This window comes from Netta rufina (genome assembly GCF_964035555.1).
Source record: "Netta rufina genome assembly, chromosome: 1".
Taxonomy (NCBI): domain Eukaryota; kingdom Metazoa; phylum Chordata; class Aves; order Anseriformes; family Anatidae; genus Netta; species Netta rufina.
The window spans coordinates 200,571,766-200,709,669 of NC_140123.1; the positions used below are offsets into that span (position 1 = coordinate 200,571,766).

General features: G+C 40.2%; 1 protein-coding gene across 2 annotated transcripts; it reads left to right on the forward strand.

Moving 5' to 3' along the window:
• Positions 1–2,066: 2,066 nt before the first annotated feature.
• Positions 2,067–119,942, forward strand: USP6NL (USP6 N-terminal like; the record flags this gene model as incomplete). 2 transcript variants are annotated; one of them, XM_084299017.1, is made up of 15 exons in its annotated part: positions 2,067–2,183; positions 7,166–7,255; positions 58,530–58,603; positions 59,634–59,716; positions 76,921–76,960; positions 81,376–81,456; positions 90,029–90,136; positions 92,685–92,794; positions 95,495–95,543; positions 97,387–97,507; positions 102,236–102,330; positions 103,444–103,509; positions 103,602–103,701; positions 105,855–106,007; positions 116,298–119,942. In XM_084299017.1, 14 exons carry the CDS (start codon positions 7,252–7,254, stop codon positions 117,737–117,739), a joined length of 2,526 nt encoding a protein of 841 aa, XP_084155143.1. In that variant the 3' UTR covers positions 117,740–119,942. The 2 variants fall into 2 exon arrangements, with proteins under 2 accessions (XP_084155143.1, XP_084155144.1); XM_084299018.1 differs by lacking the exons at positions 2,067–2,183; positions 7,166–7,255 and adding an exon at positions 26,858–26,930.
• Between the last annotated feature and the right edge of the window lie 17,962 nt (positions 119,943–137,904).

Sequence of the window (137,904 nt, forward strand, 5' to 3'; positions counted from 1 at the left end):
TTTATCTTAACTAATTAGCCATTTGGGGAGGAAACAAATCCCTAGCTTGAAGAAAGCTAAGCGTGTTTTTATATTCCAACAGCTTCTAAAGTTTTAAAAAAGACAATTAAGACTTTAAATTGAAAGGACTCATATCCAACCACAGTGTCCCTCTTGGGATTTATGGATGCTGACAGGCTAGTTAATCGCTATTACTTTCTGAAATGTACTGCAAAGCAATAAATGATTCATATTTTCTACTATTACACTTCCTCAGCACAAGAAGAGAGGAAACATTTAGACAAAAGTGATCCAACCTGCTACTGTCTTGCTACTGTCTTACTACTTTTAGACATTTTCTTCTACATAAAATGAATGTCAAATGCACATACACAGCTCCGTACATTTGCTAGATTCTCAGAGACCATGACGTGTTGGCATGGGTATTTGCCATTTCAGGGGATCCTGCTTTCATTGTTCAGGCTATTTTTCCTCCAGAATGAGAGAGAACTCTGAGGACAGAGAGTCTATTAAAAATGTTAATATCTGTGGAAAAGATTTAGTGATCTCAGGCTAGCCAGTCAATAATTATTCAGCTCATCTAATCTACTTCGGAATAATGGAGCACTGCTTTCTCCAGCTTGTCATGAAATATTCTTGGATTACATACTTTAGTAAAAATTAATATCAGAAGGTGCCAGCCTCCCACAACTCATAGTGCAAGTTGTCTGGAACTGCTTATTTTAAAGAGTTTGTCTTTAGTAGATTATGCTAAATTCCTTGGTTAGTATTTGAATAGAAAGCATTTAAATGTAATTATTACACAAACACTGGTTTGTTTAAAACACTCAAAATATTTACCGAGCGTCACTTTTGTTTGTACCATTACTGGATGTCTTTTAGTACTACATTTTAATTACTGTTTATTTAATCTGTATGTCTAATGTGAAATCATATTTTATTGCTACTTCAAATTCCCTCTTCACTGCAATGCTTTCTTTTTGCTCCAAACCAGCCTCTTTCCGGTAACCACTTCACTGTGGCATTTGAGACATCTCAGAGCATAAAGCAGCTGTCACATTTCTCTGCTTCTTCCCGTCAGGTTTTGTTTGTAACTCAGCTGAGCGCCCCATGCAAAGCACGGCATGCATACGCATATGGTGCCTGCACACCCTGAGTGGGAGGACTCCAGCATGGGAAGCTGCTTAAGGAAGGGGTTGGGTTGGCAATGAGGAGACATTTTTGCTCAGAAAGAGCAGTCAGGCACTGGGACGGGTTGCCCAGGGAGGTGGTGGAGTCACTGTCCCTGGGGGTGTTCAAGGAGAGGTTGGACGTGGTGCTTGGGGACACGGTTTGTGGGTGACATTGGTTGTAGGGGGGTGGGTGGACCAGGTGATCTTGGAGGGCTTTTCCAACCTTAATGATTCTGGGATTCTATGATCAAAGCCATCTCTCTTTTGATCCGAGGTGGAATGTGCAATCAGGTTATCCATTTTTTTGTACTTTTATGCACAGGCTGGTGGAGTTCACCCATAAAGCTGCGTTTCCTATCAGCATCCCATATTGGTGGCTCACCAGACAGAACCAAAAAAGGGACGGAGTTTTAAAAACGAGGGTCTTGGTAACTTGGCCAGCACACCCTAATGGGTAAGATGGAAAGGCGGTGGTCCTGCTTCGTGTTTTCCACCTTTATTTCTGAGATTCCTCCTCACGCCCAGTGCCACATAAAGCAGCGGTGCTGGCAGGGCAGCTGCTGGCTTGACCCTGTAGCCAAACCCCACAACCCCACCACCTCTCCCACCCCGAAACCCCCACATAACCCAGCCGAGGGCCACCCCAATTCACCACCCGACCTCCCCGACCCCTCTGCTTCCAGGGTGGCCTCGCTGAGGACCCCAAAACGGCTGCGGAGGGAGCGGGGAGCGCGGCCGGGGCCGGGCAGCTCCGCGCCTCGTTGCGAGCACAAAATGGCGGCGGCGGCTCCGGCTCTGCCCTGAGGGGACGGCGCCGGCCGGGGAGGAGAGGGGAGGGGCGGGGGCGGGCAGGGTTTCCATAGCGGCGGCCGCCGGTGTCACACCGGGGCGCTTCCTGGTCGGAGGCCGCCGAGCTCCGGGGCAGCGGAGCGGGTAGAAGGAAGGAGGAGAAGGCAAGGACGGAGGCCCTCGGGAGGAGAAGGAGAAGGAGAAGGAAGGCGGCGAGCAAAGGTAAGGCAGAGCAAAGGTAGGGGCGAACCGGCCATTGCGCGCCCACCCCCATTTCCCGAAGTGGACCCGGCGGGGTCGCTGGGCGGACGCTTCCATTCGCGGGGCGGCGGGGGGGGAAAAACTGCGGACCTCGCCGTTGAGGCGAGCGGGGTGGGACTGAAGTTCCTCGAGAGCCCGGGGGGGGAGGTGGGCGCTACCATCCTCCCCCGCAGGGGGACCGCGCTGAGCGCACCCCCCCCCCCCCCCCCGGCGGGGTCGGGAGGTGGAAGAGGCGGGAGCTGGCTCCCGTAGGGTACTGAGGTGCTGCGGGCTGTTCCATTCCCAAAGCGGGGGGGGCCGCGTGAGGAAGGACCCTCCTATTCCTGCCCGGGGGGGCGGTGGGCATCGTGAGGGGAGCCCTGTGGGGTGGGCGCCGTGAGGGAGGTGGCTGAGGGAGCCCCACCTGGAGGTGTCCCGGGGGCTTTTTGTGAGCTTTTAGTGAGGCTCCGGGGCTGTGCAGGGGGAGGAGACCCCCTAAAGTGACCCTTCAGTTTGGTGAGGGGCGCGCAGCCCTATGAGGGGCTGTGGTGGTCGCATCAGCCGCCGCTGTGGGGTCGGAGGGGGGGCTGTGAGGGCAGCCTGAGGGGTGTGGGGGCACCACACGGGGTGTGGGGGCAGCCTGAGGGGTGTGGGGGCACTAAAGGGGGTCGGGCAGCCCCTTGGGGCTGTCACCACACGGGGACTGACTCCCTGAGGGCCTCTGTCCTGTCAGGGTGTCAGGGCCTGGGTGTGCTGTGAGGCCGTGCCGCCACCCAGGGCAGGAGCGGGGAGGTTTGGGGTGAGCAAAGTTTGGGTGTAATGGGACTTCTCGGCACTGCTGCTCATGTACCTGCTGCCTCGGCTGCTTTTCGTAACGCCTCAGGTATGTGGGGAAGAGCGCCAGCCTCAGAGCCGCAGTCCGGTGCAGGAGGGTCCTCAGCCCTGTGAGCGGCTTTCCACCAAACTTCGGGCTCCGTGACCCTCGGTCTGTGCTGGGACTACCAGCGAAAGGAGGAAATTATCAGATGTTTGGCGTCTCTGGGCAATGTGGGTGGTTGTTGCCTGCAGGAAACCACCGCAGTGATTGAATGGCAATGGGAGCGAGAGTCAGGTGGTGGCTGAAAAAGCTGTTGCTGAACTCCTGTACCAGCCCTGAGCCTCTACACACCGAGAGTAACTTTCTCTGTGCAGCTTTCTGCTCGGAGCAGGGGGTTGTGCAGAGAGCTGTCTATTAGTACAGAGCTCATTTTTAGCTTTCACTGAGTCAAAGTGGAACAAAAGTGTGAGTCTGCCTTGCTCACGCTGAGCATATTTTGTGGAGGCTCAGTTCAACGAGAACACTTCGATTAACTCATTTCTCTGTGTGGTTATTTAGTTTGATGCGGAGCCTGCAATCTAGGGCTGCTGCGTGACAGTCGAAACTCAAACTCTCGCAGGCATGTGTGTGTTAGGCACGGCGGCCAATCAGCAGTGCCTGAAACCAAAAGCAATTCGCTTGGACGCTTTGTAGTGTAAATATTCCTGCAATGAACAAAGGGGAGGGTGTGCCCTTGTGCTTGTTTCGTTTGTGTTTCTCGGTGCTTCCTCATTTGTGGCCAGTCAATGATTTGGTGAAGGTTCTGAGACAGCAGCAGCCCGACTTTGTTGGGAACGTTGCATTCTGGCTGTAATGGGCATTTTACTCAGCTAGGATGCTCAGAAGCAAGGTGCGATGATCAGAATTGTTATTGTCTTATTTTGCTAATAGCCGTGCTGTTAAATGGCTTAGTCTTGCTTCTTTGTAGCTTCTCTTGCTACTGATTATAACTTTGAAATTAACTCAGCTGGGATGCAGTGGAAAGTCAGCATTTAGCAGAACTGCCTTTTAACCAGCTGTTCATTTGCCCTCAGTATAAGCACGGACACCAATCATTTCAGACTTAACGTTTTGCCAGCCAGCTAGCTCTAAAGCTTTAAAACACGTGCTTCTGAAATCTCTGGATCTGTTTTCTTTGAGGGGCACTAAGGTCTTGGTTTCAAGAAGAAAGTAAATGACAGTAAAATGCTGCTTTGTGCAGGCAGGCTCCATGTAGATTGTTTTGTCTCTTGTGCGTGCACGTGTGCTGTAAAAGCAGTGCAGTCGCATGCTGTTCCTTCAGTTTCTGGGTCTTGGGAACCGGGGATATAAATGTTTAGTGTTAACTCCTTTAGTATCCAAGTTAAATTGCTGCTACAGCAATGTACTCACAGACTTGACTTGAATCTTTCGCTGATAAATTAAAGGGAATCTCTTTCTCTGGATAGAGTCACTATACGTGGGCTTATAATATGCTGTAACTTCCTTTTACTCTGGTTTTACTCGTCATGCTGAGAATATTGGGTAAAAAGGGGACCTGGAATCAGGTGTAGAAACAGATAATTGAACGTGTTATTAAGTATGCTCAAACTTGAAATTATAGGGAACTTTTCCCAATTCTCATATCCCATTGCACTTTTAATCAAAATGCCAGTAGTTTTGCAACTATTGAAGCTGAATACCACGGAGGGCTAGGCAATGTGGTGTTAGTAGGGGAAGTACTGGGTTGGATGCAAGGGTTGCTCTTCAGGAACAGAGAAGGTTCAAAGGTTGGTGCGTGGGTTTTTTATGGGCTTGTTAATGGCAAGAGGATGTCAGCTACTGTCTTGAATAAAAATACAGTTTTTCAAGATGGTATCTGTAAGCAGGATGTTCAGCAGGAACATTCTTTCTTTCTCCTGTTGCACAATATTTGGTAGTGTTTGTGCATGGGAGAGAACACCACGAGCATTGAAAGCAATCAGGTGGTTGGTTGAGAAAGCGAAGTGACAGCAGTTTGCTTTCCTAACACGCATCCTTAGGAAAAACTTCAATGTTGTATTGCAATAGAAGGTACAGACTTTCTGGTGCTTGGCAGTGCTGACTTTTCCTGACTTTCCAGTACTGCTTGCCGTGCTCCAAATTGCAGATAAAAAAGGAAGCTTTCCTTTTTGGGGAAGTGGGCGCTTTCAAATGGTCTAAGAAAAAAGCCTGCAGGAAAGTGCTCAAGTTAGGAACAAGAGAAACACAAAGCACTTAAGCAGTGATATTTCAAATAAAAAATAAATGTAACTGGAAACTTTTATTGGCTAGTGAACAGGTATTAGCAATAGCTAAACAAAAGATTTAGAGGCAGAAGGCAAAATTGCAAGAACGTTTTATGTATGGAGGTCTGAGTTCAGGTCACCGCAGTATATTGAAACATTCACTTCACATAGTTATGGCACAGTTTTGGGTAGCATATAGCTGCTAGATTCTTCACCGCTCGTTTCCTTAGTTTTACGTGACTAGGTTTTATGATAAGATTAATTATGCTATTATTATCACGAAGTGGTTTTCAGAACTGATGCTTTGTTTTTTCCTTATGAGTAGCCTTTTCCTGTAGATACAGACAATAAACCGTCACCTAATGAGATGTCTCTGAGACCAGGTCGTACTTACAAAATAAGGTGAGGCTGTACTGTAGGAAAATCAGGTTGAATTGGAGAGACCAGTCTTCCGGTTGACTCTGCATAAGGCTGAAGAACAATTTGGGCTCAAAAGCTGTGTGGAGCTCCAACCAAAAGTGCTTTGGACCTGGGTGGCGTGCCGTCTGTAAGGCTCGTTTGATGTTCTTAACATAATAAGTGTAATTAGGCTGGTAAATGGTTAAATGTCCTGGAAGTTATATTTGCTAATTTTGACATCAGCAGTCAAAAGAAAACTGACAAGGCTGCACTTCTAATGATACGCTTTAACCAGCCACTTGATTTTCGATTAGGCTGTGTGTACTTAACCATTTAATTTAGCAGCCGCTCAGGGAGAATTGACAGAACCTGCAATTCAAACTGTTGCTCTTCAGTGATTGCACCATCTAATGGCTTTGTTCCTCTTTTTTATAATGTTTGCATACATGTTTCTGCAGCACGATACCGTTTTCTTCCCCTATTAAGCCTCTTCCCTCCATTACTTTTAAAAACGTTTGTTGTAAGTTTCAGTGAGTTCTGAAACAGCTTCCTTTTGGCTGTCAGAACATTTTTTTAAAACTGTTTTTAGCAATTGGTATTATCATCTTCTTGTGATGTCAGCCCAGTCCTATGAAAAGTCATCAGCTTCTTGGCACGTGCTGTAAATCTGTCTTATTGTTGTTATTATTTTTAAGCTTTAGGAGATCAGGAGTGTTGAGACTTGAAATCTGAGTCAGCACGAGATATGATCTGCCTGGCTGAACACAGGTGGTCAGGTTCAGCAAGTTCTCATTGGTTTGAAAAGAGGAAATAAATCAGGCTATTCCTTAACTCTGTGCAGGTATTAGAGGAAAACTTCATGGTTTCATAGATATGTTTGTCTTTCTTTTCCTAATCTCAACTGTGAGGTGAAGTTATTTCAGATTAAGTGTTCTATCAGATTGCTTTTAGCAGCAGGATGCAGATTATGCAATATTTTGTAAAAAATGTTCTTGCTGTGCTGTCGTTGTTGAAGATTAAGTCCTGCATGTTTCGCTCCAGGGGAAGCCAGGCCTATTGTTAGCGAATCCATAGCTGCCCTACTTCGGTGCCTTTTCCTCAGTTCAATTAGACTGAATGATCCCATGGCTTACAGTTACTAGAAATTGTAACTTTTGCAGGTTTTGTTTCTGAGGAAGTGCAGGATGCTAGTGCCAACTCAGGTTTATTTAGTAAATTTCTTTGTAGCTCTTGTGTTTCAAAGAGTATCTCTTTTATTGCATCTTCTTGTTAGCTGAGGGCCTTGAGGGAAAATACCACTTTGATAGTGTTTTTAGTTACTACGTCTATATCATAGTCTTTTATTTTCTTGAGAATGTTTGTTATCTTTTGCGTTACTTTTTTTTTACCAAGAAAGATTGAAAATATAGTAGGAGAGAGTTTATGTATAACATTTATTTAAAGCTGAAAAATTATTTCTCTCTTTATTTTCCTGCCATCATCAGGACATGTATACCTCTGAGAAACCTTCTCCAACAAGATACCTTGCTTCAAGACCTGCCTTGGATTATATGCAAAGAAGTTTCCAGTCATGAGTGAGTAGATTCCTTTATTAAAAACAAACATTTTGCTTTTAGTTGAGAAGAAATTTTCTTCTGTAATGAGTTTTGGAAGGTGGTCCTTCCTTCAGAATATTCTACTGAATTTTGCTTCTTCAGTCCTTTGATAATGATGCCAAGATTGGCAGATACTCTTCTTAACCTGCAAAGTTTTGATCAATGTGTGCTCTGTAAGGCTTCTGTGTTGGTAGCCTGGTGTTGTTCTCAAGAAGGTGAGTTCTGAAACAAGCTGACCTTTGTTTCTTTTTTTTCAGCGTAAATAAAATACCCAAATGTGAGAGGAAAATGTCTTGGGTTTGCTTAAAAACTCCAAAATATGTGAATGTCCAGTAAATTCAAATAGCTGGTAAAGATCCAAAGTAAAATGAATGGACTTCATTTTATGGGGAAAATAAATTTATTACTCAAATGCCAGTATAGAGGTCTGATCCCAAAGGAATTTTGGCATGTGTTAGAAAGATATAAGCCGCAGAAAACTGTGACTTAGGATCTGTTTTGGTGGGGAAAAGAACTTGAAAACAGAAGTTCTGTTTCAGACCACAGCTGATGGTTAAGATAATCTCTTCTTAGCAAACTGTTTTGAGTGAATGTCTTTCATAAGTTTTTGTAGATGTGAGGCTACTTAATATAAATTGTGGCAGCAATGTTACCTAGCCTTGCATCGCACAGGAGTAATGATATAACTTCCTGAACATGTGAGCTGTACTTATAGTACAGCTTAGTTTCAATACAACTAAATCTGTTAGAGAATAAGCATCTAATTCATGGGATAATCATATCCTGTGTTAGCAAAATGAGTCTGTTTGATTTTCTGGCAGGAAGTAACTAGAAGAAAATTGTTGGTTGAATTTCTTGTCAGGGACACTCTTTGTTTTTTTTAGCTTGACATCTGAAAAAAAAAAAAAAAAGATGGATGAAATGTTTGGTAATTGCAGCAAAGAAAAAATACACCAAAAAATGACCGAAAGAAGTGGTGAATTTCAGTGTCCATGCTTAGAGCAGTTAGCACTGTTTTAGTACTTTAGTAGCATTATATCTGTTTCCCTTCATATTGCTGTTCACACTTGTTTATTTCCTGATGTTTAAAGTGTTTGAAGTTGGGCATAAATGACGACTTCACGAGCAGTAATTCACGTACCTGAATATCCTGACTTGTCAGACGCTGCTATGTTAATCATCATTCATTTTTAGAGCATCTCGTGCTGTCATCGCCTAATGGATATTCTTAAATATATTTGTCTTTTTACCTTTTGAATAATAGCTGCTGTGTTGTGTGACTCACCACGGTTTTGCTGTGGTTTGAGTATAACAAATGATGTCATTACTTGAGCGAAACACCATTGATTTTGATGAGATTTTGACATGATTTTAGATTGGAAAGTCTGCTCTGTATTAGGAAGAATACCTGTGTTCAAACGAAAGGTAACACTTCAGCAGTGCTTTTTGTGGTGGTTAATGATAATGTTAAGCAAAACGCAGTCTCCTGTTTGTGGGAAGAGCACCGTGTTCCTGAGCTAGATGAGCCGCTGAAGTCTGTGCTGAGTGATGGGCTTCAAGGACACTACTTGAAAATGCTGCTTTTTTTAAACATTTGAATTAGAAGAGATTCAATATTTACATTCAGCTGTTCTTGGACTTCTTAGCTTACTGTTTATTTCAGAGAAACTTAAACTACAAGCTCAGTATTTGTAGTTTTGTGCTTCTTTCTACTAAACACGTTATTGTACAAGGTATTTATCATCTTAAGAACATACATTTGTCTGCATATGAAAACTTATACATAAAAAATGTGGCAGCTAGAACAGCTAGAAGTGTTAAAGTGATGAGAGTCTCTAACACTCCTGTAAGTCATCTAGTGTAATTCAAAATGAAAATCTATCTAAAAGGAAAACCTAAAATGTCGGGACATCAAACCTAAGAAGTTTAATGTTGTGCTGTTCAGAAAACTCAGACTACTGTTATGTACAGACTACGTTATAGAATCCTACTTGTTATTTTCTTGTGGTAGAATCACAGAGTGGTTTGGGTTGGAAGGGGCCTGAAAGATAATTTAGTCCCAGCCCCCTGCCATGGGCAGAGATACCTCCGACTAGCCCAGGCTGCCCAAAGCCCCATCCAGCCTGGCCTTGGGCACTGCCAGGGATGGGGCAGCCACAAGTCCAACTCTTTTAGTTTAAAGCCATCCCCCCTTGTCCTACCACCACACCACCTGACAGAGAGTCCCTCTCTGGCTTTCCTTCAGCCCCTTCAGGCCCTGGCAGGCTGCTGTGAGGTCTCCCCGGAGCCTTCTCTTCTCCAGGCTGAACACCCCCAGCTCCCTCAGCCTGGCTCCACAGCAGAGGGGCTCCAGCCTCTGAGCATCCTCGTGGCCTCCTCTGGACTCGCTCTGATCCATCCCTGTCCTTGTGCTGGGCCCAGAGCTGAACGCAGGCTCCAGGTGGGGTCTGAGGAGAGCAGAGCAGAGGGGGACGATCCCCTCCCTGCCCTGCTGCCCACGCTGTGTTGGTGCAGCCCAGCACACGGTTGGCTTTCTGGGCTGCAGGCACACATTGCTGGCTTGTGTTGGGCTTCTCATCCACTAGCACCCACAGGTCCTTCTCCTCTGGGCTGCTCTCCATCCATTCCCCACCAAGCCTGGATTTGTGCTTGGGATTGCCCTGTCATTGAGGGTGAGCATCCAGCTAGTTCCTTACCTGCTGACTGCTCCATCTGTCAAATCTGTGCCTCTCTAAGTTAGAAACAAGGATATCATGAGGAACAGCATCAAATGCTTTGCACAAGTCCAGGTAGCTGATGTCAGTTGCTCTTTCCCTACCTCCCAGTGCTGTAACCCCATTGTAGAAGGCCGCCAGATATGTCAGGCATCTGCCCTTAGTGAAGCCCTGCTGGCTGTCCCCAGTCACCTCCTTAGTTTCCATGTGTCTTAGCATTGTTTCCAGGAGGATCTGCTCCATGATCTTGCTGGGCACAGAAGTAAAACTGGCTGTCCTGTAGTTCCCTGGTTCTTCCTTCTTTTCCCTTTTTAAAAATGGGGGTTCTGTTTCCCCTCTTCCAGTCAGTGGGAACTTCACCAGGTGGCCACAATTTCCCAAATGTGGTGGAGAGTGGCTTAGCAACATCATCCACCAGTTCCCTCAGGACACATGAATGCATCTCATCAGGGCCCATGGACTCGTGCACCTTCAGGTTCTGTAGCTGCTCTTAAACCTGATTTTTCCTACACCGGGCAGTTCTTCGTTTTCCCAGTCCCTGCCTTCCCCTTCTGGGGCTTGGGCTGTGTGGCTGGAGCTCTTGCTGGTAAGACTGAGGCAAAAAAAAAAGTCACTGAATACCTCAGCCTTCTCCACATCCTGGGTAACTAGGTCTCCTGTCTCCTTCACTTGATGCAATGTGTATTTCCACTACTGCTTGGGAAGGACTGGTCTAGAATCTCGGTCCTAAAATGAATCCTAAAAATCACTTCTCTATTATCTGCCCTAAATTTATTCACAGGCAGTTCGCAACCGTTTGATTTTCTGCCAATCTTAATTATTTGCTTGAAGATCTACTTCTACCTTGCATCAAATTTGTTGTTCTTGTGGTTTGTTAAAAAAAAAAAAACACAGTATTTTATTGAAGCAGCTTCTAGAAGCAACCTGTGCTATCTTGGTACTTAAGAAACACGTCTTAACCAGTCATTTGCTTAAAAATAAGCTTAAATTTATTCAGAAAGTGAGTAGGGGAACTCTTGCTGTTGTGTAACTTCGAATAGTTACCAGGTGCCTGGGTAAGTGCCTTGGATCCTGCTGTATTTGATCATCTGCAGGACTGGAGAAGAGCGCTGGTAGAATTGCCAAGCCCAGCATCCATGGCAGCTGGCTTTTGTTCATGGGCAGTACAGAGAAACTGAAAAGGTGCTAAAATGGAGGGGCTCTCTTAAAGCTTTTATTTCTGTGGAATGCCTTTATAAATGTCTGTTTTCATAAATAAGGCGAAGATTAATCCACATTTCAAATTACGCTGTGGCTTTGTGACCTCATTATCCTATGGGGCACAGTGTACCCAGGCTAGATCTTGATTTATTTTATGCTTAAAGATAGCCAGGATTTCTCTGAGAAGCTGTATCTAACCTGCCAGAAGTGTCACACCACAGGCAGAGTTGGTTTAATCTCTTACATTTTCTCCAGTTGTTGACATTTGGCTGCCAGAAAATGTGTAGTGTCATGATAAAAATTCTTAGGCTTATAAACAGTGCTCTTCATGTTTGGGAGTTTTCCTGTGCTTTCTCCTTTGAAGAAAGGTCAGTGCGATGAACTTGCTTGAGCTGCCTGCAATGAACTTGGTTTGCAAACAATTAAACTAAATGTTAGTATATACTGTTGCAACAAGCTGCTGACATCTTCATTTTTTTCCCTTAAATGTATAGGATACAGTGCCAAGTTTTTTTTCTGTATTTTATTCTGCTGTCATAATAAATTCTACAGAATAATTCCTTCCTGACTTTCTTTCTTCTAGTTTTGTTTCCCACACCCTTAAAACTTACACTGCGTGCAGTTGGGAAGTGAACCTGCTATTCTTTGTGTTTCAGTATAATCTGTTTAGGTTTTCCTTGTGACTGACTGAGCACAGGAGCACGTTTTGTGTGTTTGGAGAGATGCTGTGCAGCGTAACCTTATATTTGGGAATTGGTCAGTGTGGTCTGGTAATGAGGTGGGAAACCTTTTGCTCTACCAGTTCAAATCAAGACCGTGTTGGTGTGATTAAAGGCTGCCTCTCTTTGATGGTTGCTTATTTTCTTGACCTCTCATTACAGCTGGCTTTCTAGCTTGTGTTTATGGAGAAACCTTAGCTTTTGTGATTTTGAAAAACAAAAACACGCCAAAACCCACATTTCCCTCCCTTTCTGAGTCCCTGTGGCGTGTGTAAAGAAATATATTTGGCTGTCAGCTTCTGTGTTCGTGAGTAATAAATTTGGGAATTAAAACAAATGACCTGTTCAGGTCAACCTTAAACATGTAATGCTTTAGCAAGTATGCATTATTATATCTCTGTTTGCAACTCAGAAAAGAGTCTTTTGGGTTTATGCACTCCTAAAACTCCTAGGCTAAGAAAAGTGCTTGGTTGAGGCTGCCTCAATTTCCTACCACCCCCTTCAATCTGCCCTCCTTTTATGCCAGAATGAATTGATAATGAGCTGAGGAGCAAGTCAAACACTTGGTAAAGTAAATGCTGAGAAACGGACAATGACCTGTACCTCAAAGTGTAAGGTTGTTACATGTTTTGGGTAGTCTGGAAAAGTTGTTGCCAATAATGTTAAGGTTGATTCATGCAGCTTAAGAGGCCTTTTAGTCATCGGTTGTTTTCAATAAGCTGAGATTGAAAGAAGGGAGAAGACTTTGTGATTCATGGACAAAATTGCCTGTTGGAGGAGGAAAATGCAAAAGTAAGCTAAAAGATGTTTCTAATGAATAGCTACGGGATGTCGGATTATTTTCTTATATTGCAAGCTAAGGTTTTATTTTTTTGAACTGAGAACCCTGAGCACTCATTTTCAAAATACAAGCTTGAAGATGCAGAGTGTGAAGTGTTTTCTGTAGCAATTGTTCTGATTTCACAGGAATTATATTCTAATCTCTCGAAATACTGTCATTTGAGAAATAGTGAAGAAGCTATCGCCTCCTGGGTCATCTTTACTGAAATTTGCAGTAGTAATGCTTTATGAAAACCCTATTCAAGGTCTGAATGATAAAGAGCCATAATGCAGGTTTCAAAAAGCTTAATTTGAAGACTCAGGACGCTTGAAAAAATATCTTTAAGAGTTAAATAGTTGAATCGCAGGGCTTTTTTATTGGTACCTGGAAGAGAATGAAATCCACAAAATACTTCTGTGAACCAGGAGTCTCTTGCATGTTGCTGACTCCTAAAAATTACCTCACTGATAACATTACTGTTTTTCTTATATGTGCTCTGCGTTTTCTTGAAGCTATCGGGGTAACTTGGCAGTTTGTATAACTGTAACGACATGTGTGAGTTCTTGGATTAGAAGAAGCAGTGGTGTAGTAACTTGTTTGTAGTGGGAGGATGAAGCATGAAAAACACACGTGTACTAAGGTGTCTAGCTCTTGAATCTAGCAGTCAGGAGAAATGCTTACCATTCTTGATCTTGCTTCATTGATACTCTTCTGTTTTATCTATCTATATTTTCCACTTTTATTTTCTTCAATTACAGGTAGCTAATGCTATGTGTATGCTGGGTGCACTCCTTATTGTGCAGCTAGTCCTCAGGGAGGCCATCATCAAGCGTGCAGGAGATGAGTTTTCTGACTCGAAATTGATCTAGAGGTAACGGTTAGTGAGTTACAGAAACTTCTGGGAACTTGCAGGAAAACTTCTGATGAAGTCAGATTTCATTTGAAAGGTATGGCTTGGAGAGAAAGCCAGGACTGAACTGAGGGGCTTCAATATTTCATGACCCCTTTGCGATGTTGCCATAGCCAGTAGAGATGGTGTTTCCCTGTCTCAATTCCTGCATTCTTCCTTATTGTGCAAGCATTCATGAGGTTGAGTTGAATTGGGTGGGCTCCCTAACCTGTGTACTACAAAGTTGCAGCAGTACAAACCATTCATGCAGCTCACTGAGCAAAGCACAGGGGTGAGAGTAAGTGGTCAGTGGGTGAGACAGTTCTCTCCAGTGTAAGGCTGTCTTTACCTTGCTTGTTGTGTGCGTGGAACCATCGTAACGTGGAACAATGCTCCAGTTCCACCATGGAGTCATCTCAGGCTTCCTCAACACTAAGAGAGGAGAGGCATCTCCAGAGGGCTAATCAGATCTTAGATGACCCAATTTCTCACCAGTGCTGTAATTAAACCTCTCCTCTAAATACAGAGGGCTTGTTAGTCAGAATAAAATATAAACCACAATACTTCGCATGCACAGCACAGATGCATCACACTGAGGAAATGTAGGCATGTTAGTAAAAACTTGCTTGTTTTCTTAATATTAACATTTTATGATATTGGATTTCTTGTTGCATTGTTATGTCAATTTATTTATCTTTTGAGACCCCGTTACTCTTTTTGGCTGATAGATTTAAATAACTGTACAATCAGAACACAAATGGAAAAAGCTTTTTGAAATCTGCCTGCATTTAAACTGACTTTTTAGATTAACTTTTTCGTAATCCTTCCTTTTACTTTTGATCATTTCAGGGTATTTAGGATTGCTAAGTTGCGGCTTTCCTTGCATTTAGTCTTTATTTTTAGGTTGGGATAGACAAACGTTTTTGGGTTTGTGGGATTCTTTTGTTCTGTCACTTTTTTTTTTAACTAAATGAAATAAATCATCAATCTCCATAGACTGGAGTGAAGTCAGTTTCTTTTCTTAAGTCTTGCAGAAGGCTGCAGATACCAAAACAACAACAACAAAACATTTATCATATTCAGAAGCTGTGCTTCCAGGTGGTATATTTAAGTTCCACAGTCTGACTTTTTATAAGACCTTGTCAACAAATAGTTATTGCTTAGTGTTTTCTGTTTTATTTAAATTAATGTATTATAAAGCTAATTGTTTTAAAATCCGTTGCATAGATTTCCTTTTTTTTTTTTAATTTTAAAATATTAAAACAGTCATTTTATTTATATGTGGCTGTCATAAAGAGAACTTTCGATATTCTTTCAGCTGTGGATTTAATTTGATGGTTGATGGGGTTTGTTTAAATAAGTTAGTGCAATATAACACCTACATTTAAACTAACATAATTTGTGTTTGTAAACCAAGATGTTGGCAGGAGCAGGAAGCTATTGTTAGCTTTAAACTGATAGGAGACCTGTGGCAGAAAAGTTACCATTGTGAATACTCCTGGAGATAGCCCACTTATTGTACACCAACTTATTGGTCCCTTTTTGGATACTTTCACTTCACATATATTCTGTGTTTGCAAGGAAAACTAAGGTTGGGTTATTTAGAAATTATTTATTTTAAAAAAAGTAACTCTTTTTGTGTGTGCACCCCCATAATGGCAAAATTGACTTATGCATTATGACAAATTATAATATGTATGTTTGTAAACATATTTAATAACATTCATTACATTTTATATACTTTTGTATTATTTTCTGTTTATAAATCACATTACACAGACGCTTCCCTTTATTTATATCTATATATAAAGGGAGAGTGTCTTTTTTCTTCTAAATTTGTCTTGCAGTTTTCATTGATGGCCAGTAAGGACTACTGAACTGAGAGTTATGACAAATTGGTGTACACAGACGTACATGCCTTTGGCAAGATAATACTCTTCTGTTACATTTTTTTCATTTTAAAATCTGAATCTTAGTCTCTGGGCCTATGTCTGTACTCCTTTATATAGAGCATTGCACAATGATGCCTTTATTGTGGATCTTTGGTATTCCTGCAGCAGAAGGAGCGAGTAGCAAGGAACACTGTAACCTTGTTCTCTGGAGTGAGTATCAAGTATCCAGTGCTATGTAAGCAATTCATACTTCTCGGATCCTATTCATTCCTGCGATAAGTTGAGTGTGGTGGTCAAGTCCATTCCAAAGGAAAGGATGCAGAAACTCTTTGCTAAAATATGGCCAAAAACCAAGAGCTGGAGATGTCTGGGCAGGCACCCACCCCTCGCACAAGGCACCGTGCAGACACAGAACAATGTTGTTCTGGTTGCTGCAGGGAGGACTTTGCAGAGGCTCCGTACTAAGCACCATACTGTTGTAATTTCCTATTGAATTAGAGGATTTGCAAAAGAACAGCTTAGTCAGATGAAGGGTTTGAAACGGGCTGAAAAGGAATTCTTCCAGCAGCAGTGCTGAGAGGTATTTAAAAGACTTTCCTCGCCTGTTGTGAGTCACGGCGTTTTCCCTTTCCATACAATTGATGGAATAATATGCACTGCCGTGTTGGAAAAATGAAGCCATTGCTGCTCAGTAGTGTAACTTTATCACAGTTGAGAAAAATGTGAGCTGTTGCCTCATTTTGCACTATTTCTCCTATATTCAAGGAAAAAAAAATCCTTGATTTATAGGGCATGCGGTTATTTTAAGATAAATTGACCATGTTTCAAGAAAAACTACTCTGACATTATTTATGCACTTTCTGATGGGAAACAACTTTGATTTGTAGCATGGATTGAAAATACTTGGGGTTGTTATTATAAGTGAGGTAATACAAGTAATCCCAGCAGGGTTACTGGCTCTGGGAGTAGCTCTGTATTTGTTTAAATTTGAGATTTTTTTCCTTCACTTAAACTGTCCAATCTGTTGTCGCTTCAACAGTTAAAGGATATTTGCAAATGTTTGTGGAAACAAAGCAGCTGCACTTAGGTGATATCCTATCAAGCAGCTGTTTATAAGGTTCATTTAATCTCTGGATGCAAAAGAACCCTACTATAATTAAGAGATTTTCATTCTTAAAATGATGTGGGAGTCTGACAAGATAGCAGTGGATTTTTCTTGAGGCTATAGGTATCCCTGTACCTATCCTGCTCAAGATTTCTGAAGTAAGCACCCTCCCCCTGGCCATATTTTATGTTGCATAACATAATCAATTATTGTCTGGGGTAGAAGGCATACCAGCGTGCTATAAAATCTGCAGTGCTTTTGGCCAACGCAGTCATTAATCTAATAGAACATTAATATAAAAGGGCACTTTGTTTTAATAAAGCACTTCGCTTTGCCATATGAAAGTATTCTTGAATGCGGTCTTTCTCTTTTACCATTGAAAAGGTCTTTGAACATCTGTCTAATTCCATGGCAGAGTGCTGAAAGGCTCACTCAGAGCTTGTTCTCAGAGCGGGAGTTAACTTCCCAGAATTTTTAGAGATGTAGGGGAGTAAGTTTCCCACCAGGATGTGTTTTGCTGCATTCAATATAAAGCTTTTTCCTTCTCTTTAGTTTGTAGCAGAACTTCTTTCAGCCTTTTACGAGGACTATTGTTTTGTGGTGCTACTGTTTGAGTTGTGCAAACACTGTAATGACACAGCCCTCCTTCCCTGCCCTCACCCAAACTTACTTTTTGGAAGTGATGCTTGCCAGGTGCAGCACTCTGTTCTTATCAGGGATGCTATGTTATAGCCATGCTTTGTCTGCTCTACAGACCCTGATTGCCTTGCATTCTTAGGAGAATATTTCATATTTCCTATATTTTATATTTCTCTACGTCTGGTTGTAAAAACTATATAAACTTGTAGCATCTCTCTTTCTCTTTTTATTTTTTAAACATAGTTACCATAAAAGTTTTTGAAAGAAGTAGAGCTTGGTCTTGGGGGATGAGAGAGGAAAAATTAGGTTTATAGTTAGCCCTTAAAAGATGAGGTACAAACTGAGAATTGTCACTTCTGCTTTTTATTTCTCCCCTTGCTTCCTCCGCCTGCCATATTCCTTTCTATGCCAGGAACAGTGACAAAAACGGCCACAGATTCCCCTTTAGCTATGTGGTAGGAAAATGTTTCTTAGAGCAAAGGCTAATGAGTCACTTCTAGTGACGTTTCAAGATTTATTTATTCCCCAAGCATTAAAATAAACATAAAGAAATAATATTTATGTGAAACTCTGAGACTTTTTTTTTTTCCTTAATTACATCAGTCATAAAGTGTGACATCCATTTGGAGAACTAACTCCTAATCTGTGTTCTTGTACAGTACTTGAAACTCAGTGATCCTGCTAAACAGTATGCCAAGGCCTGCCTAACGGAGCAGCTTAAAGGCTAGTCTGCAGCAAACAGAGGATGATGGCACTGCTTTTTTTGTACCTCTATCCCTGGTACAGAGGTACAGTGCCTGACTAAGTGGGTAGAGTGTTGCAGTTCTGTCCCTCATTCAGACCATGGACAATGCTCGACTGAAACTTGTTGGCATGAGTTTAAATTCTCTATGGAGAGAGCATGGAGAACATTACATGCACTACAGTCTGCTAAAGAAGGGACTGAGGCACTTCAGCCTGTACAATTCTTCTACTTTTGCTCTTCTAACAGGTAGTAAGATGCTCTTCAGTTCAATAATGTGGTTGTCTTAAAATAAAGCTGAGCCAAGAAGCCTGTTTCACACTGCTGCTTCCTGCCTCTGCCTAGCACTGGGGCAGTTTGTCTGCAAGTGGTGGGGCTGAGAAGCCCAGGTGTTTCCACCAGGTTTTTCCATTGGTGGGGGAGTAGAGGAACTCTTTGGTAACAGCTGTCATGTGTGTAAATTACAGGAAATAGGACGGGATTCAAAGCAAGTGTAACATGCTACTTAGAGTGCTCTACGACGTTAATTCCATTCCTAAGAACAAAAGCAAAGCAGGGAGATCCCTAGAGATAGCCACAGCTGGCCACTGTCATACATATCAGCCATAACTCCAGGATTAGCTTTAAGTAGTCATGGTTAACATACTTGTCATTTTCGACTCTAATTACTAAGCCTGGCTTTTTAAATACATCAGTTAAGTATATTTTAAAGACATGTTTTCTGAGTGAATGTACAAGGAGAGATTTAAAACATGGCTGCAGTAAACAAATAGATCTAGGCACACTTCCTTACGGAGGGTGGATCGTTTCTGATATGTGTGACACTCAGGATAATTTCCTTCAGTTACTTCTGAAGTACTGAAGTCTTTCAGCTTCTGTTTACAGCAGTATTTTCATCAGTAGTACAGCTGTTTTTGTGTGAAAAGATATTTTGTTATTGCTAGACTAGCCCAAAAGCGCTCAAAAACTTGTAAAAAGTGTGAGTTTATTACAGAGAGCCAGTCCTACCGTAGAATATTTGGTACACAAAGTGACTATGCAGGCTTAATAAAAATACTGTGTATTTATGCAGTGGACTAATAAGGTCTGCTATTTTTCCTGGCGGCCATAAACAGCTGCATTTTTTTATTTCTTAAATACCAAGATGGAAATGTTGGTAAAGATTTAGTCCTGCTAACAAAGTGATGCACAGAGTTTGTTGGTTTTCTTTGCTTCAGTGAGATGGGATTATTCACCTCATTCATATCTTTTTCAACAGGACACTGGAAAGAGATTTAAATTAAAAGCTAAGGTTTTTTTTTTTTTTTTTTTTTTTGTTTCTCTTGAATTAAACATACACTCAATTTCCTTAATTTTTACCAGATTAAATTATTACGTGTGTCAATACTCAGTCAGTATGATAGTAATAGTTTTGTTTTTTAATATTGTAAAATGACAAAACATCTCTTTTTAATGACTAATGTGGCTTCTTTCCATTTGCTGAGGTTTAGGTGAATAATTTCGATAACATTATTTAGCTTGAAGATAAATGTCAATCTATCAGTTACTACAGCTATGACCCAAATCCAGGAAATGCAAAATTGAGGAAATGCTGCATCTTCGGTTTGGGAAAATCTTTTAAAATGTTTCTGTTGGTTGTAATTACAATTTCACATATGTGTAATTTCTATTTGAGAGCTCTAGCATGGCTTTTGTCTGCAAAATAAATATGTAGCTAAAAACATATAAAGATTAGGACTATAATATTAGAGAGACTGAGAAATTCTGTGGATTGTGTACATTTGCTGAGATGAGAGCTTGTACTGACTTTTTTCTCCTTCTGCGTTTTAGAAAATATTTAATCATATAATTGAAATGAGGTCCTTAGATATAATTTTTGCTGGGGGAAAAACACCTCTTGCTTTGTTGGCACTTTCTTTATTTACTCAATGACTCTACATTACGTGGTGGCCTTTTGTCTTTTGAAGGACAACATAGGCACGAGGAAGAGGAGAAAGCAATATGACAAATGTTTTGAAGGTTCATAAAAAGAATCTGAGGTTCTGTGGTTGCTCTTCATCATGACATCTGTGTTGCTTGCTTAACACAGCCCTACTCACGTAGTTGCAACACTTCATTTTGGATCTGAGGAGTTCTGCACTGTGCACTACCCTTTTTAACAAGTTAAAAATGTAACAGGTTAAATACCCAAGAGCTTTTGAAAGCCTTTTGAACTCTTGCTGAACCGTGTAGCTTAGTTCAATAAAGATGTTGAAAGTACTTAAACACATGTGTATGTCTAGATTTGATGGTACAATTTTTATGGGAAATAAGTGCTCGTAGACTAAGCAGTGTCCTTATTTTGCTGGTAGACGTGATAGGTGTAAAACACACCTGTCGGGAGGAAAAAACAGAGTATACCTGCTTTCATATTTTTTGAAACAGTTCATTGAGAAATACTTGAACACAAAGATCTGATGCTGTTCTCCATTAGTGCATGGTGTCTGTTTGCCAGGGTGACTCTTGTGGCTCTGGGAAAGTCGCTGTCTGTCATGATACCACCTAGATCCACTTGCTGAATGCGTTGTAGCAAGAGTTACAGGGTAAAAAGAACATGAATTGAGTAACAGGCAGAACAGTCAGGGTGTTGTGCAGTTGCAGGATTTTGCAATGTGTAGTTTCTTTCCTTAAAACTTCAAACCCTGCAATAATGGCTGCTGAACTTCACTTACGCTTCTTCTTCCTCCTTAACTTTCATTTTTTTCTTTTTTTTTGGGGGGTTTGATATAGATATATGTACTTATATTTGCCTGCAATAGGTAGAATTAATCTTTTGGACCCTTTAATAAAGTTCTGAATGTAATGAACAGTTTTCTTATATGTTTAAGTAGAAAGAAAAAGACATAAAAGATGTGAACAAATGCCTCTTCCTTAATCAGAATGCACTTCTAGCTTACTGTTACAATTATTTAGTACTTCTCTAGCCTCTATCTAGACCAAGCTTCTTTCTGCTCCCAAGATGACTGCTTGTAAAAGAGGATCATCCGTCGACATCAGTTTGTTTAAAAACTGTAGCCATGCTTTCATGCTTTGAAAATGGGGGCAGAACTGCCAAAAAAGGGGAAAAAAAAAAAAAAAAAGAATCTAACTGAATGCAAATTCCATTGAATTAAGCAGTTAATGACTGCAGAATCATACCAACTGAGGCGGAATTGTTGGTCTGCTAGGCAGGAGCATCGATCTGCTTGAGGGTAGGAAGGCTCTGCAGAGGGATCTGGATGGGCTGGATCGATGGGTTGGGTCCAACCACAGGACATTCAACAAGGCCAAGTGCTGGGTGCTGCGCTTGGGGCACAACACCCCCAGGCTGATGCAGGCTGGGGGAAGAGAGGCTGGAAAGCTGCCCGGTAGAAAAGGACCTGGGGGTGCTGATCAACAGGAGCAGGGAACTGATCGGCTCCTTGTGCACCTCAAATGTTGTGTTCAGGTTCGGGGCCCTCGCTATAAGGATGTGGAGTTGCTGGAGTGTGTGCAGAGAAGAGCAGCAAAGCTGGTGAAGGGACGAGAAAACGAGTTATGGGGAGCGAGTGAGGGAATCAGGGCTATTTAGACTGGAAAGGAGGAGGCTGAGGGGAGAACTCATCCCTTGGGGGTGTTTAGAACGTGTGGATGTGGCAGTAAGGGAGGTGGTTTAGTGGTGGGACTCAGTAGGTCAGGTTGACAGTTGGACTGGTGATGTAGGTGGTCTTTCCCAGCCTAGATGATCCTACTATTTAGAAGACTGTGAGCATATTTTATTTATTTTTATGCAAAATGCATAGCCAAAAGCAGTCATCCTTGAAAAATGAATGCCTTGAATAACAAGCAGGGTTTCTGTCACTAGTGCAAACGGTTTCCCAGGAAGGGCTACCAGAATGCCAGAAATGATGTCTTGAGAACATTTGGTTTTCTTTGCTTCCCTTTTCATGGTTCCCTTTATTACTGTCCGAGAATACTCTTTGGAAAATAATGAAGATTCAGACGTTTGGTGGGGGTGGGGGTTAGTTATTGATGTGTGGAACTCCAAAATTCTCCTGTGCCAACTGGACCTGACTATTGATTACCTAACGAATGAAAACTGTAGGCTTCAGGTTATGGATTGGAAAATTAATTCAAAATACTAGCAAGAAAGGATGGATAGCCTGCTTTACAGCTGCTCTAGGAGTAATTTGTATCATGATACAGTGCCTGTCTTAGAGCTCAATGCTTATTTATTTTGAGATATTCATTTGAAGACCAATTGTGACAGGGAAAGTCAGAGAGGAGTATTGTAAAACAAATTGTTTCTGTTGATATTTAAGGTATTGCTGTGACTTAATTCTTGGGTAGGTTGTACCTGATTTTATCACTGTTCTCCAGAAAGTATGTACTGGGAAATTGCCATGCAAATATTTTTAGAATACGTTTTTCCTTTTTTCTGGTATTTAAAGAATCTTTTTCCAACTACCGTACCTTACTTGCATTTCCTTAATCCTTTTAAACTACTCTAATTCTGAGAAACTCTTTTCTTGCTTATAAAACTTTTGTTGCTCCCTGTAAGAAAATCTGCTTCGTTTTCCAAGCTGCTGTGTTAAGATAGGAGGGGAGATGAAGCAGTTCGGCCGTGTGTGGCTTCTGAAACTGCAGCTTCTAAAGCAAACATTCAAATTGGTCATTAAGAACATCTGCCTTTGCTGCTGCTGGTACCTGGCTTTTTATAGCCCTTGTTATGAATAGTCCTACTGACTCTGAAGTGTTTAAGCTTTTTTTTTTTTTTTTTTTTTTTTCAGATGTAGAAAGAGGGGTTCAAAAGGCAGATGGACCTTGACTTTTGTAAATCCACATCTATAACATCAGGCTTTTCTCTTTTGCAGAACTAAAGAGATGTCAGATGAAATCTTTGATGTATACAGTTATCTGATTTCTAGATGGTGATGGCAAGCCTTCAAGCTTGATTCTGTATTTGTTGAAACGGGTAGCGACAGGACTGGATCTCAGTCTGATACCTTGCCATGGCTGCTTTCCCCAAATTTCTCTCTGCCCGTTATGAACTGTCTGTTTCTTTGGGTTTGTCAGCCTGTAGATATCTTAACCATGTTTAGAGTCTAGCAGATAAGGAAAAGGACATGAATAATTCTGGTCTGCTCCATAGGGAACACAAGGTAGGATTATGAAGACAGAATTGCATAGGTTTCTGTGGAGATGTGGCATGTAAACTGAATTCTAGCCCGGTCAGACTGATGTGAAATGGAAAAAGAATGGTCAAGATAACTTTGCATCTCAAATAAAAATGTGTACAGGCCTACTGCTCGTATGAATGAATTCCCTCAAGCCATTTTAGTGGTGGGTGTTGGTGTTGCTTTTTTTAAGTAGCTTGTACATCTTCCTTTCTGCAAACCAGGGCACAACAAATGGGTGTGTTTTGGGGTAGTTTAGCTGCTGTGCTGTCTGGGATTACCCTGAGGGTTCACTGTGTGTGTGTGTGTGTGTGTGTGTGTTTTATTCATGGTATTCTGTCTAGGCTTTATAACAACTTCAGATTATAAAAGGAGAGCGATGGGGGGGAAAAAGTTTTGCTTAAACTTAAATTCTGATTTTTTCCCCCTAATTGTTGTTCGACAAATATCCACTGAGCCATAACTTTGCAGCATCCTTTGTGCTGTAAACACGTTAGCTCCTGGCAGTATGCTTTATGAAAAAACTCCTTTCAAAGACCAGCTAACTATAATTACATTAATAGAAACATTGCTTATTTTGGCAGCCAGCTAATCAGGATGCAGATCTTTCTTTTCTTTATAGTTAGGAGAGGTGAAGAGGTAACCACAGTGATCCATAAAATCCAGTCCTGGTTAACTGCTCCTTCTCGTACAAAAGTATTTTGTCAGGGTTATAACGTGTGTGGTTCCTTTATTTCCTAAAGTTTTGAAGTTAAGGAAGAAAGGCAAAATGCAAGAACAGTAACAAGCCCATATTGCTCAGCTAACTAGTTGTTGAAAATGCAAGTGATTAGTGGGAATTCACGTGATACGCACCAAGATGTAACTTTACTTTTCTTCCTCAAGCAGAGCCTGCTTAAATTCTTACGCTAAGGTTATGACACTTGGTTTCGTTTTGGTTTATCTTGTGTATCCGTCTCTTCTTGCAAACAGGATGTTTAGTAAACCTGATTACAGTTTCTTAAGTTCATTTTAAAGCTTTTTTTTCTTGTTATAAATTACAATTTCTCAAATAGGACAAGAAGGAGACTACTATGTATGCCATCCTTTCAGACTGTTTCATGCTGAGGGAGGCAGGTGTATATGAAAATGATTGCTACTCCTGAAGTGCTTGTGAACCTCCCTTTAGGAGAGAGAGACGCTGGTGAGCACGGGATAAAAGCCTTTCTCATGACTGTTCTGCAGACTTTTGTAGGTACTAGTTTTGTATTTTTGTCATAGTCCAAAAGACCTGAAAATCATCTAAGAAACCTTCTCCGGTTAATCATCTGGGAGAAGAAATCGTTTTGAAGAAAATGGAGCAACTTCTGTTTTCCCAGTAGGGAACAGCTGTAATCCTTTTTTGGGTGCTAAATGCAGCACTTCAGTAGCTCTGATTTCTCTTTTTACTATTGATATCGCTCCCTTCCTGAATCGTGAAAATAATGGTGACATGAAAGCAAGCAGAAAATATACCTTCTATTCCCTTCTCTCTTGCTACATTCCCTCTTCTCTACTGTTGCTCTTTGTCAGCCCACTGTTCTCTTGCTTCTCCAACACTTCAGAACCTTGCTGTAGATTAATCTAGTTCAGTTATAAATCACCTTCAGGATCTGTAAGGAATACTCACGTGTTAGTTGGTTAAACATTTATTCAGTTATTACTGGGGATTTTATTGTACGGTGCTCCTCTTCGTTTTTTCTGTCTTTAATATATGTCTGTTAAAGACAAAAATAATTCATAGTGCTGTAAAGATGGTTGTATGCTTATGCAAACCATAAACTTGGTCAGCTTTTCAGAGTAAATTTACGATGTCATTTAGCTGTAAGCAATGATATTCCTTTGAGTTTATATCTGTAACTTGCAGACAAGTTGGTCGATAACCCAACTAAATTAAGAACAAACACATCATGGAAATATAACAGTGGGAAAGTTCTTACAGCAGAAATGTAGAGGTCCATATTATTAACAAGCAAACTTTATCAGGCAACCCTGTATATTGCATCTTTAAATAAATGTTTTGAAATTATACTTTTTTTTTTTCTGGAAACATCTATTTATATATTTTTTTCCTTCCCTCTCTACGTATAAAGTAATTTGTCTGAAACCTGGAATTGAAGTTTATGTATAGGAGTTGGAAATTATTCTCTACGTGAAGAGCTAGACATTTCATTTCAGAGAGCTTGAAGAGTCCTCTCTTGGGAAGAGAGAAATTCTAGTTGCACAGTAATAGTCTCCAAGCTTCCCATTGAGTGGACATATTTGCAGGGTGGGAAAAGAAATTGGATGGCTTGTCAGAGATAATGATTTTAGTTGTCTTTGTTTTGCCAAACCAAATATGATAGTACTCGGGAATGTTATTACTTCTGGCAGGGGCGGGTTAACGGGCAGAATGTAAATGAGCCTACCAGAAGAGAAACAGTTTGTTGTGCCTACACTGTGCGTGTTTCAACAGACCAACGTGCACGTGGGTAAATACGCCAGCAAATCTTAAATCTGACATGCGTGTGATCAGCAGCTGGAAATGGAAAGAGATGACCTCTCCTCCCAACTCGTAACACTTAAGCAATGGGAACAGAAGGTCTAAAGGCCAGAGAATGCATCTCGTGCCTTGGTTGGTTGTGGCCTGGGTTTGTTCTGATGTTATGGTTTACAGAAAACGAAGTTGGCTTTCTAAATTGCTCTCTTTGTGCAGATGAGGCCCTATGATACTGTGTAGGAATTCAGTTTCCAAAAGCATTCACAGAGGCTCTTCGGGGCTGACAGTTATTTAATGCAACCGTATAAAACACGATTTCTCATGATTCTTTTCTTTCTTAGCCCTGTAAAATCTTTGACAGGAAGGATTTCTGAAGTGCCTTTGTACATTTTCCAAATGGCATTAAAAATGTTGTGGGGCACACACTGCCATTTGTCTGCTTAAAATTACCTGCCAAAAGTAATGATAGTACCTGAGCTGCAACTGTTCTCTGGGCCTCTGGTGGTGAGAGAGAGAACTCCTGAAATGCTCCCTGGATTTCCAGCTTGTTTCCTGGTGTGCAAGGATTCCAGTCACGTCGGAGGGTGTCAGAGGTGTGTGTTCGGGGGGAGGAAGGGGAGCCAAGTGCCTCTTTTTAGCAGGTGCTTGCTTATGCCTGCTGGAGTTTAGCAAGCTAGATTCAATTTGAGTTCTGTTAGTAGGTCTGACGCTGTCTCTACCCTGCACCAGTAGCTCTCTTAAAACATGATGTGAAATTTCATGAATCGATTCAGACTTGAAAAGAGGATGCAGCCCCACTTCTTAGGTGGGTATGCCTGGGGGAGCACGTTGCTGCAACTGGCATTCGTTTCAAGAGGTGTTTTCTTTACTTCCTGGTGTGAACGTTTCCTTTGAACTTTATTTAGAGAAATCGGTATGCATTCTCTTCAGTAAGTAATTTTTAAAATGTTCTGCAGAAATACGTTTAGGACTGCTTGCAGTTTTTTGTTTCCTTGTGCTGAAGTCACTTTAAATCCATCACCCCAGCCTGGAGAGTCGTCAGGCAGAAATCTTGCTCTGAAGGTAGCTGAGTTCTTCCTGCATCAGTTTTGCCTGAGCATTCAGAAGACAGCCATGTAATACTGTGTAGGGATGAAACCTGTTGGAATTTCGGAGGCGCATCCAGTCTCTTTTGATCCTGCTAAGGAGCAATGATTCAGGTGCTACAGATTGTAAAGGATCTGGTGTCGCCAGCAAGACGGAGAACAGATGCTGCTAAGAAAGGTAAGAGCAGCACTGGGTTGTATTCAGTGTTCCGAGTAATTTACTATAAATCTGAAATATGTTGGAGCTTGGTTATAGTTGAATATTTACTTAATTTTCTGTGTCATGTACAGCTCCCATAATCTAGCTTTGAACTATATTAAGCCTAATTATGATCGCTTTGCAACTGCAGCTTTCCCAAAGAGAATCCCGATGACGTTTATTATGCTGAAGATGGAGTTTGTCAGCATTTGTAACTGCTACCGTTGTTCGGAAGATCTTTTCCTTATTTTTCTGGGCTAAAGAAATGTTTTTCTTGTCTGGGTAGCTCAGGCTGTGAAAATAGCAACTATATTCTATATAATCCCATCAGAATAGTTTTTAGAAGCTTAAGTATTCTAAATGAGAATAAGAGCAAAAATAGGCTTCTTCAGTGCTTATGGAAATGAGAGAGACTGAACATACACAGCTGCACTGCTGTTTAGGTTTCAAAATTAGATTATTTCTAGACTTCAGCTAACTTCAAAATCTGAAATGGCTCTTGCAAGTGTGCAAAACATTACTTGAAATAATTATTGTTTGAAATTAATTGATGTTAAATGCTTTTTTCTTTGTTCTCTTCAGTGTGTTGGATGTTTGTTTCTATTTTTTTTTTCCTCCTTGAAACTAGTTCCATCCTTTGTGCTATCTGGCATACTTATCTAATTAAGGACTAATTAAACACTTTTTTCCCCCCCTCCTACTGTTCATTGTTACTTTTACATCTTAATTATTTGCAATTGCTGAATATACGTTTTGTAGAGGAACAAAATAATTCATAAAGCTGTCTTAAAAATTGCACTCCTTTATTACCAGAATTAATTTTCTGGGAGCACTTTATTTCCTGCTGAATAGGTCATGAATAATATACAGCCCATAGCGTCTGCGTCTGCCTGTTACTGTGGCATTGTTCTCTTCTGCCGTTACATGTAATCTGTGGCTAAAGGCAAGTATCCTTAATTCAGAGCACTTATCTAATCATATCAGGCTGCTGTAATTCGAAGGAATTAGTTAACAAAACACCACTGTAAGAAAACAACGTGAGTGGAGGTAGAATTGGGACCCACTTCTATAGTCTCTATTCTGGGGAAAAGAAAAAAAAAAAAAAAGGATGTGCATTTCAAGAAACTAAACTTCCTAATTAATTCCTTAGATTTTGTAATGACTGGCTGAACGTCCCACCCAGCAGTTGTATAATATCATCACAGTGAATTACTCGGTATCAGTTCTCCGTTCATCTTCAGGTTTGGATTTGTTTCCTTACGCTCCACTTGTTAGAGAGAAAAACGAAGGGGACGGAAGTTTGTGTCTGTTCTGAGTGTAGCTAACTAGTCAGCTTGCTTTTCAGAGAAGAGCTATAAGAACTTACGAAGGTAACACCAAAAATATAAAAACTTGTTTATTGGAACTGATTCAACTGAATTGGAAGTGCAAGCCTTGAAAAACATGAAGAGATGCTCAGAATATGAGTTGCAAAGCTTTGATTCCTCCCCCATGCCCCCCACCAGCCACCCCCATTTGTTTCAGACCCCTTTTGGCCATTGTTTGGGCAGTGTTCTCGGGGTGCTAGCAGCTGAGCTAATTAGATGTTAGCTCTTGGAGAACTTGGTAGCAATTTTTTTTATGAGCAATGTTAAGATCTTAACATTAAAAACAAACAAACAAAAAAAACAAACCTGAAACATTCTGAAGGAAACGATGCAAAATGCTGGCAGACTTCTGTAATAAATACAGCAATCTGAGTAGGCATTAGTTTCCTCGTCTTCTTTCCTCGCAGCATGCAACATTAGGCATCTGGTGTATGTGAGGGGCTGTATTCTACAGAAATGACTCATTCTCAGCATTGTTTTCAGTAAATGGAAAAATGTATTTGTAAAGGAAGAGTTGCTAGGAAGCCCAGTGTGAATGCGAGGTGAATTCACTGAGACAGGAGGGCTGGTGTGTGAAGGGTTTACAAATGTGCTTTCAAATTAGTGTTGGTAAACATCCGATGTTTTTAATTGCATTCCTCAGGTGAGCCCTCTATTTCTTCTTAAAAAAGAGCGTTCATCCTTAAAATATGTTTTTGGGTAGAGTTTAAAGTTCATTGGTCTCATGTTGCATGAATAAAATTTACTGTAAGAACCTGTCCTTTTGTCGTGAAAATCAGGAACCCAGGAAAATGACACTGAAAATACCTGGGCTGATACTTGCAGGGAGCACTGGGCCTGTGGAGGGGAGGAAAAGTGTAGGAAGAGTGTCTCCCTCAGTAGGTCCTTAACTGATGTGGGGGAGACATTTCAAAGTAGGGTAATGTATTGCATATTTCTTATGCCGCATCTAGTTTAAAACCTTGTCTTTGAAATTGAGTGTCCTAACTTTATAATTACTTTCCTAAATAGTGTGCAAGGTTATGGGGGAAAGGATTCCCCCAGCCTTCAACTTCCCCAAAGCTCATTTTCAGCTGAGACCTAGAAACACGGTTATTAGCCAAGAACACGTCCTTTTTGCATTTGTGGTTTCACAACAGAAGCTTATTATAAGTCCTGCGGTAGCTGCTGTGGAGAGGAAAATTCAATCCCTGCCGAAGGAAGTCTTGAGGAATGTTATTTAAAAGGAACCCGTTCTTAACGTTTCACGGGTTGAGATGTGAATTTAATCGGGTAGTTGAGCAGCTTGCCAAAGCTGCTGAGTCTAATTGTTTGTTATAGGCCAGAGTTTGTTTTCATTGTGGCTGTGACTCATGCCTCTAGTTAAATTAGATTTCACTTTCTATATCATAAGAGGGTGATTAAATGGTTTACAAATACAAGGCTAACTTCTGCAAATAGAGTGCTCGTCTCCCAGTTGCAAGTCCTTTAGTTATAATTTTGTCTTTACTCTTTGGCTGTTGAAAAGGCTCACATCCCCCAAATTTTCCCTAGCCCTGTGAGGTTCTTGCTTAGTGATGGATATAATGAGCTAAACAGTAAGTTTTGCTTTATAATGTCTAACAGCTGTTTTCATATATATATATTTTTTGTAATGCACTAATTAGAACTTGAGTCCCAAGAGTTTTATTTATTTTTAAAGTAAAAAAACAAAACCATTTAATTGTGTCCAGCAATCTTCCAATTGCTGTGAAAGCTGAGTGTGTTTTTTTTTGGGGGGGTGGTAGTGGTGGTTGCTTTGTGTGTGTGTGTGTGTTTTGTTTGCTTGTTTTTAATTGGAAAATCCAGACCCTTACTGTATTTAGATAACATCAGGTTAGTTTAAAAAAAAAAAAAATTCCTAATCCATTTATTGGAGCAAGGCTAACACTTTAGCTTTTTACCATTTTCTGTAACTTTGAAGGTGAATAAGAAGTTGCAAATAAATAAAGAGGTTGTCACTATTTTATTTCATAAGGCTTTAAAAATATATGTATATAACCTTGAAACCTTGGCTTTGGATAAAGTCCAAAATCATGTCAGGATGAAATTCTCTTGATAAGTGTTCTCATTCAAGGCCATGTATTTCACGAGATCTGAAACCTGTCTGTATTCAAACAAATAGTTCTAATGTTATTTCTCCTGGAGAAATCAATGTAGGGTATACATGTATGGTTTATTTTCTTTTTTTTTTCTGTGTCCGAAATCCAGGTTGAAATCAAAATTGTTTAAAATAAAAAAATATTCTTGGTTTACCTCTTCCCCCCTCTTCCTTCTTACAGATGGCTGCAGCAGAGCATAACTGGCAGCATCACCTTGATGTTAGAATAGAAAAACGACGTTGCATTGAAATATGTTCATCAGATAAGACAACCAAATTAAAATCACCAAATTACAAAGTGTGCAAAGTTCAGTGTAAAAGATGACTAATGGAAAACTTAAGTTTGAGGTTGTTTTTAGAGATTGCAAGAGGGAGCATATGCTTGGCCACTGCAGTATTTGGGCTGTAAGCCACTGGTAATGCTCCTTCAGGAATCCCCTATATTTCTTTGGGGTACATACCGTATCTCAGCCATCTAGGTTGCAGACAAAGCTAATAAATATCTTCAGTTTCAAAGTTAATTTTTCATTCTGGAAATATCCCAGTAATAGCTCACACTCGTGAAGATGCTGCCTGAATTTGCTTGCAGATGGTTCTCTGGGAGAACCTTATCTCCCAGACTTTGCAAGAAATCTGTGGTCCTCCTTCTGGTGTATTTCTTTTGAAATAGGTTGTTTATTTTATTTTCTCCATCTTGCATCTAAAGGTCCTGCAGCAAGTTATTAGCGTTTGCTTTCGAGTTATCTTCCACGGGAATGCACGTGAGCTGGTTGAATGCAGCGTGCAGCCTAAAGCTTGAACAGTTCTAGAGGAATTTGGGGGCAAATATTTGACCATCATTGCCCAACATTTCATTTAATAATTGTAGAATCACAGAATAACAGAGTTGGAAGGGACTCACAAAGACCATGGAGTCTAATTCCTGGCTCCACAGAGGACCACCCAAAAACCAGCCCATGTGTCTGAGGGCGGCGTCCAAACACTCCTTGAACACCGTCAGGCTCAGGGCTGTGACCACATCCCTGGGGGGCCTGTCCCAGCGCCCGACCATCTCTGGGTGCAGAACCTTTCCCTAACCCCCAGCCTGACCCTGCCCTGTCCCAGCTCCATGCCGTTCCCTCGGGTCCTGTCGCTGTCCCCAGAGAGCAGAGCTCAGCGCTTGCCCCTCCACTCCCCTCGTGAGGGAGCTGCAGGCCGCCATGAGGCCTCCCCTCGGCCTGCTCTGCTCTGGGCTGAACAAACTCAGCCACCCCTCATACGTCCTCCCGTCTAGACCCTGCACCATCTTTGTAGCCCTCCTTTGGACACTCTCTCACAGTTATATGTCCTTTTTATACTGTGGCACCCAAAACCACACACAGAGCTGGAGGTGAGGCCACCCCAGTGCAGAGCAGAGCAGGACAATCCCCCCCCATCACCCAGCTAGCAGTGCTGTGCTTGAAAAGGTGATGTGAGAAGTCACTTGCTTACCATGGTCTTCTCTACCCTTTAATCTAGTTTGACCTCTTGCTTGAAGGCAGTCTGACTCCAGCAGTTGTCCTTATAGCCAGTGGTAGTGCAGTTCACGTGAAATAAAGCTGTGCAGTCAAGTATTTTATTGATGAAAGAACAGTTATTACCCAGGCTGGGGATTTTAACTTGAGAAACGCTGTATAGAAGGAAAGGTTTTCTTCTATACCTGTACACCTATTTTTAAAATCAGTTTGTTTTTTAGAGCTGGAATGGACAGGGGAGAAAGTAGTGATCTTTATTTTCTAGAATAAAAATGATCTTGGCAATTGTTCAATGACAATTTTTTTTGCCATTAAAGAAGAAATTATGGTCACATCAGTCAGGATCATTGATTGTATTATGTAGCTCATCAATATGTACATACACAGCTTTAATTATTATCTACCATAGCTAAGGTTGTATTAGGGTGATAAAATTGAGCTGTATTTCAGCAGGCTCTACTGATATTATTGTATTTTGGTTAAAGTTAGGCGTTTTGGCAGTGGTTTTACAGGCAACTAGCACTAGCATAAGTGTCTCTTAAAGATGCCATCCTGCCTTGTTTCAGCTGCTTGTTTTGTCTCCTCATCCCAATTCAAATCACTCTTACAGCTTCATGGGCACTTGTATAGTCATGTGGTGATTCAAAGCAGGAAACTGATTTAAACTAAATTCTAATCTTATTTCTGATTGCGGTAGTCTTAATCTTGATCTGCTTTTACCAGATTGCAATGCATGCCAGCTCCAGGGAGGACACAGCACTGGCATGTAAATGAATCATACAACCATTATGGTTGCAAAAGCCCTCCAAGGTCATCGGGTCCAACCACCCCCCTACCACCACTGTCACCCACAAACCATGTCCCCAAGCACCATGTCCAACCTCTCCTTGAACACCCCCAGGGACGATGACTCCACCACCTCCCTGGGCAACCCGTCCCAGTGCCTGACTGCTCTTTCTGAGCAGAAATGGCTCCTCATTGCCAACCTGAACCTCCCATGATACAACTTGAGGCCATTCCCTCCGGTCCTATCACTTCTTCTCACACCTGTGAGAAGAGGCCGACCCCCAGCTCCCCACCCCTTCCTTTTGGGTAGTTGCAGAGAGCAATGAGGTCTGCCCTGAGCCTCCTCTTCTCCAGACCAAACACCCCCAGCTCCCTCAGCTGCTCCTCACAGGACTCGTGGTCCAGGCCCTTCACCAGCTTCATAGCCCTGCTCTGGACGCACTCCAGGGCCTTGATGTCCTTCTGGTACTGAGGGGCCCAAAGCTGAATGTGGTATTCAAATGTGGGGCTGGGCTTCCTTCCTGGCTGAGCCAGTGCAAAGAGCCAGGTGAGCGCAAGAGTCCAAGTTGTTCTGCCTCAGGGTGATGCATACACAAGTACTAACACAGTTAGATTGTTGAACAACTTAAAAATATTTTTCCTCATTTGTGTAGTATCAGATGCAGTGATTAAGAAGGGTCGTAGTGCTGCTTAGCCATGCGTAGCTGTTGATGGCTGACTTTGCTGGCAGCTGATTTAGGCCCTGACTGGTAGGTAGGTAGCACCGTTTAACAAAATATTTAGATGTTGTGTCTTGGAAATTGACCTACGACTTAGCAAAATGAATTCAGATCGCTTGAATTTGATTTAGCTGTAGGAGGAACTACAGAAAAATGAGGTACTTCTGTTCCTTTATGCAGTAATGTTAGTTAACTGAAAAGAGCTGGTTTACAAGAAGGACAGTGCAGTAAAGGAAACAGCTCTCCAGCTTGGTGCTGTGATCTGATATTCTAATTTGTAGTGTTTTTTTGGGGGGGTGGGTGGAAGGATGGGACGACAGAGCAGGTACCTGAATCCATGAATGGTCAACTGACAAATTACAAATACTCCTGAAAAATGCAACCTTACCTCTCTTTCTGTAGCAGTATAGGCAATATAATAGCTTACCATAATGCTCCTGTTGAGTAAAGAACAGTGCAGCAATGAGAAAAACACAACAGGTTCAGTGTTGTTTCTGCTAGATGGGACAGAAATTCAGTGTGGTATCAATCAGCATAGCTGTGTTGGCATCAAGAAACTGATCTGACTTGGTGCAGTGCTTTTTTCTTTCTTTTTAAAAAAGAAAAACGTATTGTTTCTTTTGAGTGTGCCTGTAGGTAGCTGAGAGTTCACAGTTGTAATCCAGTAGATAAAATAGCACATTAAAAAAAAAAAAAAGAAGGGAGTTTAAAGAAGAAAAAGAAACTCTGTTAATAATCATAGTTTAGTGCTTCTGACAAGATGTTTGACATTGTCATTAGAAAGCTTTAGAACCAGGCATATTACAAATAATTGTTCATGGCTTCAGCCACTAGCTACAGCTGCTGTTTGCACAGCCTGCGTGGCTGTGTCCCCTTTTCTTCCTTTGCTCTCCCCGAAGATGTGTGAAGGCTGTTTGAGGGTGGTGAAGTCCCACAAGTTCTGATGCCCATGAAGTAAAATAGTCTTTTTGTAGCTGTAAGGCCGCAGGGGTGGGCGGGGATAAAACCAACCTACCAAAACCAACAAAAAACCCCACCAAAGCACAACATCAACAGAACCTCTGCTATTTGCCTGACAGGCAGTGCTATAATCTTGCTTCTTTGATTCCAGCCTTCTTCTGGCATGCACTGCACTTCTCTGGTTGCACTGACCACTTCGTCTTGGAGCAACTTTCAGCAGTGATAAAAACCGAATATAGGTTGTCTGCCTGTAACTATAGTCAGAGCTTGATGTTTCATTCACTTGCTGGAATTACTGACTGCTGTGATATTTTTTCCCCAATCTGATGTTCTGCAGTGTGTCTGGGGTAGTCAAATGTGAAGCAACAGTGAGCTGCAAGCCCCAGACTGTCTTCATTTATGTAGCAAATCGAAACAAACTTTTTTTCTTCAGCTAAAGTCCATCTCTAGTGTAAGTATAGTTTTGGTTAAAGCTTTTATTGACACAAAATAGTGAAAAAGTAGAAGCAACCACCTGTAAGCTTTAAGGCTGCACGATTATATATTGTTTTAAGTTGCTGTTTATCCTCTTCTGGTAATAGGCTGTCTTGTGGTTTTAAATCAGGCAGACAGTGGGATGCCTCTGTGGCCTTCAGAGCTTTTTTACAGTTGATACCCATTGGTTTGGTCCTAGCTTCTGTGCCTGAGTTGCAGGGAAGGGAAACAAAGCCTCCTATTAAATCCCTTGGAAATATTCTGGCGTTGGGAACCAGCTTCATCTTTTCCAGCTGCAGCATGCTGCTGTGTGCTGCTAAGTCCAGCTGGGCTCAGTCCATCTGACCTGGAGTAGCAGTGCTTGAGGAAACTCTCCTGCCTGATTTTACCCCAGCAGAGGAAACACAGAAGCTGGGAGTGAGACCTGCTGAAAACAAGGTGGCTTTCTTGGGTTTCTTGAAAGAAGAGGGCAGCTGTGTGTGGGGAGGTGGTGATGTATCCAAGTGTTTGCTTAGCACTGCAGAAGGTTAATGGGTTACATAGTTTTGAGCTTGAGCTGGCGGGATGAAATGTTTTTGGTTTTCTGGTTTTAGTGATACTGCAAGCGAAACTGCAGCTCTGTTTGCCCTGAGGCATTTGTCCAGTAAGTTCGGAGCAGAGACAAGGGCTTGGCCTGGACCTGAACATTGGGGGAAGGCTTTTTGTGTACCTTTCCTTCTGTAGCAGCTCTTCTCTATTTATTGTGACGTGAATTTCACAACTAAGTGCATGCATCTGATTTGTGGAGACTCTTGAGAAAGGGCTGTGAAACCTGGGTTTGATATTTATTCTGTATGCAGGATCTAGAAAAACAAACCTTGTTCCAGCTTGCATTTTCATAGTTCAGGGGAACAGATTTTTCTGACCTTGATTTCAGTAAGATCGTGGCAATCGTGCATATGTTATTTTAAAATGTGTACAGCTTTTTTCTTCTTCTGGGCTCTTAAAGTATAATGTCAACTTTATTTGACACTGAAAAGCATACTTTTTTCATAAACTTGTGCTCTGAAGATGTGCACCCTTAATGCAATGAAGAATGACCTATTTTTTTTTGCCTTAAATTGTTCAGTTTCCAGTATTTTATCCTCATACTTATGAAACTTGGAATCTAATGTTAAATATGGATGTTAGCTTCCATGTTCATTGGTTGTAAAACTTGCACAGAACTTATTTAATACATTGAGAGCTTAAGAAGGTGACAGTTCTGTTTGTTAAATTGCAGTGGATGGGGATAAGTGACAGTGCAGAGATGGATGCTAACCAGTTTGCCTGTTTAATAACTTTAAATGGGGTGAATGTTTCAAAGTGACAGGGTCTCAGCTGGACATTTTCTGTAACAGATAATGATGGCAGTCTGGTAGCTTAGATAATGTTTTGGTGTATATCCACAGCTCACAGATTTCCTGGACATTTTATCTGGCTTTTCTGAGGTATTTTTGTGTCTTCTTGAGCTTGTGGATCTTTAGGTATAGCTTATAAGCAAAACATCCAAACTTCTCAACTCAGATAACATATCCAGCTTTTTTAAAAAAGCTGTATCTAACAGCAAATAAAAATATTTGTTTCCAAGTGGAATAGCTTCCCTTGTTTTGTCCCTCTCATTGCATGTACAAGCAGCTAACAGGAATTATCTGCCAGTGTTGGTATTAAACTACCCATAAAAATGTTAATTTGAGCTGAATTTCCAGATCAAACAGAAAACTTAATTAATGTCAGTTAATTAAATTCTTGGTGGAAATGAGAAAATAAGTACACAGATGCCCAAGACTGCTGCTCTCTGCTAATAAAGCAGCTAACAAAACAGTTTCTAGCAGTACCTGGAGGAAGGAAGTCCTTGGTGGGACCAGTTCCTCGAGGAACAAGCGCCGCCCCCTCCTGCGTCAAGTCCCAGGTGATGCAAGTTTCTCTCTGCTGCTGTTATCTCCTGTAGCATTACTGTATGGCAACAAACTCAAACAAACAGAGAGCCATGTAAGTACAATCACATACTTGATTGCACGCAGTCCTTTCCAGAAGAGCGACGCCCGTATCAGATGGCACAGTTGTTAGTCACGGTCACTTAACTCCTCACCGCAGGCCGCAGAGATGAGCACAATATAAATCTTGCAGCCTGTCAGCTACGAGGGCTCTCTGCACGCATGTGGGCTTCATTTTAAAACAAGAAGAGGCTCACTAACTGCAGCCCTTGTGAACAGACTCCGTCCATATGGAGAAGCTCATTGATATTCAGCGTGTGGAGTCCTTCTATATTCCTGTTTGCCAAATATTACTGCAGTAACTCTGCTGGATTGCAGGTGTTTTCTGCTGCCACTTGGAAGTGGCTCAAGTGTATGCTTTTTGATGAATTTGCAGCTTAAGCAATAAATTTACAAGAGTTACTTAAGACTTGTATAGGATTAATTTTGCTTTCACAGTGTTGTGTCGGCTTTGGGGGTTGTGTAGCTCTTAAAGGAGGTATGATCGTGATGCAGGAAGCTGAATCCAGTTGTCCCTGGGGAGATAAAGCTGTGTGCTATAGCGGGTATTTCTCCTTCCCTTCTCTTCCCACTCTGTTTTTTAACCATAACCCTTTCTCATTCTTCACAGGGCATCGTTTTGCTTTCAGAATGCTACATTATTAAAATGTAGATGCTCCATCCCTACTACACAGCAGCAGAGAATCTCCACTCTGTGACAGTAGTCTAATGCATGTTTTAATGAAATATAAATGGGGTGGTAGAAAAGGAAATATTTGTTTTGATTCTTCATTGTAAAATAGATTTCTATTTAAGAATATCAAAATCATTTTTTTTTCTCATCATTCCTATCTTAGAGATATCTGTGATAAGTGATATCTGCATCATCTTCTCCTCGCACTGTTGCAGCCACCAGTTGTAGCTGAACATGAGGTGCTTAAAATGGCATCTTTCTCTCCATAATTTCTTCAGAAGCAAGTGGTGGAGGCCTGTAACCTATAGATTAATCAGCTTGCACAAAATTTGTTGCATTTATTGACTGGCAAATATTTTTATTCCATGGAAATTCATGGGAGCAATGTGTTTTTTCCCCTTATTGTTCTTATATTATTTTTAAAAATAAGAGTCTCATCCAATGTACCAGGCAAAATATGTAAGCACTAGGAGAGGAGGATCTGAACATATGAATAGGCAAATTTCACTCTGTCTGCTAGTCTACCCTATGTGTTAGATGTTCCCCCAAACATTCTGACTGAAGAATACTCATTTCCATGCCATTTCCCTTTTATCAGTGGTATTTTCCAGAGGTTAAGGCTAAATTTTAGGATTTTTTTTTTTTTTTTTTAAGAAGTATATCCTTTAAAATTTTAACTTTAATAATTCTGGTTTGTGGATTCATATCACAACTAAAATGGAAGTATACCTCTTTTGATAAATCTCCGTTCTGGGTTGGAAAAAGCAGTAGTCTGAAGGAAATATTTATAGTGCAGTTCATAGGTCTCAAGTGGAATGTTGAGGAGCAGCCTCAATCCGAGACCTTATTTTTTTGATAGAAAGGAAATACTGTTTGTACTAACGAAAGGGCTTTGGTAACATGAAGATGCTGTGATCTTTCATAGATAAATATTTTCTATTTCATTTGAAGCCATCGTTATTTGGATTAGTGAAACAATTCATCATTCAGAATGAGCTTTTCAAATGTTGAGCTTTTTTTGGGATGCTCCCAGAGCTCCCCGGTGTGTGATGTGCTGTTGGTTTCAGGTGTTGTACTGCACTGTGTGAGAGGGAAAATGGCAGCACTGTTGCTTTGCATCCTAATTTTTCTCCTTGAGAAAAAAAAAAAAAACAAAACCAAAAACAAACAACACAGAAAACCACCAATTCTCCCCTTTTTGTCACGACAGCTGTACATTGAAAGACTTCAACGTGTTTTGCAAAATTTCCTCCTCTCTGCTGCAGCTGCATCAAGTCCTGGAGCCGTGCCTCATCTCAGTGAAAGGAAAACGTTACGTTCGCAGACAGTTGTGTGGAGCCTCTTCTACAAATCAAAGGAACGTGGATCATTAAAGATGTTTCTGTCACCGCTGTGCTGTGAATTAGTACCGTGGTTAGGTTTAAAAACAGGTGGAATGAAGGCTAGTTTGGAGCTGGCCAAATCCATACACAAAACTTTGCAGAAGCTCCCCGGATTGACGTTTGCATTGCTATTTAGCTTATGGGCATGGGAATGACCTTCTAAACTGTGCTGTGATAATTGCCTGTTTTACATTATGTATTAAGCTTCAGAGAAGAATATCCATGGTGATGGAAAGTATTAAAAATCATTGTCTGGGAACTAATAAGAATGTAAAGCCCTTCTATAAATAGCCCAGATAGGCTCTAAAGGGAAAAATGAGCAAATACGCTTAGGCAAATCGAAGGGAGAGGGGCTGTGCTGGGATCGGGCTGTGTTTAACACAACAGTGGCCTGCAGTCTGTGTTAGCAAGTGGCACGGCCCAGTGCTGATGGACCTGGAGAGGAACAGGGATGGTGGCCTGACATCCCACTGTGTTTCAGTTGTTTTTCCTGGCCAGCTCAAACCTTGTCCTTGCTCTTTGGGCACAGCATGAGGTAGTTAGGAGTGTGTCTTGCAGATTAGTTTAATTTGGAAGAAGCCCAGTTTGCACGCTCCCTTGTTGCTTCCCAGCCCAAACTGAAGAACAGTAAATAAAGATAGAGGTGAGCTGGAGGTTTCTTCAAAAAGTACCCTTCTGGCCTAAACCAAAATTCATTTATATAGTTGTGGGAGACAAAGGGATTTGGCCAACCTCTTTTCAGTGCTCTGTGGGGACAGGACAAGGGGCGATGGCCACAAAATGGAGCCCAGGCAGTTCAGCACCAACACGCGAAAGAACTTCTTCACGGGGAGGGTGACGGAGCACTGGGACAGGCTGCCCAGGGAGGTTGTGGGGTCTCCGTCTCTGGAGATATTCAAGGCCCGTCTGGACGCCTCCCTGGGCACCCTGCTGTAGGGACCCTGCTTTGGCAGGGGGGTTGGACCCGATGGTCTCTGGAGATCCTTTCCAACCCCTACAATTCTGTGATTCTGTGAATTGCACGGAACATCAGTTGCCTTCTACCCCAGATTTATGGCCTTGACAGTGGGTAGACTATTGTAACGAGTGTTTTAGGAAGACGCAGAACAGGGCTGATGTCTCACAGGCAGAAAGGGGATCTAGAAATCATGCAGTCAAATATTAAAGACTGATGTGTATGACTCATGGTTGCATACTCTCTGACTCTCAAGTGCTAAATTCATGGGAAAATGTCCAGTTGGGTTTGTGTGGCAAGGTTTTGAGAGTGGCAGTCTGCAAGGGTGGCATCTATGAGAAGAGACCAAGGGCTGCCCTATGTCAGACGTGGCCAACTTCAGCCAGTCCCAAAACATGTCCCATGGTTGCTGCAGCTGGGTCCATCAGCAACACTGTTGGTGTCTCTGTGGTGAAGTATTTAGGAAAAGGGTAAAAAAAAATAAAATGCTGTGTGGCAGCTGAGAGAGGAGTGAGAATAATGTGTCCACAAGGTTGTGTCTCACCAAGGTGGTGCAGAAAGAGGGCAGGGGCTGCTCCGGGTGCTGAAGCTGAAGTTTGCCTGTGGAGAGGCCCCTGGTGGAGCAGGCTGTCCCCCTGCAGCCCATGGGTCCCACATGGAGCAGATCTCCACGCTGCAGCCCATGGAGGAGCCCCTGGTGGAGCAGGTGGATGTGGCCTGGAGGAGGCTGCGGCCCATGGAGAGCCCCCGCAGGAGCAGGCCCCGGGCCGGAGCTGCAGCCTGTGGAGAGGAGCCATGTGGGAGCAGTTCTTGAAGAGCTGCTGCCTGTGGGAAGGACCCACACTGGAGCAGGGGAAGGCTGTGAGGAGGAAGGAGCAGAAAAGAGGAACTATTATGGGCTTACCACAACCTGCCCCCTCCATCCCCACTGCTCTGCTTGGGGTGTCAGAAGAGAGAAGACCAAGGGAGTGAAGTTGAGCCTGGCAGAAAGGCAGGCTGGCGCAACCTGTCCCAGTTTTATCTGCTTCTCACCATCCTACTCTATTCTTAATTGGCAATAAATTAAATCAGTCTTCCCCCAGTTCATTCTGTTTCGCCCATGACAGCAGTTGGTGAGCGACCCCCCTGTCATTATCCCAGCCCAGGAGGTTTCTCATCTCATTTTCTCCCCTGTCCTGCTGAGTGGGAGTGAGACAGTGGCTGTCTGGCAACGAGCTGAGGTTAACCCACACCTGACATGGACAAACTCAGGCATTGGAAATGTGTTCCTGCAAGATCCCTCCAAGTTCTATTAAACTGCCCGTGATGCTAGCGTGAACTCATCTGCCAGTCCTGTTTTTTCTTGTGGATCACACTGCCTGCACACGATCCTGTTCATCAGCACAACCCAGCTCAGTAACTTCCAGCAGAGCCGAAGAAAAAAGAGCGTTGACACGTTCAACAAGCACTGTAAATACAGGACAGGAGGCCTGAGTGATGCCCTCCTAAATAATTTTTCCTTTGTGCTCCCTTTATGCCCTACCCCATATAATCTTTTCACATTTAAATAAATGAAAAGGCTTTTCCAACAAACTTCTGAACATTTCGACTACAGCTTGGTAATTGGGAATAGTATTTATTGGCGTGCCAGCTGATACTGAATGATTTGAGTTGGTAAGTGGTAGGACTGTTGAAGTCATTAGCGACAGTAAGAAAATTGAACTGCAGTTCAGTTGCATCCTAACTAGGGGAAGGACACGACTCGGGAAGGTTTCAGAAGAGATGGTTGAGTAGGAATTAATGGAGATAACACTTTTGGAATACGTGGTGTTTGGGTTTTTTTTTTTGGGAGGGGAGCAGTCACGGATGGACACAGGAAGCAATATTTATTTGACGTACCTTAAACACTACTCCTGCTGCAGGGTTGTTATCTAATAGCTATTAGATTTGGGTGTTGTATTTTGCCTAAGCTGCCATTCTTGGCGGTTTCTAATCCCCTCTTAATTTCACACAACTTTGCTGTAGTATTTTGCATGAGCTTCCCCTCCTTAACCTCTTTTTGCCTGCCTTTTATCTGTCAGGCAGCTTTCAGCACTTGAGTTTATAGCTTTCTTAGTAGAAGGAAAACATTTGGTTCCAATTAAAACTTTAAAAAAAGGCAAAGAGAAGAATTTATTTTAATACGATGTTACAGAGTTACTACTACGAATTCAAACAATTTCTATTCTCTTGTATTAATTTGAGTGATCTTTGCCACAGTTGAAACAACTGCAGAAGAGTGTTTCCAAAGCAGCATGAGACATTCATAATTCTTCGTTATGACACAAATCTGAGAACTGCTTCAGTTAAAGTTTGTCCTAAATCCTGGATGCCCATGGGAAAGGCTCCCTCTGTTTGGGATTCTGCTTACATGGCTGGTACACCTAGGCTTGAATGTCAAATACCAATAGCTAGATGATGTGTATCAGTGAACTGCTTGGTGTTCAAGTAGTAATGGCATGCCAATTTCACTGAGAAATACTTCCTTCTAAATCTAAGTATATGAAATTTGCCCTAAAGTGAGTGAAGTCTTAGCTGTGAGGGCTTCAGCTCTGCTTTTCTGTCCTGTTGTGGGACTTGTGTCATTCAAAAAGCTGTGCCCACGTCGACCCATTGGCATCAGCTTCTGGAACAAGCTCACATGTCCTGCTTCTTTTCTTTCTAAACCCCTGCAGTTATTTTGCCTCCATAGTCACAGAAAGGAAATTTCAATGAGTTTCCTTTTAGGCTTTTGATTTTTTTTTTTCCCCCCATTTCAGCGCTCTTTTCAACAGGGAGCTGTAAAATACTGCTGATCTAATGTACAGATGTGAAGGAGGAAAACAAATGCAGGGTAATAGGAAAATTGCCACTCAGATGTGATGGAATTCCTTGCGTAACAAGATAGCAGAAACCTGGAACAACTCTGTCATTTGTTCATTTATTTATTGTAATTTTGGGGTTGCTTACCTGTAGTTTTGTGCATTAAAATACCTGCGATGCACAGCATAGTTTTAAAATCCCTTTCTGTTAGCTTTAATTCCCTTATCCCTTAGTGACGATGACCCCTGCGTACCTCAGCCTGACAGCTCAGCGCGTTCTGTACCTCATCCTCTTACACTGCCCTTCCCTAAAGCCTGCGTCATGCTTCCTCCCCCACCCCTTCCGCATCCTCCTGTCGCCGTGGTCACGTTTGGGCTTCTCGTTAGGCACGGCTTTGACATTGTCACTCTTCCACTTTTCCAGCCTCAGGAGGTGTGACGGTGCTGGAGAGCAGCTGCACGGGGTCGTCATCGCCTGGCTGCTCTGGGTCGGCGTGCAGGTTGTGGTGGCCCAGCTGAGCTGCAGCGGTTAGCCTGTGCTTCCCCCAGCCCTGAAATTCCGCCTCCTGTGGCTGTCTTGCAGCTCTCGCTTGCATCTGCAGCTTCACAGTAGGTTTGGGCTGCTCTGAACAGCAGTAGCGTTTTATTAAGCTCCCACCGCAGACTTCTGACTTAGCAAAACCTGATTAAGTAGGTGACAAATCCACACGTTCATCTTGCGCCTCCTCAGGGATAGGTTTACCTACCTGAAAAAAACATTGCTCAGTTTGTATTTGAGTCTGCGATCCAGTGAGCCACCACCTGGGCTCAGGAGCATCCGGAGAACACCAGCTGGTTGTGGTGCTGCTTTAGGAAGGGGGAATTTCCTCAGGACGAGCATCTCATTCAGTTCTCAGAAAAACCTGCCTGCAATGCATGAGCTGGCTTGAATGCTACCCTGGGATTAACCAACCATTTGTACCTTTTGTACCTTTCGGTACAAAGTGTTCTTGGATGCTTTTATTATTTCTGTATTTTTGTAATACATATACAAATAATGGGAACTGTTGGTCTTTGTGTCAATTTTTAGGTTTGTGCTCTTTCAAAACAGCTGCTGGTGGCAAATAGAGTGTGTGTTATCTCCATAGTTGGTAGGGTTTTCTGCTATACCACAGAAGAAACTGAGGCACAGACTGAGAAACTGAGCTAAATTTTGAAACTCTAAATAAAATTGGTGCTTGTTGATAGCACACACCAAAAGTTGTTGTCTTTTGTGTGGTTTCCATTAAAATAAATTTAAGTTAAAATTTTTCTCTCCCTCTTCCCAGCCTGAAGTTAGGCTGCGTTCTTTGTAAGTTCCTCTAGGAACTTTCTATGATAGCAAAAAGTTGGACATTGGATTTAACAATTTCTCCCCTTTTAGAATATTTAATGTTAATTTTCCCTAATTCTGACTTCTTTACATGATGGCAAATGATAACTGTACTTCTGCTGAAGGGGAAACAATTGATGAAAGGCTGTTGGATTTTCATCTAGGTTGAAGGCCCAGGAGTGATAACTCAATCCTTCCAAAATGCCGTAACTAAAACAACATTTGTTATGTTCAACCTCTATGTTTTTTACCCTACACCTAGATTTTTGGGAATACCTTTACAGAGTTAATGCCTTGGCTTTTTGTATTACAGTGCCGTGTTTTAAGGGGGCACATCACCTGTCTTTAGAGTAACATCAGAAATAAATTTTAGATTTTCACGTGTACTAAAGAAGTGCCTTTAGTGGTAAAGAAATAAGTAACCAAAATCTGGAATAAATATATTTTTTTAACCATGCACTGACAAGTTATTTTAGATATAACTTTGCTAGTGAAAATTGAAGCATGAACTTGTTGAACTTTGGTGTGAAGTCGATGAGCTTTAGGATGAGGGAAGTGTCCTGGTGTGACTTCTGTGGTGAAGACGGTGTCAAAATGAGAACTTTGAAGGCAGTTTAGGCATACAATGTGCTCTGACCAATTTGTTTTCTTATCTGCAGCTTCTGGCTGTAGTTAGACCTCAAAGCTATCATGGATATGGTTGAGTTGATGTCCGGGTCAGCACTCAGCCCTCTTGTTCTGCTCTCTCCATGTTCTGGTCTGCCCTTCTTGGGGAGGATTTTGCCTGGTAACAATTTACTGTGGATTTTGGTTCTGTGAGGGGTATGAAATTTGTCGAGGTTGAAAGCAATCAGTTTGGAATGAAGTAGGTTACTGAGCAGGGCTGAAAGCTGCATAAGGCTTTGTTTATATCTTGTCACAGAACCGATCCTTGCCAATTGCAAGAGGTATTGCCCAAGTGTTGGTGTCAGTGCTGGGATTGCACAAAGCAGGCTTTCTGCTCTGTACTGAGTTCAAAAATCCTTTTAACTCTCTGCTAAGATATGAGAGGCTATGACAAATGGTCAGATTTTTGTGCTTGTTTTTTTTTTTTTTTAACAAAGCATACTGGTAAGAAGTGGATCTTCATTAGTAGGTTTACTGCATCATTGACTTGAGCATTAACAGATAAATCGATTCTGAGCTTAATGCCTGTGTGCCAGGCCTAGCCTAGAATTAATCTCATGTGGTTTTGCATTATAACACAAACTTCTTAAGGTCTTTGCAGCGTGTTTGTCGCTCTTCATCTTGCATTAGTCCTGAAATAAAAATGCTGACTCTGAGAGAAGTAGCACTGAAAAGTTGTTGGTAAGCTTACAAGTGCCGTTAAGGTACATCATGGTTATCTTCCTATAAACTAGTATTAATGTATACCTGCTGGTGTTCTGGTTACTGAAGTCACTGTTGCTGTCCTGCAGCAGAATACATTAATAATTGGCTTCTTAAGTGAACAGGGGATATTTGTAAACTATTTTCAGAACATCCGAAGAACGATCCAAGTGGTACGTCTCTCGGGGATCCGTGCTACTTATTAGGCATAGGAGTGAGGAGTGTAACCTCCGGAGATTCTGTTCAAATTAACCCGTGTTGTTCTTTAAAATCAAATATTCAAATAAGCATTTTCACTTCTGTTTTGTGTTCCTTTACTACTGCAGCTTTGTGCTTGCCTCTCAGTGACTGTGCACTGGCACGGGACCTCAGCATCGTCTGTGCTTTACTGACTTGTCCCATCTCCCCACACTGAGGCTGGGGGAAAAACCCAACACTGCTTTGCTAGACTGTGCTAATGTACAGGGATAAAAGCTAATTAGTTGTTTCCTCTAGCAAAAAAAAACTCAACACTGAATTGGAATAAAAGTGATGGATGGGATGTGTCCAGAAAGTTTATTTTACTGGCACTGCATTTTGTGGATAAACAGCTACGAAGTTTGAGAGATTAATCTCTTTCCCTTAGTGCTGATTTAACCAAACTGAAGTGGTTTAATAAATATTTTAGCTGATGCAAACTAAATGGATCCAAACAAACTTGTACTAGTGTTGCCAAATATCGGTGTAATCTGATTTATATCTGTTAGGTGTGCAGCTTGGGCTTTATCACGACTGCTCCACTGCGTTTCCCAGAGCTGGAGGCCAGGACACGGAGTACAGGGCAGCCTTCGAGCCTTCGTTCTGGCCTCGAAGGGGAAATTCCATGACTCTTTAGTTTGTTTTGTTTACCAGTCCTCAAGAAGTGAAACTAAAAACAAGAGAAACTGGCTGCCTATTGCCGACTTCCTTTTCTCACAGTGGGGATGAAGAAAAAGCTGGTGTTTTCTTCCCCAGTTACTGCTGGTGCTGAACAAACTAATTTACCCTTCAACTGAGTCTCTTATTCCTCTGGTCCTTCCTATACCACCTTATAAACATCAAAACCCACAACCAAGCACTTTACTTAAGGTGATTTCAAATGTTCAGAAGGGATGCTAGTCCTTCCTCTACCAAGTTGCCACTTTATTTTTAATAAAGCAAATGAGAGATATGTTGAGTAGCTGATCTGATTTTTCCAAGTCTCCTTTGGGCTGTGTAGACATGACTGCTGTTGTAAGCAAGCAGGTATCAAATGGGGGGTTGGACCCGATGATCTCTTGAGGTCCCTTCCAACCCCCTACAATTCTGTGATTCACTGAAATTTGCCTTGATGTCCTCCTGTAGTCTTAGTCAAACTTGGAGTCATTAAGAGTAGGTTTAATGTCGCAGAAGCTTCTTTGTGCCGTTCGGACTTCTTGTAGGATTTCCTTAGAGGATGATGATTGTAGCTGTAGGGTGTTCACACAGTTGAAGTGTTTATCTGCTCGAAGATGACCAGTATGCAGGAGGCTGAAGTTCAAGGGTTGCCAGAGGCTGAAGGCTTGGTTTCGCCTGCTTTTGGGGAAGGACTGATAGCTGGGTGCCCTCTGATCTCTGCTCCAGCAGAAGGGGGAAAAAGACTTTATGTACGCTTGGTAAGAGGAAGCTGGGATGCAATCCTATCGGTAGTATAATAACTTCTCATTTTTTCTGAATCCATTCAAATATTCCCTATGTAGACAAACAAAACTTCATATTTTAGATGGCAAAATGATACAAATACAGATCACTGCCCCCAGTTACAGTTACAAAAGCCAAGGAACACGGCTTCCCTGCAAACAAAGAGCTGCTTCTGAACATTTCTTCCCCTCTACGCCTGAGCATGGCTTTGGTGATGCTTTAAGCTGGGAATAGACATCACATCATTAAGGATGAATTTTAAAACAGCATTTTTGTTTGCTCCATTAATTTTGACTAATGTTGAGATAAAAATGATTAATCAAGAGACAACATAATTAGTGCAGTATGGCATCTGACTACTTATATTTAAGTCTGCTAATGTGGTAAGCATAACTCTTGGTAGGAAATGTTCTGGCTCGTGTCAGAATCTAAAATATTACGACCATTTTTCTCTTTAAATTGATACTGCAAATCTTAGCGCTGTTAAAATGTTCATGGTCTGCTACTGATTGAAATGTACAATACAGGAAATTCGAGATTATGTTGGAAATTGTCAGAAAATTTCAGCTAATTTTTTAAAAAAGTGTTATTTTGATTTATGTTACTGGGAAAAATGACTTTTACTTGTCACCCTGATGTATGGCATTGGGAAAATGAAGAGGAAACTGTTTGTGGGGAACTGTTCCATTGAATCGTGCTGAAAGATCATTTAGCTTCTGTATTTACTAACCTGTAGGGGTTGAAGGAGCTGTGAACAGGTTTGCAGAACAGTTTTTAGCTTGGAAAACCTCTGAGGATTGGAAACTTGTGCCTGCACTAATAACATACTTCTATCTTAAGGTACGAGGGATCCAAAAATTGTCATTTTTTGGTGAACTTGCTTAAAAAGTCATAACTGATACCTGGAAAAGTGCTTGTGTGGAAAGGATGACTTGACTTACAGTGGGCAGTAGGTAAAATTCCTGAAATATTCCTGATTTCCTGCCCAACAATACTGCTCCTGTGGTCGTGTGTCTCATCTTTCCATCTAATACAGCAGCTGCTTTGCAGAATATTATGTTTAGACATTAATTATGAAGACTTGGACTGGTGCTGGGAAAGGTCATGAATTTGTAGGGGAACGTGGGCGTAATGTGCACGGGTTGTAGATGAAACAGCTGACATGTTCTAGCAGCGTCGGCTGGAGCCACAGGAGGAGTTCCAGGAAATGTAATCTTTGGAAGTCTGTAAAATGCCTTCTGTGTAGTAGCAAACCTCCTGGTTTTTCATGAAGATGGGATCTTTCTAGTTGCTTTTTTGGTGTTTGCATTTCCTTTAAGAATAATGTATAAGTGATTGACCACTTCTTAATGGTCGTAGTGCTGCCTTTTCTTAGCAGCAAGTAAAGAGAAAAATACTAATAAACTCCTGAAAAGGCCAGGCACCAGCTACACCCTTGGGAAGAGGAACAAAAGCTGACTCAAGCAGAGCCATCAGACGTTAGCTAGTTGTTGCACAAGTCAGACCAGTCTTCACATACTGGCAAACCCCAAATTATACCCAGCCCAAGCCTTTAAAATGATGTCTATTAAAAGCTGCCATAAAATATTTGGGATTGTATTGGCAAGAGTCCTGGGCAGGAGTGTGGCTGGTGTTGGTTTTGTACCACCCTGCCTTCCAAGAGAGGAGCATCATGCAAAATTGGCTGTACTCTTTTCAGTGAGCTTGTCAGAAATTAGCGATTATGCTTTCTTCTGGCTTTGCACCCGATTGTTCACCTCCCATAAATTAATCAGCCTGTGGCTTGTGACTGCACGCACAGCACTCGGTGAAGTGGAATTGCCGCAGAACCCTGCCAGCTCCTGTTGCTCCACTTCGTAACCCTCGCGATAACGTCTGTACGATCGAGGTGCCAACACGAGCCTTCAGACTTCAAACATCCAGCTGGGCTGGTAGTGGGCATGGCTGGTGATGATGACTTAATTTTAAGGTGTGTTTGTTTTTGTGAAACACGTACAAATAATTGTGAATAAGCAGATGGCTGAGATGTGTTTTATTAGATTATATTTTTATTTCATTTTCTTGCCGGTTTATTTTGAATTTTGTTCTGTCAGTGCTCTTATTAACTAGTAAGTATTAGTAAGGCTGTATTATTTCACAGAATCACCTAGGTTGGAGGAGACCTCCAAGATCACCGAGTCCAACCTCTGACCTAACGCTAACCAGTCCTCCACTAAACCATATCCCTAAGCTCTACATCTAAACGTCTTTTAAAAACCTCCAGGGATGGTGACTCCACCACATCCCTGGGCAGCTCGTTCCAATGCCTAACAACCCTTTTGGTAAAGAAGTTCTTCCTAATATCCAACCTAAACCTTATTATTTAAAAAACATATAAAAAATAATATGTCCCTAGACATTGTAGTAGTTAATTAAAATGAGTAGAATTCCTGTAAGTCCTTTCCTCTAAGTCAATTGCTGCTTGAAGATGGCAGATAGTAAGAGTGGGTGTTTCAGTTCTTTGCGATACGCATCAGACTCCGAAATTCTAATTTCATTTTTTGACACAAGCTTCCTCTGCGGCATATAACTTAGCAGGCCTGCCTTGGTTTCCGTGCTCTTGCTTTGAGTCCCTTGGGGATTGCTTTCAAATGGCTTTGAGGCAGCTTTTCGTGGCAGTTAACTCAGCTAATTTCCAAAGTGGCCATTTTCCTTCAGTGACTGCTGCAGCTTGTAGGGGATCCTACAGACCTGCAAGCATTCTGCTGTAAGGAAACGTGAGTTTTCATTAAGGTGAGAGTTCAATAATGTTTCTTCAGGCAAGTTCAGTCTTTGCTTTCATATCTTCTACCTCTCCTCCTCATACAGTATAACTACAACTGTTTGGACTCTGAAGAAATACTGATAAAATACTGACTTTTAACAGTGGGAAGGGGAGAATGGTTTTTGTAGTTGGATTTGTAGTTTGTTAGTTGTATTATGAGAAAAATTGAAGACAATTCTTACATAGCAAGAAGATCACCACTGTGTAAGAATGTCAACAACAAGAAAATGTCACATTAGAGGGAAATGTGCTTAGAGGCAGGGCAGTGCACTCACATTGTATCGGCAGCCTAAATTATTGATGCTCGGGTTTGGGTAGGGTCTGTAAGGAGTAAATGGTGATGAAGGACAAAGGAGCTGTTGCTCATTTCCAGGCTTAGTGCTTTGTGAGGCAATATGAGGAAGAAGATTGAAACAATTGAAGGAACTTCTTTTTTTCCAGTCCCTTGGGGAAAAAAGAATGGTTTTCTGCACTTGATCAGATCTGTTCCTGGCATTTTAACGCTTCTCAGAAGTCAGAGTCCCAGGATGGCTGAGGTGGGAGGGGACCTCTGGGTCCATCTGGTCCCACCCCTGCTCCAGGAGGGCCACCCAGAGCAGGGTGCCCAGCACCACATCCAAAGTGGATCCAAGATCTCGAAGGAGGAGACCCCACAGCCTCTCTGGGCAGCCCGTGCCACTGCTCCGTCACCCCCACAGCACAGAAGTGCTGCCTGGTGGTCAGATGGATCCTCCTGAGTTCCAGTTTGTGCCCACTGCCTCTTGTCCTGGCACTGGGCACCACTGAACAGAGCCTGGCTCCGTCCTCTTTGCACCCTCCCTTCAGGTATCTCAGAGGATAAGATCCCCCTGAGCCTTCTCTAGGTGAAACAGCCCAGAGATTGTCTTTCTGTTGGCTTCACGGAGAGCTGGAAGCCCACACAAGACTTTCAAGCCTGGTTTGGCGGTTTTACCCCCTGACTTTAGGTTAAGAAATGAAATTGGTTGTTCTAGGCAGGTTCCTGGCTGTAACCACGGCACAGCAGCTGACATTTTGCTTGAGAGAGAGTCTCTGGGTAAGACTAAAAATTATGTAGGAGAGGGACTTCATCTGTGTGAATATTTGACACGGAGATTTGTTTGTCAGATGTTGAGGATGCTGACTGCACAGCAGCTGTCAGAGAGCAGAGCAATTCTGACAATGTTAAATCTCAAATTTCATTGAGGAAAACATTCTTAGCAGCTCCTAATGTCCTCGATATTTCAGGTCCCCAAGTTCTCCTCAACAATAAAGTAGCTCTAAAGAAAAACAACAACCCAAAAACTCCATCCGCTGAGCAGGGAATGCCAACCACTTCCAGAAATCTCAACTATGTTTTTACAAGCTTTCATTTCATGGGTTCTTAAGAAATAAGCGAGGAACGGGATACTTTAAGTCCCGTTCCTAGTAAGTTATTCAAATAAGATGCTTTTCATGCAGCTCTGGGTAAATACCAGGGAGAATTCTTCCCCACGAGCATAACAGGGATGTGTTAGAGGAGCAGCGGCCTGTGAGGCCGTTTGTTCCAATCCCCTTGTTTATTATTAGCTGGAATGCCAGGCTGTAGGCTGCAGAGGATAACACGAGCGTGTCGCCTGCATGACACTTCTGGCTAACAAATGGCAGCTTTGTCTGAGTAGCTGCAGTTTGGGGAGCTGCAGAGGGGCCATGCCTTGGAGAAAAAGAAAGAGGGAATGGCAAGTAGCTCGGTTACATGCGATGGTTGCTCCAAGAGGAGGAGGAGAACTTTCCTCAGTTACTTTCTGATGCAGTGATTTCAAATATGATGTGGAAATAAACAGGTTGGCTTCATGAAGACTAAAACTGACTTTTACAAGGACTGGGCAGAAGATCACGATCTACAGACTGGTAAAATATCTTTATTTTATTTACTGCTCTTTAATTGTTTAACTTTTTGCAGATAACTTTGTACTATTTTGCTTCTCTTTACCATCTGATGAGTGATAATTTTTAATACCTGCTATGCTTAAGGTACACGATTATGTTTAATGGTGGAAGAAATGTAGCTCAGTTAACTAACAGTGGTGTTTTTTTTCCTGAGAAGGTGTTGCAACGTAAAAGGGATTGCTTTTCTAATGTCAACTATTTAACTCCGTTTTCACTGCCTAAACTAACACTCATGGAAAAAAACAACAAAGTATAATAAATATTTAATCTTTTCTTGTGTGTGTGGTGCAGGTCTAATATCTGTGTGCAGGTATTTACCAAGTTTTTCTTTAAACATCTACCCACAACAAAATACTATTAAGCCTATGTCATGGCTTTTGTTTCATTGTCTGTGCGAACGGACTCGAAGGAAAATAAACAGCACTGGTATTAAAGGGGCTTTCTGAGATGACGAGAGGTTTAAAAAATGTTTTGTTTATTGCTCCGATATGAGCCTTGAATGCGCCGATGCACAGCAGCTGCTGGTGGTGCCTGCAGACGGGAATTTGTGCCAGGGCAGCTCTTTGTGCAAGTGGAAGGCGTGATGTGCCAACAAGCAAGAATGCGAGGGAAGTAATAGAAAACAAATAAATGTCCCCCAAGTCTTTGAGGGGGTTCAGAGCACTGTGCAGTCGAGGAGGCGGTGATGGTGGGTCAAGGAGCAAACCAGGGAGAAATCTTTTCAGGATTACACGGGATGGTAACACTATGCGAACCCTCAGCTGCACAGAAGGAGGCGTTACTGAGGTGTGTGGCACAGCTGGAAGAAGCAACCTGCTGTGTTGGTGCTAAGGCACGAACCCTGTGATGTACCTACAGGTTCCTGTGAGATGTGTGAAGAATCTCTGAGGCTCTCGGTGGCGCTTTGTGCCGCCCTGATGGAGAAGCAGGTGCTCGGTGGTTTTTGCCTTTCCCAGGTGAGGTGTTGTATCAAACTGGGCATTTTTGGGTCGTTTCAGGGAGAAGTCTCAGTAGTGAGTTTGTCAGCCCAAGGGTCATTCACACTGAGTCGTTGGGCTGTTTTTACATGGGCTAGAAGCTCAGTGGCTTGCGGATGGATACCACTTTTGAACATGTTTTGTTCAAAGCCGTAGTGGTTTGCAGCCTTGTAGCTGAGCAGGACTGGAAGCCATGCAGTATTAGGCAAGCAGACCAAAATACAGGGTCTTAGTTAAACTTCAACAACAGAAGCTTTCTTCTCCAGGGCAAGAACAGAAAGCTACCATCTCTTGCTGATTCCTCACTCGGCTGCAACAGCCTGGAGGAGCTGAGCTGGGTGAGAACCAGGTGCAAGTGTGGGCTGTTGGGGTTCACCCCCTGACCAGGAGGATTCAGGGTGCTGTTGGGCTGTCGCAGGCTGTTCCTTGGCTGCTGGAAACACGAAGGAAAGTGCTGCTCGTTCTCATTCCTGTAGTTTGGAAACCCGAATTACTGCTGAAGGGTCCTCCATGTTCAGGTGTGTAACTTAAATGAGTACAAAAATACATTATTACAGATTTTTAACCCCCCCAAATTCAAGCAAACAAACTCTCAAACAAAAAACCAAAACCACCACCACCAAAACCAACCAAACATACAAACAAAAAAACACGGAAACCTACATTTTGGGTGAGTAACAGGGGCCCTCAGATCTAAGGTTCCTCTGCCTGCAGATGTATGCATATAGCAGCTAACGTTTCGCCCTGTGAAATGGGAGGGGGAAGACGGGATGAAGGAGAGAGTAGGGCAGGATTATTTCTTTTTGAGTTGGTTAGTAACTGTCAGAAGTGTAGTTTTGTATTAGTATCTTGTAACGTTTTCTGTCCTTGAAAAAAGTTGATTAATAGAATTTAATGTTTACATCCATTTGTAGGGTACATTATTGTTTCACTTTAAATGGTGTTTATTTTTACTTGGATCTATTGTTTTGCTATTAAACTGCTATGGCACTTGGTCCGTTACAATTAGTCTTGCATTCATTAGGGAGCAGAATATTATGCTTTTTTCCCTTGCATTTTGTCTCTTATTATTAGTTTCTCTTCTCTTACTTTTTACTGTCCTTTCTTCCTTAGGATTGGAAGAATGTGGAATTTAGGAAAAGTAAGGTCTAAGGCTTTGGGAGACTTAGAATTGCAGTTGCTTAATAGGAGTGGGGAGTTTCCAGCAATTTTTAAGTTTGTGTAAGAAGCCTGTTTGTTATCACCTTAGGAATTTAAATTAATGCAATGTTTTTCAATTCTTATACCAATAGACCAAACTGGGCACGTGTTTTGAAGTTTTGAAGAAGCTCCAACTTTCAAAATGTGGAGTTTGACTTTACATGGGGTTTTGATGCATGGCACCTGGTAGTGGCTAGCAGGATCACATCCCTAATTCACCTGTACATTTGTTGCCTCTAAGTAATGCTGACATCTCCAGATCACTGATCTTTTGCAGAAGATAAACACTGAAGACGAACTAGGATTGTGTCCTTGTGATAGGACTAGCTTAATTTTTTGTTGCCTTTGTCATTTAATACTTCTTATATACCATTCCCTTGCTCTGTTTCTGAAGGCACTGACCTTTTCAGTCCTTGGATAACTGGACTGGTGAGGAAGTGGGTGAGGAAGGGAGACACTTGTTGGAGTGATGCAGGCACAAAACTTGTAGGCAATGCTTTCTTCTTGCCTTATAGGGCTGATGGCAGCCTACAGATGTCTAACTTAGCAGTCCTGGCTCTATCAGTTTAAAGTTAGTGAGTTGCAAAATGAGACCAAATCTCATTGCAGCCTTAAGTAATCTTCTGAAAGTTCAAATCCAGCTGCTTGCCAGTCACCTCAGCAGTGCTGAAAAGTAAAATAATCTGATTCCCAAGGTAAAAGAAAAGCAGTAATCTGGCTGTTATGTCAGCCCTTTTTAACGTCATCACAGACTGGGATTTCTGTCCAGATTTTTCTGTAATGATGCTTCAAATCCTTTGCGTGCTGCCTTTCAAACTCTATAAATTTGTAATATTTCTAAAGTATAGGAAACAGTGTGACAGCATTGAGGAGAAAATACTCTATAATGTGTTTTGGTCCCGGCCTTCCTTTTTGTGATTTATCTCCTTCAAAAGCAAGGTGCGTGACATTGCTGCTGGCCAGGTGCTCTTCTTGTACCCTGTAGTGCCAACCAGTGATGTTAGGGACTTGCATGTGCTGCCTGTTGTGCCATCATGGGCTAATTTTATCACCATCGATTTCACTTCTTTCATTTTTTAGGTTGGTGATAATGTGTTTCCCCAGGTTTTAGTCAAATTCAGTACTCTGCACTACTCAATTGACCATAGGTTGATGTCAGCTTCATATGAGATTGTGTTGTTTGCTGTAAAATGTGGTGTTGATCATATACAATGCTAATTTTAATTAGGAAAATTAATCACGCTTGTTTCACATCTTTAACTGCTCTCAGTGAGAGCAAACTGATAACCAACTGATATTCTAAAGTCTTCGTTTTAATTTTGTGTAATGCAGCGATATATTTTGCTGCCTAGGAAGGTTATTTCATGATTCGTTCCCATATTTAGCTTTTACTTCATCAGGAATCACTGTGCAATTTCCAACTTGCAGATATTTAAATAATTCTTCTTATAAGAAGCATATTTTATGCTCATCTCCTGCAATATAACCTCTTGTCCCCGTCTCAAGCTGTTTTTGAGTTTTCAGCATGGCTGGATTAATGTAACATTAAACCATCTCGGTGCAGCTAGAAGGTTAAGATGATTTTGGCAGCAAGCGAAGAGGATTACTGGAAAGGCAACGAATATGATAATTTCCCCACCAAATGTAATTGAATTGTCATGAGGCATCGAACATGTCAGACTTAACGTGTTACTAATGCAGGACAGGAAGGTAAGCCAGGGCTGTGTTTTTGGCATAAATCAGGACCCGGTTTCTGTTGCAAATAAAGTTCTGCATTATTTTAATTGTACATTTAAACTTTGTTTCAACTTGTGCCATTTAATCCATCCGTGTTGTTGAAGAGCTGTGCGTGCCCTTTTGAGGGTATTTTTAAATACAAGCAGTAATCTATTTTTGAATTCTATTAATAAAAAACACAGTTCCTCCTACTTGTTTGGCTACGCTTTATCAAATCAACCATTGGAGAAGGAAAGATTAGGGTTGCTCCCTATTTGGATTTTCTCATGGAGTAATGGTTTTCCTAGCAAGCATAAATTTACTTTTAAAAACTTGTAATTGGTTTCCTATAAAGATCTGTTTGTGTCTTGCAAAAGCAAATGCAATTTGGTTTTGATTATGGTTCCTGTAGCTTCTTAATTGCAAAGGACTCCTTGGCTTCATCAGCATAGGCTAGGGAGCTTTAAGAGGACGTTGTCAGTTCAGTAGGTGCAGTACCTCAACTAGTAAAGGATTAAAAGTGTAGTGATACCATCGTGTCAGGAATATGTAGCTCTCAAATGTGCTCGGAGTGTTCAGCCTGTGCCTTTGTGTGGTGACAGTGCTGGGAGGAGATTCTAGAAGGGCATCGGGGCTGGCCTCTAGGAGTTGGGTCCTGCTCACTGTACGGGCAGGTGGCTGGGGTAGCGGGCCCACAGGAACCAGAAAGCCGTCAGACAAAGCCAAACCCAAAGCCAAACTGTTTTGTGTCTTGCAGTCCTCTGTAGGAATGGCTAAAGGCGGATCCAGCACCTAGAAGAGCCAGAGGACAGCGCCCTGCTTGGATGGCACTCAAGGCTGGCAATATGAAATGAGCCAACTCGTTGAGCACCTTACAGGGAGGAAATTATTTATCAGTGTCGTGGCACAGGGATGCGTAGCTTCAAAATACAGCAGATGCACTTCTTAAATTTTAAATAGTTGCATAAATACATGAGGACTGGCTCTGGTGTACGTTGGGCAAAATACAGCAAAGCCTGATTTCCTCACTGATGAAAATAGAATGAGTAGAACAAAGTGTAAAGCTTTTACTCATAATCTCCAAAAATCAAAAAAGCGGTCAGACTTTTCATTAGAGAAATTTGGGACGAGCATCGTCGTTGCCTGTACGATGTGTCTGTGATGGGGCATGCTGGGTTCTGTCTGCACTCCCCCTAAGAAACTTTGAGGGAAAACACGTGGAGAGCAAGCACAAGCTGTCATACAGCATAGAAAGCCACTTTGGCACAACTTCTCTAAATATCTGAGAAATATGTAGGTAGGCTTGAATAAAGAAATACTGGCTTTGAGCAAATAAAACTGTTAATAATGTCACATGCTAAAAAGAAGCCCATAATATCTGATCTGTTCTCATATTTTGTGGTCCAGATGGTTGGTAAGTACATCTGCTGAAGAATTAATGCTCAGCAGATATGATGTTGCCATGAACTAAACAGTGAATTAAAAAATACGTCTGGATTTACTTCTATAACAGTGTTTGAAAATTATTTCATGGCTTTTTAAAATGTTGCTTTATCCCCAACTCATTGCTTTTTAATCATAGAAAAATTGAAATAGGGATAGAATCGAATTAGAATTGAAACAAATCAACTCTTGAGTCTTTCACAGTTTTATGATGGGCATCAAATGAATGAGGCAAGTCAAACATTGCCCCTCAAAATGTGAAATGTTGCAGTGCGTTATGTTCCTGAATATTCAAGAAGCATCTTCATGACTTTCCCTCTCACAGTGCCCATGTACATTCCTATCCATGATCTAGGGATGTCTTCTGCTAAGGGAATGATGCTGAGGAACCTCAATAAAACCAGATTTATCTAAACTTTAACTCCACCATTGTAGTAACCTCTGCTGCACTTGCAGTGTAGTGACGTCCAGTGCTTACCTGTGCATCTGTTTTTCTTGCTCATCAGTCTTCTGTTGTGATAGTCTTAATGCTTCTTTCAGCTCTGGGTTGCACAAGTAGCAGGTCTGATGCCACGCTCTCCTTCCTCGTTTTCTGAGAAATGAGTTGTAGGCAGTTTCTCAGGTGAAGTCATTCTGAATCAAAGTGCTGGAGGAGATGGGGTAGGGAGGCAGAGAACTGCCGGGCTTTCAGTGCTGCTGCAGCTGCCTGGGAGAAGTGTTTGTTCTTGCCTTCATTGCAATTGGAAGCTGAGATTTTATGATAATATATTTCTACATACATTTTTTTCCCTAGCATCTCATTTCAAAATGTGTTGGCTTAGAAGGTGAATTATTTTCTCCATACCTGTATTTGTGTGGTTAGACATGATGATCTAAGAGGGCTTTTCCAGCTTAAATGATTCTATGATTTCTTGAGCATTTAACAGTATTCTAATCCTTCTGTATGAATCCTGAAAACGGTTCAAAATTAGTTTGAAAACAGTAGAGTACATTTTAGTTTTCTTCGACTATGTAAACATTTCCGGAATGGACAACTGGTAGCTTTTACTACTTTCTTCGGTCTTTCAGTTAGTGGGTTGTGTGATACTATTTTTTTAACTTTATTTAATAAGTATTTTATTAGAAAATGGGGAACATTATAAATTCAGCAGTTAGAACACTATCCAATAATTGTATTTTACTCTTGAACAGTATTCAGGAGGTGTACCGTGGTCGTATTTTGCTTTAATATAATTGTTTTGGCATTTCTTCATCCAAGTAATCTCTCTGAAGTTAAGATCTATTTTCTAAGCATCTAAGTGCAGTTGTGTTCGCAAGGGAGAGAATCTGAACGGCGTTATCTTAATCCTTCACAGGTGCAGATGCCGAGCAGGATGCTGCTGTCAAACTTGCCCAGGAACGAGCAGAGATAGTTGCCAAGTATGACAGAGTAAGTGAACATGATCATGATTTAAATACATCTTATAATTCATCTTCATAATATTTTTATTAAAAATGTGAATCATGGTTTCCTGCTAGCTTTTGTTTACAGTACTCTGTGTAGTACTGATCTGAGGGTTTCGTGATACACCAGCTTCTGGGTGAGCTAAATTCTCCCTCCACAGGGGATGCTCTCGATAATAACTCAATCAACTCATTTTTCAGGTGCACGGCAAGTTGCTTTGGGGCTATTTTAAGTAATGTAATGTTTTTAGAAGTAATGAAAATAGCGTGTTTGAGGATGCTAAGTATATCTGTAAGATCAGAGGAACTCTTACTGTACTTTTTATTGAATTCTGTTATGGTGAGAGAAACACCTAAATCATTACAGGGAACTTAAAAGATAAGTAAACCGCATTCATAGTCAGATTGCTGCGAGGGATTAAAGAAATATTAGGCATTATCTTTTCCTTAAGCTACTTGTCAAGTAAAAGCCTAGCACAGCACATACCTAGAATGCCTACACTGTGTTCACATATTCTTCTAACACTTGAGGGCTTTATGATTGCCATTGGGGTAGTGAGCAACAGACTTGTTTGTAGAGTTGGAAACATCTCAGATACCAGACATAGGGGTATCTTGCACAGGGTGTAGTCGTATGAGTAGCTTTGTATTTTAATGAGGGAAAAATGTGTGTATGACTTTTGTTCTCTCTTCACACCCAGTAACATGTATGTTACCAATCTTTGCTTGGAATCAGTAGTTGAAATTTGTTCTGTGTTCAGCAGTGACCAAGAGAGGTTTCCTGTGATGATGATAATGCTCACAGTGGCTGAGGGAGGCGTGCTACTTTGCTATTTTTGGTTCATCAGTTTTGGCCTAGTGTTCTCCTCCTACTCCTCTCTACTACCACAGTGTCCCAGAGATTACACTTCAAATGGCTCAAGCCTGTCTTCATGTCTGAGCTTTTTGTGTCTTAGCTTATTGTGCCATCGAACTTAATCTGGCCCTTCTTTTTTTTTTTTTTCCTTCTCCATCAGGGACGAGACGGTGCGCAGATTGAGCCATGGGAAGATGCTGACTATCATCTTTACAAAGTCACAGATAGATTTGGGTTTCTACAGTAAGTAAGCTATAGTGAAAAGAAAATAAGGTTAAGAGTTTGTTCATTTATACTTTTTATTGTATTGCCTATTTGGGGAAAGTATTTATTATGCCTTTTAATAGATCTTTTGGGAACTGTTTGCTGTGTAAATCTTGGATAATCTTTCACTGTGGTTTTCAATTCCATTTGTAGCTTTTCTTGTGTGTTGTGTAATGTGATCCTGTGTAGAGAAGGAAATATTTTGAATATTTTATTTGGGAATAAAAATTGGTAGTCTACCAAAAGATTTTTCCAGCTGAATTAAATAGCAGATAAATGTTATTTTTACGTAATTGTGTTATATATAAACAAGCTTCAAGTTCTTGGAAGAAATTTGTAAGTTTTATTATAATGTTGATTTTTACAAAAAATAATACATAATAGCCGTATATGAACAGCTGTGTATCCTCATCCTTCAAAAATGAATCTCATTTAACTTGATATATTTAGAAACCTTACTGAAGTCTCTGTCAGTTTGAGACCTAATGTTGCATTAAGCGAAGTCAGAAAATGCCAGAAACCAGATGGAATTCCCCTTAGGTACTTATTTGTAACCCAAAATCTCTTTTTGGTAAATAAAGGTGATAGCGTTAGGTTGTATTAGAACTTTTTGTTTGGCAAATGGAAATATCCAACTTGCAGAACCTGAACACAAACTGATTTGCCACTTCTGGTAATAACTAGTCAAAACTCTTTGCCATTCTTGATATTTGACATTTGTTTGAATATGTGAAGTGCAGTTAGGTTCTCCAGGAAAAACAGTGATGAGTGGAAAGCTTAATTACTAAGTATGCACTTACTTGGTGTGCATGTGGTTTGCTTTTTCAGGGTTTTTTCTTCTGTTTTGTAATGTCATTGCTTTAGTAAGTTGTCAATTAAAACAGTCACCTCTGCTTGTAGATAGCCTCGACTTCATCAGGGTGAGTTTGTGTGACTTCCAGACAGTTCTGCTTTACGCAGAGAGGTTTTTGTGTTGGTAAACTACAGCTGCATCAATGCGTGTCAGGTATTGTAGCTGTCATTGTAGGTAATCTTAGTGGAGAAGGATGTCAGAATTATTTCTTGCGCAAAAGTAATAGAAGCCACTGCTGCCTTCACCACCGATTTCAATGGGAACAGTCAAGTAACCTCAGATTTGCAAGTGGATTCTTGATTTAGGTATCTGTGCAAACTCCTGAACTTTCCCTGTTACATGCATTGCTGTTGTTATACAATGACATTTATTAGTGTGTGTGTGTATATATATTGTTTTATAAATATGTGCATGTATATATATATAAATGGAGTATGGAAGAATGTTAATGTCTGCTACAGTTGCTCCTGCAGTTGGTTGCTCCTATGGTTCAGGAGTCTTGGATTTCATGTCATAGTGGATTTGAGATAGAGGGATGTGAGTACTTGGCAAAATAACATGCCAATTTCCAGGCTCCTGTAGTTGTACTTTTGAGCTACAGCGTGCACTTTTACCTGGTATTGCAGTTACTTTTGTGATGTGGCAGAGTAGATGTAGCCTAGTCATCAGACTGTAGCTGCTTTCTGGTAAAGTCATTAGTCACTAATATGCGAAGCCAGTGCAGAATTCATTCTCTATATATCCAACTCCAAGGGATGGAATTGGAAAGATTAATAATACACAAGCACTGTACAAATTAACAGTGTATGTAGATATCCTGCATATTCACTAATTCTATGATATTCATTGCTCATATGCTGATCTATGGCTCTTTATAAGGTAGGTTTCACCTGGGAGTGCTCTCAAGGCTGCATTATGATTCTTTAAAGGAAATTCATTGCAAATGACACTTCCCATAGAAATAAAATTTCTCCTGGTAGGAGAAATACTATTAGGATAGGCATACTAAATGTCTTTTCAGGGGAAGACAATTTACATTGCACTGTAGACTAAGGCCTGGCTTCCTTTATACTGCAGTATTGAGCCTGTGCAATTTACCACTTCTGAAAGAAACTCCCTGTTTCTAAGAGAATTTGAAACTAAGCAGCATAAATGCAGCATGTTCCAAAAGCCTCAAACAGTTGGCTTCATGCTTATCATCGAATCCCATTCACTGAAACCTTACAGGTGCTAGATCAGCACTGCAGGAGCAATCAGTGGCACAGTTAAAAACCTCCAGCTGATTGCTTGCTGAGTGTTGCCGACAGTTCCTTACTGAGCTGTCAAGACTTGTAATCCCTCCTAACCTAGCTATCCTGTGCTTACAGGGTGAGTTAACAAAAATCTAATATATGTTGAAAAATGAAGATCTGTGGACAGGATCAACCTCTTTATAATCTAGTTAAGACGAAATCTGTGCTGATGATCTTGTTTACATTGACATTTTAAAATACTAAGTAGCTGAAAGATGTGATGTCTCTTGCATCAGAAGGCTGCTGAATATGGGGAACCTACCAGAAAATTAGGGCTTGCTTGCTCAAGTGCATCAGGCCCTGATTATCATGAGTTGTTTTGTAAGCTCCTCTTTCTCCTTGGTGTGATCTGTTTGCAGCTTTCCATGTCTCTCTGAATGTGCATCCAAAGTTCAGCTGATTGCTGATAGGGCAGAAAAGATAAGGTGTTTTTGAAATGAAGCACTCAAGCTGCCTCTGTAACGTGCCACGTTAAAGCTAGAGAAGGTGGTGGGAGAAAATGAAGATGAGGGACTTCTAAAGAACAGTTTTGGTCTGGATCTAGGATTCCACTTTCATCCTGGTGTCAAACTGTGAATTAGTAAACTTAGAGAACAAGAAGAGAGTTGCACTTACCTTGTCTTCCTGTGGTACTGGTAGAATTGGGTAAAACTCTTTAGATTTCCTTTTGACAACCTACTGAGTAGCAGAGAAAAGGTGCCTTTTTAGCACAGTTTTTAACAGTTTCAAAGTTCTCAGTGATAGGAAACGAATATGAAATATCTAATCTTAAGGGTAACCTTCATTTAAGACCCACAATTGAACTATCTGCTGGGCAGCTTTGGTCAGTTCTAATGCTTGTTGTGGTGTTTATCATTTATAATATTTAGGACCATCTTTACCTATCCCCTTGTGAATTTTTAATAACTGATGCCTTAGGAACATAATTTAAAGTGTTTGCTGTAGTACCGTTTTTTATTTTGTACTTCTGCAAATGACTTCAGATAGTAAAAGGAAATTGGTACGGACAGGGTATTAAAACAAGTATTAAAACCAAAGCAGAACAAAAACCGAGTTAGTGCCCAGTGAATTCAGGGAAGAAGAAACAAAGTTCAACAAACCATACAAAAGCATCATTATAAATGTGGATCATTTGAAATGAATAAGGGGAAATTTCAGAGGGAAGCTGGATATGGGGAAAGAGGTTTCCAGCAAACATGCTAAGCTGTGAAATGACTCCATGGGGAGCTGAAGGGGCCGGACTCTGAAGACGCCGAAGTTGAGATTGTACAAAACAAAGCACTGGTAAGAAGTATTGTTGGTGGGACTGACTAAATTACATTGGGAATGTTTTCAGTAGTTAATAAATTATATATGACGATCATGTATGAACCAGAAAAAAAGTTAAAATCTCATTATTGGATAAAACGTAGAAAACTCTGCCTTACTAATTACTGTTACTGCATGGAAGTGGTAGTGGTCATAGTTTATTCAAGCCATATGCTGTGGTGGAGGAAATGGTCTCAACTTGGGTCATTTTTTTACTTATATATTTAATACAATTTATTGCCAAAGAAGTTATTTTATTACCGATTTGGGTATTGTCAAATGCTTTGCACAAGTCCAGATAGCGGATGTCAGTTGCTCTTTCCCTATCCCCAGTGCTGTAACCCCATTGTAGAGGGGCACCAGATTTGTCAGGCACCATCTGCCCTTAGTGAAGCCCTGCTGGCTGTCCCCAGTCACCTCCTAGCATTGGTGAGCTGGCATTGATTCATCTTGATACCTTTTAATTCAATATTAATTACAATAGCATTGCTCATCTTAATTGATAAAGACTAGTTTTGATCGAGTACTTATAACATTTCTCAGTGTCATTTGGTGTCCTTGGATCAGTGCCTAATGACACTTTATTCTTCAAGTTTGTGATGTTTGTCTCCAGAAGCCCTCGTTAGGGACATCATCTTAGTCTTGAAAGCGAGTCTTGAGGTAACAGACCAGTGCATGTTTTCCAGGCACATTACAGTTACCTGTAATCCTAAAAGTACCTTAATTAAAGAAAAAGCGACAACATCCCTACCCCGGAGAAATTGGCCACGATCCCCATTCCATAAATTCATCTATAAAAATCCCTGTGGACTCCTGTTTTCTCATTACAGAGCCAGAATGCTGAACAGTAGGGCTGTTGTGAAAAATGCCAATCATTTTTAAAAGGAACATTTTTTCCTCCAGGAAGTCTAGCACCAGCATTTCTATATACAGTCTGCTAGTGGTTTGGTAGGATTGAGAATTCTCTTCCAGAAAACTTTGCTTGAAATCAAATCTGACTGATAACTTGTTTGGTTTTGTAGCTGATGTACAAGTCTAGCCCACCATCCCAGGGAACCACTTCAGTGCTCTGATAAACCTTAGTCTTTAATATACGACTCTTTCAAGCAAGTAGTTTAGGAATGGGAGAAATGTCTTGGATGTCTTCACACGCAGTCATAACACAAAACTGTTCCAGCTGTTTTTGGAAATGGAAAAGATCAAATGTGTGTGGTAGGAAAAGGTTGGTTGTTTCATTTTAATTTTGTCACGGATACGTTATGTTTCTCTAAGTCAACTGTGTGTCAAGATGCTTCTTTTTTTCCTCCGTATTTAATAAAAAGCAAAATTTTATGTATTCTGGGTATGAAATGAATGGACCAGAGCTTTGCAATTAAAAACAAGAACCAAAACAAAAAAACAAACCTGCAGAAAACAAAGCTCTAAATGTCCTGTGCCTAAAAAAAAGTAATTCCTTTCTCTATTATCTTGAAGCCTTGTTAAATTTTAAAGAGTTCTTAAACTTTTCACTGTGGTCTGTTCATCACAGATTCTTTACTGCATGCACACTTCTTCTATTTGCATTTTTTTTTCTAGCAGCAATCCCTGACAAGGGAATAAGTTCAGTAAAGAACTGAAAAGAATTTCTTCGTGTCCTGAAGCTCATAGCAGACATTCCAGGAATGCTTTGGGATCCAGGATTTCACCCTTGCCCCTTGAATTCTTCAGTTGATTTGTTGCTGTTTTGGGATGGTTAAAAAAACAGGGAGGACTAATACATGCTCCTGGGGCAGTGGCAAGTCTTCCTCCACTTCTCCTAGGAACATTTAAGTATAAACATACATATAAAAATATCTTTGCTAATACTATATATGCATATTATTAAAGGGCATGGTTTGCATAATATGGAGATAAGCATCTCCATTTGTTTATATCAAAGTGACAATTATTTGATTTATTTTTATATTTAAAAATGCATTAAACATTCCAAGCAACCAAAGAATTCAACAAATTCAAATGGCTTAATAAGTTGAAAAGAAATAAGAATTTAAGCTTTAACTGAAGATCATGGAAGCACATATTTAAAGATACATTTTTGTGAGTATATTCTTTCATTATTTATTTATTTTTAACAAAACTCTTCAGCTGTCTACAAGGATGAAGAAACTTTATTTTTCTTATTTTTTTTTTTTCTCACACCCCTGTATAAAGTTAATCTCAGTGGTCATGTGAGGATTAACTGACTGGGGTTTGCAAAACAGCCTCAACTTTGTGCGTGCTCCCAAAATAGGGTAGAAGCTGAAAGCAGTGTTTTGCAACCCCAAAGGTCAGCAGCAGCTTCATGCAGTAGCTGCTGCTGTTTCCCTCTCTGTATATCACCCATTTTCTTTTATAAGAAAGCTCTTTAAGACTATACAGTTGTGTTTTTCTCAGTAAGAAAAAAAAAATTGTCATTGGTTTTTGGAGTTAGGGCAGATACACCTCAAGGCTGTGTTTATTTTTTAACCTACGTTGGAAAGCACAGATTATGACTGACCAGCATGTTAACTAGCATATAACATATTGTGGAAAACATAATTGTTTAGGTCTTAAGGCACAAAATGGAAATAGTAGGAAAAAATATGTAGTCTGTAGCTTTTCAAAAACTTTTCATCATTCATTGATGGATGGCATCAACTGAATTGTCCTGTTTAATACAGAGCTGTGAAAAGTTTAAGCTTCCATGACACAATTTAAAAAATAAATCAACAATTATTTTAAAGACTTTTTCTTCAATTCACACAATATGAATTATTTTCAGGTATTAATTGGCTACTAGCAAATTGTCTTGTATTAATAATTATCTCAGACCACAAAACCTGTTAATATTGGTTGTTGCTGTAACTTGACTGATTTCACTTAAAACAGGTTTTTCTCTTCCTACCTCTTCAGTAAATAGAAGCTGGGGCTGTACGCGTGGTCTGGCTGATACTGCAGTGGGGACTAATATCCAGGGCCCAGCATCGTGTTGTTGGGTAGATTTGAGGCTTATTCTGTAGAGTAAAGGGAAGTTTCTCCCTAGTAAAGGGAGAAGAGTTCAATAAAGTGCTAATGGTAGATTTTTTTTTTTTTTTAATGAAAATTATTAAGAGAGAGAATTATTAAGAGACCTTTATGAAAGCTCTCTTAATAATTTGAGTCAGATTATGGTGCTGCTCTCAGAGTAGCTCCACACTGGCTTTCATGGCATTGCACCAATTTACAGCAGCTGAGAATCTGATTCATGATTTTACTCTTTATCATGAATCTATTAAAGCAGCGAACATAATTTTAGAATAGTTTGCTAAAGCTAGATATTATTGGGATGCCAGATGCATGTTTCAGATAGCAGAATTCATTATTCTGCCTTTTCCTAAGATAACGTAGCCTACCTGCTCCTCTCCATCAAACTTTACTCTTTAAATGCATGGTATTTAAAAAAAAATGAGGTAGTGGAGCAAAGTGGAGAGCTCAATCAAGAACTGAGATACTCCATTAAATGTTTCCAAATATATTTTTTTTAAAGTTTCTTACTTTTGCCTATAACTTTTTAGTAGGGAGCAATATGATGAGCAACAAGTTAATATCTCGAAGTTGCTTCCTTTTCTGGGTAGTTTATGCAGAGCTTTGCTGGAAAACATTACTTCATCACTAGAATATTCTCTATGCATTCCTTAATACTTTCTACAACCCGCTGATTAGAACTGTGTGTCCAAGAACAATAAATCTTAGTTATGCAGCTAACCCTGCTGGCCTGGATAGGTACACAGGTGAAGTCTCTTCAGTTAAGAGATGTAAGGACTGGTCACTGAGGGTTCTCTGCAAAAAAAGAAGTTACTGAGATGCCAAAATACTCTGGGTAATAGAATTTAAAGAGAGAATTATGGTGGTATGTAATTATTACATACTGTAATAATGTACATTATTTGGTAATAATGAAACAATATTCAAGCAATAGGGATTTTAATGTAATCTTAATTTTAATTTCAATTTTTTAGTGTGTATGTCAAACCTTAAGGAAAGAATACCGAGGTTATTAGGCAGGTTGAGATGCTAATGGGACCTGCAGCCAGTTTCCGTAGTTCTCTAGGCACAGCACTGCCAAACTCATTAAGTGATGCAATGATGTGCTAGAGGAGCAATGCAATGTTCCTTCTTAATGGTTCAATTATAAATGTACCTGTTAATACATTTCATGTGCTGTGGCCATTTATTAAGGGCTTGCTGTCCTTGTTGTCCTGTCCCCTCTTGTCTCCCAAGCTTTGGGAGATGGGGTCAGACCCACTTCTCGGGGTAGCGGCTTCACGTTGCCCACTGCTGGGCAGGAGATGAAGGTTCAGCCTACCTCAGCTGCCAAATCAAGTTCCTATTCAAAAAATAAAATGCAAATAGTCAGATCTCAATATTAGAGAAGAGGTATGTTTCTCTTAATTCCTTTTTTTCCTACTAAATAGATGAATATACCTCATTTTGACTATGTAGAATTTTTTCATGTGTGTTGTGAAGATTTACTATGAAAACTCAACTCTCATTATAATCCTGCATTGATGGATTCTGCTGTATGTGTGCTGCATTTCCCTGGACTGATTTAGCTCTGAAATATTCATTGCTAATCAAGCTACTGAGGAACTGCTATTAAAAAAAAATAAATTAAATTTCACCTCTAAATAATCTTCCTTCCTTATTGCACCGAGAATTGTTTTTATTTAAGGAGAGAAGTTGAAGTTGTATTGGGTTAGTAACTGAGATTCAGAATGCTTTTTCTAGTTTAATCTTCCTAGCATTAGACAAAATCAGTATTTTTTTCTTGCATGCTTTCATAGGAAACAACTACTAAAAGAAAATTTTAATTGCGCTTTGTATGGTGAAGCTTAGTTTAAAAACATGCTAGTGATAGACATGTACTAAACAATAATGAAGGGACTTTACAGATTTTGGGACCAGATCCTGTTTATTAGTTGTGTATAAATTAAAATGAATCTCTGCTTGCTATTCAACTGTGAAGTGATGGGGCCTGTGAAACTGTGAACTTGCAGAGACCTGGGTAAAAATAGGCAATCCTATTTCAACAGAACCAACAGCCAAACAGTATATTGAGCTTGCTGGATGTTTTACTTTGGTGTTATCTGTTCTGACACCTTCCTGGACTTCGATGCAGACATTTGTGTCCAGTCGCAGTTGCATTGTGATCTTTTTCTTTCCACTGATGCATTTGAACACATTTCTAAAAGTTGCAACTCCGGGATTGGTATTTGTAGCCCCAAAAGGACAGTAATAGGATTTCGGGTACATCTTTCTCAGTCATATTTTTAGTGTCTATTTAATTTTGGCTTCCAGGGGACAATAAACAACTTTCCCTGTGTGCTGTGCTTTCATGGCTGCAATAGCATTTAAATCTTTTTGTATCTAGAAGTTACTGATAAGTCCTTGTGTGGTTTTGGACTGCTTATTTCAGCTCCTTTACAAAAGCGTTTCAAATGTTCTTTTTAATTCAGTCTTGTTCATCTTAGTAAAAGGTGTATTTTTTTCCCCTGTCATTTTTAAGGAAGTTTAAAACTTGTTTTTTCCTCCTCTCCTGCTATCCTGATCGCAATCTAATGTATGGTTGGTTCTGCTACTCTGCAGGTAGGATCTCCCCATGGCAGGAAGGGGCGTTTTGTTGTTATTTTCTATCATTCAGGGCACTGTGGATTATTTTCCAAAACTGGATCACAGATGAACCCCTTTCTTTAGTTTATTCTTAGGACTGGAGTCGAAATTTGAATTTTAAATCCCTTCCAATGTGTTAGTGCAGGCTGTCACTTCCACGATTCTCAGCAGATACAGAAAGAAGTGAAGTGACTGGAGCCCTGCAGATTTAATTGCGAACACAAGTAAAGCTGCAGGAGAAATCTGCCAGCTAAGGACAAACAGTGTGCTTCTGTTAACATCTTCCATTTCTTGATTTGAGTATAAGATCACCCACTGTGTATTGGGAATTCATGAACCACTTCTTGTTATGAGAAGAGCTAGTAGGTAGCACACCTGAAAATGTCGGTGAGTATGATAACATAGGATTTAATTTATACAAAATATATAAAGTGGTGTGCTTTGGTTTGAAGTTACTGCTCAAGCAGCATGTAAAGATTTAACACAATCATTATTACCTACATTTCCTACTATATTTAGCATTTATAGAAGACTAAAGGATGTAGGGAATGGCCTGAATATGCTTCATTGACAGTGATTATTAAGAGTGCTGAATGAGGTCTAGGTGATGGATGTTTTTTTCCTTGAAGTGCAGTGATGCTGCTGATCTTGACCCAAATGAAAGACCCTCCAAAGCAGAATCTTAGACTGCAGAATATTGTTTTATAGAAGAAGCAAGTGTAGGTACATAAAACGTTGAATTTCAGCAGCAAACAAATTTGTGCTGCTGGAACACTACTGTCTTATTTCATTGATGTCAGAATATATGTTGCATAGCACATTAGTTTTAGTACAGATAAAGCTGCCAACATGCAAGTCCTGGATTATTATTAATACATGATGTAAGTGATCTACATATTAACTACCCTTCAAGCAATACTTAAAAGCAATCTACATATATAAGGAAAAAAAAAACACTTTTTTATACATTTATATATTGAGTATAAATCAAAGCAAGGCAAAGAGATTTATTCTTTTTCATTTGTCTTTAGCCACTTTAGGGCTATAAGGTGGCTTTACCTTTTTGTATTTTTTCTTTTTTTTAAATTTTTTTTTTTTCAAGACACTTGGAATTTGATTCTGAGAAGACTTTTTTAACCTCAGTGATTGCATATATTCAATTAAAATGACATCAGATAACTAGAAATGCTGCTCTGCTCAATTATGTGGATTATAGATTTTCTCAAAGGTCTTCTGATTCCAAGCTGGAAAAACTTTAAAGTTTCTCTATAGAACATACCTGTCCCTAATGATAGAGATTTAATGGAATTTGATAAATCTTTTAATTTATCTCTCGGAGTTTGCTGTGCTGCAGACTTCTGGACAGGGGCTACATATTCATGGCATTGTGCTGTGCTTGTTGGCAGCAACGTCAACAGAATCCACAAATAATAATTGTAACTAAAATCTAGTCACGAAATCACATCTGATCCAATCTTTTGCCAGCACTAAATTCTTTCTTGCAGCATATTTCCTGATAATTATATTGTGGGATATCACGTTGGCTTATCCTGTATGTTAATTAATTGCTTTGGCTTGCTTATTAATTCTAACAAAACTTTGGAAAGCTGTTTTCTAGTCTGCTGCAGACACCACCCCCATACTGTGCAAAGGTTAGCTGGTGAAATTTAGAGTGGATGGTAGCAGTAGCAGAGCTCCAATTATTTTGATAGACACACAATCAGAATTGTGATTTGTATAAATAAAATACGTAATGGGAAGAAGGAGGAAGTGATCCATGGAGTTCTATCTGTAGAAAATCCATCATTTAGTTTCAAACCCAACTTGCTTTCTTTTTAATATTCTCAGAAATCTTTTCCATGTATTATTGGTTTTGAAAATGACACTGTTGCCTTTAATTTCAATTCAAAGGCTGGAAGATTAAGTCAATTAATCAAAACCAGAATTTTTCCGAAAATTAACTTGTTTAGACTAAAAGATGTGAATTCAATGTTGTCTGAATTCTGCTTTAGATTTGTGCTTTAAAGAGTAGAACAATTTAATCCTATGTCTAAAGAAAGGCATGGAATTGAAATACTGTTTTGGTTTTACTTGTAAGGATTAATTAGCTTTTTTCAGTTGACTTCATAAGACAGTTTGCTTTATAGTCCATATCGTGGCAGTAATTTAATGCAGACAGGGAAATAATCATTCTAAGTAGCATTGTTATGTGTCTGGTGGTTTACGCAGCCTTATTTATCTTCCCTACAGTAAGATGACTGTGCAGCACTTGTCACCTAACCTTTGAACAGAGATCAGCAGCTATATGGTATGACGTGAGGCAGGAAGAGCTACCTGGGCTGATATGTAGATATAGGAAATAAGGCTGCATTCTGTTGCAATGCACAGTTTCACGTATTCATAATATATTTTTTTATTTATAGGTGTTCCCGGCTATGGCAGGGAGGTTGGAACTAGCTGATCTTTGAGGTCCCTTCTAACCAAACCATTCTGATTATTGCTTTGATGGTTTTATGTGCCCTGTATCAGAAGCTGAAGGAGAGGCAGACCTAAAAGAGCATCTAGTCAGTGTGTTTGCTGTTGTAGAGTTGGTTTCCCAGTGTGAAGATACTCATTTTTTGTCCAGTAATGCTATAGACTTGTACAACTCACTCCCGATGAATTATTGCACAGCCTAATAACTGTTCATGCCTGGGAAGATTTACTTCTTCCTAATATAATTAAGTTCCAAAATGTTGCAATTTGTAACTCAACCATTTGAGTTATGTATTGTACAACATTTTCATATGCACTCAGACTTTTCGTGTTCAAATGTCAATTGAATTCTCCCTTTGTTCCCACTTTTCATAAACTTAACTTGATGACCCCTTTGGATTTTGGTTCTACACTATTATTTTTTTTTTGGTAGATATTTCACTCACATATTCCTTGATCAAAGCAATTTCAAAAAGAGTCAAAACCCAAGGCTGGATTTTTTTTCGGAGTTCCATCCAATTCATTCTTCTGGTTGGTAGCAAATGTGTTTTCCTCTTGGCTTTAAACACTTAACATTGCATCACAACTGAAAAAGTGAACCCACTGCATCTACTTCTTTGTGATTGAGTAATGAGACCTTGAAGATAAGTGTTCTGCAAGAAACATTTCCCACGTTGTATTTAATATGTGATGCCAAATATGGTTTCATAACACTTTTCAGTTAAAATGTGCATGCCAGGTGATGCTTTTGCACTTAGTAATGTGTTGAGGGTAGCTTGAGAAAATAATTAGGAAATGCTGTGAGAAGCTATTTTATGGAAGGACTGCACCACAGCTTTTATTTTGCTTTTTTGTGTCCTTTCAGTACTTAAAGGGGTCTTATAAAAAGGATGGAGAGGTTCTCTTTACTTAGGCAGATAATGATAGGACAAGTCTTAAACTAAAGAGGGTAGTTTTAGACTAGATATTAGGAGGAAATTCTTCACTCTCAGGGTGGTGAGGCCCTGGCCCAGGCTGCCCAGAGGAGCTGTGGCTGCCCCATCCCTGGCAGTGCCCAAGGCCAGGCTGGATGGGGCTTTGGGCAGCCTGGGCTGCTGGGAGGTGTCCCTGCCCATGGCAGGGGGTGGCACTGGGGGGGTCTTTGAGGTCTCTTCCAATCCTAACCATTCTGGGATTTTACGAGGATTTGCATTTTTTAATACACATGTGATAGTGAATTCAGCAATATAGGAATATGGAAATTAATTGACAAAATTTGATGTATTTTTTATTTCTTTTCATTCTAAGAATGACTTGCAAACATGAATATTTTGCAACACTTTCAGGTTGAAGGAGCCCAAGGCTCTTCACAGGGCACGGGCTAATTCTGGGCTAAGCAAGGCTACAGCAGGTAGGGAGGGGGATTAAGAAGGTGGTGGGTTTAGAACTAGGAGTTAAGAGATGAAAATTTTTCATGAAATTTTCAGCAAATAAATTTGAATGTAACTGCAAACAAGCTTAGGAGAAGAATAAATCTAGTGAGGGAATTACTATGAGGAAGTCTTTCCTTTTGTTTCTGTTGAACAAATATATCAGTGCTATTTAAAGAAGGCCGATATAAGCGGCAGCAGTTGGTGGGTGACTGTAAGCCTGTGAAGTCTGAGACTGTTTTCAGCGTATTTCAGCTACTCATTTCAGCTACTCAATAACATACAGCTTAATGGTCAAACCACAGATCTGCACATGTAGCTTTTTGATGTGTCAGATCTCTATGTAATTCAGATTAATATTTCTTTTTAACAGCTATCTTGAAAAAATGCGTGAAAAACTGTATTAGCCATCGTGGCAGAGATGTAAAATCCATCTATCATTTGGAAGCTAATTAAAACAAAACAAAGCCTGAGCATTCTCAATCAAATCCTTACTTGCCCACATGAAATCCTGGTTATTTGGACTCTAGGCTGCTTTTCCTTCACATGAAATTCTCCCAGGAAAGCAGTAGGAGGCCAGATTGCAGGCCAGGAGGAGCACTTCCAGCAGGTGCTGCCAGTGAGGACCCCGTGTATGGGCCCTGATCCCGGTGAGACCCCACAGTCTGTTCCCTATCCATGAGATGTCTTTGAAGGGCCTTCTGGTAAGAAACCAGCACACCTCCGTGTGGGCTGTCCTCTCTGTCAGAGCCGGGATTTAATCTCACCTTTGTGCCTGGGGTGAAGGCACGGACCAGCCTGAACAATTCTTGGTTCCCGTCTGATTACGTTGCATTTACCCAAGTTAGATCTTCCTTGACTCTGATCCATGTGGTGCTAAGGCTGTGTTTCTGCCAAATGACACCTTATGTACATGGGTTCAGTTAAAAGCCGCCCCATGCCTTCTCTTTCGGATTTCAGGTACTGTATGGTGCTGAGCTAATTACATTAATCAGCCCTGCTTTTCTTCTCCATATCCCCTGCATGAATATTACTGGAGCTATTAAAGGGAAGCAGTCCTCTCAGGCCAGGATGTGGCTAATTTAATACTGTTTGCCACTCACCTTAGTACTTGGTGAAGAGCTCAGATAGAGAAATGCAGGTTTAAAAAGGCTGTGGAAGGAGGGAGAAGATTCAATGTTAAATAACTGAAGGTATAAAAAATGAGATGGAGGGGGAAGATTGGAACACTTACAGTCTACTAAAATTAGGTTAATAGATGGGACTTTTGTGTCCGAAGTGACACAAACAAATCTTTTTTTAGAGAAAAAATGATGCTTCTGCATAGAAAATAAATACAGTAAAAGGAGATGTGTTTATTTCAAACTTCTTTAGCAGGTCGAGAGAGTTTGTTTGCTCATTATGCCTTTCCTTAAGTCCTTACATGACAGATTTGAATATTATGTATGTGAGTACGTGGGCGTCATCAGTGCAGCCTTGTTAATTGAGCATGGGATCTCTAGGAACTCCCTCCTGCGTTCCAGGCCCGTGAGTTACGGAGCAGCCCCGGGCAAGGTGCTCCTCCGCTCCCTGCTGTCGTCCTCCTGCTCAGCTGAAAGCAGCATCTTGGGGAATGAAAATCAGGGCCTGCGTAATGTGCTCCCATGGCATTTCGATGCCTGAAGTGTGTGGGTGCTTGGTATTAGCGCACAAGCAATGCGATGATAAATTTGCTGCTGGGTTAATACAGCCAGGCAGTAGGGGATCTGCTTGCCGGGACAAAGCACATCCAGCTATGCCTTCTGTTTGTCCCTCTGGGGTTATTTTAAAGCTAGCAGAGAGCATTTCCATAATAAATTATTGTGAATTGTCCATTCCTTTGTGAGAAAATGAGATTGGACTAATTTCCCATGTGATTACTTTCCGTGCCAGATTAGAAAATGGGCAGCTGAGCTGTCCAGTGGTCCCAGTTCAGCAGAGCAGGAGCTGGGTCCTGTGTGGGTATGCAGGGACCTGGAGCCATCAGCTCGGTGCCTGACATGCTGGTGACAGCACTGGGGAAGAAAAAGAGTCTCTTGTGCAGGCAGCCAGCTGCTTGTGTGACCTTGCATGGCCATGAAGAATGCAGTGCCTGTGCTCCTCTTGCTGCCTCAGTGAGCCTGACTCTTCTGGTAGCGTAGCTCAGTTGGAAGGGACCTTCGAAGATTGTCTAGTCCAGCGGCTCGCGCATGCAGCCACGGGGATCACTCAAATTTGGCGTGAGGAGAGGAGAAGAGGTCATTAAAGAACTGAAAATTCAAAGTAAAGTTGAAAGGCATAGCAATCTGTGTAATTAAAAACAAAAAACTAAAGCAGATTAGCAAATACATTTTTTTTTCTTCCCACTTGCTCATTATATTAATGTTTTTTCAACTTCTGTTCAGATTTCTAGGTGATATTTGGCATACACAGAGCCTACTTTCAGTTTGTTAGTTTAATTATGTGGGGATGTACACAATGATGCACATCACATCTTCAGGTGGTACTGGATGTAGGCTTTTTCTAGCATATTAGACACTGAGACTTCCATCAGATTATACTGGGTTTTGGTGTTACTCTTCAAGAAAACTCTCAGATACTTGGGAAGTGCTTCAAAATGAACTGATTATGTTTTTTGCTTGTCAAAAGATAAGCTCTGCTGGTTTTTAAATTAGTTCCTAATGTATGTACTGGAAACTTAGACTTGTTTGGACTCCAAAATTTGTTTTTTGTAGGCTCCAAAATGTTGATTTGAACAAGATTTTTCATTAGGTAAAGTAATTCAGATATATTTCATTATTCAACTAAAACTTCTGAATTTGAAACTGCATCTCTTAAGTCTTTAAATGAAATAAAATATAAATATAACTTAAGTGTTTTGCGTTGGACTATTCTTATATTGGCTTCATCAACATAGGAGGGAAGGCAGATTTCAATTTCCATCTCAACTTCTGTAGTTTTTCCCATTAAGGATATTTTTCACCCTTGCACAAATTTAATACTGGTCTAAACTGGTGGGTTTTAGTGTCCTTGCCACAGACAGCTGTGATGATGTGAGTAGTTATTCTTTCAAAATATTAAGACTTAGTAAGGACTCTTCTTTTTACTCTTCTATTTTTTCTTGTTCTTATTGGGAAGGATTTATTGTCCCTTTTCAAGGTGGGTTTTGTTGGGTATGTTATTTATCTGATCTGTAGAGCAGAAAAGGGGAGCCTTGCTGCTTAGATGAGCTGCTATGTTTTCAGGAGCTGCAGACGATGCATACAAAGGAAGGAAGTCTCATTTGGCATCAAAGCGGTTTAGTTACTTTTGATATGAAAAACATAGGTTTCTTTGATAAGAAAAATATAAGTTAGAGCCCTCAGAATGAAACTAAAATAATATAAAGCCAGAAAATATCTGATAAAAGGCTGCTTTTCAAGTTTTTTCTTCATAACCCGTCTTTTTAGTTAGGTTAAGAAGTGAAATAAATTTATTTTAAAATATTAATTAGATACCTACTAATAAAACTTTTTGTCACCTTCTCCCTGTTCATCAGAGTGAAAATTTTAAACTTAAAAAAGAAAAAAAAGTTAACTCTCCTAAGTCAAGCAAAGTCTCTGTGCCTTTCACAGGGTGCAATAGAAAAGAAGGGAAAACTTTTTAGGGGTATTTTAATTATTTTAATTATATGGTCAAGCAAATGAAGCTGTTTAGGTTAAAAATGCATGGAATGGGGTTCGGATTCTCAGGTTTGGGAATAGCTGGATTTCTAAAAAATAAAGCTGCACACAAAATATGCAGTGGTTTGAAAAATTTTCATTAAAGCAACTTTTAATTTAAAATTGCTGTGTATGTTTAAAGAAAATTCTGGTTTCAGGTGAGTAGTACAGCCCAGGGTACTTTAACAGAAAAAATTATTATGATTATGATGATGATTATTATTAATTATTATTCTGGTAAAGTCCTCTTCTCTTGAAGTTCTACAGTCTGTTCTGATTTAGAAGTTTCAATATTAATTTTATTTTTTTTTACTTAAAACGTGAATCTTGCTGTGTTTAAAAACTAAATTCCAAGGGTACCATGTCATACCTGTCTGAAGCTGAGACTTCTTGTTTACTCATTCATTACTACATATTGCTATTATAGAAGATCACTTGTAATGTGACCTAGACAAAATGATTTTTTTTTGTAGATTAATATGAATTTTTTCTTTGTTTTCAGTCCAGAAGAGCTTCCTGTCCATGATGCAGCAATAGAGAAGGTAAGTTCAGTGTCCTCCAGTTTTTTAACTAGGAAGCGAACTCTTGCAGATTCCGGATTTTTTAAAAATATAAATTGTTGTGAAATTAGGAGATGAAACATTTTAGTGATTTGCATTCCTGGAGAAACATGATGGAAGTCCCAGAAGGACTGTGTCCCTTGAGGCCTTGTTAACTAGCCTCCAGATCCCTTGGGGGCCCACACGGTAATGTCATTACTAGTCGCAGTGAGACATAGATTTTCCTCACCCATCATGTGATTGAGCTATTTATGTTATTTATTTATGTAAACAGAGCTGTTTAACAAATCCTGCCCAGCCCTGCCCTAATGGGGACCCAGCTGGCAGGCACTTGTCCGGGGTGAGCAGCATCATGGCGGTGCCACAGCTGCCATCAGCTGCACTGCCCGGGGGATTTGGCCAAGTGAGGTGGCACCTCTGGTGCTGAGGCATCTGCTGCCTTCCCCTGGCATGTGCAGCGTGCTTTTCTATAGAAACAGTGATGGGTGACCTGGATGTCAGTCACTGCAGCGTGATTACAGCCTTGTAATGCTGAGTTGACAAGCCAGGGGTGTTGTAGATGTGTAAGACCCGTCAACAGGCAGTGCAGGCCGCAGTCCAAAAGGCCTCCCACTGAGGGAGGATGCTGGAGGACAAGTCTGGGAGCTGACCTTTCGATTTTATTGAGCTTTTATTAAAATCACTGGGAACAGAGTATCTGCTTGTCTGGGCCTAGATGTGTGCCTTTCAATACTGTGGGCATTTTCTGTCAGTCCCCTTCATATCTCTAGGACTTGATCAGATTCGTGCTGATCTGTATCGTAAGAAAACTCATTGTGAAACGCTGAAACCTGTAAGTTTAATTTAACTCAAAACTGTAAGTTTAGTCCTCTCTCTTGGCTGCACAAATCATTAGAGTGTTTGAAAGAGGGGTGGAGTGACTTGTCTTAAGGAAGCTCAGCTCTGAGGACTTGGAGCAACATTTCCATATGTGAAGTACTTTGAGCTTCTGTGGAGAAGCCAACAGGGGATCAGTACAGGGCTAGCAAGAAGCATTTCTCAGAAGTGAACTTCAGAGTCCCTTATGTTTTGCATCAGTTCAAGTGTATTTCTGCATACACAGCCTGAAATAAGTTGCATTTTCCTGCCATGTTCCATTACATTTAATAACACAGTAAGACTATATATAATTTCATTTCCATCAGGACACAGCAGGGTGGTGAGCCTATGAGCATAAACATTAGACAGCTTGCAATTATTGTGGTACATGTGTTTTGAAGCTCTGTTTCGCTGTGACTATGTTGTTAGCCTTAAATTATTGGGTGAAAACAGTGTCTCAGTTCTTTGTCCCATATTTTATTCATGCTGTCTCAGACAAAATGTCAGCATAGAAACTGTATTTATTGAATCAATGTTAAGTTGCAAACCTAGTTTCTTTTTATAATTGTGCACTAATGCTCCTGTGTTAGACTCCTGGTTGTACTCCTGATGATATCCTGACCTCTGCTGGTTTGAGGCTTATCTGCCTTCTATCAGTGGTGGTTGAGGCTTTGCTATTTTCAAATACCATTCACAGGACAATGAATGTGTCATGTTGATAGAGGCTAACACTGGAAGCTTTCTGTGCAAAATCTGTTAAAGTTTTTTGCTTTTTTTTTTGCTTTAACTCTGAATTAAAAACAAAACAAAACAAAAACAACACAAAAAACACGAGTTCCTAACTCATGCTTTGATTTAACTTGCAGCTTAGCTAAAGGGTTGTGCATATCCTTGTGACTTTTAAATCTCCATTCTTCATATACATCCTAATGTCAAGCTGAAGCTGAGGTTGTGCACACATTTGTGCTCATGTTTTTGCCTGTTATACTTTTAGAATAGGCGTTATTGCTGTGAATGCAGTGTACCTTTGATGCTTTGTTTACCTCGCTGGGCATTTGATGACTTAAATGTGCCAAGCCATTGTCCTGCTTTATGAACTAATCTTCATGTGAATCACACAGCACATCTGAGCTAAAGCTAAGGGAGGAAAGATGAACCAGAAGAGAAAGGCGGACAGGGAACTGACCTCAGGAAATCTGGAGTCTGTGTCAGACTGTTTATGAAGTGCTATGAAATGCTTTGTAAGGCATTTTCAGTGGTGTGGGTTTTTTGTCTTTGATTTACTTGATTGTACATCAGAGAGCAGGTCCAGTGAGTTCTGGTTTTGTTGAGGCTCCTGCTGCCGCCTTGCTGTAAGGCTCAGCTCTAGCACGCTTGCCATTGAGGAAGGAAGAGCGCTGCACAAAAGATGCAGCCAAAAGTTCTTGCCAGCAGAACTTCACGCTTCGTGTTCTCATTAGTGTATTATTTACTGACACGAGAGTGAGAGACCTTTTCTTTTTCAGTCAGGGATTCTGTTATTCCCTATGGCAAGAATGCTTCAAAGTGGATAACGTACTCAGAAGAGAGATAAATGGATTTTTTTTTTTGGTGACAACTACATGGAACTTGCCTAAAAGAGCAGCAGCAGCAGCCCTCTATTCTGCAATGAGCTGCTTCAGATCTATCCGTGTATTTGGTGGCGCACCTGCTAGACATGAAAGTGAACATAATTCAGCCTTTAAAAAAAAAAAGCTAAAAGTTCTCAACAACCGAACACAGAAAAAATAATTGTTATTTTGAGTACGGCAGCATTGCTTGAGTACTGGGATAAATTGACACAGAAGGCATAAAAGCTTGAACAAACATACAATTGAAGTGAGCTTCTGGCTCAAAAGACCAAAAATCTTCAAAGTAGATCAAACATGCAAACAAAAAGACTGTAGGAGCAGGTAGATTTTTATTTTTCTTACCAATTATCTAAACAACCTGTTGAGGGCAGAGACCTTTTCTAACTTGACAGCAGTGTTATTCGAGCAGTGGAAACTATGCCTAGGGACCATCTACTTCTGATATGCTAAAAATGCTGATTTCTCACAGAGGTTCAGAGTGTGGAAGAGAATCAGAAGCAATAACATAAAACCTATCAGATTTGGGAAGCAGTACTTTTTATACGGTTTCCTTCTAACCTAACTCTTCAGAAAGGGCTTTAAATATTATTTGAAAAAATAAGAAGTACTTGAGACTTTCCTAAATACAGCATGGAGCCTGAACAAGAATGTGAGCAGTTGATTGCAACGTGAAGGGCTAGATAAGTAAGATTGAGATGGTAGAAGCAATTATTTCCACATAACTTATACTTCTGTTGGACAGGTGGAAATAAAAATAACTATTCAAATAACAACGACAAAACACAAAACCAAAACCCCTTTATTTCCAAGATGTTTTACGGACTGAATCAGGGTTGGGATGGATCTAAGCAGGCACTGATTTGCAATTTGTTAGTTGAAGGCTTCGTGCTCCTGGATTAAACATTCCTTTCCCATTTTATTGTGTTGGTAGACAAGAAAAAATACATAAAATCTGATGGGGAGTAAAAGCTAGAAATACATTTAAAATTCAGTTGAGACAATAAGTAATAGTTTTCATTTATATTATCCCCCACACTTCAGATATAAAGTATTAATAAGTTTCCAGTGTCCTGCAGAAATTACTCTGAATATTCTTACATCAATTTATCGCTGACCATATGAATCAGAACATCCTTCCTGTCTTACCAAGAATTGAAGTGGAGGAGCTGAGCTTTACCAAACCCCTGAATATTCAGGTTTGACGAGAAAGCAGTAACCACAGACAAGTTTTCTGCTTCAGCTTTTTCACTGTTCCTGGAAAATCCTCACTTCCAAAGCATTATGCAGCAGTTGAAATAGTTTCATAAAAAACAACCTCACTTCCCCCACAGACATCAGAGTTAATAGTTAGCTTTCTAGTGTAATTAGGGAGATGTAGCCTTCTTTACAACGTGTAAAACTGGGCTGTAAAAATACTACCTCTTCTTATCATCCAGACTCACTTAGTATGGATTTTTGACTGTGAAAAGCCAAAGTGCCAGGAAACTCTAGGAACTAAAACAGCTAATTGTGTCTTGATTAAAGAAGGCTCTGATTTCAGAGCCAGATAACTTAAAATGCTTGCAGCAGAAATTGCAGCCTGAAACATTACTGAGTATAGGAGCAAGTTTTTTTTTTTTTTTTTTTTTTATTTGTCAAAAAGGTGTAGAGAAGAAACTTCTACAAATCTTGAACTTAAAACATCCCCAAAAACAGGCAGCCAAAGACCAGCAGAAACCTTTGTTGTCAGCACTATGTAAAATAGTACTTTGTAAGAGGAATTTAATTTAACTGATGTTATTCTTTGTTGCTGTTCTTAGATGTGAGGAGACCAGAAGTTGATGATATTATAATATTTTTTTCTCAATATTTTAAAAAATACATTAAATAAATAATTTTTAATGTACTCATTTTGAAAAGATTTTTAAAAATATTCTGATTTCATTTCAGCAAAAGCACCTTGAAATCGAAAGAACTACAAAATGGCTTAAGATGCTGAAAAGCTGGGAGAAATACAAGAATAGTGAAAAGGTAAAGTTACGCCTGCTTTTTCTTTAGTTATCGCTTCCAAATGAATATGTAACCTTAAATTAGGATGTCTTATTTTCTGATTATAAAAATACACGTTTTTTTTCCAAATGCAAGGAATTTTGAAGGACAATATCTTGTCTGCTCATCATTCCCAGTAATAGTGTGTTGTACTGCATTGTGCTTGTGCTGTGGGTTCAGAACTAGGGTCACGTAGTGTCCTGCGTTCATAGGACTGCAGAATAATTTATGGAGCAGATGAAACCTTGCCTTGTCTTGTCTTGCAGTTGGTTGGTGTGTATCAGAAGTAGTATTTGATTACACCTTGAGAATGGGAAGGAAGGGAAAAAAAATGAAAATCAGTGTAAGCTTGAAAAGAGAGAATACATTTGAACGGGAATAGCTGAACTCTGCAGGAATCATACAACCCCCTTTCAAAGGTTATGAATTTTAACGTGAGGATGTTTTTTTTAATTAATTTGTATGCTGGATATTGTAGTAATTAATATTTAAAGATATGCCACCAGTACCTCAAAAGAATCTTACTAAGATCTGAGAGGTTTTTTATTATTAATCTTATTTTCTTCTGTGGTTTCCTTTTTATTTATTTATTTTTTTTGCAACTTAGGTTTACTGAACAGCCTAGGATGTCTTCTGTTCATTGAAAACTGCCTTAAATAACTCTCCAAGGAAACTGATTAGTCATAATGTGGGGTATTTTGTGGGGCACTTGATGTTTACCTTTTCATGCTTGCCAGCAGAGATATCTTAGGATATCCCAAGATATCCTTTGCTAAAAGGAGAGTTTCACTGCGTAAGCTTCAAAGCAAAAAGTATAGGAAGCCATCCTGTGCCTTATCATCCCTTACAGGAGGAAAAAGTCTGTTTTTCTGTAAATCATCTGCAACACAGCATTCATAATAAGAGAAGTGATTTTTTTTTTGATAGTATGAATGGGATCTGCTTTTCAATAGAACGCTTTCTATCTTGATGAGCTTTTATTTTGAGACCAGTATGAAAGAACTGTTCAGGGATAAATGCCTGACTATGCTGGCAGCTCCTTACCTATACCCAGCATTTCTGGATTAGAAGAGAACAGTGACAACAACAGAACATAAAAGGAGTAAAACGACTTTCCATGTGAAATTATGGGTGAATTTTTAAAGTAATTGAATTATCCATTCATGCTCTTAAGACTGCTTTTGGGGTTTTTAGTTCCAGAATTACTTTGAACCTACTGGATTACAAATAATGGTCAGGGAGTAAAGACAGAAGTTGGGTTATGTTGGGTATGCCATTAAGTGCTAAGTGTTTTTAGTCACTTTGAAAAGTAAGTTGAGGCTATCATATGAATAATTTATTTGCTGTAAATGTACTCTTGGTCATCTTAAAACTGTTCAATAGTGAAAGCATGGAAGAATTCTGGCTGGGGAAGATCTTCCTGGAGAGGCTGGGCTCCCAGCACTGTGCTCTGAGGAGGTTTTCAGAACAAATCCTGCTCTGGCTGTCTGGTGGTTAATGCACAGGATACGAGCTTCCCGGAACCAAATTCCTCTTCTCCTCAATAGGGTTCAAAACTTGCATTTCCTATTGGAGCTCTGACACTTCTGGTGATGTTGTGCTTTGCAGGGGACTCCTGCTGCTCTTTTGCTGACAGCTGTGGCACATCCCAGCCACTGCCTGGATGAGTGGCCTGCAGACTTAGCTTGCTCCCTTAGTGGAACAAAAGGGTAGCAAATTGTTCTGTGCAACGTGGAGGAGCTTTGGATGGAGAGATGGAGGAAAGAATGCTTGTTGCCATGAAAAGCAGAGAAATTAGATACTCCAACTGAAGCAGAGGAAGAACTTTTCTCATGATGTTCCTCATGGGTGCATGCATGCTGCCTTCGATTCTGAGACTAGAAGCTCTGGTACTTTGCTATTCTTAAAAGTACCAAAAGCAGTTATTGATGTTTTTCAGGATATTATTAAAAAGTTAGAGGATTCTTTTTTTTTTTTTTTTTTTTTAATTTATATTTATTTATGAAAAAGTAATCTTTCTTTTTCCCAAGTTTTTCCTACAATGCTACTTCCTATTCCTGGAAGAAAAAGCTAGAGGTTATAGCACTCCTGGTTTGTTTCTTTATTGGGGTGATCTGAAGATCACTTATGTTCACACAAATCAAAGGGATAGTCAAAAAACCCTGTATAACAGCTACTTAGTTTGCAGAGAGTATGTCAGATGTGACCTTTCAGGTAACACAATAGCTGTGCGTTGTCCAAGCAGCAGCAGCCTTCGTTTTCAGCTGCCCATGATGTCCGTCCATTGTACACCAGTTTACCAGAATAATCCTCTGTTCACCAAGCATGCAGAAGGTATAGCAGGTCAGCTGAGCAGAAGAGGCTTCAGTTCATGTAACAAATTATAGACTGAACTATAAATAGAGGCAGGAATAATTCAATATGTTCCTAAAAGGGGTGAACCTTGCTGGAGGCTAGGAAAAAAAATCAGTGATTGCTGAGTTCTGATGGAGCACGTGAGACTTCAAAAACAAGGATGTTATTGTTAGTCTTTCTTGCATCTGATGTGGTAAGTGAACCAGAATATAGAAAATAAAGAATCTACCCCCTCCTCCTCCTTAACACGCAGTGGAAAATTGGACATTATTTGTTGCTGCCCTTTATGGAAAGCCAGGTGATGTTCTGAGGATTGTACAAAATTAGCAACTAACGACAGTTTCCATCTGAAAATGGACTGGAAGAAGGCACCAGTTTCCCAACCCCACTTTTTGAAGAGTGGAAACAGGTTGCAAGAACAATTCCTGCCTCTTGTTTTCTGCCTTCGCTTGAAGGATGAGGTGGTTAACACTAGAGGAACAAGTTACTAAAGAAAAAGAACAGCCTGTGTCGTACAGGATTCACTTCACTTTGTGCTCCTGTGGTGTCTGTGCGGTCAGCCTGCGCCTGAAATCAGTGTTGTTTTGAAACAGCACTGAAGGGAGCATTGCTGCAACAAAAAAAATCAACAGAAATAATAATTGTAGGGTTAGAGATTATAACTGTAGTGCTGGTGTGGTTTTGGAAAATGGCATACTTGAGAGAGGGAGGAGAGAAAGTACTGGTGTCACATGTAGGTGTTACAAAGTATGGGACTTCAGAGAGCCCTTCTGTAATGACCCTTCACAACATACAGCTAAAATAGCTTTGGCTTGGAGAAATCTGTTTGTACTTTACATATACCATAAATGAATCCGTAGATTTGATTACAGTATCCCAAGCTGACATATTCCTAATTGCAAAATGCAGTTTTCTTTTAGTTTGCTTTTGCAGAGATGCCCTGGGGCTGCTTCCTTAATTTTTCCCTTCATAACTCTGCAAGGAGAATTATGAGAAAACGTTTGCACACTGATGTGTGTGTGCACGAGATGCTTCAGTTTACATCTTCCCCTGACATTTATTGCAGACGAATATTAAATATGCAGAGGTGGGGGCTCTGGGGGCTCCATCCTGCTTTCCCATTAGGAATTCTATGCCTAGGAGGAGGGCAGCAACGTGTGACCACGAGCAACTGGAGAAGACTGAACGAGGAAAATGCCAGTCTCTCCCCTATTTGAATAACGATTTATAGGTAATGAAAGCCAACATAATGGAAATGAACCCGAGTACAACTCCGTGCAGGCTCTTTGATTCGTGCGTGATTATTTAGGCATCTTTTCAGTGCAGTCATCTCGATTCTTACTGACACCAGTCTCTGAAAGGTGGCACTGTCCTCATGTCTTTGTTCTGACAAATAGCAATCACACACAGCTTGCTGCTCCCCCACAGTCACTTCTCATGCACGGAGTGTCACAGAGCAGCAAAGTTTGTGTCTCTGTGTCATGTTTCTCTAGCTTATGCTTTTATTTCCTATCTGTATTCTGCTGCTTAATAGTCCAGGGCACGATCAGCTACCTCAGATATTGAATCTTTCCTGTCTTAGTATGATCATAACTTTCAGGAAAGATTAAATAAAACCGTTATATTCCCATCTGAGTATTGCCACCAAAGTATTGCTGTCTTTCACTGTCTACCTTCATCTAGCTGTGACTGAAGTTGCCTAAATTGAGAGGGAAAGGAAAAAGAGAAACAATCAGGGTAGCTGGCAATTTCCAGCTGTTCTGGCATTCACACAGAATATAATAATCAAGTCTCCACTTAGTCTGGAGTCTGAACACCGAGCCGTAATGAAGAACCCTCTTCGCACTCCTCAGATTTTTTTTTTGAATGAGATTTAGCAACTCTTGTCTTTGCACTTCTTCCTTTTATGCAATCGACAGAAGCTGAAGAACCTCTAAAGGCAGCAGCCTTTATAAATACACTTTCTTTTAATTATAAATATACTTTCTTGTGGGACTTCAGATTTTAATTCTCGTGCCTCTCATCACTGATTCTCTTTGAGGTGGCAGAGTCCCTCTGCGTCACGTGCAGCTCTTCCTGACATACCTGAGAGCTTGCTTTTTGAAAGCTGGCCTTGTATCTGGCAGCAGCTAGACTGCCAGTCTCTGCTCTTAGACCTGTGCTGTGTGATAGTGGCCTCGTTTCTTGGCCAGGAGTCGGGTGGATGGATGAACTTGGAAGATTGGGGCAGGGGAAGAAAGGGCAGGCTGTAAGTTTCCTTTTTTTATTTTTTATTTTCATAGAGTTCACTTTGAATAGTGGGTGTTTTGGACTTCGTTATTTGAGAAGATGGCTGAGATTTATTTGGGATATTCCACATCTAATGGACTTTTTTTTCTCTTTTGTAAGCTTTTCAAAATTCATTCTATCTAGGCTCATTTCACTGTGGGAAAATGCAATGTGCAGGAGGTCCTATCTCTTTTGGCCCAAGAATCTCCTTTTGAATTCACAGGTGATAGGTTCCCTCCATGTGTGTGTGTGTCCTGTCTGCTACAAAATCAACACCATTAGTAATAATTGCAAGAGTTTATAACAACTCTGTCATGCTGAGCATGGCACAGAATTTGACCCTATATTTTTAAGTTGTGTTTACATGATTCTATCTCCTGAGGATGTCTTTTTTTTCCCCATAAGGCCCTATGCTGATGGGAACATCCCAGATGCCATAACACCGTTCTGTGGATGATGCCCATTTTCGTACCACAGTTATCTGAATTATAAGCTCATCTGCTTGAATCTTCCTTAGAGCTACTATCTTAAGAAAGCCTGACTTTTAATGAGTTCGTTGAAGATTGACTGATTACTTTCTCTTCTGCCTCTGTGGAGATTAAGGAAAGTAACTTGCTGAGTTTTCTACTTATTTTAATGGTTACTTTAGGGAGAGCTGAAGAATTGATTAGGGGTCTGCAAGAATACAAATCCAACCCAGCAGTTTTCAACGTAAGTTAAACTTATATGTGGAAATAAGAGACAGCAGAGGGCAGTAGTATGGTACGTAAGGGAAAGAAGTTCAATTGGCTAATAATCAGGTTGCTCCTTTGTATATTCTTTAACTGTTTGGTGACTGAATGGTTACCAGAAATGAATTTTGCTCTGAAGCACGTGTTTCCCCCAGCCCTGAGATGCAGCACATGGTCATTTGCCATTCCATGGAAAGAAGCATTAACAATTTTCTACATTATTGTTTGTGCAATGGAGCCTAAGCCATGAAAGAGCCTCTTCTTGAGCTACATTTCTCTAGTCCATCCGGCAGACAGCGAAAGTTCCTGATCTGGTGTTCTGCTGAGCCTGTAGCCAGGATCTTGTGACGTGTTGGGGTGGCTGAGAGCTTGCTGCTTTGTCTAACTAAAAGAACAGGCTAACAGCAGAGTCGACTGGATACAGATCTGAAATGGTTTGTAAAAAGCTCTGAATGTTAGTTAGGTTTATTCTACCAGGTAGTGCACTGTTTCTGATCCCAGCAACTGAAAATACTTCCTCGCTTTCTGACTGTTCACAGAATTACAGTGGGACATTGGACCTGCCAGTGTCTGTGTGCTTTCCAATCCTTTTAAAGTTACATTTTCTAACTCATTTTTCAAACTTTTCTTTTAAAAGTACTTCCACTGGTCTCAGTCTCGGTTTTTACTTGCTACTTCAAGAATTCGAGTGTTTGGTTGTTCCAGTCTGAGAAATCCAGAGGATGGGAAAACAAAAAAGTCAGCTGAAAAACCGACTGTGCTCCTTCAGCTTTGTGTCCTAAGGAAAAAAAAAAAAAAGAAAATCCACAGTTTGGGTGGTTTGAATTTGTTTTAATGCAATTTCAGTAAGAAACTAGTATCACCACGGCATCTTTTTGGCCTCTAATGCCCACCTTAGCCTTCTCCAAAAATATTCATTTAGAACAAGAATCATCTGGAGAATTTCTTCTTTTCAGCCTATTCTGTTCACCAGCAAGCTCTCAGTTGTTGGAGGCATTTGGTAATGAGTTACACAATGATAATGGACTGGGGACAATGCTTGTTATCAAGATACACTGTTGTTGTACTGTGGGTCTGAGGAGCACAGCTAGATGTCGTTGGGGACTTGTAACGCTGCTGCGTCCTTTCAAGTTAGCAGATAAGGTTGGCAAATTTGGCTTGTTCTGGTTTCCAACAGACAGGCTAATCTCTCTGCAGAATGACACCACTGCAATTGGTGTTGCTGAGCTTTCAAAAGACTGAATTATCCTCTCACAGGCAGTTATCCTTGTGTCTGGGTTGACAAACGCTGAAATTCCCAATGAAGTCTGGATATACATCTGTAGGAGCGTGCTTTGTAGCCCTGTGGCTTATTCTTTTTCCTTGCAGGAAACTGCTGCTTAAACAATTTTAATAGCAATAAAGCATCAAAGCCTCCTCAAAAAGCTCATACCTCACAACATTTTCTGTGTGGATGGCCTCCAGGATTGCTGTAGCATCTTTTACGATAAAAAAGGGATGGAGAAAACAGTCGTAACCCTTCTAGGTTGTGTTTCCCTTGGAGAACCATCAAAAGACCTGTGGAAGAGGGAGGCATTCTAAAATCCAGACAGGGATCCTTTCTGGCCTTAAAAACACTGTCAGAGATCTGATATATCTCAAACTATGTGAGGTTTATACACATGCTGCAGTGCGTGGGTCATTAATCTTTCTGAACTGGAGACATGAAATATGAGAGAGAAAAAAAGACCTGTTCTTCGGGGGGGGGGGGGTCTTTTAAAGTATTTCTTAGGCTATAAACGTAACTCTTCTAATTGTTTAAAGGACATGATGGCTTTGTCATTTGAAATTTAAATTCTAACTTGCAGGTTAAGTAAAAGAATGGTTCATTTGGGGAGGGGTCCTGCGTATTTTGTCCTTTTAAAGAATCTGGTTGTCACTGTGCCGCTACAAAAATAATGGCAAAAGCAGAGAGCAGAGCTTCAGAAAGGTTCTTTCCCTTTGTAAGAGTTGTCTGTTTTTTTGATAAAGATGCTAACTTTTATTTTTTTAGAGTTCCTAATGCCCCATCGGTCCAAGGCTTTGCTTGCCTCGGGTCTCTCCTGGCTGCACGAAGCCAAGACTTAAGAGAGCTAGCCTGTCTTTCTCTGTTTAGAGGATCTTCGTGCTCCTAAGTGCTGCAGCAAAAAGAACTGTAATTGGAAGAGAAGCAGGGAAGACAGTTGTCAGTGCTGCTGATTTTTCAAATAAGCCCAGTGAGAACCAAACCACTGAATCAGAGTAGAGGAGCCGTGACATGTCAGAGGCAAGACTGACACGAGATAGATAGTTTATATAACTACTCCACTTCGCCAGGTACTGAGTCGTCCCCTTCTGACCCTCGGGAAGGGGAAATTTTAATTTTATATTTCAGTGCCAAAAGTTGTGCTCTGAGCAGTGTTGTTAGGTCACCCCGTAGTCTTTTCTGTAGTCTTAGAAACTATAGCTGGTATGTACATTTATTTCGTTATTTATTTTTGTGCAAATATGTTTTATTAATGCATTCAGGAAAAAACTCATTATCTTAGAAATATGGTCTGAACTCTTTAGCTTGCACTTGCTGTATTTCCAGCAAGCTCATGTTTGTGGCATGCATGCATACATTTCAGCGCGCTGTTATGGTTCTGCAAGAGTTTGAAAATCAGTAATGTGGTTTTTCTGTTTTTTTTTTTTTTAACTGTTAATTTTTGGAGCTTTGTGATGCTGCTGATTGCCTTTCACCGTTCCCATTTATAGCTGATAATTACAATGAGTTATTTGTGGCTTGTCCTGAAACCCTTGTGTTGAGAAAAAAGAAAAAAGGAAAGTGTAAATTACCAAATTTGCAGTTGTCTTCCGAATATTTTTAGAGTAAGCTCAGCACAGCAGAGGTGATACAGTTTTGGTAGACCTGTCTACGTGCTGGCCTGACTTGTCAGCATCACCTGTGTGGATGATGCCTTGGCATCCATTTTGTTCCCTGTTCCTCTGCCGATCCCATCAGCAGAGGTCCCAGCTGGTGTCTCTACACACTTCCAGCCTCTAAAAAAAATTGTTCCAGTCTCATCCTCAGCAGGTTGTCCCTTTGCCAGGAGAACTGCCATAATTTGCTTTTTTCTCGTTACCGTGTTGTGTGTCACTGTTCCTTTTGTTCAGAACTTTGCAGATTGTGCTGCATTCATGTTTTCTTTTTCTTTTTACAGTTCCACAGGAGAATTTATAAAGGGATCCCGTTGCAGTTCAGAGGGCAAGTTTGGTCTTTGCTACTTGATGTCCCTAAAATGAAAAAAGAAATGAAAGACTTCTACAATGTGAGTTAGAAACATTTCCACTTACTATTATCGTTAATTTAAGAATATCAGGTACTATATCTACGGGTTTTATTAAGCTTTTTTATTATGCAGTGTTTAAAAAAAACACATTTAGCTAGGAAAAAGGCCATGGATTGGAAAGCACTTTACCAGCTTATTTTTTGGTTCTGTACTGCATGTAATTTATTTGATTTTCTTTCCATTTCCTTTCCCGTCCTCAAATCCTTGCAAAAGCCTTCCTAAAAGTAAAGCAAAACAGAATAAGACAAAATCCTGCTCCCAATAAGAAGGTACAAACCTCTGAAACTACGGCTCTCCTTTGAGAAATTTCTATTAAGCAAGCAGCGCCTTTGCTGAATATCAATCAGGAAGAGGAGTTGCGGTATCCTGAAGGGGTGTGCATTGGTACCTTCTTCATCTGGTCAGAGCCAGGAGGGTCTCTGACAGAGCAAGCTGTCTACCTTTCTGCCACCTCGTCCCTAAGTGAAGCATGGAGAGCCCTTAAAAAGCAGCGTCCGTTTAGTTCAGTGGTATTCTCAGAGGTGTGACTGATGACAGGACGTTAACCCTACCGAATGCTGCAGGCACAAATTGACCACCTAACCTATTGATAATTAAAATGTGAAGAAAAACCTATATGTTAACCCTCAGCCCCCACCCTCACGCTGGGTAGCAGTTAAAATCACCTTTGAATTATTCTGGTTATGTTCCTCTAAAATTTTCTCCTCTATCTCTACTTTTTCTGATTGCCACCTGAGCTAAGCTTCAGGCTCCAAACTGCAGAGTGAGGTTGATGTGTAGGGGGTAGTAGGGCAGAAGGGGAACTGAATTTTAAATATTCTGTCTTTTCCTCTCAGTTTGTCTCTGTGCTAAGGGATTAGAAGAGAGTTTAGCTGAACAGAAAGGTAATTTAGTATTGTAGAGCATTTGTTTCTTAAAAGGCAGCAAACATTTAAATTCCTGTGGGGGGAAAAATTCAACTTCCAGAGTTTCAAGGAAACACATCGCTGGGTTTGGCTCTTGGTAATTTTTTATAGCACTCTTTAGGAGCTGAGACTCTGGGTCTGAGCATAAAAGGGATCTTGTAAGGTCATGAAAGAAGATTGATGTTATCGCAATTTTGGTCTCTGTGATCTTCCTTTCGAATTATTTCTTACTCCTTAGTCTGATGGGTTGCTCTTTCCGACTGGTATATTTTGTTTAACTTCATAAGCAAGACTAGAGGCAAAAAGGGATAAAAGGGATAAAATGGAGTTCATGCTGAGTAATGTAGTTGTGGGAAAGAATAGCGAATATAACTAGAAGCATTTAAAAATATGTTAATTCATCTTCAGAGATTATTAATGCCATTTAGTGCTAAGTGCAAAACAAAAAATGTCTTTGTAGACTTTCTTCCATCATTATCCTAGCTTGTTTATTTGTGATAAGCTCATTTAACTGCTGTCTGCTTTTCCCATTTCCTTAAGTGATATTAACACTCCTCGTTACAGTTCTCACATACAAATTTCACACCTTAAAGTTAGAAGGAAGCTGCACGCTTTTGCTGTAGGTCAGACAGCTTTTTACAGTTCTCAGTGCAGGGTAGTTACTCACCAATTCTTAATCTTCTGCCCTTTCTGTTTCTCAAACTTTGGGTGCCCACACTAGAGCCTCCCATCATAGCAAGGGTGCTTCTTTTTCTGGAATTCCAACAAATCGTAGACTCTAGGTCTTTATACCATCTTAAAACTGTAAATTTTCTGTTCTCTACTTCTTTTCTGTCTGGGGGACAAATCATTCTGGATGTCAGTGCTTTAAATTATACTGAAAGGTGCATGAAATTGAGACTGTGATTTGTGTTGTGTTGGTTAGTGACTGCTGCCAATTGATTCCTTGATTTACAGGTAATTCCTCGTTTGCCTAAAGCTGCTGATGGTATTCAACACACTGAATGGCTGTTATTGTATGCTTGTCCCTTTATTTTTCTTATTTTTGTCTTTAAATTTCATTTGTTTTCTTGCAACTAGAAGCTGTGGAGTTCTGCCTTATGAATGATTATCCCTGGTATTCTGTAAAAATGCCTTTTCTGACATAACGTTTTGACCATACCATGTTGAAGCGAGCTAGAAATGTCTCACAAACTCGACTTTTGGGTACAGAAGTAAGAATGAATGAATGTCAAAAGAAAATTACCATAGGTGTAAAAAATATGACAGTTCAACCTGTGCAGGCTTCCTAATGTATTCAAGTACAAAATTGGATTTAATTGTAAAACATTAAAGCAAGTGCTGAAGTAGAGCTGTTCTACCACTAGGTTGGTCAGAACATAAAGACAGAGGGGATGACTAGAGAAGTGTTTTACTTCTGTGCTGTGTGAATGTGATAGACTCTACAGAATTCATGTATTTATATGCATGTTTTGGATATTGTTGTCTTCAGAGTTGCCATTCTATATTAAACATTTGAAATCATGAGATGACAAATACTTCAGTATAGCTGTACAGTCAGGCAGGTTTCTGCTATTTTAGAGCTTGCAATTTTAATCTTCTGTTCTGTACCGTTTTCCTAGGAATTGAAGTGTCAAGCACGAGGGTCTTCACCAGACATTAGGCAAATTGATCTTGATGTAAATCGAACATACAGGGATCATATCATGTTTCGAGACAGATATGGTGTTAAGTAAGTAAATTAAATGTTTTGTTTTGTCTTACGGTTCATTTCTGATCTGCCTCTAACTTCTTTGATCTGTCTGAGAATGTTGAATGTAAACTCCAAACTTTCAAAGCAGAGTTGTCTGTGTAATGATGTAATTAATCAGCATTATTACTGCAAAACCAGATGGTCACTTCCAACCAACCAGTATTTTTGTATTATGATGTAGTCAGTATTATTCCAAAGAAAGACATTTCTAAACAGATTGTTACATGTTAAAAAGCAAAAAAACTGTTAGAAAGAATGGAAATGCCAATCTAATAAATTCAGATTTATTACACAATCATTTTATTTAACTGTGTATTTTTAAAAACAAAATATTTTTTTACATCTGATATCTTTTATCTTCTCAGAGACTTTAGCTTTCCTTTGTATTTTACATCCCTCCTTTCTTACTTTCTATCTCAGAACCAAACAGAGCAATATTTTAGATGCGAGCATTTAATTATTTAGAAATGCAAGCCTTAATGCTTTTGAATGTCTTCAAAATGTTGTTATTCCTACTGTCATTGGATGAGGAATATTAGGCAGCTGTCATCACTAAAAATGCTTAATAGTGAACTAAGTAGCAATACAAACATCAGCATTGTTGCTAGCATGCCGCATCAGCACCCTGCTGAGATGAAGAGGGTATTTCTTTCCCTTCTGCGACTGTGTTAGTTCACTTTAATCTCTTTTTCTTTCCAAGGCACATTCTACAGTAGTCTGCTATTTTCAAAAAGGCAATATTCAAAGAGTTATGGGCTTTAATGTGATAATAAAAGAAACATTTTCTTATATTATTCTTCCAGGTATTTTGCAGACAAATTCTAAGTGAGCATGGGAAATTTCTGCAATGGCTGCAGCACAGGATGGAGTACAAAGCAGAAATTCCCAAGCTGAGAGCACTATTCTGTGCAGACCCTGTAGTTTTGATATGTTCCTGCAGTGCTATCTGTACTTGAGCTGACATGCCTTGCCTCTCAGTAGTACCAACACAATGACAAGCAAAAATGGCTGTCGTGCTTCTGGGCCTCAGTTAGTTTTTATGGACACATTTTAGGTTTAAGCAGAAGCTCACTACCCCATCAGTTTGGGGTTAACAGAGGCAGAGCCAGCTCCAGTCCTTATGGCTGTGTTGTAAGCATGTCCTCAGAGTCCACAAAAAAGCCTTTGGCTGCACGAGGCAATTTCACACTTGGAATAGATCTTGGAATTACTGTACATGTATTATGCATTTCTAGTGATGGGAATGAAAATTCAGAAGTCTTGCTATATAGCAATGAAATAAGGTCTCCCAGGCAAATCAATAGCTTGTTTGACTTCTCGGTAGACTGTACATTTTGAAGGGTCATTCTTTTGCAGGTCTTTAGGGGTATCATCTACTGTAAATATTTCTGAAATTACCATTATTTTATGTATCTTACTGTGAATGAGATTGTGCTCTTATATTCGCTTTCGTACGGTGCAAATTCCCTTAACTGATGACAGAAGATTTGTGTCCTGTTTGGGACCTAGCTATTAATTTTCATTTTATCCTTGTAAAATAATTCTCAAGTTTTGTATCTAGGACTTCAGTTTACACTTTTCTTTGGTTACTAAAAAATGGGTAAGCTCCAGTTTCTGCAAGAGGGTGAACAAAAATGCCTTCCTTAATCTAGATATTTTGGTAAAATTCTTCAAGTGTGCATCCTCTTTCTCAATAGAAAAGACTCAGCTTTTTTGCTTAATCTTTTCTTTTATGACCAGCTAGCTTCTGTTTCTGGACACTTGATCAGTGACAGGCAGAGGGAATTTGACTGGGTGCAGAAGACAGCGTGCAAAACTCAGCAGCTAAATTTTATCAGTTGTAGTTGAAAGTAGTCATTCATGTTTCCAAGTTCTACTCACAACAAATCACAGCAAGTAGGTGTGAGTTTAAAAAAGGGGAAAAAAAAAAAAAAAAAGAAAAGGAGAATTCTCCACCATTATCCATTTTGATGTCCCATTTTGAGAAGAGTGCAGTTCATATATTTTTGTCCTACTACTTTCACAGTTTAGTACCAGGTGACTTAATCTGTTTTTACAGAAAGCAAAAGACTTATATCAAGCTGTTTACATACTTCAAAGTTAGAATTACAGAGATCAGTGTGCTCTGGAGGACTGAGCCATAGGATGGAGAGTCAGAGTTGGAATTGTTTTCCTTCAGTTTGACAGAAAGCAGTCACAAAAGCAGCTTTTAATTTGGGTACCAAGATTAAGACACCTTTGTGCCTGCTTTGTGCATTTCAGTTGTACATGACTGTTTGCAATCAGTAACAGCTGTTAGTGTTCTGCAAACAGAAATCAGCTGTGGGGTGCTTAAAGTTTGTCACTTAGGATAAATCCATTTGAAAGGAGTCCCATCCTGTGTTTCACTTTCCCCTGCTTGTAAAAATAGTGGTCTGATGCCATTGTCTCCTCCAGGTATTGTAGATGAGATGTTGAATCTTTCAACATGCAAAAATCAGAAAACTGCTAAATTTTATGTTTGGTTTACAATCAGAAGCACGCAGAACTGTAGGATTGGTTTTTGTCCTGCTCTTTAGTGCTAGATGAGCTAAATTGGAGAAACAGGTTTCCAAAACATAGTTCACTAATTTTATGTGTTTCTGTTTTTACAAAAAAAAACAATATTACAGCATTTTCCTTTTCTACATCTTTCTCCAGGCAACAATCTTTATTCCACGTTTTAGCTGCGTATTCCATATATAATACGGTAAGTTGTGTACTTTCACACTTGGTTTCTCTGAACATGCTGTAAGATAATTTGCAATTCTGTATCCTCTTTCTCTCTCAAAAAAACACATTTCAGAGACCTTTGGAAGTACAGAAAAATACGTGATTTGTCTGTTGACATGTTTTGAACTACTGAAGTTAAAATGAAACAAAACATCTTGATTATGAGTATCATAGTGGGCAGACTGAACAGTGCACACACTTTGACTGCGATTAAGTATCGTGTCTAATAAGAAAAATGAATTTGTACTGGGGTTTTATACTACTGATATTTTCCCCTATTGTATTATACGCCTTCAGTTAAGATCATGTGAATAATGGGAGGGAAAACACGCTTCGGAAAGGTTGGAGTAAGCAGGCATATTTTGTAGCCTGGAGGGTTCTGACAAATGGAAATGGTTTTAAAGGTTGCATCTTCTTTACTTAAGCCCTCTTTTAGATATGCTCCAATGCATGTGTCAGAGTACATTCTGGTACTAAATTTGGTCTTGGCTGTAATCCTGAATGAGGATTTCTTGAAGTGGAGTTTCTAGACTATGTCGTAAGGGTTAGAAACTTACCTATTTTGTAATGTCTTTTGGCTGTATGCTAAAAATAGAAGAAAGAGAAATACGATCATGTCCACATTTAACTGTGTTTCATGCACTGCCTCCTGCCTTCACTGTGTCCATTTTGATTATCTTTGTACATCTTTCATTTTACATCCATCACTGACGCCTTACAATTTGATGTAAAATACATAATGTTAAGAGTAAGGAAGTGAAGCTAAGCACTAATTAAATACCACTTCATTTCATTTTTCAAAGTTCTAGGAAATGTGGCTTTTCTTTCCTGCTTCAGTTTGTTTCCTCACAGTTCCTTAGCCCATAAATGAACTTTCATTGCTAGAATTTGTTGTCTTTCACTTACTGAGTTACCTCAAGCGTTTTGTTGCAAGTTTCAAACACTGAGAAATAAAACTTGGGAAGGAGGAACTTCCTTTATATATCTTTGGTGGAACATTGGATTAATATCTTCAAATTGCATGAAAAATACTGCTTAAAATCAACTGTTAAAATATAGGTGATGGGAATACTTTAGTGAGTTTTGAGTTTGCTTTTATGTTGCATTTTTCTTAATGTGTTACAGTTCTCTTATGCTTTGGTTTTATCTCTAGAACAAAGCTCTTTTTAATAAGATTTAAATTTGAAAACCCTTATTCAACTATTAATTCATTCTCCTTAGAAATGTTTTATCAGTGGGGCTATCTGAGCAGTGCAATGATAGTGACAGTTGGTTCCTGCCATAAGAGTCAAAATTAATAGCGGAAAGGATGCTCAAATTTATCTCTGGAACAAGATTTCTTTTTCTTCACATTTAATAGCACATTGCTGCTACACTTGAACAGGTTTATAGTTATAGGTCACTCCTGAAAACTCCTGTGTTATCAAATGGTGCCATGACTGTAAACAAACCAAAACAACTTCCTCTGTTCCAGAGGCAAATTGCAACTAAATGGAAAATACATCCATTCTGAAGTAAAATGATCTAATTACTAGAAATTATTAATATTAAAACTGATTTTGTGAATCAATAGAGGGTCCTAATGACCAATCCAAACCTAAAGTTTACTTTTCAGATTGATGGTTGTATGTCATCCCTTCTATCTATCAATATTTTAAATATTTAAAAGTTAAATGTTTGTGCTGGCACCAAGGTTAGAGAATCTATACCATCAGGGCAGGCAGCTTCTTTGCTACCTTACTTGAAAGAAAACTTAACAACTCATAGGTGGGGGTCTTTTGCTTTCAGGATTTTAATATTTCTCATTTTCTAATTTTCAGGAAGTTGGATACTGTCAGGGAATGAGCCAGATCACAGCTTTACTCCTTATGTACATGAATGAAGAAGATGCCTTCTGGGCCTTGGTGAAACTGCTCTCGGGTCCGAAGCACGCTATGCATGGTACGGAGTGTCACATCACTTAGTATATATTAGGTTTCAACCAACCCTATTTAAGTTGTAAATTATTTGAAAATGGATTTATGCTGTTCTATGTATATGTTCAAAGTAAGACATAACTGGAGCTTTATCCTGAGGTGCCACTGGATGTTACAGAAGCTCACTCATACTTCTAAGTAATTGCTTTTGTACGGGGGTATCTTCCAAATAGTTCTTGATGAAAATCAGATGATGCATTTCTTAATCTCTTAAGAAAATGTAACTAGTTGAAAGCTGGTTATATAGATGTCTATATAGCAAGATAATACTAACAGAAACCCGATACAGAATATGTTAAATAGCATTTTGGCTATGCCATCACTTGGCATGACAGGAATCCATAGTTTAAAAAAATACTACTAAAAAAAAATATATATATATATACAAAAACCAGTATCATAGATTGGCTTGGTTTGGAAGGGACCTTAAAGACCATTTAGTTCCAACCCCTCTGCCATAGGCAGGGATGCCACCCACTAGATCATGTTGGCCAAGGCCCCACCCAACCTGACCTTGAACACCTCCAGAGATGGGGTGTCTCACCACCCTTATAACGAAGGATTTCTTCCTGATGTCTAATCTAAATCTATCCTCTTTTAGTTTAAGACTAACAGCGAAGTCCAAGGCAAAGTAGTTTTTAAGTACCTCAGCTTTCTCCATGTCTGTTGTTACCAGTTCTCAGTCTACATTAGTCAGAGGCACTACACTCTCCCTAGTCTTTCTGTTGCAGCCAGTGTACCTGTAGAACCCCTTCTTGTTACTCTTTGCATCCCTTGCCAAATTTAGTTCTGTCAGTGCCTTGGCTTTCCTGATCCCATCCCTGCACAGACAGCGTTTCTGTACTCTTTCCAGGGCACCCAGCCCTGTTTCCACCGTCTGTGCATTTCCTCCTTTTGCCTCAGTTTGACCAGCAGATCCTGCTTCAGCCATGCCAATTTCCTACCTTCCTTGTTTAATTTATTACATACGGAAGAAGAGAGAGCTCTTGTGCTGCAAGAAAAATATCCTTAAAGAGGTGCCGTCTCTGATCAGATCCTCTGCCCCTAAGGATCGTGTCCCATGGGATCTCATCCACTAATTCTTTGAGCAGCTGGAAATTCACTTTTCTAAAATTCAGGGTCTGACTTTGCTCTTAGCCAGGCTCGTATCCCTTGAGATCACAAAATCAACCAGGGCGTGAGCACTGCAATTTAGGCTTCCTTCAGTCTTAACCTCTTTAAAGAGCTCTTCTGCAATGGTGAGCACCAAGTCCAGTAACACTTGTCCTCTGGCTGGGTTGTCTAATACCTGGATGAGGAATTTGCCCTCTACACGCTCCAGAAGTCACCTGGACTGCTTACTGCCTGCTATGTGGCTTTCCCTGGAAACATCTGGGTAGTTGAAATCCCCCAGGAGGATGACAGCCCGTGAGCATGATGCTTCCTGGAGTTGGAGCAAGAAGGCCTCATCAGCAGGCTCCTCTTGATCGGGCGGCCTGTAGTAGACCCCCACCACAAGGCGTCCTTTGGTCCTCCTTCATTTTTACCCACAGGCTCTCATCCTGTTCTTGGTTGTTTCTCAGAGGGAACTCTTCACAATCTACCCATTTCTTTACATAGGGGACGATGCCCCCACCCTTCTTTCCCTGCCTGTCTCTCCCGTAAAGCTTGAAGCCCTCCACTGCAATGTTCCAGCTGTGTGATTCATCCCACCACGGTGCCGTGGTAGCAATTAGATCATAGATTTCTAATTGCACCGTGGCTTCCAACTCCTTCTGCTTGTTTCCCACTGTGAGCATTAATCTCGGCTTTCTTGGTTTTCTCTTTCCCTCATGCAGCATTTCCTGCTCTCACTGTGTTGTTACTTTTGTGTTATTGGTTGTTCTCTCTTTCCGTGTGAAATTCAGTATGACCAATGCATATTGCAGGGATAGAACAACTCTAGGAATTCCAGCATCTGTCATTAATGAGTGATTCAGAAAGCTGTAGCTCTTGGGAGCTTGAAAAAAAATAAATGTTATTTAGCATTTGGGATTTTTAACATTCCCAACAGGCTCTGGTTCCTTTTCCCTGCTTAAGACTTTCACATACCATGGTAGCTTCCTATTTTGTTCAGAGTTCCTGGAGTCCGACACGATGTGCTACTTGGCTGTTTTTCTGTTTGCACTTCCTCAAAGCCATTGCCTTTTTGACCAAAGAAACTGGGAAGAAAAAAAAGTCTTCTGATGAAGAGATCAGTGTCATACAAGAAATTTGAATTCAAAAAGAGCCAAGGACTTGCTTGGAGATTTACGCAATGGTAACACAGACTAAGACAATCTTACAGAAGCCAATATCTCTAGATTTAGTAGTAATCAAAACCTATAAAAATAAAACTGCATAAAAGGATTCTTCTCAGTGATGAAGATTTTTAATTTTTTTTGGAGAAAGTGTTTAGATCAACTAGTATACCAAATCAGTTGATCTGATTTTGATACATGGGAGTTTCACATAGATGTAGTCACCTTTTTAAGATGCTATAGACTGTTAAACAGGATTTGAAAACTTTTTCCAGATTTTAAGTCTTAGTGGTTGGTCTACAACTCTTTTTTTTTTTTTTTTTTTTTTTTTTAAACTCTACCATGAATGTCCCTTGCTGATTTTTGTAGTCACCATTTGAACTTGCTGTGGTGAACCAAGAGGGTTCATCTGGCCGCTGGTGATGTTAGACAGGCAGGTGTAGTCATTCACTGTTTATATTGAAGAAAAAAAACAAGCACCTTGCCTATATTAGTAATATGCAACCTGACATTTAAATTTGTGTCTCTGAAGTACTAAACCTGTATGAATCAGGGAGTAAATTTTATAGCTTATAAGCTGTGTGCTGAATTGCATAATTGGTAACTAGAAAGAACTGGCTTTTGGTTGCTTTTTTTTTTTTTTTTTAAATCCTAGGAATATTAAGTTGCCGTACTAAATTTATTTAGCCACATTCCCTTTTTCTCATGGTGACCAGCAACAGATGCTCATGGAAGTTGGCTTTTTCTTTAGGTGATCTTTCCTCTTGGCTGATCTGACCTAGTATTATAATCTCATTGACACTGAACTGGTTGTATGCATTGATAATTTCTGTCCCTTCTTAACCCTTCCCAGATTTTCCATTACTCTTTCAGGATGGCTAGGACTTCAGCTTGCTCACAATGTGGACAAATGCCACACGTCAAACAGCACAGAGCCCAGCACAAGCTCTTCTGTAACTTCATGGGTCATTACTCTCTGCTGTGAAGCTTTTTTGTCTCTTGCATTGTACTAGCTATTAACTCATTGGATAAGCTGCTTTAGGAGATGGACTGAAGAGATAAAGCCACTTTGCTGACAGAACCAATCAAGTACCTTTGGAAAGCCAAGTAGGCAATATCCACTGCTCTCTGTCTTTACATGCTCACTCTTTTCTTCAAAGGAAGTCCTGTAGATTTGGGACATGATCTCTTTTTGTAAAAGCCATATCGATTCTTCTCTGATGCTCAGTATCCATCTGTGTGTCCACTTTTCCCTGTTGTAATAGTTTCTGCTATTTTTCTCTTAACAGATACTGGAATGAAAACTTACTTAAGTAAGTGATGTCATCTCAGCCACTTTCCAGGCCTCTGGTATTTTAAGCAAGAGATTTCATAAAATAGGTTTTTCAGGTAGTTGATCCTTCAGTTCTTTTAGAGCTGTTTAGGATCCTGACTTGGGAAAATTTTCACTGTCTTCCATACAGAAATTTAACTTGTGTATGGGCCTTATCATCGTTGGGCACTTTCAACAAGTCTTGATAAGCAGTTGAACCTACAATACTCTGTCAAGCTTTCTGCTTTGAAGGTGTTTGAAAACAGGTTTATTAGTATGGTTTTGTTTTTCCTTTTTTAAGTTCTTTTTGGAGGGAAGCTTACTTCTTCATATTTTTATGCTGCTGGTGTTTGATCATTACTGTTTTTCTGACTTGAACATAACTTCAACTTTTCAAAAGATCTTCTTTGAATGGTCTTTTATCCTGCGGTGTAGCTGTGTTTTACATTTCTCAAGTTGTCTGAGTAGTATTATGATTTTGATCTGAGTCTTTCTCTTAGCTTTTCTGAAAACAAGTGGAAGAGGATCTTAGCGCTTTACTTTTCTAGTATATTATCCATAAAGCTACTCAAGATTTTATATATGCCCTTAGTTTCAGTTGTGTTAGCAAGCTGTCTTTACATTATGCTGTAAATTTGTGATATTTGCCTTGGTAGAATACCCCTCATCTGTCTTTATGACCTTCTCTTCTGTGCAGGCATTTCAAGTAGCTGCCTACACTCTTTGCTTTTCTATCGTGAATTTGCAGGGCATATTCCTGGTTTATGTCTTTGTGCTTTTAGCAGTTTAGGGTTTCCTGTTTTCTTAAAAAATAATTAAAATTTGGGTTTCTGCAAATCCACGTGAAGTAGACAAGTGTATGATTGAAGCAAACTGAAATCATCTACCATCATTAATCTGATAATAGTCACCAAGCAAAGGCGTTGATGTTTCACTGTAGTCACTTAGGCAGGAGTATGTGTGTATCCATACATGGACATAATAGTATTGCTATGAATATCTGTTCAGATCCAGTGGTCTGTAGAAGAGTAATGTTCTCAGAGCTCTGAATTTCTTTTTTGTCTTATATTGCTGTCATTTTTATGGTACATAAACCTGTTACACGCTCAAATTCTTCTCCTAGGTTTTTTTATTCCTGGTTTTCCAAAACTATTGAGGTTTCAAGAACATCACGACAAAATACTGAAAAAGTTTTTGTCCAAACTTAAGCAGCATTTGGTAAGTAGTTACAGCACAATAAATGGAATACTATTTTACAGCTTGCTGCCTTATTTTTAGTCTCTATTTAAAAAGTTCTTATAAGAGGAGTTGATCGTCCTTATAAAATTTGGACAGAGTAGTATTTTCTCAAAGGTAAATGTTGCACAGCATCTCTTCTAATGCTCTTAAACAAGAAATAACACTTTATTTTTTATTAATTTTGTCTGTATTTGTTCCAAACAAAGAATAATGGCCATATTTTATTTTTCTAGTGGGAAGAAAATGCTCTCCTATTAGTCATAAAGAATTTTCTTTTACAGTCTGGTTAGGTCTGCAAGAATCCTTCTCCATATCTTAAACAGTAGTGTAAAAACTGCTCAGCTGCAGCAACATCTTCAAAGAGATCACTTTGAAGAGAGCTGTTTACAAACATTGCCTTCCCAGGACTATATTATTTTCTGTTTTGGTGTTTTTATCTCCCTAAGAAAAAAAAAACAACAAATTTGAGAACAACCTAGCACCTTGGCAGTGATAAATAGCATCTAATGTGTGCCTCATGTCTTGTAAACTAGAATTTAATATCTTTTTTAACAACATGCTGTAATACTAGCTCATAACATTGAATTAGGCAGATCTGGTTAAAAAAAAAATAAAAAATGTTAGGAGGTCAAGCCCAAATTAGTCCTAGAAGACAATCTTGTACTTTTTTAAAAGAAAAAATCCTTTAGCAAATCCTTGTAAAAGTTTTAACAACAACAAAAAACAGCAGTTCTGTAACTGACTTGGCTCTGAAATGGAAGTTGTAATTTTAATTTTTAAAGCACACGATAATGATTCTTATCAAAAAATGTTGTAGTACTCTGATTTTTGAGATTTTCATGTTTCAGGAACAAAATATATAGCAATCCCAAGAAGGTTGGTTGATAATGTATATGAGTGCTGAAAGGCCTGTATACTAACTGCAAATGCAAAAATAATTTCATATGATTGAGGTGATACAGGTTATGGCTGGCATAATATCTGGTTTTGTATATTGCTTATATATTCATTATTGCTGCATTTAATAATACAGAAGAACTGGTTTTTTTTGTTCGTTTGTGAATATTTTTAAAACTTTTGTGTTTTTTACAGGACTCGCAGGAGATGTCCACTAGCTTTTACACAACAAAATGGTTTTTCCAATGTTTCCTTGATCGTGTGAGTATACTTTCCATTTTCTACATCTTCTATTTCTAATCCAGGGTTGGGACAGACTGTTTTCACACTGTTGCTTGGTTCTTTCGTTGCAGACCCCCTTTACATTAAGCCTCAGGTTATGGGATATCTACATACTTGAAGGAGAGCGGGTTCTCACTGCTATGTCATACACAATTATGAAGCTACATAGAAGTAAGAAATCTCTCAAATATTTGAATGCTAAACATACATTCATCTGGTTTCATTCTTATTTTGTGTAGCCTTTGTGTTAAAATCTTAGTTTCCTGTTTGCTTTATGCTATTTTTTACAAGCGTCTTTCTCTCCTCATGAAAAAATAGAGCAAAACCTTTCTTTTATTAATGTGTGATTGCCAAAGAAAAATTGTATTATCTTGGCAGCAGGCTTCTAGATGGTGTTACACTTGCCTAAAAATCGTAATTATGTTAAATGATAAGACAAGTACAGTTGAGCATAGGTCTTTAAAAACTTAAATATTTTTTTGTATTCGTATTTGAATGCAAGTAACTCAGAGAAATAAAATACCTATTACAGAAAGAAAGTTAATTAAACATCGACATAGGTTGAGTTGTGGTGTTGATTAAAAAATGGGAAAAAAATAATCTAGTTCCATGGTTTAGAAATGGCTTGCTAGCCACTACAGGATTTCATTTAATAAAATAGTGCTAAAAGAATCTAGAAAAGGTGATGTCTTGTGCCCATAAATACCTGAAACTCTATCAGCAAACAATTCAGCAGTGAAGAATCATCAGTGTATATCTCATTTTTATACTGATTTTTGTCCAAGAACGTCATTAAAATTCAGCTTTTCTGTAGGTTGGATGGCCTTTTCTTCCATATCTTGCCTACAGGGAAAATAAGATAGGACTTTTGAGCAGAATTGTCCAAAGCATTTATGCCTGCATGGCTTCCCATAGTGATTTAGCACATTAAGCTCCAATTTTGAAGATCCGTGTTACCTTCTAAATATTCTTGGGCATTTCTCAGGAGACCTTGTAGCTCAAGTTTGACAAAGTCCTGTGGGACTTTGGCTTTTTATTTCACAGAGAGTCATGTAAATTCAGAGGTCAACATGGAGCTCTTTGCAGAATTGGAGTTTCGTTTGCTAGCTTATCCTCCTTAAACTGTAGTAACGCTGCATCATTGTCTCGCTGCAGTGTGTTCATTAGGATGTTCATAAACAGCTTTGAAAAACATTATATTTCTTAATTGTACTTTGAACAGCTAAACATTTGGGGGCAAATTGTTAGGCTTAGCATTTTGATTTATTGTCTTTATTTGCAAATAGACATCTGCTTGAAATTTTTCTGTGTTCGCTGTTCTTCTTATGGGAAGACCTGAGCAAAACTTCTGGGTGGAGGTTTGCTTTCTTAGCAAGTACGTAGCAACTTCCTCCATGATCAAAACACCAAGAGTTATTTTATGGCAACAGAGGAGAGGTGAGAGGACTTGCACAGAAGTTGACAGAAGATGGATTCTGATCTATTTTCCGGTCTTTACTTGTATTATCTAGCATTAAAAACATTGAATGTATGGCTGTGCAATCCAAGTTCCATTGTGTAATACATGTCAAGAGAATTTTTATTACAGTGGCAAAAGCATTTTTGATGGTTTGTGTATAGAAGTTTAGCATTCTGGAACTTTTGATGGCATATGTAGGCTTAAAGTAACAGTATGGATATGGGGTTACAGCCTAGCAAGCAAAATATGTTTGTGTGGGAAACATGGCCTTACAACTATGTAAAAGGGGGAGAAAATCTGATAACTGTAAAATGACTTTCAAAATATAACCTGTATTAATTGAAGCAGCAAAAAATGCCCAACGCATTGGTACTAAAGTGTGAACTGCCACCATCATTTCATTCGAAGTTTAATTCAGTTGTGAATCAGAATACCTTAAATGTCAATTTTTAAACTGTTTTACTGCTTTCAAACCTTTCAAACAGAGATGATGTATATTGTAAAGGTCTATGCCAGTGTTGTGTAAGTCAGGGATGCAGGCTGGAAAATGAAGACCTGAAACTATTGGATATAACTTAAGCAGGATAAAGGCAGATGACTTGCATTTAGTTGTGTGAAGATGCCCCTTTTTGGGAAACGGTGTTCCTAGCAGAGAATGATTAGTAGAAATCACATTCAAAGTTGCAAGTGAATTTCTGATGCATTCTATAGATTTTTTAATGTAGAATTCTATTTCCTGCTTAACTAATAAGCCTTTTCATTCTATTTTGACAACAAGAACATCTAATATTTTACGTACATTTCTGAAGTTTAATGTTCATAATCACAAGATATTTTTGTTCATAATACTATTTTCTTCTTGTAGAGCATCTGATGAAATTACAAATGGAAGAGCTTGTAGAATTTCTGCAGGAGACTCTAGCTAAGGATTTCTTCTATGAAGATGACTTTGTAATAGAGCAGCTCCAAAATTCTATATCAGAATTGAAACGAGCGAAGCTGGATTTACCAGTAGCTGGTAAGATACTTGTACACCTACACTATTAGATACTTGGAGCTTTTCACACGGTGCCCATCTTAAAAATGCTAAATCATGATGTTAAAGACTATGGAAACAGTTGTCTCTTCATCACTGCATAGTTATTTCTGCCAAAATATTTTACCATTTAAAATCAACACTCTTCATTTTATGAGTTTGCTTTTTTTGCTAATGGCAAAGCACTTTAAAACACACCAGGTTCTAATAATTTTATTAATTTGGTTTTATGAAATGGAAATATCCGTAAGATAGAAGATTAAATATCAGGGTTTCCAACTGTTTGAAGCAACACTGTTGTCTGAGAATACAAATTGTTTTGTAGCTTGAATAGTAGGTATGGAACAAATGTCAGGCCAAATAGTTTCTTCTATCGGTCCAATCCATTTTTTAGAATTCTTTGCAGGTGATACACCTTCTGGGTGTTCAGCTGAATTATTTTCTTCATTTCTTCTTAGCCTTTGTGTTCATGCATTTCAGTTGCAGAGCAGAGACTGTTGTTTCTCAGGACACTACATAAGAAGTGTCTATAGGGTCTCTTCTTCCTGTTGAGAGATTATTTTCTATTACTGCCCTCACAATATTTAAATTAAATTTTCTTGTGATTATTCTTAGTTCTTTTTTTATCCTTGCTAATTTGTAAAATAGTATGTGAGAAAGAAACATGCCTTAAAATTTTAAAAAATATGGCAAAAATGGCCTTAACATAACTTTATTAAGTTGTTATGGTTAGCTTACAGAAGTTCAGAAATGTCAAAACAAAGGTTGCCTATGTAGCCTTGTTGTGATAGTGTAATCGTGAAGCTCTTCCATTTTAGAACTTCATTTTCCTGTTCCTCTAGGAACAGGAAACTGTTCTCGTATTTGTATACACTCATTTATTGCATGTAGTATTGGGCTGTTTCAGGGCTCCTCATCACAAATAGGTACCTGTTCTAGTTCTAAAGCATGCAGTCAGACGCCTTGTGTGTCTGTTTCCCATCATCTTGGCTTCTTGTCCCAGTTTCTCTTGCTCCTATTCTTATGTTTTTCCCTCATTCTGACATTTCTCCCAGCACACTTTATCCCACCCACCATAGGTCTAAGTCTTGTTCTCACTTATCTCATCTGCTCAGTTTTCTTGTTCCTTGTAATGCACACACTCCATGTCCAGTTAGTCTGCAGCTCTTTTCCTCATTACTGCTTGTGCTGTTTCTTCTTCTTTCTAATCACAGCCTTCCCGTCCTGCTTTCTCCTCATCCTTTTTCCCCAAGCTAGGTTGCAACATTTTCTTATTCTTCAGAGCAAGTTGCTCTTTTCAGCACCACTCTTCAGTTGTCTGCTTTGGCAGACATCTTGTCTCAGCTGATGCTTCATCACGGTGACTGGTGGTGGATAAATATGTTAATGGACAACTTTGTCTTTTAGCATCAATTCCACTCCATCATGCTAGAAGAAGATAGGATCATCAGAGTGCCCTGTTACATTTTAAATACTGTGTTATCCGTGATTGTGTGTGAAGATTTTTTGCCCCCTTTCAGAAACTCAACGTACTTGTAGTTGGGTAGGTTTTTTGTGGATGTGGTAAAGCAAATTTTACCAGTGGGGAGTTTATTTTCCACTTGAAAAGTGGAAAAAGCGTGGTACTGAAAGAATTATGAAACATTTTGTAGTTTGATATGTTTGAATGAATTAATGCTTTTTTTTTTTCCACCCTGGAAAATCACATATATGCAACTTGTGTTGAGAGTTTCTGTGGCAAATACAGAATTTACTGTAAATTTTCTTGAAAGAAAAAAATGAAGGCTGTTCCAGACTGACTTATGTCTTAAGGCTTTTCTTGTGAGAGAAGGCAAAAAGTCTTCAAGTGAAGTTATGTTTGAGAGTACTCCTAGATCTTGAAACAATTAAAGGAGGCTGTACCTGACATTAAGAGCCACAAAGTGGTTATCTTGCAATGCAGTAACAGAAAGTGTGAGGCACAGGGAGTTGTCTTGTGGAAACAAAAAACAGAATTTAGTGAATGCATCTTCTTGACATGGAGTGCAAGTTGTGTGGTTTCATATTTTGTACGTCTAGGAGTGACTCTTGATGTGACTAGCTGGCAAGACAGTAATTGTTTTAATCCGTATCAGTTCGTTCTTTTAGAAAGCTAAAGCAATGTCAGTGTCAAAACATGTCTTCTTTTCCAACACGAGTGAGGAAGGTTGAGTATTAAAATACAAATAAGAAAAACAAAGCCAAAGTAAAGTATATTTTGGTGCTGGATGAGGAAGTGAGGCTTTTTCTTTTTCATTTCAAAGTAGCCTGGGAAAGCCTCTCTGTGTGGTATATTTTTGCCAGGGGTAAGTGGGAACATTACTTAACCTTTCACAAAATAAATATGAAATGCCTTTATCCTAATCCTTGGAAATCTAGCTGATTTGTCTGCTGTTATCTGTAGTTGAGTGAGGCTGTCTCATTTGTTCTTCATATGAATTTCACAAGCCTTTGATTTTTTTTTTTTTTACTGTTCATTTTGGTTTTACTAATCACTGTCTTCAGGCAGTAATATTTTTCTGCAGGTTCTCAGCATTCTCTAGACATTCAGCTTCAGCTTTGCTTATGTGTACGTCTGATTACTCTCTCTTCTACCTTGAGTGTCTTTACTATTTTTCTTTTAGTTTCACATAAAACTTATGAAACCATTATACATCATGAAGTAATACACACACAAAAAATCAAACTGTTCATTTAAGTATCCTTTGTAGCTTGAGAAAATAATGTTTATTTTAGTTTTCTCAGCTGAAATCAGAGCACTACTTCCTGTCTTGTACTTTTTTGCACTGAGCAATAATTACACCTTTAATAATTAAGAACTAAAGTAAAAATTAATGTTAGAAAAAAAAAAATCTTCATCTTACAGTTGCATTAGTATCAGTCATCCAGGAATAGCAGTGAGCTAATTGAGCTCTGTGGAATTTTCCATCTGGCATCCTTTGTTAGGCTGTATAGATTTTCCTGCCCTAGTAGGGTAAACTGTGGTAGGATATTAAGAGGTAATAATTTTTGTGTTGCTTTAAAGTGGAAGTCTGCTTATGTCTAACGTAGCTTTCTCTGGCTTGCTTCTTCCATGGAGGGAAAGGACTTGATTCAACACTTTCTCACCGATAAAGCCAATAAAATGCTCAGCCAGAACATTTGACATTCCAGGGGCACAGTTGAATTGATCATGCTAATTTTGGATGTCAGCTAAATGGCTTTGCCAGTATTAGGACTATTTTGCATAAACCAGACCACAGATTTTTATGCCTTTCTGTAGTAATTTCTGGTGTAAGTGCTGTCCAGAATAGTGCCTGTACCGAGGGGCTGCAAGCTTCAAAGGATGGCTCATAACTTAAATACTGTTCTCAAAACCCAAGGTAGGCATCCATGTTTCAGTGACTGTATGGAAACTTCAGAGTGTATGGGTAAATGTGCTGCTTGTTGTCGAGTCCTCAGAGGGCCACGATGTGACAGCTGTATGTAGAAATGGTCCTATAAGGTACTTCTCCTTGAGTTTTTTTAGTAGAAAATAAAAACAGATTTTCTAGGTTGACTGGAACATTATGAAGGGTGGTACCAAAGCAGGCTCTTGAGCAGCACAGTCATATAAACCTGTATGGTTTAGGATTTACATCTTCTCAAGTAGCTAGATCTGACACAGAGTGGCCAATCTCTTCCTTAATTCCTTAATTCAAGGACAGTGAAAAGAATTTCATTGGTAGATGCCATTGTTTCTCTTTTTTTTTTTCTTTTGTTGGTTCAGATACTTTCCTTGTCCAAGTTCTTGAAATGCTCGCCCACGTTTTGATTTAAGATGTCCTGAAGGACAGAGAGATCCTGGGTCTTTTTATTTTTTAACTGAAAGTTAAATAGACCATATAGCAATGGAGAAGGCCTTAAATTTGAGGTGCAAGACCTGGTTTAAAGAAATATTGCCAAATTTGAAAGCTGCCATTGTCCTTTTGCTGAACTTAGTGCATGGTAACACCTCCTTTAAACCCTCAGTTCTTTTAGTTCTCCCAGTCTTACCTGTAGTTAGGGACAACTAGCAAAATCTGAATCTTTTATTTGTCATAATTTTTTAAACGTATACCTGCTATTTTTCTTTAAAGGTATATTTTAGTAAATTTTTATGAATACCTTTTATTAAAATCTTTATCTATTTTAAATACTCTGTGATACTCAAATAATGTCTGTTTTCTGCTCTTAATACATATTTTGATGGCCAAAATAATGCAAATATGTAAGTCAGCTTTACTTTGTTTCTGATGGTGTATCTCTTTGGGTTGTGTTTTATTTCAGAGGAACTTTGGATTTTTCACTTGTACTTGAAGAATACACAAGTATTTTTTCATACCACGTGCTTTGCATTTTAATCAACTAATTTTTCTGCCTTGTTTCTTGTGTGTTATGACTTTTACAAGATTATGAAGGAAATTGGCCTATGAAATTATACTAATACATAATATTTTCAACCGTTTTAGACATTGGCTTTGCATCATTTCAAAATCTTTACTGCTTAAAACTTGCATGCTTTTGTTGAATAAGATCCAGATAGTTACATTGGTTATTTTTCACAGCCTTAGCTTGAACTGAATTTTCAAGAAAGTTTATTTTATGGAAGAAATGTGGAGATAGGGATATGAAATGAAAAAAAATGAAAAGTGGTTAATTTTAGAATTTATTTATTTTTTTACAAAGACCACTTACAGACTTACAGCTAGTTACCCGTAGCTTCAGACCGATGACCAAGTTTGTTATATTTTTCTATTGTTTCACTAAATGCAGATGTTTATAAAGTAAGGTTTTGTTATTGTCAGTATTACAAAAGTATTACACAGCAGCAGAAAGACAAAGAGTGTATTTTGCTCTACCATCATCAAGTTGTCAAGCAAGGTTTCATTTCAGTATCTCCTCCCTGGCATATAAAGGAGGAGGAAGAGAGAGTGACTTTCAGGCAGCAGCTTGAGCTTCTTGTGCAGACACTTAAATTTCTTTAAAATTCTCTTGGACTTGTAAACAGAACAAGTAAGATGGGAAGTCACTGATGGAAAATAAACACAAAATATCAAGATGTCATTTTAAGAGTTGTTTTTATGACCATTACCATCCTTGAAAACTGTGTTAGAACAGTCAGAGTGCATGTATTCTGGTCCTGAAATTAAGGACTAGACTGTTATTCACCAGAGAGAGCACTTAAAGCACTTTACTCCAATTATATGTCTGCTATTCAATGCATGAGGCTGTTAGTGCCTCCTGGAGCAATTATCTGTAAAAGTCTTGTAGTTGGGATCGACTTCCACTGGGTGGTGACCAAGACTTGCTAGAGCAGGAGTAAGTGAGTAGACTAAAACTTTCTTTAATATCACTTGAATTTTTTATCTTTTGGTCAACAGTCAGATCTGCTGATATTTGCTTTGCTCCTTGTCATGTCAGGTAATATGTTTATCAGCAGAAAACGAGCACCTAATTGTTCTTTCTTCATTTAAATTCTCTTGCTCTACTTCCATTTCTCTCCTTTCTCCCCCATTTTTCTTTGTTTCTTCTTCTCTTGTACTTTTTTTCTCTTTTCTTTGTTGTTTGCTTATTTATACAATATTACACCCAATCAACTAAATCACAACCTTTCTTTTAAAAGAAAAACATAAAATCCTATGGTACCAGCTCTACATATTCTAACATAAGCTGTTACAAGCTTTCCCAAAGGACACATATAACTTAACTCTGTCTAGGAAGCTGTTTTGTTGAAGGAAGCTGAGAAAAGGTGCAGTTGGGCATTTTCTGATGGCCCAGTTAGCTTCGGAAGACAACGGCACATTCAATGATTGTTGAGGTTGCTGCCAAAACTCTCACCAGCTGGACTGAACATCTTTGTCTTAAATCCTAGTTGGAAGTGCTTTTAAACCTTGTGTGTAAACATCGTAGATTGTGTAGAAGATTACTTGTCCCAGGAATACATTTTGTAGGACTCAGAAGTTCCTCCCTTGTTATTTCTTCAGACAGGAAGGTATGCCCAGAAAGTGAAGTAGCTCAGACTTAGGGCCAACAGCACAAACAGGTTCAATTTAATGGCCTTGAAAACATACAAATAAAATTTCTGCGTGCTCAGATCTGAGAAATTTGACCAATGAGTTGAGCTGATGTAGTAAAGATGATGGCTAAGAGCTGCATGAGAGGCTTCAGGCAGAGCTGGAGTGGAAAATGGGTAGATAAAAGATACGCAGCTTGTTAGAAGAATCAGTGTTTTTGCATGCTTCTCTGGCAAGCTATTTATGTACCTCTTACTAGTAGAGATGTTTGTTGTGATTTAGTTTCTTCTGTTTGCTTTTGAATTGTGGTTTCTTTTCCTTTGCTTCTTGCTTTTATTCTTTTTTTCTTTCTTTTCTTGCCAGCATGCAACATCACGGTTTTCTTCATATTCTCGCTAATAGCAGACTGCTTGAAGCATTCACAGGCATAGTCTGCATGCTAGTTTGTGCACTTGAGAAGCATTAACGTGCATGCTGATGGATTTTTATTTTCTACCTCCTTAGTTTTGTGGACTTCTTTGAACTTTATGAGTTTTCATCTGTTTTTAAATAATAAAGTACTTTGATAGCTCCACGGGAAGTGTCAGCTCTGTAGATGTGTCTATATGTGTTTGTATATTGAAATTGGAATTAAATATGCTTTTTTTGCAGTTTTAAAACAAATAGGTTTTACTCTAGGAGGTGACCAGTTTGGGGGGATGTCTTTGTGCTCAGCGCTGTGGATCCTTGTTACAACTCCTTTCCTTCCAGTGTTTGTTATGGCAGGAGGTGATGAGAGCTGAAGAATTTTTTGGAACAGAACTAGGCGTGTGCTTTGTAGCTTGGATTAATAAACAAATATCTCTAGCAATGTGGCCTTTCCTAAAGTTTGATGCAAATGTGGTTGATTAAGCAAGCTGTGTCAGTTGTTTCAGACCAAGGTCAAGTTAAAACAAATTCAGTGGAAGCCTTGTGGCTAAGATTTAGAGCTGTATTTCTTCTTTTCCTCACTGACCCTCCTTCCACACATACACATTGTTCCATATTTTCGCTTCCTGTGAAAGCACCAAGCTCCAATATTACCGGCCTGTAAAAAGCTGGAGGTCTGGTATGATGCTGTTAGAATGCAAAGATTTGCTTCTACATGAACTATGGTTGGCTTGGAACTCTTTGCTTATTGCTCAGTGCATGAATTAATTCCAAGTTTGAACAGTTTCACAGCAGACATGGCAAGGCTTCTCTGATACTCATTTTACACCTGTAATTCATTTTACACCTGTAATTCATATTACAGCAATACATTGTCGAAATAGCATGGAGCACATGAGTTGTAGTGTTCTTTTACCCTCAAATGGGAAGGAAAGATGACAGAAAGCAATCTTCAAAGCAGCCTAGATAGAATTCAATAAGAATGTCTGCACTGTTCTCACTTGGGTTTTATTAGAGCTTAAGGGTAATTAAGAAACCTTAAGTGTATGAAATTAAAGAAACAAAAAACTCCAGCAAACCCCACCTTTATTGTACGACCAAGTATATTTCAAAGGATCTCATATTGCTCTGCGTGCATTTCTTAAAGAGTAAAGGCTGAAGGAAAGGAAATCCATTCATGGGTTTAACGTCTTTATGACAAAGAAGGAAGCATTGCAGGCACTAGAGGATCTGGTCTTGTCTTCATTTTTTTTTCCCCCATATAGCTTGAATACTTGTATTACAAGCATGGAATTAAAATAATACATTTTTTTCTAAAACATTTATGACACACAAGGACAGAAATTAAATAATTTACAGATGTTGAGGAGACATTTTCTTATATCATCCCATAACTACCACGATAACCTGGAGGTTATGTGTGATTCATGATTAGCAGCATATAAACGCTGCATTCTGTTTAATTCAAATGACAAATTTTTGTTATAGACTTTCGATATTGTTTTTTAATTCAGACTTCATGATGTGCAAGTCTGCAAGTCCATGCTCCAGATTTTAGCCTGGTCTCTGAATCACGAGGCCCCACCGAGACTGAGAACAAACCACGAAGCTTGTAATTTCAAGACCCACTCACTGGTGCCTGATGCTAAGGCCCTACCCCACCACATAGCCTGCTGCTCTGTCTTGCATATCTTCTTCATCACTGAGTAAAGAATGCCAGGTGTACAATCCTGCAGGATGATTTAACTTGTGGAAGCACACATTTGGGGGCAAGTAGTTGGGGAGGGGGCTTAGCATGGGTAACTTTGTTTGCTGAGGCATAGCAAGGTGGACAATGAACACCCTCAGTGTAAGAGAAGAGGTTTAAATATCTAAATAATTGTATGATCATAACTGATGAGTAGGGAAAAATGAGTGGAAGGTTTTTTTCTGCAGAAAACGAGTAGGTTGGATTTATTATATGTAAACTGAGGTTTCTGAAGTTGTTAATTTCTAAAGGAAAGGGTGCATTTCCATATGACCTCTGGCCTCCTGTGAAGACTGTGAATATCAAGAAAAGGGTAGTTTAATTGTTTGGCAAACCCAGGCTGTGTGTAGTGGTTTTTTTAAAGTACTTTTTATTTAGTTATCTTGTCATGACACACAGCACTGTTGTATTTCTCTCTGCTGTCTTCTTGCTATGTCCTAGCTGGCACAAACTGTAAGTTTTCATTTAGTTTATATAGCAACTGATCCGTGATGGTAGTTTGTTATGCTGTTGTAATAAATAACACTGACCTTGGCTGCTGGCTTTCCTCTGTGTACCTCTAGCACGAACCAGTCATCAAAGATTGAACTCGTACTATTGACTGTAAAAATGAACATGGCTTTCTTCTCATTGCAGCGCTCACACCAGGGATAGAGACGTTTATATGTATTCACCATGTGAGCCCATATAGACACTTAAAGGGAATTTTAATTACAAATACCTCGCAAAAGTGAGGCTAACTTTAAAATCTTCAAGATCTTAACTAACCTTAAGATCTTTGGTGATGAAGGAAGATTTTACAGTTCTGGTCTTTTAGGAAGAAGCAGGAATTAAAATTGTTTTATGGCTGTTTTATATATTTTTTATTTTGTGTAACATTTAAGAATAGCCATTTCCTTTTTTTCTACATACAGTAGGACCTTTACTTAATAGACTGATAAATAGTTGGATTTGTTTGGCTGTGCTGACTTTATAAGTTTTTTTTAAATTGTTTTTCTGGAAATACAGAACATCAAATAAATAAAATGTAGATTAATAAATTTAATGAGAAGTATGTGACCTTTTCAATACATAATGGGAGAAATGAGTGGATTACACAAAGTCACATGCAAGAAGATGGTGGTAAAAGACAATGGCTAAGAAGATGAAGGACGTTGAGTGCTAAGGGGAGACTGGTGTGGAAAATTCAATGTAAATTTTTCTGTAAATAAAATTCAGCAATGAAACACTTCTTTATACTTTCTGTAGTGGCACTGTGGGCTGTTCTCAATCTCCGTTTAATTGATGTTTAGCACTGGCTGTTGTGATGTGTTGAGCTCAAAATGGGAGAGCTTGCCAGTTGTATCCTGGTTCTGTAACTTGAACGCTCATTTGAAATCATGATATAGACAATTTCAGCATTAGCTACTTAAGTTGTTCTATAGCTGATAGAAAGCTGAACTGAAAAAATGGTGATTCTGTGTAGAGTCTTCTTGTTACAGTGTCACTTTCTAATACAGAGAATGACATCCCCTAAGCAGGGGCTGAGGAAGAACAAGGGCATGACTGCAGATGTTAACGGGAAGCAGCACTCAAAAAAGAAGTGAGAGAAAGTTCAGAGATGTCTGCTAGAGAGGTTGCACATGTGAGGGCAGAGCAGATAGCATGGCTTGCCAGCAGTGAACAGCAAAAGATGACTGAATGGAAGGTGGTGGATTGGAAGAGGGATATCAGAAAGGATCTTTAAAGTGGAGAAGTAGTTTATTTACTGTGATGAGGACAGTGCAAGGAGGGATATGTACAGAGTAGGTAAGGTAGCCAAAATACCATCTAGGAAAATGATTATTTTTTTTTCTTCATCAGCAATGTCAATGAGGAAAAGCTTGGCAAGATCGTATCGGCTGAAGAAAGGAAGACTAGAGTAACTGGTTGAGATGAGAGCCTAAACAAATTCTTTGTTAAAATACAGAAAAACCTTTAAGGTCTTTGACAGAATGGTTATCCAGAGAGAGGCTTGGATAATTTAGTTATTTTTGCTTGCATGACCAATAGATCAAAGATGATTTCTATACACATGTGAATTTGTTATTACTGTTCTTTCTTTAGGTAAAGAAGATGAATTTCCAAAGAAGCCATTGGGGCAAATTCCATCAGGACCTCAGCCTGCTATGCCTAATTCCACTCCAATGCTTAATGGACAGAACAGCACTGGTACACAAACAGTGAGAAGGACGGAGAGGAGACCATCCTCTGGAGAAGAACCGGAAAGTTCACCAAATAACCGAAAAAGAATTAATTCACTGGAAAAACAACCTTCCTTAAAACAGCAGAAGTCCCGACCGATAGACACACAGAGTATACAGTCTAAAACTGAGGTAGATGCTAGAAGAAAGCCTCAACCCATGGGGCAAGACAACTCAAGGCAATATGATAATGCAGCTGCTAACCAAAATTCTAACGCTATTTCAAATACAAGAAGGGAATTTGTACCTAAGTGGAATAAACCATCCGATATCAAAATAATGGAAAAGACTATGAAACTTACTGCAGAGGTGAAAGGAAGGCCAATAAATCATTCAGTTTCAGGCTCACCACCAGGTTCTGCAGAAACACAGCCTTTGAATGTAAAGCAAAAGATGAGGGTTTTGGATGCTGATGAAGGTAAGCGTGGGTCTAATGCGTCACAGTATGATAATGTTCCAGAAGCTGATATTGAGAATGAGAATTTTGTTGAAGAGATGCTTGAGAGAGCTCATCCACAGAGTCCAAGGCATGTAGCATATTCAAATAGTCCAAGAAAACAAGCTGATAAAATACCCGCTCCATTAAAATTATCCAACAATTATACCTTCACTTCCCAACCCAGATCTCCAAAATACTCCTTGCCCTCTGATGGACCACCTCATGGACTGAATGTAAAACAGCCACTGCCATCTTATAATAATCCACCTACTTACCATGGAAATTCTCCAAAGCACGTTTCCAGTATAGGCAATACAAGTTCCATACCTCTGCACTACCACGGGAATCGAACCAGCCCTTCTGGTAGGCCATATGGTTCTTTTATTTCAGCAGATTACTCTCCAGATAAATTACAAGTGAACTCGTATCCTGCCAATCGCCAAAATCCTCTCTCCCCAGCCCCTGCTCGGATAGAAGTAGCCCCTGTCGATGCCTATACCAGCAACCTGAGGTCCCCCCCAGGTGTCAAATTCATAATCCCTCCTGTGGACTATTTACCAGAAGATAGAAAGTGGCCCGATGCTGCGTATATATATAGACACGAACCGTACAGGCAGCCCTGGAACCAAGACATTAACACGGGTCACTTGGATAACTTCCAGAAATACCAGCATTTTCAGGCAACACCGTTTCAAGACCACGCTTTTCCTGCTGTTTCTGTGGACGGTCCAATAAGATACAGGACTTCACCAAACTTTGAAGAGCATGGTTCACCACAATACCAATATTCAGGTCCATCAGCTCAAGCCCAACACTACCGAAATCGAAACGATGGATTGTCTATGCATGAGTCTGTGCTTCTCTGAGAATCTGTCTGTACTTACTAAAGTGGCAAGAACCAAACTCAGTTATGCATTACTGTGTTAGCAGTAGTCCACCTAATTTCCTCTATGAAATGTGGACAATTCACATGACTCTGTCAAAAACAACACTATTTCAAAGATGTTTCAGGCTTTCACTGAAGGCTAGTTGAGTTTTTAGACTTGCATCGAAGCTCTTGAAAGTGATCTGATGCACATAGCCGTAGCAATAGCAATAAGATCATATACACAGGATAGCTAATACTGTCATTTTCCCTCAAATTTAAATAACTCGTGTTATGATCTTTCTGCCTAAAACCTAACACATTTACAGGTTTTATTTTTGACTGACATTGTTAATGCACTGTATAGATGTGTGGGTGCGTGTGTGCGAGTGTGCACTTACACGAATGCATATGAAAAAGAGCTAAAGAGTTTAAATGTAAATTGCATTTAACTTTGGGCAAAGCTTGTGAAGTACTTTTATTTCATATTAATTTTTCTTTATAATTTATTTGAGAAGCCATTCATTTTGAATGGGATTTTCTGTCATTGTTATACAGCTGCCTCAGTATCCCAGTATCTGTTCTGGGCAGGGGAGATACTTTGGGATTATTAATTTAAATTTATGTGAGAGTTAATTTCCTCTCCTTTGACTACTGTTTGTCATTTTCCTCAGCAGGAAGGATCAGGCAGGCAAAAGCAGAAAGCCAAAAATGTCTTTATAATCTGGCTAAGAAATGGTGCTGAAAATTCAGGGCGGTCTCTAGTTTTGTAGGCGAATTGAAAGCAGAGAGTTTTTACCTTTGCACCCAAACCTACCGTCAGAATGTCTGAAATCTGCAAAACGTTGGGGCACGGTGGGAGCAAGGCCAGATCCAGAAATGGTGCTGCACCCTTCACTTTTTGCCACGCCGTGCTGTCAAGCTAAACAAATTGGTTGCAAGGCCAAATCTCACAGGTATCAGAACTCCCAGCTCCTTGACGCTCTTGAGAAGTACACGCAGGAGGCTGAGACTTGGTCGTGACTTGATATTCCCTGAGCCGTGCGCATATGCAGCGTCCCTTCCTTTAAGCTTTGTCATGTCAATTCCATTTTGGTTTTGCCCTTTTTTTCCCCAAAGAGCCAGCAGGTTCGTGCCTGCGATAGGGCACGTGCTGCTGTGCTTTCAGGCTGCTGAGAGACTGTTGTTTGTTTTTTTTACACTAAAACCATCCTGACTGTTAATAGGAAGCTTAGACTCCAGGTAACGTATTTTTAATTAGCGTTTGCAGCCTTTTTTTTTTTTTTTTTTTTTACTTTGTTTGCTTTTCCTTTCATTGACTGTGAACTGGGGGTGACAAAAATGAACTGGGGGGGTGACAAAACCGCAGGTTGAAGTGGCACGCGGAGGATGCAGCCTTGTGAGCTGCCGGGGACCACGCAGGCAGTGCGGGATGCGCTGACCTCTCCTTGAAACCAAGGGGACCGGAGGCAGGTAAGGATCTCGCCAGAAGAGGTCCTTGGAGTGCTTAGCAGAGAGATTTTCTAATCCTTAAGTACCTAGCATCGGCAGCAACATTGGTTCTGGATGGATTCGAAGGTTGTCCTGTTCTCTTTTGTAAGATTTGTTAACTGAAAACGTAGAAATGGATTTTATTTTATTTTCCTTTAAAGAATGAGCTTTAGTGCCTCTTATTGCTGCAGGTTGGCTCTGTAAGTTTTAAGGTACAGAAGTAAAACAATTTTTACAAATGGAAGTAACATTTACTTAGTATATTTCAAAAACCTTTTTTTTTTTTTTTGTGTATATGATGTGTCTGATGTAATTTTTAATGAACTGGGCAATTTTATATTTGAAGAGTCGCAAACTGCAGCGAAGTAACAGTAGCAAAGCACTACACTGAAACTCTAAAATTGTGAAGATAAATATGACTTGGGCTTACCTTAGTTCTGCTTGCTTACAGCAGCTTAGAAATGTATGTACATAATATCGTGGCTCAGTGTAATAATCGCAGTGTTTAACGATGGTTCTGTAATTCGTAACAAGGCTGTACAATTCATTTGTGCAAGCAACACAAAGCTCTAAAATATGTATCAGCATTAGTAAATACTGTAGATTTTTATATATAAAAAATATATACACATTATTTTCTTATGTCATCTGCAACAGTTTTATAACTGTGTATCCTATTTTGATGTGACTGTATTTTTAACGTTAAAATAATAATAATTAAGCCTCTGTTGTTTTGTCTTTATTTTTTCGTTGTCTAATTAGCTCAAAACTGCACAAATGGTTGTTCATAATTGTGTCTCGATATATCTACATGTCCAATTTGAGTTGTTTATATATATTTATTTTTGGACTAAGCAGTGGGGATACGGGCTGTACAGTGCTTTTGCACTGCTACAGAAGTAGCAAGGTTATTGATGATAGTTGACCACACCGCTAAACATGACCCTGTCGCTTTGTGAAAGCTAGGAATATAAATTGTGATGATGATTTTCTGGTTTTGTTCCAATAACCTCACCCAGTACCAATTCCAAAGAAGAGGATTGGTATTTTATAGTTCCTTAAAAACAGCCTCGTGCCCCAAGCCTGCAGAGCAAAGCACGCTTTGGTTTCCATCGAACAGGACAAACCCAACTCAAGGCAGTGCCAGACTGAAATCCGCGTGTCGTGCCGGTAAGAAGCACCCTCGCTGCGGGTGCAGTGAGACACAGCCGTGCCAGTGTCTTGCTGGAGGAGGGAATCATCCCGGCGTAATGGATTAGATACCCTCCAAAGAGCTCTTCTGTCACTGCTTGCTTTGATCTGAAAACAGTCAAGCAGGAAGTATCAACATAAAATACTTTTTTTTTTCCTTTTTTTTTTTTCTTTTTTTTTCCCCGCGGTTTCTTAATAATTTTCTAGAATTTGCCTGCTTTGAGCTGTACAAATTGTAGGTTTCTTGTGGAAGGTAGCCGTCATGGCCCTCCTTACGGGCAGTGAGACAATTTCAGGGTAGGGGTTCGGAGAGTGAGTTATCTCCACTACCACAAAGAACACAGCAGACTAAATGAGGATAGATGTCTAACCTCTGCATGGCAGAAAATAAGTGAGATTAATCAGAATATAAGAGCAAAAGGAAATCACATCAGTCGTACGCTGTGAACTTCTGTGCTTGCTTTTCCTTTGACACTAGATTAAATCTGAAGCCTTCACTGCTGGAATGTACAGGAGACTGAAATCCTTCAAATTGTTGGGGCCCTGGGAAAAAGACAGGAAGGACTGCAGCTATCGCTGCTACTCCCAGCCTTTTCCATGAATGGGATTTGATTATGTGATCAAAACCGCTTCTCTCTAATCAAAGCACGCACGCTACAAGCGAGGACAGAAGTCTTCCTGCTCCTGCTGGGACCCGCGGGAAGATTCTTGTCTGACGTCAGCTTCGGTGATGAATTTGGATCTAAGCATCATCATCACTCAGGCATCCGAGGAAGAGAATATGACTTCGGGAAAATGATCTTAATCTTTCCCTCTCCCCGGATCCAGCTGTGGCCTGTCTGTACCGCTTCAGGGAAGGTGACACAGAGGAAAGAGAAAACTCCTTTAGCCAGAAGTCTATTAAGGAGAGTATTCCCTCCTAATCCCCGCTGATGATTACCCAAAGCCTCAAAGCATGATATTCTTCGCAATTGTTTGAGAATGATCAGATCAATGCAGGCAATTCTTTTCTTTTTTTTTTTTCCCCCCCCAGGGCCATAAGGGAAGGTCTTTCACACATGTAAATGTTGCCTGCCTCCGTAACACCTGCCAGCAGGATTAATCCCTAACCGGAAAGCAATTCCTCACTACAAGTAGAAGTTGCAATACGAATACTAAGGGATTTCAGAAATCTCGGAGGTTGCGGACAAGGACTAGCTTACTGCTAGTCGGATACACCTTTGTCATAAACCGCTCGCTAGCTCCAAAATTAGATGCAAGGAGTAAACAACATGGAAATGTTGAAAAACAGCGCAGCCTTCCAGTGTGGAGAAGCAAATCCAAAGATTCCCCGAGGTGCGTACGCATTTTCCAAGGAGATTTCTCTCAAGAATCCTATCCTGAATTTCACATCACACTCCGATATGACTTTGAAATGGACTTGCAAATTACAGACTTTTTTTTTTAATCTCCCCCTTGGGTGGCATTACATTGCGTGCACAAAGAGGAATGCCAGTTAAAATATGCCATCAGACGCCCACCGTTTCATCTCCAGCAGAGTACATTCTGCTGTCGGTACTTCAGTGAGAGGAAAATATAATCTTTTTCTTTTTTTTTTTTGTAGCCCTTCATATTTTATTTTCATTTTTTTTTGCAGAGCTCTGTGAATGTAGCATAGTTATAGCTCAACGGTTACTTAACCGAGTACTGTTAGGTTGCTCTTTAGATGACGTGAAGTTATTGCATAGTTTGCAGCTCATTTTTTTTTTCCTTTTGGGGGTTTTGAGACAATCCAAATGCTTTTAATGGCAGAGTTGCAATGAGGAGATGAGTAGGCCAGCAAGTGCAACCAGGGGTATAATTGTGGTCACTAGATTTAGCCTTTAAATGGCTGCCAGATGTGGTGTAGGGGAAGATGACACTGTTTTCTGGTCCTTGTGCCAAGAGGACTTCTTTCAGCATCCCTCTGCTGAGCGATGTGAGTCTCCCAGCGAACGCCGCCTGCCTTGGTGCTCACAGAGGTAACGTGCTAGCAGAAAATCAATGGTGATTTGAGAAGATCTGGGAAAGAAGAGTTCAGAATAATCCGAAAATGAACCTAACTTCTTCTGGCTTTTCTTTTCTGGGGGACGGGGAGGGGGTATGTTTGTTTTACTGAAGATTTTATTGTCAGCCTTGTCAAGGTGAGCTGTGCTCGATGCTTCTGTCTCTTTCCTTGCTCTGATAATGTGCCAGCTCTTGTTTTCCTGAGGTTTTGTGATGCCTTTTTGCTGCTGTTCATCGGGAACATGATAAAGCAGTTAATAACAGAGGTTGCTGTTTGCCTCTTTGGCTTTGCCTCTCTCTAGACAATGTGCAAATTAAAACAAATCAGTTATCTGCTCAATATCATACTTGGTCAGAAATTCTCCAGGATTTTTTTTTTCTTTTCTTTTCTTTTTTTTTTTTTTTTTTCTGACAGAAAGCAATTTAATTTAGCAATTGGCGAAGGACACAATAGTGTAGAGGCACTTGCATGGTCTCGGCCATCCAAAGCCGTGGGTTGCTTCTGCTCAGTATCAAGCAACAAAGGCGATCTTACACGCAGGACCGATCAAGCGTTTTTGCACAATGCTGGATTGTGCCACAGAAACGTGCCAGCTCAGACTGGCAGCAGGTCAGATGTAGCTACAACATGCTTGGTTTGGTTAGGTAAATGCCTCCTTGTTTCCTGATAATGCAGCGCTTTTGTCAGATTTTTCTCCTTGAAATGAGTCGGAGAGCTGGAGCTGGTGCTGTGAACCAGGACGGCCGTGCTCCCGTCCTCACTTAAGAAGACTGCAAGTGAAACTTTCTCATTCAAACCATCCAAACTTGGAGCATTTTCCAGTTCAACAGTATCTTCTGGAATCATCTTCAGTGTTATCCCTTAGGAAAAAACAGATCACGCTATTTTTTGTAACAGAGAAAAGAGTCTTTTAGATGATGTACTCCAATCTATGCCTTCATTTGAAGCCTACCCCTTCCCAGACGTTTCCCCCAAAGATAACTCTGACAGCATGGGCTGTGCATCCCTGGAAATGACACCAAAATCAGTGAGCGATCTGCATACTGCCACCAGGTAGGTCGTGGGGCATTTTTAGGCAGGTTGGCACCCAGCTATTAACAAGGGGTTTTGCAATATGGCTAAGTGGAAAGCTTTACTGCCTGAAGAGTCTGCTTGAATCCAGCAGTAATGGGTGTTTTTTGTATTAAAGATCACAAAGCTTTAAAGCAAACGGTCTGGATTTTCAAAGGCGGTGATACTTAGCTGCCTTCCTTTTTGGAATGGGGTTGGATTTCTGTGTAAAGTCCTTTCCTAATAACCCCTGGGCTTTCTTCCTCTGAGAGTCTAACCATGTCCAGGCTGAAGTGTGTTATGGAGAACCCGCACTCTCAGGGGAGGAGGAGTTGATCTGTTCTGGGAGTCAACAGTTCCCAAGTTACTGGGCACGTGCTCAGTAAAAGTAACCTAGAACGAACTGGGTATCTTTTTAAAAAATATGTTTTTTGAAAAATAATAATAAAAAAGGCTATAAAAGAGTCCTGTTGCCCTCAGTCTTCCCTAGAGGCAACGCACTGGTCAACTTCCAAAGCAAGTAACCGTGTTAGATCATCTTTATTGAATGTGAACTAATACTTCTGCCATCAGGCAGCCTTTGTTTGTTCAAACTTTCTGTCTGTAACTCCTGACACCCTTCACAGCTCTGTCCCCTTCTGTTCCCCAGGTTTTACAGTGTCAGATCATTTCCCTCGCAGTTATTTCAGCTCCAGCGAATGCGTTTTCTTTCCAATTCTTATGTCACCTCATCGTGGGCTCCCTGCCCTGTATCAACTCATTGTGTTCTCCACTCCATCTCAAAGTCTGTTCTCAGGTTGCAGTGCTTCAAATAAATCACTAAAAAAATATATAAAAAAATAAAATAAACAATTTTGAGATCACAAAACAGAAAATTAGTGCATATGTGTATAAAAAAAATCAATCAAAAATGCTTTTTGAAGGCCTCCCTGGTGGCTGTGCTGTGCTTTGCAGTATGCAGCACCCATTTCACATCTCCTTGGTCTGAGGGACTAGGACATGAAGTAGCTCACTGAGCTTTTCCCTAGGCAATAGTTGGTGTATTTTTTGCATTTTTTATTGTTTTTGAAACCTGGAAGTTTTTGCCCCTCATTGGAGGGCTTTGTGCTGGCCAACACATAGGAACAAGCCAACCTTTATTGGTCAGCTGGGCTCAGTGCTCTTTGCATATATTTCATCACACACAGCGACCAAAGGAAGAAAGAGCAGGCTCTTAATCACAGAATTAGTGAATTGCAGCTACCCAAAGTCATTTGTAGTTGCTGGAGTCCGCCCATTGTTCAAAGCTGCCCCTTTTTGATGCTGTAAATCGTAATTTTGCTATGTAACGTGTAAAAAATGTAGCGTTAACCTCAGGTGTTCTCTTTCCAGTAGTTACCCAGCCAGGTTGGCAGCACCCAGCCTGCCTCCAGCAGTTGTTTCACCGATGTGCTCAGTTTCTGCTGAGCCCACCCAGGCTCACAGCGGGTGAAACGCGCCCCTCGCCTCCTGGGAGTGTTCACAGCTCCTCCTGGGTGATGTCTGTGGGGTTTTGTTTGGCTTTTGGTTTTGGGGCCATACTCAAGAAAGCATTGAGTTTTCACGCTTCTCCTCTCCCACTTCTCCATGCTCTGTTCAAGTCACACCAAACACTGATGAAGAGGGGAAGAGCATAAATTCTCCTCGGTTTAAGCATCTGCAGAGTCAGCCCACTGGAAGTTGTGCAGTCTGTCTGCTCCCCGCGGAGAAAAGTCCCGATGGCACAACTTTCAGCAGGGAAGAAAATAGTTTTGCTCTTTAAATGCCATTATGGATGAAAAAAAAAGCAGCACAATTTCAGTGAACGGTGTCACTCTAGGCACGCATTTATCATTGTAAACGTTATGTCTGAAATGCTTGGAAATGCTTTCAGAACTCATGATTTTGGGCATATAAGCAGATCACAATTGTTGTAACCCCTCTGTTACGCTCCGTAGGGTTGGTCAGGTGATATTTTTCCCTTTTCATTTAAGTGGTTCCTTACCGAGGCCTTCAAGTTCTGAAATAACATTTCATGCCACCTTGATAATTACTTGATTATTAACTCTAAAGGCAGACTCCCTTGCCTGCCTCCCCCTTTAGAAGTGAATCATGTTCTGATATTTAGAATGACCCTATGCAGAGACCTCAAATTTCCCTTCCAGCTGGACTAATGGGGCTTGTAGGAGGGAAGCCAAGCTTCCCCGACTTCTAATTATCATCAGATTGGATTAATAAAAGAAAATTGCCTAACTACCAATCCAAGGATGGAGAGTTAGGTGTACCTTTAAAAATGCTTTCGTGTCAGCCGCTGACAAAGTAGTTGAACTATTTTATTTTTTAATTTCCTTTGCTAGCTAGTCCTCTGAGTACCTTATGCAGAAGGATTTGTCCTTGTGTGCACCGTTTGCTGGAGGGGAGTTCAGCAAATCTTAGTCGATAAGTTGGCCGCCCCAGTGGATGTCTCCAGAGGTAAACTTTCAGGCTGTGCTTCCATCTACGAGCCTCAGCCGCGAGCTGGGGAGGTCGCTGGGTGGCTATAAGTAATTTTTTAAGGGTTTTCTATTCAGAGTAAGGAAGGTGAACTGCCTGAACTCCTGTCCTGCAATTCTTTTCTCTTTCTCTGTAAGCAATGCGGTAGCAGTCAATTGTCATGGGGTTGGAATTGTTTCCAGCCATAAAGCAAACACTCAAAGCTTATGCAGTGCTGAAGGAGCACTCTCCATGACAGTACTCCTCTGAGGAAGTTGGGTCTAATTATTTTAAATGACTGAAGCAGGTCAAAGAGCTCGTGTCCAACTTTTCAAGTGACTTAGTACCTGCTATTCTTCATAGAATTTGAGGAGCCAAGGTCCAAATTACTTACGAAGGCAAGGAAGAAATCCTATCTTTATATCCTTGGCATTTAACAGATGCTCAGTTTTGCCATTAGCCTGCAGATGAGTCACTTCACAAAACCTCCCCAGCCTGCATCTTCTGCCCAATGCTTATTTTCTGGTATTGTTTAGACCAAAACGCCGCTATCTTTTTATTTGTAGCTCTGTGTGTTAATGGTGGTGACTCTTAGGGAGAAGTTCCCCCTTTGCTTTTTTTGCCTTTGCTGGGAAAAAATAATAAACGCTTCCCAGCTTAACAGGACTCTTAAAAGATGTCTCTCGTGTTTTGCAAGGTTTAATTCCAAAGGTATCTTTGTAGCTGCACAGAATTTCTCAAATAGTTTTTATCTGATCATTTTGTGATAACTCTAGTCTGACCTTTTGGACTTGTTTTTGGCTTGAAGCATTGTTTTTTTTTTTTTTTTTTTTTTTTTTTTTGGTCTCTTAGCTGCTTTGTTCCTCTACCAGCTAGGAACTGAATTAGTTTTCAGGAAGCTGTCGGTGCTTTGAGGTGGAAATACCTGAACCTCTCACCAGGGTGAGCTTGCATAACAAACCGCGAATGGCTTTCTGAATTCAGAAGCCTTACTAGAATGTCAGCCAGAATGCTTAATTATTTTAATTAGAATTCAAAGTGACTGGGAGAATTCTTAAATATTTATGCACTCTCTACCCTTGCCCATTATGTCTCTTCCTGTGCTAGTCTTTTCCACCAGGACTTACGTCAACCCTGCGCTTTCTCTGGCTTGTTGCAAGCTCTGAGCAGCCCCTGCTCTTCTTCAGAGAGTCATCACCCTTGGATGTCTGCTCCCTGCCCCTCTCAGAGGGTTTTTTACTCTTTGCACCCCTGCTAGTCGTTCCTTGTCCCCTTCTGCTGCCTGCCCTGCTCATGGAACTTCTTAAACACACAAATGGAAGCCATCGGTTACAGATGCACAACCAAGGTTGGTTCAGTTTTGAATGGCTCTTCTTGCTTGATGTCTTCAAGCTTTCATACTTCTTTGCTTGTGCTTGGTTGGGGCTGGGGGGAACCTTTCTGGGCTGGAGAAAAAAGCTGCCTTCAGCAGATCTTCAGTCCTCCAGGACTACGGTAATGATTGCACGAACCTACTGAGCTCAGCAAAACAGGAATAGATATCGCTAAGAGTCGAGCCAAAGCCGTACAATGGATGAGAGATTTTTTCATAAACAAGGTGAAAAATTCATCAGCGTTTGCATGCTTGGTGCTTGAGACTAGAAACTTTGGAGAAGTCTTCGTATCTGTTGGTAATGCATTTCGGGCAGGGGTGGCACTGTACAAACAACTCTTCTCATATCTGGTTTTCTTTTAAGTTATATTTCGTTCATTTTTGATGGCATTCTTTTTTTTTTTTTAGAGGGGGGATTTATTTATTTATTTTGTATACACAAATCTGGATGATGATGCTTTTATGTCTGTTCAGAAGCACTGAATTAAGTGATGGTTCTCTCTGAGTTTCTGTGCCTAATGCCAAATATTTTTGTCTCTTTGAGCTAGATGAACCTGTTGCTCTGTGACTCGTTTATTAATTCACCCTGAAAAACATTTTTAGGAGTTTTCCTTTGTAAAGATGTTGTCTAAAAAGCATCTATTTGAAATGAGATTGCTATTGTAACCGCTCGAAGAGGCTCAAAAACCTCATAGCCTTGACATCTAAAGTCTTCCAGAAGAAGATAAGTGGGCTCTGTTTGAAGTGACAGCACAATGCAAAGATGCAGCAGAAGGGAAATGAATTGTATTAATTCTAGCAAACTTCAAGAAACTTATTATATCTCTGAAAGTTCTTTACAGCTTTGGTTCAGAGGTCTCAGATATAAAGGAGCATTGAAACCAAGGACGAAGATGCCAACAAAGACTTGTGGAAGATGGAGGACCCAGACCTATGAAAGTGACACTTCTTCATTCAGGCTTCTTTCAGAGAAATAGCAATAATAACAATAAAAAAAAGCACTTGGCAACATCTCTGATCACAAAGGCTGAATGAGTTTCTGGCCTCTGAGACTGAAAGGATTTTTCCATTGATAGTTAAACGTAGTCATGGGCAGCTGTCACGCAAGGTACAGTCTGAGGCTGTGGCAGTCAGCTGAGGCCATAGGTCACCAGTGTACAGGCAGAGTCCAGCTGTGTGTACCTGTTATATATGCATACATAAAAATTATTGGCCTGCCTTGCATGTCAGTTTTTTTTCTCAACAGTACTTAATATATCTTTTATGAAAAATGACAACTTTCAAGAACAGATCTATTATTTGACTGTAAAAATGGGAAAAAATCAAGAGAATTTGTACATCTTCAAGTTGTCTGCTTTTAATTGACTTATCTTAAAAGTTACAGCTAATGCTTTTAGATATTGTCTAAGCAAATATATTTCCAGAGTTGAGAATGGATTTACAAATGCACCAACTTCCAAAGAGCTGCTCCTGGCATGCAGGTAAGTATGTGGTGCCTTATTCTTTTTAAAAACAGAAGAACAGAAAAACGATATCTCTTAGCCGAGAGATTTAACAATGAGTTTATTGTTCCTAGTTCTAGGGGTTGCAAAGTTGAGGATGTATGAGCTTTTCATGCTGGCGTGTGAATGTTTTAGAAGAGAATAAACTGTTAATATACATAAAGAGTGCCCATGTAGAGCTCCTTGGGAGCTGCTCTGTGCAGATGCTCACCTGGGCATGCTCCGAGGATGCTTCCCATGGTTCCCAATCTTCCTTGCGTTTGGCCCTGTAGAAGGTACCAGCCATTTGCTGTCCTATTTCTATAATTAATGACTGTTAGACTGGCAAGTCTGGGCAACATATCACAGGTTTTCAGCATTTTATTTTATTTTTTATCTCTAATCCAAATTCTTTGGATCAAAATTTGTGTTCATACCACAGAATAATAGAATGGTGTGAGCTGGAAGGGACCTTAACGATCACCTAGGCTACCCCTCTGCCATGGACAGAGCCATTTTTCACCAGACCATGTTGCCCAAAGCCCCATCCAATCTGATTTTGAACACTTCCAGGGCTGGGTCATCATCCAGTTTCTCTGTGCAACCTGTTGCAGTGTCTTACTCTCATCATGAAGAATTTCTTCTTCCTTATACCCCATCTAAAGCTATCTTCTTTCAGTTTAAAACCTCTGCCCTTCTCCTGCCTCTTTCCCTCCCCCTCTTTTTTTTTTTTTTCTTTTTTCTTTTTTTCTTAAGCACCCAGGAAACGAAACTCTTGTTTTCCAATGAAAGATCAAATGAAACTGAACTGAGACCCCTCCAACCGAAGGATTTCCTTGCATTTGGGTATGTTCAAATTGATTTCATTGTACTGTGATCCTTTAAAAAGAAATACTTTATTTTGTAAAAGCAAGTTCTTATTATTTGCTGCCACCCAATCTATGTCATCTACAGAGATCTTTTATGAAAATCCACAACATTGAAAAGGCATTAAATAATATTGATCTAAGAGTTAGTCCCTGGGGGAATTTGCTAGAAAAAAGCCTCCCTGATTCATATCTCCCACTGGTGCTCTTAAATAGTGCTGCCTTTTTATATCATTGCTTGCAATGTTAACATTAACATCTAACAATAAAGCTATATCTGACACCTGGGGTTTTATTTTTTCAAGTTACTTTTTTTTTTTTTTATGCTTAATTCTTGGAGTTTTTTTTTTTTTTTTCTTTTTTTTTTTACAAAGTTTTGATTGAATTCCATTGTCTACATTAAATTTCGTTGTCTATATTTTAACCCTGGTTGGCACTCTTTGTGCTTCCTCCTTTACTTTTTATCATTTCTCTTTATTGAAGTATTTGTTCCTTTTAACTAGTTGGCTTTTTGCAGAGCATACCCGCTGTTTTTGTTTAGTTTTCTTTTCTTGTGGAGGAAGACTTTGAAAAATTTACCGTTTTTATCAACATCTCCGTCTCTAAATGTAATGGTCCCAGTAAGGTATGCTAACAATTCCCTTGTGCTTTGAAAAACTCTGTCCTTTAAAAATTCCCAACCCACGTGTCAACAGCATGCCTAGCCACACAGAGTGAACAGCACTAAATCACAGCCCCTAGGACTGAGGTCAATTCAAATTTCTTGCTAAAAGATTTACCCCTGGGAATTTAATCCAATTGAGCTGTCCCTTGACTTCACATCATGAAGCTTTTTTGCTTCTCTCTCTCTCTCTCTTTTTTCCCCTAGAAGCTCTAAATTTTTTAGGTGGCCACAGGATGCCAGTCTTTTACTTGTAACGTTTAGTATTCCAGTGCTTCAGAGTCTGAGTTTGAATGTCTCAGAGATGGAAGGTGGACACGTGTCCGTAAGGAGCTGAATGAACACTTGATGATGATTTTGAGAGCCAAACAGCATAAAAATGGTTCTATATTCTGCTCTACTCAGGATTGTGAACGTGAGTAGAAGATGGCTTCTTGCTGGTGGTGTGCTAGGAGGCCTTATATATGGTATTAGAAAAAAATATATGAATTACATGAAAATATTTTTAAAATGGTATGTGAACATGTAGCTCAGCTGACATTTATCCAAAACATTTTGCATAATAATTGCTGGACTTATTTACCCCCTCCTCCTCCTCTGGAGCTGTAAAACCACTTGTAGACAATGGCGTTAGAAGCATCCTCGCATGAAAGCGCTGGGGGTGTGTGTGTGGAGGGAGGAACTTTAACCCTCATCAGCGTTTCAATGCAATCTATACCCATCGGTGCATTGCCCAGCTGTGTCTCTGGGTCCTTGGTGGCATCCAGCCCTCCAGGTGAGCACCGCTGAAAGCTCTCATTCACCACTCCTCGCTGCTCTGCTCGCCCCTACCCAACACCAGTCCTGTGTCTGGGTGTAGGCTCTTGTTCTTCTTTGGCTGGCTCTGGGAACAATCCTCTGTGCGTTTCCACTGAGTGGGTTGTGAGTGTTTGACCTTTCCGCATTGTCACAAAATGCCCTGCATTATAGTTTGGTATTTTCCCTTTCTATAAACCCCTTTCTGTAAAAGGTTTCATTGTGTTTGCTAACCAGAGCGCTCTTAGCTTGCCATTTTAATGCCCAGACAGAGTTAACAATATTTGTACCAGGAAGCTTTTTCTATCAGCCTCATATTGCTGAAGGATTTATTATCTCTTACAGCCAATAGTTCATGGGCTTGTATTATGAATGTTTGTTGTTTAGAATTTGTCACCGCGAAAAGGCTAATTCCAGATGTGGCGCTGCAGATTTGCAATGTTGTGCGAAGCAGAAGATATTTTTCATAATTATTAATATTGCTTTGGCTGCAGCCCAAAGGCAAGCCGTATCTGTGCATCACAAAATGACCCTGTGAAGATGAGCAAGATTCGTAATGACTTTGGTCAGTAGTTTGTTATCTGCTGTGAGTCATCTCGCGGACCAGCCAAGGGATTTCCATTTCCGTGAACAGAAAGCACCCGAGCACGAGGGGCCTGGAAGAACTGGGTGTCCCTAGCATGCCCCAGCCTTGTTGCTGGTTCAGAAATCTGTTACAGACTGGCTGGGAACAGGAAAAAACCCATGTGGTGACATATCATAAGGACACAAAGTGGTGGCGACATATAATATGGACACAAAGCATTCTCTTCCTTTCAGACCACCCCTCTCTCCTCCTAACATTGGAGAATACTTTTCTGTTTTTAAAAGCAACAACAAAAGAAGGTCATGGTCAGAAATGTTTTTGAAATGATTTTGTTGGATGCATGTAGCTAAATGAATTAAAAAATTTCTAGGGCCATAAGAGCAAACACTAAAAACATTATTATTTTTTTTTCTTTCTGTACTTTTGGTTAGAGCTACTGGGAGGTTTTATGGGAGGGCAGGGAGGAAAAAACTCAGAGGATTTTCATTTTTAACCCTGACCTTAAATATTGACCAACTTCAACAAAGACTTCTAAAGGGGGATTGCTGACTTGGAATGGGGTTTGCACACCTGTAGCTGAGCCTTTACCTATGCTGATGGGAGCAACTGTAGTTTGCACTTATCCCTAAATGAACTCTGAAGGTAAATACTTCCACGGGGCAGTCCAGAAAAGGGATTTTATTTATCTATTTTTGGAGTTAGTCTTGATGCTCTTTTAGGAAGATGAGGTGATAACTGAGCTACTGGAAAACCGAACCATTGGGAATCGATAGCAAGTCGAAGTGACCTCCTTTGGAGAGCCAACCATGTTGCATTGACTCAAGCTCCTTACGCGCTTCACCTTTCAGCCTTGTGTTGCTTTTCAAGTATCTGGTACACAGCCCAGATCTGAGGAGGTCCCAAAGAGGGGAACAGATGGAAGATGAGGGGCATTTGTGGTGTAGAAGGAAAAGCAGGTGTTGCTGCAGGTCTTAAGGTGGGAATTATAGCTGGGAGAACATTTTCTGAGTGTCCCAATGACTCCAGATGTGGTAGACAAGCTAATCACACCTGGGCAATTGCTTTGGGGTCTAACCTTGGGGCATGTGATTAAGTTGATTAGCACCGTAAGTCCTCTCCTGTTCCAGCAGAGTGAAGGGGACCTCAGGAGCCTAAGGCAGGTCCCAGCTTTGCAGAAGAAGTAGTATTTGTAGTGTTTGTGTGCTTACACATGCAGCAAAGTTTAAGTGGCTCGGTGGAGCTTTGTTAGGTACCACAAGCTGCTGACACTGCACGTGTTCAGGGGAAGCATCTTCCCAGCAAACACAAAAGCACTGCCACTGCCTTCAGGAGCTAGATGAAGGCAAGAGCAGATAGGACAAGGAGCACCTACCTGCTAAATAGGAGGAGGAATCTTGTGCTGGACATGATGGGCTGCCCACAAAATGGGGGAGCTGTATTCCCCTTACCCACTTGTTTTTGTTTTTCAGACTTTTGCGAGGATTTTGCCTTGGAGACATTCACCCTAATGTCTATAAGATGTTTGTCATCACCTCGCCTGTTCCTACTCATTATTCCCTCTAATTCAAGGAAGATCGCAGTATGGCAGCTGGATATGTGAGCTGTGCGTGGTTGCACCTCAGGGATGTGGCCCTGGGGCTGAAGGCAGCTGAGCAGCTCTGGGCTAGCAGCAACCAGCCCCAAGCCCCCAGCAGCATTCACTCCCAGCTATTTGCCTAATTTCCCATCCCCTTCCCTGGATTTTACTTCATGGACCTCAGTTTCTTCTCTATACCCATCTCCTTCTCCAACTTTGCACCAAGCTGGACCAAAAGAGCAGCAGTTTCTATATGAACACACAATTAATCCCATATTTAAATTGTGCCACTGTGACCTAGTGAATTATGCACGGGGCTGGGAACCAGAAATCAATTGAGCTCTAATTCCCAGCCCTGGCATCAGCTCCCTGTGCATATTGCTATAGGCAAGTTATTTCAGCACACTCTATCTCCATTTCTTGCCTATAAATCGCACATGCTAACATTAGGTGACGCAGCAACATCACAGATGTACTGAGATATTTGGGTAGAAATGCACAGAATTACCATGATGGATCCCACTTTAAGACTGTGTACTGGGATCCTCGAATAAGATGTTTATTTAAAAATGCATCCACAGCAAACATTTACCAAGCTTACAGGATGTCTCAGGCTTTGTCTCATCTTAATAAAATATAGAAAGTCTGGGGGAAGTATTTCAAATTATCATATGAAAGACAGATGAAGATGAAGGGAGGGTTTCAAAAAAGTAAAATAAGCAATAATTTTTGGTCCCAAAATACTAGTGCTAAATTATCACTCCCATGCAGTCCAGCATGGTGGCAATTCAGAACTCCAGGGGTCCTTATCTCCCATTGCTCATACAGAAACTATTGCATATATTGCCATCGAGAGCAGAGCAAACACAGCCTGAGCTCATTTGCATCGGTGAGAAGGGTGCTATCAAGTATGCATGTCAGCAGGACCTTCTGATTTTTGTTAGGTTTCATTTTGACCTTGAATGAAATGCATTTAAGAATGTCTTTGTGAAGTTAACATTGTTCTTTAGCAATGAATCAGTAATACACAACGAACGTAAGAATGATGGAAGGAAAAGGTAGGTATTACAGAAGGTTACAAGCCTTTCTTTTTTTTTTTTTTTTCTTGGCACCATTGGCTGGGTGGTTTGTCTCCTATCGGTGTCTCTTGCTACCAACCTGGTGCCCATTACACCACGCTTTCAAGCTGATCATTACACATTGCAATTATTACCCACTAATGGATGAACCTGGAACACTGAGTGATTCTATTTATTTATGTATAATTTTTAAAAAATGGAAATATCTAGTTGGAATCACTGTTTCCTGAAAGGTTTCAAACACCACCTGAGACAAGGTTCTGTTCAGCTGGTCTCCAGCGTGATATTTCCATGGTTCAACATTTGTACAGCATGGGAGAGCCAAAATGGGAGCTCAGGAAAGGCCAAGACTTTAAGCTGCTTAGGTGGCTACACGGAGCATCCTGGAAAAAGTACGGGGCAAGGAGGGAAGAATAATTTAGATGGTTTAAATACCCTTAATTTTAATTAAGGATGGTGGCGCTGAAATTTGGAATGTGTTCAGCCTGATAGCTTCCCTCCAATGAAACATCCCTGGTGTGGCTTCTGGGTTTGTTTCCTGCATTGCTGAAGCTTTTGTGTCATGTGGGGCTTGACAGAAGTCAATTCATGAGCTGGATTGTTGGATCCAGGATGCATATTTGGAGTGCTTTAAGCATACGTTAGATTTCCATTGCCATCGGTGGAAATCAGGTACTTTTGGGACTTTTCAAATTGGACTCCTTCTCTTACTGAGTGTTTATACAAAAAGTTGAGCAAAGTCCACAAAGGAGATGACAAATGCCGTGTCCCAGGTCTGCTGTGTTCTCTCACAGGCAGAACATGGGGCCCCTTAATGCCGCCTTGGCGAAGTCGCTCTGTTTGCTCATCCTTTCCCTCTCTCCTGTCGGGGAAATGTCACTTTAACGTTTATGCAGACATAAACTTGTTCGCTGCAAGGTGATTCATGGGGTAGGACATGCCGCGCTCCCTTTGGTCTCTCGATGTTTCAGCCAACTGATAAATAATCAAGAACCTTGAATGTTCCTCTCTGTCCATCTGTCTCCTCGGAGCGCTTTGTTTGAACAGTGGTAATTTATTGGTGAGTGCATTAAAAGCCAATCGCTGTAATGTCACGAGCATGAATTACCGCAGTATGTTCTGTCATTTGGGGGCTTTTTCAATGCCAGGCATCAGCCTAATCCCAGTGTGTGCGGGTGTTTCATTGTTGTCATTTTGATCCTCTGCATTTTTAAGCACCCTAATTAAATATTAAGACTGAAAAATAAAAGTTTTAAATCTTCCAAAATCCAAGCAATGGGAGCTTTTTGGGCTAGGGGAAATGGTGGGAGGGAACATCCCTCTTTTCCTCCCTGAACTTTATAAGCTTAAGTCCAAACTTCTCAACCTTATACCTTTGTTATCATTATTTTCGGATTGTCCAGGTGAAAGCTAATACAATGAACGTCTGTGGAGCCAGGTCCTTGAAGAATAGCTCTGCAAATTGGGATTTTCTCTCGGAAGGTCAGAGTCGCAGTCTCTGCTTAGGTTGGCCTCCCCTCCCTTCCCCTCCTGGCAATGACTGTATGTCAAATGATTGCACTCTTGAACCGTGAACTCCAAGGCCTGCGCTCCCACTGCTGCTTGGCAGGAAGAAGAAATGATTTTCTGTACGGAATTAAGTAGCCTTCTCTCTTTCTCTGATTTTAAAAATGTATTTTTCAAAAGATTACTCTACTTTTGAAGTTAGCACTGCTCCCTGCGAGGCTGGCAGTCTCCAAAAACAATTAGAAAAGAGACCCTCGAAGGCAGGATCTTGACAATCTTGCAAAAGATATAATTTTAATCTCATAGACTGTCTTGGCACGCTGGGTGAAAACAGGCTTTGTCCCTGGGATGAAAAATGATGGGTTTAAAGCCAAATTCTATCTTGCAGTGATTATAGAACAGGCTAAAGTGCCATGGAAAGCATGCCTAAATTGGCTGTCTTAATCCATGGTCTAAAATCAACTGTAAAATTCAGGGAAGAGGAGAAATCCTCCATTTGTGGGTATGTCATCTGCATGCATGTCCCAACCACCTTGACCTGCATTACATCTTTGCAGACACAAAGCTGGGACCGAAGGTTTCAGTGGCTCGCCTCCCTGGTGGCTTCTCCTTCCTCCTGTGTAACCTTGGCCCACTGCCTCTCCTGGCATCTGTGGACATCCAGCACCTGCTCCCAGCTCTCTTTATGTATTTATATTTTTAAATATATAAAATGTTTACATACACATACACAGACCTTCATTGCCCACTTGCTTCTGATATGCAGCCACCCCCTTTCTGCAGGCAGAAGTCTTCAGGTCAGATGTCCCATCCTGCCCATCTCATTCCCCTTCTGTCTCCCCATGCTCTACACCACCTTACACCTCTGGGTGCTTTTAACCTGTGCTGAATTCCTGCTGTGCCTCGTCTGTTTGGGTTGCCCAGCCCTGAGAGGTGTCCTGTGGGAAGCAGGAGGTTTTGCAAAGTGTGTTGCTGCCAGCTTTCAGCCAAATGCTTGGCCACAGATTTAGAGTTTTGCACAGCTGACCCAGGAGAGAGACCCTAGGGAACTGCTGGTTTTGATGGTGCTGTGTTTATTTCCATAAGGAGCACAGAGAGTCAGTTCCTAGGTGGCCAGGAGGAATCCAACATGGGAAATTTCACGGATTAAATCTCCAGGTCCCTTCTGTCAGCACCCCAACCCAAAAGCTCTGTCTGTCTGGGTTTGCTGTCTGTCCCTTTCCCCCCCTAACAGAGGGGCTGCTTCAGCTGCCAGGCTCAGGTTTGGTCTGCCAATCCATCCTGAAGTTTATGCCTCAGTAATGAGTGAATGTGGGGCCTGGCGTGCTTTATAAACCCATAAATCTCTTCTGAGTTAACATGCAGACCAGGGATTCTTATCTGAGGGCTGGGCTGGTGCTCTAGGGGAACAGCCATGCCAGTGACCTCCATTTAGTCCAAATTTTGTGTTGCGCTTTTTTTTTTTTTTTTAAGATAAGCTCCCACACAGCTCTGTCATTGACTACGTGGGCACAACAAATTCAGAGCTTCTCTGTTGTGGCTAGACCAATTTACTGACGTCTGGTACCTTGATTTAGGAGCCATTGTGCCCAGGCACAGCTCCTCAAGCAGCAGGTTAGTTTTCCTCATCTGTGTTTAGTTTTTCCCGTCTTTGCATACACACAGCCGTGCCAAAGATGGGGCTGTGGATGAGGGAGCCTCTCTTTACCTCAGGGTAAAGAGAGGCTTTTAATTCGTTTTGTCTATGACCTGAATTCAGTCCCCGTGGCTGCCATGTCAGCCTGATGAGCCTGTTGGCTTGGTCACTGCCATGAGGCCTGGTGATGCCTGTGCTCAGTGAGCGCCCTTCTCTGTGGCTTCAGGGAGGGCATATTGGGTAGGGGTGGGATTTGCTGGGAGATCTGATAGTGCTCGTCAGTTCTGTTTGCCAGAGACATGAAATCTGATGTGTCCTAGAGTTGAGAGGGCACGTGTCAGTGCACGTCACACAAATGTGATGTACCCATCCTGCCAGGGC